Source organism: Mytilus edulis, chromosome 11, assembly GCF_963676685.1.
Source record: "Mytilus edulis chromosome 11, xbMytEdul2.2, whole genome shotgun sequence".
NCBI lineage: Eukaryota > Metazoa > Mollusca > Bivalvia > Mytilida > Mytilidae > Mytilus > Mytilus edulis.
The window spans coordinates 69,232,354-69,346,069 of NC_092354.1; the positions used below are offsets into that span (position 1 = coordinate 69,232,354).

The following is a 113,716-nucleotide window of genomic DNA, read 5'->3' on the forward strand; positions in this document are numbered from 1 at the left end:
ATAGGATCTTATCTTATCTTATAGACGACAAAACCTTAAAGACCAGGACAAATACATATATATATTCAGAATGAGAAAACAGCATCCAATATTTAATTTGTTCGATATTATTTGGTTTCTTAACATGTTACGTTGTACCTGTCACCTGGTACCTTATGTGCATAAAGGGTGTTAACAATAAGATAAAATCAATATTAAAAAGCAATAGTCTTGGCCTTGTTTTTTGTAGGAATACCTGTTCAAGGTATGAAAATAGATGATGTGACGTATTTTAATGGGGGCAGCCCTGTTATTCCTACACCCCATTATCCCGATACCCCATTGGTCCGACACCCCATTAGTCCGACACCCCATTGGTCCGACAAGGAATAATTAAACCATATTTTAAATAAATAATTTGTATTTCAAGAGGATAATGCCATGTATTAGTTAACACTTATCCCCTTGAGAATCCTCAAAATAATAATAATATATTCATAAAGTACTTAAAATGTTTTAATTTTGATTTATGTTCAGTGGCAAATATTACATACATGTTCAGGACGGGAACAATTGAACAATAAATACAATAGGTAGGTCCTGTAATAGATGCCATCCGAGATGAAAAAAGGTCAATGAAACTACGACTGTCACTGGACAATAAAGGTATTTGGATGGAGACAGCAATTTGCCATGCATGCAGCAGGCTCAGACAAAAGGCCACCGACTGCCCCTAAAAGAATTGTTGAAAGGGTGATTAAACTGCATAGAGCGTGGCACTCTCTACACAAGGCATCGGATTTAATTTTACCACTCATGACAGTTTTTGAAAATAATAACCCCACACAAACAACGGACGTCGACTGCCAGTCGAAAGAAACCCAAAGTGACCATATTTCTATTCCACTTGCATTTTAGATATATATTCGAACTCATTTGACCTTGTCCATCGAATGACTAAGAACAGGTAATGGAATTTCTCAAGGTTGGTTGGTAGATATGTATAATTAAAAAAATATATATGTATGCAAACAAATATAGAATGATTGAGATGCAAAGTAGCGAACATTTTGTCAAACTAAATACATTTGTATCTCTCTCAAAGTACAGAAATAAAAACTTTCCGACTTTCAAGTTGTATGGTTTCAGATGAGCTGCGCGGACTCAATGACTCAGTCTCTTCCTATAGGAGTATATATGTAAACAGAACATGGACAAGGTTATTACATGTATTTGTTTGTCTCATGTCTAGTGGCAAATGTTTCAAGACTAGACAGTTAAAATTTATTCTGAAAGCACATTTCATCCATTTCTATCGAAGTTTCAACCCTTAATAAAATTATATTTTTGTATAGAAAAAAATATATCACCGATTGGACAATTTTATCAACATTTTGTGTTATACAAACTTGCCAATTTTCCAAGGCTCTGTGTTGAAGGCCGTACATTGACCTATAATGGTTTACTTTTATAAATTGTTATTTGGATGGAGAGTTGTCTCATTGGCACTCACACCACATCTTCCTATATCCATATACACAAAAGTTGACCTATTGCTTCCAGTTTCTTAACAAACTTAACCAGGAAATCTTAACATTCACTAATGAACTATAAAAATTAGGTCAAGATCAGATGAACCATGCCAGACAGACATGTACACCTTACAATCAATATATGCATTAAATACAGTTGACATATCATGTGTATTGTTCATGGAACATGTATTTAAAAAAAAAACTATGATAACTTAAAATTGACAAATGAACCATAAGAATGAGAGCAGGGTCAGATGATAACTGCCAAACAGACATTACAGTCATTCCATATACCAAATATAGCTGACCTATTGCTACTAGTTTTAGAAAAACAGATCAAAACAGAAAACATAACTATCAGTAATGAACATAGAAAATGAGGTCAAGGTGAAATAATGCCTGCAAGACTGACATGTACATCGTAAAATATTTCCATACACTATAAAAAAATAGATGACCTATTGCATAAAATATTCAATAAAGACCAAAACGCAAAATTGTTAACTTCTACCACTGAACCATGAAAATGAGCTCAAGGTCAGATGACATCTGCCAGTCTGACAAGTACACCTTGCAACCACCTCAAATCCAATTATAGTTGACTGATTGATCCTAGTATAGATCTAAAATATGGACTTGACCACGAAACTTAATTTTGTTTAATCATCCATATAATGAGGTTGAGGTCAGATGAACCTATCGTACAGGCACAAGTACCTTTGAGGTAAACACATACTAATATAGTTATTCTTTTACTCATAACTAATTGGATAAAAAAAATTAACCTTAAAAAAAATGTCTTTCAAGTAGAAACTGAACAAAGAAAATAACAGACTGACATTTCATAACATAAGGCATCAATATACATGTACAAAGTATGAAGCATCCAGGTCTTCCACTTTCTAAAATATAAAGCTTTTACATGTTATAGTAGTAAGTTAACAACTCAGTGGCTGCTGCCAACGCCAGATCACTATCACTATATGTTGAGCTAGGCTAAACAAAAATCAAATATATTAGTCAAAAATACTTATTTAAGAGCAATAACTCCAATAGCACATGTACAATAAGTCATCTGAATTTTAATGGAAATAGGAAAAATAGATCTCCACATTCTAAATACTTTTCATTAAGGTGGTACCCAACACTTTCACTAATATTAATTTGGCTTGTTTAATTTTCATTAAATTTTGTCAAAGTATTTACTATGACACTTTAACATTGTTTAACAAAAATATAAACATTTTGAAAATTTTGAACCAACCGTTTTGTCAGAAAAAATACACTAGTTACAGTGTATATGTTCCGGACCATATGAGTATTTGGACCATACGCGTATGGTCATGACCATATGCGTATACTTATATGGTCCGACCATACGCGTATGGTCGGACCATATGAGTATTTGGACCATATAGGTATATTTTTTTTCAAATTACATTATAAAAGAAAGACGAAAGACACCAAAGGGACAGTCAAACTCATAAATCTAAAACAAACTGACAACGCCATGGCTAAAAATGAAAAAGACAAACAGAAAAACAATAGTACACATGACACAACATAGAAAACTAAAGAATAAACAACACGAACCCAACAAAAACTAGGGGTGATCTCAGGTGCTCCGGAAGGGTATATAATGTTTCAATAATACAAACACTTTATCTAAAAACATGACAATTTTTTAATTTTATAATCCAAAAACTTCGTAAAAATTGAATATTGATGCCATAGTTAGTTTTCATCGCTAGTTACATTCGTGCATGTAGGCTTGGTTGACATTCCAGTGGCGGATCCAGCCATTTTAAAAAGGGGGTTCCCAACCCAGAGTAAAGGGGGGTTCCAACCCCGGACACCCCCCCTGGATCCGCCACTGTATTCAGTTCCACACGGTATCATAGCTTTTTTGCATTTGCAAGAAATTTGTGCACGATCCTTTTCATTTACACATTTTGTTTGCAAGTGAAAAACAAGCCTTTCTTGCAGCTGCATACAGTGATACCGAGCTCTTTGGCCATTCCGATGTCTACGGTGTTTTTAAGAAGCTCTACATCTCAAATATCGTAAAATGACTGCAATACACCATCTTCACAACACAACTTAAATAAACTAATTGAATATTACTTTCCAGTGCAGTGACTTCTTATATAAATGTAACAGTTCATTAAGAAATTTTTGGAATTTAATTTTTTAGTCGACCTATTGCCATTTACTCGTAATAACAAATCGGTAATGACCATCGGTAATGACCATCGGTATAAAATGTTTTTACTATAAATTTGACAATTAAGTAAAATTAACTATGTGAAACTTCTTATTTTTATTTAGCTTATCTTTTTATTATAATATAATAATAAAATTACCTACATGATAGCGTCTTTTTAATGAACGGTCATACCATATGCAGAGATTAGAAGTATTTAAAAAAGTAAACTGTAACAGAGTGTTAATTACCCCGACCATACGCGTACGGTCGGACCATATGAGTATATACCCATATGGTCATGACCATACGCGTATGGTCCAAATACTTATATGGTCCGGAACATATATAGCAGTTTGACAAACACCAATTTTGATCATTGAGAAGCTTAATATTCCCTTTACAATGCAACGTAATTAAAACATTTAGCTGATTTTACAGAGTTATCTCCCTTTAATGTTAGGTACCACATTAAGAGCAATAACTCCAATAGCACATGTAGCATGTACAATAAGTCATCGGAATTTTAATGGAAATAGGAAAAATAGATCTCCACATTCTAATTACTTTTCATTAAACACAAGCGTAATTTTGTTGGTTGAAAGGTATGAACAAGAACACAAACTAAATACCCTAGGAATCAGTCAGTACTAGTGGCCATTAATTTTAAAGGAGATTTTTTTTAAACTGTTAAAGGTTTACAATGGACCACAATGTCATGTGATATCAATAACTCATATAGCCAATAGGGTCAGGTGACCAAATAAAAATAAAAGAGAAACTAATGTTAACACTTGTATTTTTCTCAAGAGAGTTTCACGAATAGAGTACATGTACATGTAGGTATATGATAAGGCTTTTTTGCAATTGTATCAAATATCCTTCAAATTTATTAGGACCACAAGACATTTTATAAGTCTTGAATACTGTCTTTCACATATTTTTGTTTGTTTGACCTTTGTTTGAATTTATTACATGTTATAGGAAACATACAGTATTTTCATTTTGAGATTTTCCCATTTAGTCAAGTATTTTGAAATACAAAAGTGTTTATTATATTCATGCAAAATTTCAGGCTAAAATTATAGATCTATTTGAACATATTTATTCTGTCTTAGTGCCATTACAACTGATAATTCTTATCTTAATTTTAGTCTAACATGCACAGATTGTATATCACATATTTGAGCTGCTATGGAAAGAAATTGACCGATAATAATGCAAGTACACATATTCATGTACATTTTGTACATGTGTATTAAGACTGTGTTTGATTTTAAAACATTCAAATATGAAATAAAAGATGAATTTTAGTCTTTTTTTGTAGGGTCCTATCAACTCCATTTTCAAGCAATTATTATAGACTTTGCATGGAGGTTTTTTTTTTCAACACAGATGTATTGATATTCGTCTGCATACGGTCAATTTCTATCTGACACAACTCATTTGTCAATTCAACTAATGTTAAGGATGTACTTAGGTGAGGTTTTGGAAAGAGTGTCAAATCTTCGGACTCCTTAGTGTTTTTCCATACCATACAAGGTAAAATATTTTGCCCCATAACACCTATTTATCTTTTAACATAAGACTTAATAGCTCATAAAAGGTCATTTGACAAAATTTAAGCAGATTCTTGATTGCCTTTCTTTTGATTTGAGACCTAAATAATACCAATGCAAATATAAGGTAAAAGTCTGGTTTAGCCTTTCCTGCCATATTTTATTAATCAAATATCTCAACAGTCAGGGGACTTACTGAAATAAGTGATTTTTAAATCACTTATTTGAGTAGCAAATTCAAGGTTTTGTCACAAATTGGGATTTTGTAGTTTTTTCAAAATTTTAAACACATAGGTTTAAATAATATCTTTTAATTAGTAAAATTTAAAAAAAATGAACTTTTTGCTTCTTTTAAGTAGCAAGGTTTATGCCTTTGATGCTATCATTTAGCTGAAAATTTTATTTTAGTTGAAAAAGTGCTATAATAATGGCTTTACATAATGAACTGATACTTTCTTAAAAGATTTTTCACAGCAGTCACTGAGTGGGAGGATTTTTTCTGTGAAGTTCAAGGTTTCATCTTTCAGATTATGTAATAAAATTCTACTGTTCGCTATAAAAATTTCACTGTTTGGGGGGGGGTGTTGAAATTAGTGGGGGTTATTAAAAGAATGATACTTATAGAAGTGATTTTTGGGAAGGAAATTGAGGTCTCAGTCTGATACTTAAACAAGTGATTTTTATGTCATTATCCTAGATTCAGTACAAGGTCATCACCTGAAATGACCTGGTCATCCTAGACAACACAGATGTTGGTTCTGATAAGTTTAGAAACATAATTAGTCCATGGATCAATAGTATTCTATATTTAAAGCTACAATAAAATTAAATCACTTCTTCTAGTGATTAATTTGTACTACTTAAATAGGTGATTATTAAAGAAAGACAACTCTAACTTCCAACATTTATGGAAATAATGTTACTTGAATCAGTGATTTAGAAAATCACTTATTTAAGTAAGTCCCCTGACTGCTCAAAAAGGAGCTCCATGACCTAAAAAATATTTTTAGCTTATTTTGATCCTTAACTAAAACTCTGCTAGCTAAAAGTATCAATTTTGAATTCTTGATTTATTTAATTTCACCTTGGATCACTTAAGTACATCGTTAAGGTTTTGAAAAGTTTGCAATTTCATTTTGTTTTAATTTCAAATACCGGTTCTTATAAACCTCCTACTTTGAATTACAAATTCATAAAAAAATGTTACAAAGATTGCTAACTCAGCCTAATTACGATCAATAAACCTGCTCCTCATTTTGCATTCCGTTTCAATCTTTTTCAAATGTTCGTACGTTAAACTTGATGAAAATCCACATGTTCCAGAAAACTTTTCTAGCTCTGATTGAGAAAGATCTGGTTGAATCGGTAAGTGATTAATCAACATCCACAGTTGGAGAACTGAACCCATGTTCAATGTTGCTTCAGATGAATTTTGTAAATTATTCCACAATGGTATAGGATCTCCTTCATTCCTCAAGAGAATATCATTATCTGTATCATACATATAAACATCGAAGCACTTATCACTTATGGCGATTGTAGGTATTAGTGTTACTCTTGGTTGATAATAATGAGGCTTTAAGAGTTGAAATCGTTTCTGATAAAAAGAGAATGTAATTGCTTGTGCCACAAACTGGCTTACATTTGAATGTTCTCTTAATGATGTTAACTCTTTTTTTAATATCTGTGTCCACTTGCTGCTCTTCATTTTCTAATAAATTTTCCAAATTCTTGTCTTTAGGAATTACAATACTACAGTTTCCACCAAGGGGAAACAACATTATATCTGGTTTACCATACCATAATAATTCAGTGCCTACAAAAGATAAAATTTCTATCTAAATGGTGTAATATTATATAAATAACACGTACATGACATAGCTTCAGGTATAAAAATAAATTAGGCACATAGCTAAGAGTGTGATACAGCAGATATATGATACCGCAAGTAAAAACATTGTCAACAGAGGCCATTTTTTAATTTTAAATTTGTGATTTAAATTCGATTTTTTGTTCAATTGTTGATTCTTATATCATGTATATATAATATATGATGTGCTTCTTTCGCTTTGTAAACAACACAATGATAAAATTCTTGATATATCGATACTTAACGCAGACCATGAGATGCACATGATAATGGCTTTTGAAAAATACCTCCCACTTTAATCATTGTTAATCCACACGTATATAAAATTTAACCTATGTGCAAACGTTATGTTGATTTCGTTGTGTTAAAAATTCCAATTGAAAAAAAAAACATAGAGAAACCTGTATTCTTATTCAGAGTTGTTTATTGTGTACATGTATCACTACTTGTAACCATACATCCCCTTGTAAGATAGATTGTTTATTGTGTACATGTATCACTACTTGTAACCATACACCCCCTTGTAAGATAGATTGTTTATTGTGTACATGTATCACTACTTGTAACCATACACCCCTTGTAAGATAGATTGTTTATTGTGTACATGTATCACTACTTGTAACCATACACCCCCTTGTAAGATAGATTGTTTATTGTGTACATGTATCACTACTTGTAACCATACACCCCCTTGTAAGATAGATTGTTGACTATTATCTAGAAGTTTTATTCTATTTCTAACTACATATATATATGTCTGTGTTGCAAAGTCTCTGAATATTATTTAATGAACCAAAAACTAAACGTAGATGACAAAAATTGTTAGACTCTTATCTATGATAGAGCCAGTATATTCATTTACACATGTGCACACGCTTAAAACTTTCAATAAAAAATTGATGCCTACAGACCTTCAAATACAACACTATTTGCAGCTTTTTTAATGCAACTGAAAGAAACACTTACAGTCAGGGTTGATACTTATACAAGTCATGTTTATTTACTTTAAGATGTAAGTAATATTTATTTGTATAGAAAATTTGAAAGATTTGAAAGATTCAAATTTTCTTATGAACTTTTGTAAAGCAAAATTATATCCGGGTGAAATTTTATCCGGAGGAAAAAATGTCACAGTAGTTGTTGTTATTTTTTTATCCGGAGGAAACTATTTCCCTGGGATATTTTATCCTTTGACGTGAAATTCTATCTGGGTAGTTAACTTATTGAATAGTTATTAGAAAAAAATTATCCTTTAAAAATACAATGAAATTATAATAGTGTATTTGAAATAAAGCGAAATTGTTAAAAAAATATATATTATAATGGGAAATAATTTCACAAATTATCCTTGAAAAAATTTCCTGAAATACAAAAAAATGTATTCAAGTCCATATCATCCTTTTAAAAAGAAAATTATCATGAAACATAGGGAAGAAAATCAGAAGTAATTTCAAAGATCGTAATTGTGAAAATAATAAGGTTAGTGAAATTCATGTAAAAGTGAGTTGTTTTCAGATCTCAGTACACATATAAATTTAAAAGTAAGGTAGAAATATAGTTGCATATTGCTACTGTTAACAGTAATAGAAAAATTTGATTATGATGATATTTTTAACTATATAAATAGTAGTTAATGGGACTCTATTTCACACGGTTCTGTGAAATATAGCACGGCAAATATATACCGGTACATACTATCCGCATAACACAGATAGATTTTCACTCCTCTGGAAAAAATCAACCTGTGAAATACCATGCCTGGAAAAAAATTACCGGAACAAATTATCCTCAGGATAAAATATCACAGAGGAAGAAATAAACCGTTACACTTTCAGTAATCTTTCCTAATCTTATGGAGAGAAAAAAAATACTTAAAAAAGCAATTTGTTTGACTTTTATCATGTTTTTTTATTGATCACAACAGGATGATTCAATACAGTCAGGGGAATTATTTGTATAAGTGATTTTGGAATCATCCAATTAAGAAAACTTTTGTCACCAAACATTTCAATAAGGAGTTATCTAACTTTATTCTTAAGTCTGAAATCACAAAAAATGAGTATGTAACAGGCTATTATTTGAACTTTTAATTATGGAATTTGCATAATTTCTTGTGCTTGAAATTTTTAATAAAGTCCAGGTTTATTCTGTACTTACAATTATCTCTATCTATAATGAAATTGGCCCAGAAGTGACAGTGGAAAATATTTTGTAACCAGCTTTAAACGACCGCAGAAGTCAAACAGTTGGGGCAAGTATGGACACAACATTCAAGCTTGATACAGCTCTGAATTTGGATTGTGATCACATTTTTGACATAATATGAGTTTCTGACACATAACAAACATGACAAATGTCAAGATATTGCAATTAAAGATTTCTTCTGCAAACTTTTCAAAAATTTTGAATTTGAGAAATTTGGAGGAATAAAATTGAAAACTACTACCCCCCCCCCTTTTTTGCAATAAGTCCAAAACCTGACAATTCTTAATACATAATTTACAAGCAGTTTAAGGGATGTAAATCCACACATACCCAACATTGTATGTTAAATGTTTTTTAGTTACCTCCCTTACACTAATTTTAAATTGTCTTAATTGTCCATTGCCCAGAAAAACCTAGGGGTGTTTCCCCTTTTTTGCCTCTAATTCCAAATTGTTTGAGCCATAACCCCCCAAAGTCAATACTAACCATCCCTTCATGGTATGAAAACTTGTGGTGTAATTCCAGAGAAATTCATACAGTTCAACACAAGTTATTGACTGAAAACTACAAAAATGCTTATTTTGGGCCCCTTTTTTGGCCCCTCACTAATTGAAACCTCCCTCCCTTGAAGCAAGAACCAAAAAACTTAATTCAAGCATTTCCTTTGTAGTAATAAATCTTGTAGTATAATTTCAGAAAGGTCCATACACTTGAACAAAAGTAATTGTCTGTAAACTAGAAAAATGCTTCTTTTTCAGTTTTTGGCCCTTTGTTGGCCCCTTATTCCTATATGTTCAGGGATATTAACCCCAAACTGAATCCAAGCCTTCCCTGCATTATACATGTTATATGAAACATTGTGGTACAATGTCAGAGAGATCCATATAGTTAAACATAAGTTATTGTCCCAAAACTACAAAAATGTTTGTTTTTTGCCTCTTTTTGGCCCTTTTAATTCCTAGCCTGTTTGCCCCAAAACCTTTAAAATAAATCCCACCCTTCTACTTAATAGTATTAACATTTTGATATAATTTCAGAGCATCTAAAATACTTATACACAACTGTTTGTCCTGAAAATAGATAAATGCTTGTTTTAAGCCCCTAATTTCTAAACCTTTGGGATCATAACCCCCAAATTCAATCACAACTTACCATTTGTGGTTATATACATTGTGTTAAATTTTTATTGAATTATATTAACTTAATGACTTATACTAAAGGTATTATCGGGAAACCATCCATCTTTGGACAATGCTAACGCTGACGACAACATGATACCAACATGACCAATATACGACAAAAAAATTATAATTTTTGCGGTCATATAAAAATTTCCAAAAGTTTATAAAATAATTTATGAAAATTGATAAAAATTTACTATAAAGGACAATAACTCCTTAAGGGGTCAATTGACCACTTTGGTCAAGTTGACTTATTTGTAGCTCTTACTTTGCTGTACATTCATCATGATTCATGACATTATTGCTATTTACAGTTTATCTAGATCTCTATCTATAATAATATTCAAGATATAACAACCAAAACTGCAAAATTTTCTTAAAATTACCAATTCAGGGGCAACAGCCCAACAATAAGTTGGTCTGAAAATTTCAAATTCAGGGCAGATAGATCTTGACCTAATGAACAATTTTATCTCAGCAGGTTTTCTTTAAATGCTTTGGTTTCAGAGATATGAGCCAAAAACTGCATTTTATCCTATGTACTATTTTTAGCAATGTCGGCCATCTTGGTTCACGGGAGGGGTCATCTGACACATTATTCAAACTAGATACCCTAATGATGATTGTGGACAAGTTTGATTAAATTCATCTTAATAGCTTCAGAGGAGAAGATTTTTGTAGCTACCCAACAAAAAGTTCTCAGATTCATCTAAATATTTCAGGGAAGATAGATCTTGACCTGATAAACAATTTTACCCCTGTCAGGTTTTCTTTAAATGCTTTGGTTTCAGAGATATGAGCCAAAAACTGCATTTTATCCTATGTACAATTTTTAGCAATTCGCCATCTTGGTTCACGGGAGGGGTCATCGGACACATTTTTTAAACTAGACACCCTAATGATGATTGAGGACAAGTTCGATTAAATTCATTGTAATAGCTTCTGAGAAGATTTTTGTAGCTACCCAACAAAAAGTTCTCAGATTCATCTAAATATTTCAGGGAAGATAGATCTTGACCTGATAAACTATTTTACCCCTGTCAGATTTGCTTTAAATGCTTTGGTTTCAGAGATATAAGCCAAAATCTACATTTACCCATATGTTCTATTTTTAGCCATGGCAGCCATCTTGGTTGGTTGGCCGGGTCTAGACACCCCAATGATGATTGTGGCCAAGTTTGGTTTAATTTGGTCCAGTAGTTTCAGAGGAGAAGATTTTTGTAAAAGTTAACCAGGACGGACGACGACGACAGACGCAAAGTGATGAGAAAAGCTCACTTGACCATGTTGACCCTTCAGACCAGGTGAGCTAAAAAGGAGTACAAACAGGAGTACAACAGAAGCACATTAGGTGTTTATATTTATATGTTAATCCTTGATATGATTAATCATTTTCAAATAGTTTTTTATATGATTACCTATCTATATGCCTTATTTCTGGGAATGAAAAATGATTCTTTAACAAATCACTTATTTAAGTAGTTCCTGGGGGCTGACTGTCTAACACGATCTCATACCTATTCCTGAGTTACCATACCAAATCTTGTCACCACACTGCTCATCACAGGGACATAACTCATACTGCCACCAATGATCGTCTGTAATACAGTATGTATGTCCTGGAGAGGTAGCTATCAGTCTGGACAGTAGATGGTTTGCCAAAAGAACTGTTATTTTTCTCTCATCACTGGTCTCAAGAACAGAGCGAAGACATTGTTCATGATATTCTGTAACAAAAATATATATTTGAATTATATTCTTTGACATATTCCCATTTCAATTCTCAATTTTATCTAAATGTATATGTACATGTATCATGTGTATGTATAATTAAATAGTGTGCAATTTTAAATTCAATTGATTTTTAAGCTTTGTAATTTATGGCGTACGGAAAGGGTCAAAAGTAAAAAGAGCAGCATAAGCTATATTTTATAGCTTATGCTGCTTTGTAGCATAAGCTATATTCGACGTACCGAAAGGGTCAATATATATTTGTCTGGTTATGCTGCATTTTAATCGCATATGCTATATTAAAAATACTGACTATGCTATATTTTTAAATTGTAGCATTATGCTGTACTATTTCAAACACATCAATAAAGGGTCAAAACTCGAAAGTAGCATAGGCTATATAATCTATTTTGATTGGACTGTATATCTCACTATTGGAAGGCGTGTTTAACGAATCTATAGTAAATTGTCATCACTAAAGTCTCCGCCCTTTTGCATCAATACTTCTAGAAATGAAATGTATAATACGATCATTTGAAAACAAAAACAAAACTTTTTTAATGATCAAGTCGAGTATTTTGAGAGAATTTTTTTTTTCTTCAATATTATTACATTTTATATAGGTGTGGCGTGGTCAATTACATCTAAGATTTGATGGTCAGTTCTTAATCAGTTTAATGATCTTTCATCTTGATTATTAATGTGACACTTTATACGATACACTAGTTGCACAGTTGAACTGCAATAGCATTTACAAGTTTATCCAAATAATATAAGACCATTAATCAATGCCTTACATAAAATAAGAACATACGTTTATAGCTGGATCTTGTGAGAAACTTTATATTGGTCAGTCAGTTTTAAAGAGTTTGAAATAACAAGTTGCATTATATTTGAGAATGAAATAACATGTAGTTTTATAGGGGAATTTATAACTGTGAATATCACGGTGCATAACCATAACGGCCACTTTTGGCGGAAACGGATACTGCCACCAAAACCAACGGCGACTTTCGGCGTTTTTCCTATGATGGACTCGGACGACGATCCGAATAATGATGATTTAGACAAATCTTTTAGGTAAGTGATACAATTGCTGTGTCCACGGAATCCTCGGATGTTTTTTTTTTGTCATCTAGAAACCACTTAACCCAACGAAGATGTATTCCTTTTATAATTGATTAGCATTTTAAACTAGTGACTATGTGTTGTGCAACTCTTTTTCCACCAAAATTATAATTATTTCCGCTTTAATTAGAACAGTATTAGCCATACTTACATGGTTTCGACTTAAACTTTCTTTTGTTAATAACATTTTGTGCATAATTCAAGATTTAAAGTCAAACTCCTTCCTTTTCAAAATTATTAGAAACGGACCCTTTCACCTAGATCAAATTACTGGAACCGGACCCATGTCAGCTTTATTGCAGGCACCGGACCCTTAATGATGTCAGTTCCCTATGTTTGGAATGTATGTTAAAGGATTTCCGAAAGTTATGTTTGAGGGGTTTCTACAGCGTATAGATACAACAATACAACTGTACTCCATTGTCAAGTCCGGTACATATAACCATAGAGCTATTTCTAGTCTTGTCAATGAAACCTTCTTTGGTGAATTAAGCGACATGGAAACAACTCGTCTTGGGTGTCCAAAAGCTATATCAATTCCTCGACTGATGTCAATAGTAACCGAAACCTTTCACTACCGATGTGACCCATCAGAAAGGTAACATTATAATTGTTTTATACTTGACTAATAGAGAATCCACGTAATACCAATATAAAATACCATAACAAGCATGACAAAATAGCAATCCAAAGATACCTATATCACTGTTAAAACTGAAATAAAAAACAATAAAGGTCATTCTCATATTTTCAAAACAGAAAACTGGTGTATAGGGTAGTTTCTCGATGTATTTTTGCAAAGTTTATGCATGCATATACTTTTTTTGAGAAGCAAATAAACATGTTAAGATGAAAAACAATTGCAGATGTGTTGCGAGTTCCAAGATGGCCACCATAGCTGAAAATAGTTTTACATAGAACCCAATGGCAAAACCACACTTATTTATATTGTGTGACACCGCAAAGTCCGTATGAACCACACTTTCAGAAATGGTCCTTACATGGTCCTCTTTTAGAATTGTTCAAATGACCCTGCCTGTGATTAAAGATGGCTACCATTCCATTTATGGAAACATTGAAATATTTAAAAGTTTATGGCTTGTTTTTGATCATTAAAAAATAATTACAAAATAATACGGATAACTGATTATTGTGAAACTTGTCTTCTGATGGATTAATAATAAAAACAAACGTTTTATTTTGATAAAATATTCAGCTTGAAATTAATAAAACTAATGATGTACGAACTGTAAATTATGAAACAGATTTACAAGTTCATTTATTTATACTGCATACTTTCGTGATTGACTGATTACAATTATTTTGTTAACAAATATCAATAAAGATAAATACATTGTATTCCAGTATTCTACTCAGCAAATCAAAGGGAAAATGATAAATTGATTACAGCAATATAAATATTCTGTCAATTTTTCAACAAACTTTAACATAATTTGTTCAAACACTTAAAATAATGCGACTAGACAACAATTAGAAAAAAAATAATAATCAGGGCGAATGCATATGGACCCTGGGCGAACAGGTTCTCGGGAGAACATGAATCAGGGCGAATGGACCCTGGGCGAACAGGTTCTCGGGCGAACATGAATCAGGGCGAACGGACCCGGATTCGGTGATCAGGATTCTGGGGGCCTTTGGTTTCCTTTTATTTTTTTTAATTTTCCGTATTTTTTATTGATCTTTGTCGTTGCGCTCACTTGTTTAAGTGGTCTCTGTCTCTTCAAACTACGTGTATGTTAAATCAATGTTATGTTATAATATAGAGTGGGGCGCCCATATTCGCCGGGGACTCAATTTCGCCGTTTTATGATTTTGAGGTGTAAAAACTTCAAAGGATGGCTGAAATGGAAGAAATATGCCGTCAAATTATATTTTTATTACAAATATGATTATTTTTTAAACTGAGACAAAATTGCGTCACTTACCGCTTAGGGCCGAAAAACGGACAACGATTTTTCGGCCAATTTCCTGAATGAAAAACACGATTTCAAAGAGGTATTTCTTAGTAATTCTTTGACTGATTGCCCTAAATTTCAATTCTTTACGCCTTTGAAATGTCTGCTATTCATCTATAATGAAATTGATTTGATAAATATTGATTAAAGCTGCAGTTATTTGGTTTCAAATAGATGTGTCAAAACGGCGAATATGTGTCCCCCATTGACAAAACATCAGGAAATTTCTAACAACCTTTACTCTAACTTTTCAGGTGATTAGTTTCAAACAAACACGTTTTCAAGCTTAAGAATATTTTGCATTTTAAGTTATCTTCATATAGAAATATCAGTATCATGACATCAAAAACATATAGACCTGAACATAAACTATAGAAAACATGGAAAGAAGTTGCGAAAATGAGCACCCCACTCTAGTCATTAGCAAGTGAAATATGGTTGGAACTTCCAATATGAAGAACAACAATATAACTGTCGTTCATTGTCAGTAGTGAATGGCTTTGGCTAATTTAAAGTACATATATACTATACAATTTCTTACAACATGAAAGTTTACACATTGTGTTGATTTTGTAGGTCATTTCGAATAAATACAACAAGGAAAGCTGTCTACCCAGAGGTACAACTAGTGGATAATTTTGTTCAGCCGGTTGATGTCAACATGCAGGATGTTTCTTCTGATCTATACTTGAGATCAATAACATCACGGTATATCTCTATATCTAATAGTTTTTTTTAAATCAATAATAGAATTGTCGCCAAACCAGGATAACTTGTATTAATAATTCATCTAGTTTCATCATTTATTTATTTTTTTCACAAACCTTGTACACTAATTGTTTTATCAATGTTTGTTAACTTGTTTCACTATTCATTTTCCAGAGATCATTTGTTTGATAAGCCTCTACGCAGACGAAGGAAGCAAAGGACGACCAAACGTTCAGATGTATCCAAACCAGGCGAGGTTGCAAGAGCATGCCTACCAATCAGACAACATCACAAGACCGATGAGAGTAAAATCCTTCCAACCACCCGACTTGGAATTGACATGAAAGATCTAGACGGGAAATAATGATCATTAAAATACATGTATCACTCAACAATTATTTCTCTTTTTTATCTGGTAGATTTATTCTAGAATACCAATTTGAATGCACTTAATATACATATTTTATCTTATCAAGAATAAAAAGCAAAAAAGTCGGAAAATGTGATACCCAAAACAAAAAATACCCGAGAGTGAAACGCCAAATATTCAACTAAGGACAAAGCAGCTATGGCATTAGGCAATGAAAACATATACATTGTATTTTCAAATAATTTTATTCTCAACAAAAAAATAACATGTATTTCAACAATGTTTAACAGCAACAAAAAATGTCGGAATAATTGCAAAACCCTGAATCAAAGAAACACAATTTAAAATGTAAAGTCGTGCACAACCCCTTTATGCAATAACACAAAAAATATATCAATAAAAACAATATTTTCATATAAAACAAAATCGCTTAATGCAAAAACACAACTTTAATATAATGCACCAGCGATTATTCAGCAGCACAAACATTTGGCGGCGTTACAAACAGTATGTTCATATAAAACAAAAGTCTTTAAAAATATAACAACAAATCGTTTAAGACGTGCACAATCCCCAGTTTGTGCAAAAACACAAACGTAATTAATTATGCCCAGTTTTCTTGGAATATTTGTACAGAGAGGCTCTAAATTTATAGAATGTTCCACAAGTAGAGCATTGGAATCTTTCTGGATTTTCGTATCCTTTGGCATGCTCTGCCAAATATCTTGGGCATTTGAATGATTTGTTACAAATATCACAGTTTGATCCCCTAACTTTTACACCGCAGCTGAATACATGCCTTCTTTTGTTTCTAATATTGGTAAACTGTGCCCCACACTAATCACAACTGTGTGGTTTTGTTCCCTCATGCATGGATTTGTGTCCTTCAATATCCGCCGTATAGTTGAATCCTTTACCACATTGGGGACATAAATATTTAAAGCGGTTAATATGCTGGTTTTCATGGTTCTTAAGTCCAACTCTGCATTTAAAAGTTTTAGGACACTTGGAACATTTATAATTAAAAACAGTATGTGATAGTTTTCTGTGGTTCTCTAAATGATATTTTGTATCAAACTGCTTACTGCACTCTGAACATTCCAACATGGAACCACTGTGTCTCCGAATGTGTCTTTTAAGGTTGGCCTTGGTTGAGAATTTTTTATTACAAACATCACAGTGTACTTCCTTGGCTTTAGTCGAAGGTGATGGTTCGATGTTGGAATGTTCACCAGTAGATATGAGTACATCCACTTGTATGTTGGATTGGTCATTTGTAGATATAGCTGGCTCGCTACCCATATACTGATTTGTAGATATTACTGGTACGTAGTCGGATATTTCAATACTTTCCTCCTAAAACATAAAACAACATCAATCAAATATTGCAAAACCACAACTTCGTTTACCATATGAAGCAATGAAAAAGGGAAGGCTACATGTTTATATTTTCCAATAAGTTTCTCGTTCAGCTTTTCGTCATTTCTTTTATTTATTACAGCATAGGCTGCATTTAATATAGCATATGCTGTATTTATTATAGCATATGCTATATAAAATTACAGCATATGCTATATATTATAGCCTAAGCGACATTAATTACAGCATAGGGTACATAAATTATAGCTTAAGCTGTAGTTTATATAGCATATGCTGTATTAATTGTAACATATGCGAAATAATTTACTTTTAATCCTTTCCGTACGCCATGTACCTTTCCGTAACGTTATCACATGGCATTCCGGTAATACTCGGCAAGTTCAGGAAAATACACCTCAATGCTACGTTTTCAGTGAAAAACATTACAAAGTAGTATACAAAACAATTATTTGGATACTGGAAAGTATATTACGTAAAATAATAATAATACAAAAAAAAATATTAATTAAATGCATTTTTAAAAGCTTCAAGCATAATTTAGAAAGTTACTTCAAAAAAAAGTTGACTTTTCCAAACAGTGTTCAATATGAATATTGTTGAATTATTTATTTTGTCGAACTGTCCATATTAAAATATTTTTCTTCTCTGTTGAGGCATATGATATATAAAGATTTCATATTGAATGCACTAAATCTGGGGTCCGACGTCCGTGAACTTTTAAATCTTTGAACTTCTATTTTGGAACCATGTAAAAGGATCAATATATGAATCTGTTAAATTCTCCATTGTTTACACATATGATAAAAAGATCATAACATGTCATTTTTCATATCCAATGTATTATCAGCCCTCGGTCAATATTAGTTTTTCGAGCCATACGGCTCTTGGACTGATATTGAACCTAGGGCTGCCATGATAAAACATGCATGGGTTATTAATGAACTCGTGGAGGTCTTTAATGAATTATAAGTCCTCCTTCAACTATTACACAGTTTTAATACGACTAAGATGCCTAATAAAATCAAAATATCACGTACCTTTTCATATTTTCTATACAGCGAATTAAACTTTGAAGGTCTTCCAACAGTCCATCACATTGGGGATATAAAGTGTTCATTCTTCCAACATTCCTCCAGAGGGCATTCAGTTGACTTATAGCTATTTCAATTACATCCATTGAAGTATCATCGCCGTTTAAAGCTTGCACATTGTCATTAACAATTGTTTGAGCGACACGGAGGAAACTATCAAAGTTCGCATCATATGCCATTCGAATAATATAATGAAATCTGTAACAAACGGTTAATTCAATATTATATGTCAGGTATTGTAATATTCTCAAGTGATTTTAGTTGTAGAACATGAAAGTACTGTTGTTTCTTATCTTCAAATTTAGGGATGGTCAAGTTTTACGACATCTTGACAGGATAACTCGTGTTATTCAGTATCATAGTTTATGAGATATGAAAATATTATTTTATAAAACAGAGTGTGCCATATAAATCAAATCAAATATATTTTATTGCTAATCAAAGCGCCCACAAGGAGCAAATCAATCAAATCATGACATACAAATGATTACAAGTGATTCAATAGGATTAAGACGCAATGTTATAAAAAAATATTTATTAAGGCAAGTATAGATGGATACAACAAGCACAGTGTTTAATAATATAACTAGTTAAAGACAAAACAGCCTTTTCAGTTCTACCAGTGATCTTTCCTTCAATTTTATGTGAAGGTGTTTGATGATTTGAGGAGCAAAATATGATGAAAAAAAATGGGGGTCACCGACTTAGTTTTGTCACTATAGCAACCTCAGTTTCGTGATTTCCCGAATATTAACATAATATGTGCTTGTTTTCTAAACTCTCAAATAAACCTTTACATCAAACCTACAAGCATAATTTTTGTCTCACGTTAAACAGTACTGTAGATTTGTGTCTATCCAATACAGAGTCAAGAGTTTAAGACTTTTATTGTTTTGATCTTTAGAAATATGACTTATTTCAGTCCCGCCAAACTAAAACGTAAAAATGAAAAACGTTTCGAGTATTAAAAAATATCTACCAATGATTTCTTCGTAAAAATTTCAAGAAGGTGCCATGTGTACTCTTAAAAATAAAGCAAAAAAAGTGTATGTCACCGACCTTTAAAAAAAGTTACGAGTAACTTTCATATTTTGTGTCGTTCGTTTTGAAGAAAATAGTTGTCTTTCTTCAGAAAATTGAATCTGACGTCATAATACAAATTTTCCTTTCTGGTGCACTATTTAAAGAAAATCGGAAATTGGACAGTTCGAAACCTACATTTAAATTTCTAAGAATAACAACTATATTAACTTACTTTATTTTCTGGTAATACAAGAGATAAAATGCATGTATCAGTATCAAATATTATGATGTTGTTGCCGCACATTATTAATCTTCAGAAACACCATCCATTGTTTCAAATAACCTTTCACGCCGCTTTTGTTAGGAAAGTCTATTTTTTCCCCTCTGCTCCTCATTAGCCAAATTATTGAAAATAAAAAAAGAAATGAAAGATGACACTGGCTAACTTACAGACTTTATGACTATATCAGAATAGATGTGTTGGTTTTTTTCTTGTCAATTTCAGAAGTTTGTCCTAACGCACTCATTCGCTACTGCTGACAGACGGTCGGACATTATAAGCATGGACAGACTTCTTTATACCATTATTTTTCCCGACTAAGACGAACGTATATAAATTATTCCATCTAGTTTGTGAATTCATTATGTCTGCGAAATATTTAAGATGAAAGGATGAATTATAATATATGAGTTAAAGTGTTTGATTCTAAAACATTATACGTCTATCATAAAATACAAACCCTTGTATTACTACCTCGCGTGTTTTGATTAAACGAGACAGTAAATATAAGATACAAAAAGTTTTTAATTCAAAAATTAATCTTTGAAAAAAAAAAATCCGTTGAAAACTACAAAGTAAGATTTCTCCAACAGAATAAAATATAATGAATCTAAATTGCTCATTTCTTAAATTTAAACAAAGACAAGGTTGTTGCCGGCATTGAAAATCTAATTTTGTTATTAATCTTTCCGGTCATTGTAGCTGAGTGTTGCTAAACGGCGGAAAAGGAACGGAATACGGAACGGAAACAGTACACGGAAACAGAAAGAATTAATATCTTTTCTTTTTGTTAAGTTTATCTACATAGGCATGTTTTATATAGTATTTCACATGTTCACAAGAAAAAAACCCCAGAGGAATGAATTTAAAATAAAAGATTTCAAAGCATCAAGTATTGAAATAATTACCAGGAGATGATGAGACTATGTTTTTGAAATATTTGATAAAGTCATGTGTACGTAGTTCATGCGATTCAGGATAGTCTGTTCGACTTTTCTTTTCTTTTTTAAATTTTGATCAATGTCAATAAGATAGCAACCCAACAACACGAAACAAATCTCTACGGGCCTATAAAAGATTGACATCGGCCTTGATTCTATAAATCGAATGTGAAGTAATAAACTTGGGGGAAATCCTTTGCATCAGTTTTCTTCTTAGTTTTTTTTAATTGCCTTAAAACAAAATTAGTGATGTGGGGTATCTTGTTGCGTTGTTCTGCATTGGTGATTTTCGTTGCATCTTTTCTTGTATAATGGAAAGAAAACCTAAAAGAAACCTAATAGGACAATGGTGTATGGACAAAATCCGATATGGAAACTACAATAGAAACTTGTATATACTTAAGTTTTATGAAGAAAAAAATGACAAAATCTCTCACTATACAAATCCTTTCTAAACATTTACAATACTCAAGGATTTGTATAGTAAATCCTTGCAATACTGATGTATGTTCAGTGTTTGGTATTTACATAGGAAAAGCATAGAATTCAAATAAATTTATACGAATTGATGTGCAAAAAGTGGCGAACAATTAGTAGCCTACATGGATATGTTCCAGACCGTATGAGTATTTGGACCGTACGCGTACGGTCTGGACCGTATGCGTACTTTTTCAAAATACTCATACGGTCGGACCGTACGCGTACGGTCTGACTTATATTAAGAAGTTGGTTACGTTTATTAGACCCAGATGCATATAACAGATCAACATAACTTAACTCTCAAATTAATATAAAATAGTTCAATTTTGATTGAAATAAAAACTTTATATTTTAACTTTTTTTTAAATTCACGCTAATTGTAATTTAAAATATGTTAGTCTCTTGTATTTAGCATGTCGATCTGTAATACATTAATTGAATTATGATCACTGAAATTGAAGATATCAAAGTAAACATAATGTGGGAGGACAATTGTTTTAGAATATTTAGCAACTTTACAAAAAAAATGCAAATGCAAAGAAACATACATGAACTGCAAACATGATAATGTAAAAAATATTACGTAACTTGTGTCACATTGGGCGAGTGTACCAAAATAGGATTCAGATATACAATTAAACAAATATTTAATTTTAATTGTTCGTTTGTTCATTTTATCCATCTAAATGTAATAATAACAATTTGTAAAACTTGAAATAAAGATTGTGATAAATGTTTGTTTAAATTTAACTCATATGATCCAATAACATTTATTTCATATCGGTTGAGAATAAGATTCTCTTATTGGATAAAAAGGGGTCACATGGCATTCATTATTCTTCAGTAATAAATTCCATCGGTCATTAACAGGAAAAACGGACCAGAAAACCGGTCGTTAACGAACTTTTACATGATAATGACCGGTGGGGCGTGGTTTCCGTCTGATAATGACCGTTGGGGCGTGGTTTCCGTCTGATAATGACCGCTGGGGCGTGGCTTCTCTGTTTAGAGAGATTTACCTTTTATGAAACATGTTCCTGATTTTAATATTATATTTAAGTTGTCGAATTGTTTATTATATGTTTTCGTTAAATATAAAATTAAAGATAACTTGATTAAGTATTTATATACTAAAAAATTGCACTAAAATGAATGACAGTATTACTACGACTGGTTTTCACTCTTTGTCATAAAAATCGTACAACTACCCGAGTTCGCTTTATGCATTTTGAATTTACGAGAATTTTCCAAAACATGGTTTCTCAATGAAATAAACATAATAGTTCTTGAAAAACTGGTCATTATCGTGATACATGAACTGCCCGTAGGACAGTGGTATTGACTGCGACAGCGATAATGACCTCGCCTTTGGCTCAGTCATTATCACTATCTTAGTCAATACCACTGTCCTGTGGGCAGTCCATATATCACGATAATGACCAGTTTTTCAAGAACTATTATATAAGTATAATCAGCTCGTATTGGACCATACGCGTATACTCATACGGTCCGACCGTACGCGTATGGTCGGACCATACGAGTATACATTGTGTACGTATACGGTCCGGACCGTACGCGTACGGTCCAAATACTCATATGGTCTGGAACAGATATATTCTATTTGCACAGTGCCCTCACGAAGTTTTTCGTAGTCATGTCCCAAGTTTTTCAAAAACAAATTGTTCACGCTACTTTTTAAATATCTTGCTTAATTCTTCTCTGAAAATTCAATATCTCTCAAGTAGCCGTGAATTTTGTTTCATAATATTATCATGATTAAGTGAAAATAATGTCACTAATTCAGTATTCTGTTTTACTATATTTATAGAAGAAAACATCTAGAAAGATAGGCGGAAAATACCAAAGGGTTATTCAAACTCAGAAGTCGAAAACAAACCGTAAACGCCATTACTAAAAAAGAAAAAAAGGCCAAAAAGACCAAAAGACAAACAGACAAACAATTGTACACAAAACACAACATATAAACTAAAGGCTGAGCAACACGAACCCTACCAAAAACTTGGGGTGATCTCAGCTGCTCCGGAAGGGTAAATTGATTCAGCTGCACATGTTACAACCGTTAACATAGACATATTCATTCACACACGAGGAATATTGAAATTTGAAAGTTACTTTTAATTTTGGTAGTTTTTAATGAGATAGGTGCTATGTCAAGACAACTGAAAACTCATTCTGCTCTGTTCTTTTTTATGACGGAAATGATACTTTATTTCACACTACGCATCTGATCATTTTGATGTTTCTATATATTGGCCATACACCCGATTTTTTCAAGATATCACTGATATCATTTACTTAATAACACCTGACCAGAACAGTTCCTTGAGATACCCCAGAATCAACGGTCTGTTGGACCTGTTTGATGTTGTTCAATTTACCACGACTCTTTGCTTTCGGAAGCATAGGAATGAGTAAATCCAACATTGCATGTGTTTTACCTGGTTTCCTATAGCTGTTTAATTTTGATTTAATAGTTTATATGGAGCGTTTTCAAAATATGAAATAAATATATCTGTAAGGTGTTCTTAACGATTTTTTGGCGCAATACATGTTATTGCAACTGCGACATGAACGTAAATATATAAAAAGAAGATGTGGTATGATTGCCAATGATACAACTCTCCACAAGAGACCAAAATGACACAGAAATTAACAACTATAGGTCACCGTACGGCCTTCAACAATGAGCAAAGCCCATACCGCATAGTCAGCTATAAATGGCCTCGAAATGAAAATGTAAAACAATTCAAACGAGAAAACTAACGGCCTTATTTATGTACAAAAAATGAACGAAAAACAAATATATAACACATAAACAAACAACAACCACTGAATTACAGGCTCCTGACTTTGGACAGTCACATACATTCAGAATGAGATGGGTTAAACATGTTAGTAGGATCCCAACCCTCCCCTTAATCTGGGACAGTGGTATAACATTACAACATAAGAACGAACTATAAAAATCAGTTGAAAAGGCTTAACTCACCAAATGGACACAAATACACTAGAAGTGGACGTGGCCGGGTACTTGTACATCCCAACAGCAAAAAGACACTAGGTAGTACTCGCAGTTAACTGACAGCTAGTTCAAAGCCAATAACAACCAACAAAAAATCATGCATCTAAGACGTAACCATTGATGGTACTATAATAATCTAGACGATAACGCATTATGTTGGAGCATACTATATGTTGCAGCATCCTGCAGTGAATGCATGTTTAAGATACTTGAATAGCGGAAATGCACAAATGTCTCCTGTTGTCCATTCATCACGTATCATGCTGGAATTGATGATTGTTGAAAAAATGGTGAATAATAATATGATAGCTGCTAATTCATTTTATATATTTGTTTAACATTCTATAACCTATTTCGTCTGGCCCTCATACTTTTTATGTATTGAATCAATATTCTAATTTTGTTTTCGTCCATACTTAAGTTATGTCTTTCCAATTTGGTTGTAACGGTTTATTTAGTGGTACATATTTATTTTAGTTGATGTCTTATTAGTTGATACAATTATAGTGATACATTCATTCAATGTTTTTGCTCTGTCATGGTCGTTTTCTGCTAGTACTAAGACCTGCTTTAGTCTTTAGTGGTATACTTTGAGAGTTCTTTTTTTAACTGACCTGGCCTTGCTAAGTGAGCTTTTCTCATCACTTGGCGTTCGTCGTCCGATTTTCGTCTTTGTTAACTCAGTTTTACAAAATGTCTCAGTCTCTGAAACTACTGGGCCAAATGTTATTGAACATATGTCTTTTAAGGAGTCGCCCGATAGTTTTGGTTAAACTTTGCAACAATTATCATCGGTGTATCTAGTTTAAAAACTTTGTGAAAAACATGTCTAATCTGTCATCAAACTCGGACTTCTTTTAAAATTAGGTTTACTGTTGAGCTCTACCTTATGTCCATTCACGTCAAAACGGTCAAATGACTAGGAGTTATCGACCTTATTTGACGAATTTTCTCACTTACATGTTCGCCTGTTATATTGAAATATATGATAAAAAGATAGAAACTTTTAATAGCAAAAATTACCAGCAAGATCTATTGATGTTCATAGTTTTTTGTTCCCTCCCCTAAAATTCCGTCTATATAAAAATTTCTTTCCGTTTCCGTTTCCGTTCCGTTTCCGTTTAGCAACACCCAATTTAGTTTTAAACACCGAACATTTTGATTTGAATTCACATTCGCTGAGTTTTAATTTTATTAATATGCTTACAGCTAATTTCCTAATGCGTGTAGGCTCAAACCGGTGCTTTGCTTATGCGCCAATTGACATTTCATTTTCGCCAATAATAATACTTTTCATTTGCGCCAATATGACAGGTAAATACGCATGATACAGGTTAATACAGGTATTAATAAAAAAAAAAATGCTAAAAAACCCAACACTTTTGATAAAGTTCTTTTTAGTCAAAACATATTCCTCAGAAATAAGTCATCATAAAACCATAAGTATACCTTTCAATGAGTTTTTCAGATTATACTTTCTGCTTGTTTACCCCATGATTGCGATTGTCTGATGAGACTTATTTCCTTGGTTTGTCTCTGAATTGACAATGTCCATATTGATACATGTACATCTAAAATGTGAACACTATATAGATCTAAGCCTAAGTGATTTTCAGTTTTGTATTTAGAAATTTAGAAATGAGTATGATTGAACTGAGTCAATTATCCAGGGGTATTACTGTATAAAAAAATCTTTAATATTCACGATAGAGATATTAAGATAAGATAAGATAAATTTATGTTATTAAAGTGTCACGTATTGATCTTACACAATAGTAAAATATTTACACAAGTACAATCACATAAAAAAGATCAACACCCAGCCTAAAAAGACTTATGAGACACTGTAATATAGATACATAAACAGCCCAATCACACAATGTTAAAAAAACGAAATAATATAAAAAAAAACGAAATGATAAGAAAACTCATGTATTTATCTTGCAAACGTGAAAAAAAGAGAAAGCAAATTGAATCAACAGTACATTTAACCCACTTTCAACAATTTAAAAAAAAAACCCAAATGTATTTAAAATGTTCTATCGACATATGTACATAAACTATTACAATACATATATCTTCATTATTTATGTACCAAAAGTTATTTCCCTTAATTAATATATATTTTCTTTAAATTATCTTTTTACCCTGATAAAAAGAACAGAGTGTCTATTCGTCCGGCTAGCCGGACGAATAGTTAAAAATCTCTATTCGTCCGGCCATCCGTCTGCAGATGCGCAAATCTTCAATATCAATAAAAGTGTCATGTGACGCGGAAAGTGTCCCGGATGAGGTGTTGTCGGATAACACACGCGGTGTCTGATAACACACGAGCGTATGCTATGGACGTTTTGAGAATTGGAGATCGTGATTTATATTTATAGATGTCATAGAGAAAACCAGAGAGAATCATTCTCAGAATGTGATTGCTTTAAACCAATGTATATAGGAGTGATTCCAGAACAATAGCGTGTACATGTCAACTGTGAGGAATAAGCCTGAAATCAAAGTGAAATTGATGATTTACCCCCTTTACCTTATGAAGGCAAAACGCATTCGGAAAAAAATACTATATCAAACTTGCTTGGATGCATTATTTTCAAGTCATATACTTAGACTAAATAACATATGATTTTCACTGTATGATAATAGCAATAAATTAACGTAAATTCCATATTTTTCGAATTGGTGCTTAGCGGGCTGATATTATCAGATTATTACATGGCATTTTTCATATCGCATGTATTATCATCCCTAGGTTCAATATCAGCCCAAGAGCCGCACGGCTCGAGGGCTGATATTGACCGAGGGCTGATAATACATGCGATATGAAAAATGACATGTTATGATCTTTTTATCATATGCTTCAACAGTAGAGAAAAATAACAGATTCATATATTGATCCTTTTACGTGGTTCCCGAAGTTTAAAGAGTAAAAGAGTTCACGGCCGTCGGGCCCAAAATTTGATACATTAAATATGAAACCTTTCTATCATATGCATCAGAGAGAGAGAGAAAAAAAAACCATTTTAATATGGACGAATCGGCAAAAAAATAATTCAACAATATACCTAATGATCATTGTTTGGAAAAGTCAACTTTTTAAAGAAACTTTCTAAATTATGTTTCAGAAAAACTTAAAAAATGCATTTATTAAATAATTTGTTTGTTTTTTTTTTTTTTTATTTTTTTTATTATTCTAAACAATATACTTTCCAGTATTCAAATAATTGTTTTGTACACTACTTTATAATGTTTTTCACTGAAAACGTAGCATTGAGGTGTATTTTCCGGAATTGGCCGAGTATTACCGGAATGCCATGTGATAACGTTACGGAAAGGCATGTGATAACAATCGAAGCATGTGATAAACTTTTCATATCAGCCCGCTAAGCACCAATTCGAAAAATATGGAATTTACGTCAATTTAATGCTATTATCATACGGTAAAATTTATATGTTATTTAGTCTAAGTATATGATAAGAAAAGTTTATCACATGCTTCGATTGTTGTCACATGCCTTTCCGCAACGTTATCACATGGCATTCAGGCCGGTGATACTCGGCAAATTCCGGAAAATACACCTCAATGCTACGTTTTCAGTGAAAAACAGTACGAAAAAGTGTACAAAACAATTATTTAGATACTGAAAAGTATATTGTGTAAAGAAATAACAAAAACAAAAAAAATAAAAATAAAACAAACAAACAAACAAATTTTTAAATAAATGCATTCTTTATAAGTTTCAAACATAATTTAGAAAGTTACTTTGAAAAGGTTGACTTTTCCAAACAGTGTTCACTATGTATATTGTTGGTTTTTTTTAGGGGTTTGTCGAGTCGTCCATATTAAAAATGTTTCTCCTCTGTTGAGGCATATGGTAGAAAGATTTGATATCGAATGTACTAAATTTGGGTCCGACGTCCGTGAACTTTTCAATCTTCGAACTTCTATTTGGGAACCACGTAAAAGGATCAATATATGATCTGTTATTTTCCTCCATTGTTGAAGCATATGATAAAAAGATCATAACATGTCACTTTTTCATATCGCATGTATTATTATTATCACATTTTCAAGTTATACTACAACGGAGATCTATGAACATACTGATATGCCTTGACTGGGAATAAGACACCAGGATTGGGGTTCCCCCTTTTTTTCTGTTGTTTCTAATACACATTTTTTTCTAAAAAAAGTCTTATCGAAAACACAGTCCTACTTTTGGGGACAGGTTACACGTGCCTGCCCTTTTCTCTAATTTCCTATGAATTTAAAATCGCCGAACAATATTTTTAAATGAAGAATCGTGCATAATCATATGCGGACCTTACTTTAACCAAACTTCACAGAAACAATAAATTCATGATCTTTTGGAATCATAGATGAAGCCAATAATGATTGGCCCGACTATTTACCTTACAGGAAATTCATAGGATCAAAAGAGAGAATAATCACCCCCTACCCAAATTCCTTTAGAATATTAGAATAAAAAAAATCTGAATCAAATGTATAGTTGTTTTTTTTTTTTTATTAGAATGAGTTCTTTTTCATAAAACGATGTTAGACAATAGAATTATTTTAAAACAACTCGTGCTTTCTTTAAATCTTCAAAACACGATGCTATATCTTTATCATTATATTTTTGGCCGGACAAATAGCGAAAAACCGTAAAAATGCTATTTGTCCGGCTTGCCGGATGAATAGACATTTTTGACTATTTGTCCGGCTAGCCGGACGAATAGCCACTGCCTAAAAAGAATAGACTTTATGGACAATTATGCGTTATAAAAAACTTTTCCTCCTGACATAGAATTTGTGAATAGAGTAAGACAGTGTTACTTGAATGTCAGTACATGTCATTAAAGCATTGAACTGGAGCTCTGTAATCATGTTTTCAAAATTTTTAATACGTTTTCAATACCATTCAATTTACAAAATTTTAATTACATAGTCTATTATTCAATGGAATCTGCGGTCTGGTGTATCTCCCTGTCTCTACAGCTAGGGGTAGCGATCCACTGCGGAATAATGCCATAGTTCGAGTTACGTTTCTTGGTAAAAGCGAGAGAATATACTTTTCTGTTTTAACACTTTGCTTGTAAATACGGTAAGTCCTTAGCTTGTTGCCATTAGCATTGTTTCTGTCGTCATATAAATCTTTCTCGAAATCAGCCTGGTCAAAGTTCGTTAGTTTTTCACTTATGAGGTGCATCGCCGTTTTAACACTGATAGTGGCGTTATGAACAATCTAACCAATGTAGTTATATCTGCCTTCTATTTGTTATGTATCAAAAACGTTAAAAGGAAAGGTCACTTCTTATCCAGATATAAATTATATATTTTCAAAACAAAACTAACAAGAAATAATTCGAAATGCAATTCACGATTTGTTTTTCCTTACTTTCGATGAAAACAAAGTATTTTCTTAATTTTGTCTGTCCGAATTCTCGATCCTGTGGTTCGGTGGTTGTCGTTGCTTCATCTCTATCTTATTTGTTGTTTTCATAAATTGTTTTGTTACACTGTATATAAGTTAGACCGTTAGTTTTCTTGTTGAGTCCTTCCATATTTTTCTGTCGGTGCTTTTTATGACCGACTATAAGGTACGAGTTTTCGTTGTTGAAGGCCGTACGATTGCTTGCATACACTTTATTTTATCCTGATGGATAGTTATCTTATTTGCTATCATACCACATCTCCACTGTTTTTATCTAAAAAAAAAAAAAGCTAGCACCAACAAGGTTTATTTTATTGAACTTACACAATTCAACCTAACAACAAATAAGACAACAGTCGTTAGTAGTATAACGTTATATAAATGTATTTAGGATAATATGGTTGAAAAAAACCTTTTTGTACAAAATCGAAAAGCGGTACGCAACGAGGCCTTCTGAACTGAATTAACGGCATATATTTAATAATATTTGATAAGTAAGACATTTTGTATATTTGTAAGCCTGTAAAGCTTTGATATCAACAAAATATCGTCACTTGATATTATTTAAACAGTGATTAATTTCCTCTTAAAATTATAATATATTGCAAGACGCCGTACAGACAAAAGTTGTTATTTTGCAATTCGCCGTACAACGTCCTGCAATTCGCCGTACAACAAACAAACAATGTTTTTGTCCATATTCTTTAAAAAACATCTTTTTGACAACAAATTTCAGTAAATATGATGCCACACTATAATAATCTAAAAACGTGTCTGGAAAAATAATGAAAAACAGTTCAATATCTTGAGAATGGGGCGACAGAGAACGATCGACCTCGAAATTTTCCGGTACTAAGTGGCAAGTTTTGGAGTATTACACACAATCTTGTATTAATTTTGTACTTATCTGCCTAATAATTTAAAGAATTGTATATCAGAAAATCATTTCTTAAGCGGCACCCTTAAGGTGAGAGGTACGTAAATGAACGCCTCTAGCGGAAAACGGGAAAATAGGCGTTTGTTGCTATGGGAGTTATCTCCCGTACACCATAAAAAATATTTTCAAGATGTCGGAATATATTCCGCTTCGTCGGAATAATGGTCAATTTGGTAGAAGAGTATTGAATGCATCCCATCAAAAATATAGCTAAAATTAAATTATGTAAAATGAAATATCTTGTAAGAGTTAAACAGTGCTTTCCTCCCATGAAAATGAAAGAAACTTGGCATGTCATGATGGCCGAAGAGCGACTGAGTTAAAATTAGGTTTACTGGCTTTACTCATACTAGCTGACCAAATTAAAGCTTGCATATAACTTATGTTTCTACAAAACTGTTTAAAGTACAAAGAATGGGTCTCGGAAGTATTTTGTTTATACCTTGGGGTAACTGTCCATACATGAACTTACTATACGCCGGTAATCGGCAAAGATCAGAGACTTGAAAACTCGGGAATGTTGATATGTGACGTAAAAACGAAATGTAGTATATTGATACATGTGATAAGAATTTGATAAACACGTACATGCATTACACACTTAAACTCCCACAATAACAAATTAAAGCTTACACTATATATTGTCATTTATTTATTGAACTTCCAAAGCAAACTTTGTCACGGACTTACATTCAGTCATTTGCATTCAAAGAAATAAATTTTCCCAAAACAACTGTCTACGTGAGTGAAAACGACTAGGACGTATTCAATCTTCGACACACATAAAAAGAGGTTAATACTAATATTTTTTAATTTGATATTCCTGTTATAACTGTTATATAACCATGTTCTCATATAAATATAAACATAAATCTTTCTTTACAGTGCTTTCTTTCACGTCCGCGATATGGTCTATAAATAGAATTTGAAAATGAAAGTACTAGTGCTATTAAAAACAAAAAATTCATATTTAGTAAAAATAAATATTGAAAAGCAAAGAAGTTTAAGTGCTTTCTGTGTGACATGAAATTTGTAAAATATAAAATTTCAGACAGGGAAGCAAGAGAAAGTGACAATAAACTTGAACGAGAATCGTAATGACTAATGGTGAAGGGACCTTCCGCATGAACAAATGGGAAACCCGAAGTAAAACTGTCTTTCAAAATGAACGAAAATTTAAAAGAAATGAATACACGTTGCTTTTCAGTCAATTTGAATTGAATGGAACATTGTGAATTACAAGCTTCCAGCATGAAAAAGCGGCAAGGGAAAAATATAGATCCGCTGATTGAAAATTACGGCTTTACCGCCACTTCAAAAATAAAATAATTAGCAAAGTATATATATTATACTGAAGATATAGAAATGTCTGCTTGCATCAATCAATCGAGTCATTTTTAATTGCGCAAAAATTTCGGAATTACAGTTATTTCGATTTCATTTGGTACTGTTTATACATGTGCAAATGTTGCTATAAAAATTTAGAATTAGAGTTTTTATTTTTCCTTTACGTATTTCTTCTCAAAAATTGCGAAAACTTACCAAAATTTTTTACGAACAGGAATATTGTTGGCATAAATTACGAGGTCCATAATGCTATTGGCGATTTCCAATCTCTGCAAATCTAATACATACGTTAAAATCCTTCGAAGACGGTTCTTCAAAATCACATGCAGCTTTTCTATTCAGTATATGGTTAGCTTGATCATTACAGCACACAAAATCTATACTGGATAAATTTATCTGAACGTCATATAAAGTGTGTTCAAAGTCTATGTTGAACAATTTATAACAACATATAGCTGAGTGGGGGATAGAGCAGATTGATATCCCGAGAAAACATTGTCAACCGCGGCGAAACCGAATAACAAAAAAATCTTAACTTGTTTACTTTTTTTCTGTTTCTCTCCGCTTCGTTAGTACCCAATTTCCGGTGGCGATGATACACAGTGATATTATTTCAACATGCACAGGGAGAAACTCTCGTACCCGGTGGCGGGCTTCACGTGGCCCCTAAAAGAAAATCAGTACTAATTAATTGAAGAGGTCCGACTTTGGAGATGCACAAACATGCGGTGGGGCCAAATGTTTACAAAAACTTTTTTTCACACGATTTCTTTGACGCAATTTCACAAAAAAAATGAAACGAATGTCAAATGATTTTTATTTGATCTCTTGATGTATATATGTAAACAGTTTGAGAAGTGATTGAAATTCTACTTAAGACCAAATGTTGAGGAAATGTGTGACATATTTAAACCACTTTTAGCAAAAACCTTTTGGTATCATAGATACGTCAAAAATACATTTAAGCTTCAACCTTTCAACTTCTGGATATCAAATCTATAGAAAATATTAATTACATACATATACAAATTTATGACACAAACAGTAAGCTAAATTTGCAAGAAAGGAAAGAAAAGGGGATGGTAAATTGTATGTATACAAGTATTGCTATCTAACACAAGTACCAATATGGGTGATGTTAACCTGACATTTGGAGGACTTACCACCCCGCCTACAAATCCAACTGCTTTATTTCAAAGAAGATATCTTAAAGTTCTGATTTTACTCAGATCTTCTGTAAACTACTGAATCTAACCAAATTAGTTAAATAGAGAATGTGTCCATGGGATACAAATAGCGTTATAAAGGGTCATTACTCAAACACGGTAAAAGTGACGCCATCCAAATTCTCACATGATCGGTGTATTATGATAAGAAGCATTATGTATATGTGTCATAACATTTGGTTGGGGCAAAATTTATAGAGAAGGGAAACTAACTGATTAGACGTACGTACGGACAGACAAGGTTAACATTTAATGCCCCCTCCGCGGCGGCGTGGCTTAACAAATTCAGACGTTTTTTCATACCGGACAAATTGCCGACTATCCATACCACCAGGTCGACCTGGTCTGGCCGAGATCGGGATGAGATCGAGTATAATGAGCTGAGTTGAGTAAAGATCGTCTAGAGATTGTGAATTGGTCGGAATATTCGAATATGTTTTCATTAGTGGTCGGGTTGGATTCTTGATGGAGACATTAATGAGTCGTGTACAGTCAGATAGCGATCGGGTAGAGGTAGTCAACAACATGCAAGATCACGAATTAATTTACGCTTGGTCATGAAAAATTTAACAATCGGGATCATCGAGTTGATCTGGTCGGCAGTGTGAATCTAGCTTTATACTGAAATAGTACATACAGGACAATTCCCGGGTATCCCTAGGGGCGACCCCTATACGATCAGGTCGATCTGGTCTGGTCGAGATCGGGCTGACATCGAGAATATTTGATTTGGTCTAGCTAGTCGAGTAAAGATCTTAGATTGGTAGGAATAATCATATATGAATTCAATCAGTGGTCACGTTAGAGTCGTGTACTGTCGGAAGCGATCGGGTATAATATAAAAAAGAAGATGTGGTATGATTGCCAATGAGACAACTATCAACAAAAGACCAAAATGACACAGACATTAACAACTATAGGTCACCGTACGGCCATCAACAATGAGCAAAGCCCATACCGCATAGTCAGCTATAATAGGCCCCGATAAGACAATGTAAAACAATTCAAACGAGAAAAGTCGTGGTTACGCTTGGTCGTGGAAAGGACCGTCGGTTCATCGAGTTGAACTGGTCACCAGTGTGAAACAAGCTTTATAAATATCTGATTGTTGTCGTGATGAAGTGTGTGTCTTTCGCCATCTTTGATTGTAAAAAACACACAATCTAAGGTTCAGATTTTTAATCAAATTAGAAAAATTTGATGCAGGAATGCAGATAACTAATGTGAATTTGCATTTAAAAGAACAAATTATTAAGATTATAATTTATAAATACTAATATTTTTAAAGTGTAGATTATTTTTTTACCTGATACAATTTTAAAAATTGGCATTTTAAGGGGAGGTAACTCTGAAATAGTGCATTTCTGAAGGAATCTACATGGAATTTTGCTATTTTGTATTTTAGCCGAAAAACGCACGGTGAACCTATATCTTTTCTTTTAATATTCTCAAAGCTATATTCTCGTATTCTATTTTACAATTCTATCATTTAGTTTAGCTTGTTATCACATAATGATGTTTTTTTTTCTCTGTATAATCCATACCAAATGTGTCATTTTGTCACAACCTGTATGTAGCTTTAGAAAATGCACGGTGACCTATCATTTTAATTACATTTTTGAACATATATCAATATATTCTACGTTTTGGAAAAATATGAACAAATTCTATCATTTTTAATTTAGACTCCCATACCACCGTAAAATAAATAAATGTTTTGACAAATGAATTTGAATTTCCAGTTCACGATTCACACTCATGAGTTGTCCTGAATATACATGATAAATTTGCCACTTAATTTACCATTGTACATGGCAAAGTCAGTGACTTGCTTTAGGGAAACCAAACAGGCCTTTTAAACCACTATAAAACATGGAATGCTAAGTATCCTCAGATCTGACGATCCTATGACAGTGTCGTGAAAACTAAACCATGGAATATGGGGAAACAATTTGTTTCTGTCAAAATACATGTACTTTCCTAATGAAACTCTTCAGTGTAATGCCTTTAATTCGAATTATATTCGAATCGAATGCGAATCGAATTCGCAAATCGCGTTCACACACTTTTCTTTTTTAATTCGAATTGATTCGAATTGGCTAATTCGAATTATCTAATTTGCATTAAAAATACGCTTTTGTGAATACGAATTTAAAAAAAGTTAACGTCGTTTGGACAGTAAAGCGAATTTGACGCGCATTGTAATTCAAATTAGAAATGACGTTAGCATAGGACGTAAAACGTTTCGATTGCGGATTAAACTAGTTCGAATTACGTGTTACCTCAGCATAAAATGCTTATCCCTATCATATTTTAATGCTGAGTTCACACGTAATTCGAATTCGATTCGCATTAACTAATTCTAATTAATTAAATTTCGCATTCGAAAAGTTATACGTCCTTACGTCAATTCTAATTCGAATTGCAATGCGCGTCAAATTCGCTCAAATAAAAACGTATTTCTAATGCAAATTGGATAATTCGAATTAAAAAAGAAGAGCGTGTGAACGCGATAAGCGAATCCGATTCGCAGTCGATTCGAATTCAATTCGAATTAAATGTACGTGTGAAAGAGGCATAAGAACAAAACCATTTTTTGAAAATAAATTGCCAAAATGTGTTTAAAAAATAGACTTTAAAATAAAATTACTATCAATTTTATATTTAATATATCCCTAATGCACTTTTGTATCTTTCATTGATTTTAAGAAAGCTTATGATTCTATTGATAGAGTTTTGTTATTTAATAAATTAGGAAAACTGGGTGTTAGTACAAAATTTATGTATGCTTTAAAGGCTATTTATTCTAATGTAGAATGCAGTGTCAGATTAAATGGTAACATGACTGAATGGTTCAATGTAAATACTGGTTTAAAACAAGGCTGTGTATTGTCAACAGTAATGTTTAATATATTTATTAATGATTTAATTGATGATATAAAGTTGTTAGACATTGGTATTAATATTGATGGTGAAAAATTATCTATCTTGCTGTATGCCGATGACATAGTTTTATTAGCAGAAAATGCTGAGGATTTACAAAAATTATTAGATGTTTTAAATGTATGGTGTAATCATAATAGTTTAAAAGTAAATTTAAGAAAATCAAATGTTATACATTTTAGAAATCCTTCTGTAGCCAGATCAGATTTTCATTTTAGTTTAAATGATGAAAATATTGAGTATGCTTCAAATTACCAATACTTAGGTTTATTGTTAACGGAATTTTTAGACTACCAATTAATGGCAAATGTGACGGATGGGTTAACTTAAAGTCTGGACAGGCAGTAAAACAACGTCTGGTTCGTTTGATCGTATAATCTCAACTCAATATAGTAACATTATACATAACAATAGAACAACGTTAACAGAAGATATGATGACGTTAACAATGTGAATGGAAACGGCGTTAAAAGTAGTGCTAACGTTTGACGCGTAAGTTAAACTGTCTCTAAATCACCGACATACTCGGGGCCACCAGATGCAATGTCCATTAGCTGTGATATATAGTGGCATGCGGAAAGAACAAAAATTAGATTGATCTCACAAATAATTAAAAAAATATTAAATTATTAGATTACGTAAAAAACTCTTTGAATTTGACAGTCTTTTCACAAATAAGAAAAATTAACAAGTCTGTTCACACACGTTAGTTTCTTCGTTCACTTCGTCTCAGATAACATTCCATGCTGTTGACTTCTAATGGGTAGAGTTTCGTCACGGGTCGATTTGTAACTCCTGAATTGGTACGCACCATAGCAACGCGAACTAAACCGTCCTTGCCTTTAATAGTGTCCTGCACAACTCCAAGTATCCAATGCACGCGCTTCGATTCGTCGTGTATCTGAACGACATCGCCTTCTTTAATCTTCCGAACGTCGACTCCAGCTCTTTGGTGATATTCTCGCAATGAAGTAAGATATTCTCCTTTCCATCTTGTCCAGAAGTTCTCAATCAATTGTCTCTGTCGTATCGCTTGATTGTTCAAGTTTGTGTGTGTTAATTCACATACATTTAGATTGTCAATAGCACTATTTGACGATACATACGGTAAAGTTGTTATCCTTCGTCCATGTATAAGATGGGATGGTGTCAGCGGCTCCGGATCTCTGATATCTGTTGAAATATACGTCACTGGCCGATCGTTGAGTGTGGCTTCGATCTCTGTTAATACAGTCCTTAGAGTCTCATCGTTGACATGTGCACGTCCTAATACTTTCTTAAGTGATGTTTTTGTTAAGCCAATCATTCTTTCCCACATGCCCCCGAACCATGGAGCTCTATTTGGGATGAATTTCCATTCAATGCCATAATTCTGAATATTTTCTTTAACTTTTCTAGAATTGCAAAGTCGAGTAATTTCGATTGAAGCCGCTTTAAATGTTAGCGCATTGTCTGACATCATTATTTTCGGCACTGATCGTCGACTTACAAATCTCCGGAAACACAATAAAAAAGATTCTTCGCTGAGATCGTAAACTAATTCCAAGTGTACTGCTCGAGTGACAGCACATGTAAATAGGCAAATGTAAGCCTTCGATTCTTCGTTGTGTCTGTTCCTTATCGTTAGCGCTCCTGTGAAGTCTACACCGGTTATGCTAAAGGGTGTAGCATCTTGAACTCTCTCCTTTGGTAATGGTGGAATTTCTGGTGCGGGATAAGATTTTCCGATTACTTTTCGGCACGTTACACATTTCATCAATATAGATTTCACGCACTGTCTTAATTTCGGAATCCAAAATGTTTGTTGTATGTATGCTAGGGTGATATTTATACCTGAATGTAGTGTGTTCTCATGTGCTTCTAACACTATCAAATGTGTAAGACGGTCCTTTGCCGGTAACAGATATGGAAACTTGACTGTTTCTCCTACTGTCGCATTGTCTATTCGGCGACCACCACAACGTAATAATTGCTTTTCGTCTAGAAAGAGCTTTAATTGTCGCACAAGTGTTTTACGTTTTGTAGAATTATCTATACAACTTATTTCGTCACTAAATATTTTACCTTGTTTATATCTTATCCATAGGAATTTTGCATTTTCAATTTCATCAATACGTAATAAATCTTTCTTTCGTTCAGTTTCCTTTGCTCTGCAGTTTGTTGCGAATCTCATTACATATGCGGTAATTCGGGTTAATTTTCTATAAGAATTGTACCGTTCGATATCTATGATTTCTCCTATACCAATACATACATTTTGATTATTCTCCATTGTTTCAATTTTGTCATCGTTCTCCGACATTGTTGTACATACACTAGACGTTACATTGTTTCCGTTCCATGTCGGCCAATCGTCTTTGCTGTTTAACCATTTAGGTCCACTAAACCATATTTCGTTCTGTTGCAATTCTTCAGATGTTATACCACGTGTAAGCAGATCTGCGGGATTGTCTTTCGTAGGGCAATATCTCCATACATTATCTCCACACAAACTTTTAATTTCTTCAATTCTATTTTTGATAAATTGTCTCTGTGGTTTTACGGATGCAAGCCAACTAAGTACGATTTGACTATCACTCCAAAATTGTATTTCACTGAAAGTTTCCGGAAAGTTTTTGCAAATATGATCAGCAAGTCTTGCTCCAATTACAGCCCCCATGAGCTCTAGTTTTGGTAAAGTTATAGTCTTGATAGGCGCAACTCTATTCTTTGCCATTACTATTGTTGGTTTTCTGTCATACATGATGTACGCGCATGCGCCGTACGCATGAGTTGAAGCATCGGTAAATACATGAAGAGTTGGTAAATTTGTGTTATTCTTGTTTTGTGTCTGAGTACTTCGATGAATCTCTGTTTCTAAGCTCGATGCCAGATCTCGTGAAATTAATATCCATTTTGATTGGATATCTTCCGGTAATATTTCGTCCCACTCCAAATTAAGCTTCCAAAGTGATTGCATAAAGATTTTCGCTTTTACAGTAACTGGGCTTAATAGTCCTAACGGATCGAAAATCTTGGATGATTGCCGTAAAATATATCGTTTAGTTAGTTTTCCTTTTTTGTCCATCTCGAACGTGTTACTTTGATAAAACAACTTGTCCGATTTAGCGTTCCATTGCATACCAAGAATTTTAGTAAGCTCATCTTTGTCTAAGGTTTGTTCTTTGCTAGCGATTTCTTGTAATTTTGGACTGTTTGAATTCCAAGAGCGTAGGTTGAATCCGCCTTTCGTAAGTAATTCTCTCGATCTCCTGTAATAATCTATTACGCTATTTTCGTTATCAAAGCTAGTTAAAATGTTATCCACATATAAACCATTTTCAAGTGTATCTGAAAGTTTCCCCGGATTTTCTTTAAAGTGCTTGAGAAGTGTGGCGCTCAAAATGAATGGCGAACATGTAGCTCCGAAAAGTACGGACTTGAAGCGATATGTTATTAGCGGACTTGATGTGTTTGAAGGATCGCTAAGCCATAAGAATCTCGTTGCATCTCGGTCTTTCTCGTCGAGCTGTATTTGTAGAAATGCCTTTTCTAAATCTGAAGTTGTAGCATATTTCTTAGCGCGAAATCTCATAAGTATTCCCGTAATGTCATTCATAACAGGTGGGTGTGATTCTAAGCATTCATTTAGACTTGGATTACCTCTTCCATCTTTGCAGCTACAATCATAAACAATGCGTATTGGCGTAGTAGATGATTCCTTGGCAACAGGGTGATGTGGGATATAATGTACGGGTCGATCGGTAGGAAGTTTTGTTTCCTCAACCTTTTCAATAAAATGTCTTCTCTCCTGCTCCATTATGATATCTCCATACATTTTAAGTAAATCAGGTTTGTTTGCTAAACGCCTAATAACGCTACCGTCCTCTGTTTAACCAGTTCCATGTTATACAGCAGCGGAAGGAAATCTGGTTTCCATGGTAACTTAGCCGTGTACTTTCCATTTTCTAGTATAATAGACTTTTCTCCGTATTCTTTTACAACTTCAGACTGACTTTTAATATTATCGCTTCCTGAAACCCCCAACGATTCTAAGTTCCAAAACTTTTCCAAGTCGCAAACAACGGCTCTGTGATCAGTCAAAATATTCATCATTGCCGATTGTTTTGAAGTACTTCCGTTCTTAGTTAGTACGGGTCCTGACAAGAGATAACCAATTTTCGACTTACATGTAACTGCGGTCGGTCCATTTCCTCTTATTATTTCATCTTCAACTATTGACCAGTAATAGTCTGCGCCAATCAATAAAGATATGTTAAACTTGTCTTCTGCGCATATCGGATGTGCGAGTCGTAAACCATGTAAGTATGGCAGTGCTTTGATTTCCTTTTGGGATTTTGTCTGAATAGGAGCGGCAATTTTTGGTACAATTATTACTTCTATTTCTATTCTTTGATTATCAACTGTTTCGATAGCTATGTTTGCTTTGTCAAGATGACGAACTTGTCCTTCGTTTCCTCCAAATCCAGATATTTTCAGTGCAATCTTTTCGGTGGACTCAATTTCTAATTTTTTAGCTAAATCTTCAGTTATGAATGAGTTCTGTGCTCCCTCGTCAAGTAAAATATTTGACATTATCGATCGATTTTCGGACCAAACTGGAGTTACGGCAGTTTTCAGTAAGACATCTGTATGTGCAGTTACAGTAGAATGTAAGGATGTGGTTAGCTCCAGTGGCGTTTTCTCTACGGCGGTATGTGCTACGGTCTTTTGTGTACTATACTGGTTTTCGGTCAAGCTCTTTGGTTCTGTGTTATGTACTTGGACATGTATACTCGTGTGATGTCTCTTTCCGCACTGGCGGCATTTAAATTCAGACTTACATTCAGCTACTATATGACTTCCGAAACAGTTAAAACATACCTTTTTTCGCTTCACAATTTCTATTCGTTTCTCAACATCTTTCACGTTTTTGCATGTATTTGGATGGTGGGATTCTTCACAAAATAAACATTTCTTACGTGACTGTTTTTTGTTCTTTCCGGGAAATGTTTCGGCAATAAACGAAGCGGTCGGTAAAATTTCTAAATCTTCATTACTTGTACCTGTAGATTGTCCTGCGACCTGTACGCATACTTCCCTCTTTATGGCTGTTCTCAATGATTCGATGTCCCAGTCGTCGTTTCCGCGGTCTCATCTTATGTTTTTCCGTACATCAGACGGCAACTTATTGTATATTATAGGCGTAAGAATGGCTCCAAATGTACTCTCGTTTGTTCCTAACGATTCTAATCCGCGTATGCTACACTCAATTCTGTCGGAAAAGTTTCTCAAACTGTCTGCGTTTGACCTCGGTGCGGGTAAATCAATTAAATTTTGAATATATGCGTTCGTGATTTTGTGGTTCTGACCAAACCTCTCTCTTAGTATTGATACGGCTTGATAGTAATTTGCACTTGTGAGTGGTAAACCGGCGATACATTGCGCGGCTATTCCCTGAATTTGATTTTGCAAATACGTAAATTTCTGCACGTCTGTTAATGTTTGGTTATCGTGTATTGTTGATTGATACGCATCCCAGAAAGGTTGCCAGTTTAACAAATTGCCATTAAAATATGGTAGATTCAATTTTGGTAGCTTGTGGTAGATGCTAGAATTTGTTGCGCTCATTGACGATCTGTATTGCATATCATTATTCTGCATGGGATGTGGAGTATTACGTGTAGATGTGGAGTTGATAAAAACAAAATCTGCTGCATTTGGATTTAAGTTCTGATTAGAGCTAGTTTCATTTGATTTGTTTTTCTGTTTTGAACTTGATGAATTGCGTACTTTTGTCAAAACTCGTTCTATATCTAAAACATACCGATCTGAGTCTTCTATCTCTGCTTCCATGTTTTCCTCTGCAATCTCCTCTAATATTTCATTATCAAGTTCCGAAAGAATATCCCTCTTCTTCTTCAAAGTTTCACATAGGCTCTCTATTTCGTCGCGTTGTGTTGTTTCTTTCTCTAATTCCTCTTCAATCTTTGAAATTAATCTCCTTGCGGCTCCTCGATGACCCACTCTAATGGCTTTCTTTTTCGTCATTATCCTATGGTCACGACACCAATGTGACGGATGGGTTAACTTAAAGTCTGGACAGGCAGTAAAACAACGTCTGGTTCGTTTGATCGTATAATCTCAACTCAATATAGTAACATTATACATAACAATAGAACAACGTTAACAGAAGATATGATGACGTTAACAATGTGAATGGAAACGGCGTTAAAAGTAGTGTTAACGTTTGACGCGTAAGTTAAACTGTCTCTAAATCACCGACAGCAAAAGCTGTAGCCAGGTCAGCAAGTAGGGCATTGGGTTTACTTATTGTTAAATGTAAAGCACATGGTGGTTTTCAGCACAATATCTACACAAAGCTATTTGACACGATGGTTTGGTCAGTCATAAATTATGGCTCGTCTATTTGGGGCACGAGAGATTTCTCGTGCATCACTGCAGTACAGAATCGCGCCATGCGTTTCTACATGGGTGTGGGTAAATATACCCCAAACGATGCTGTGTCAGGTGACATGGGCTGGAAACCACCATGTGTTAAACAGTGGATAAATATTTTTAGACACTGGTCCAAATGTACAAAAATGGACAATAATAGAATTAATTATAAAGTTTTTAAATGGTCAGTGATGAAAGGTAGTTGTAAATTAAAAAATTGGTGCTACAAAGTTATGGAGATGTTGAAATCATTTGATTTTGAAAGATATTGTAAAATAAATGAAAATTTTCTTGATAGTTATAGTATATCTCAGTTAGAAGAGAAAATGTTTGATAAATATAAAAAAAGACTGGTGTACAAGAATTTTTTCATATAGTACCGGTTGTAAATTGAGAACATATAAACTTTTTAAACATACTTATAACACTGAGCAATATTTGCTACAGAAAATGCCACAGCGCCATCGTAGTGCTTTTTCAAAGTTTAGATGTGGTGTAGCACCATTAAAAATTGAAACTGGTCGATATGAAAGAAAAAATCTAGACGAAAGAGTCTGTTTTAACTGTAATATTTTAGAGGATGAAAAACATGTACTTTTAAATTGTCCCTTGTATGAAGATCTAAGACATGCACTTTTTATTGATATATTGTGTCATATGTTTTTAAACTTGTCTGATGAAGAAAAATTTATATATATGTTTAAAAATACCAATATTTGTAATATTGTTGCCAAAACCTGCAATAACATTTTAACAAGGAGAAACAGTATTTTATATCATTAACTACTGTATTTGTAGTATTTTATAAAACGAATAAGTATTATTTGTATTTTAATAGTCTCTCATAATTCTTTTAAGAATGGCACATACATGTATTTAATTGTTTTAACTATGTTTACTGTATAATTAATTTTATAATTGTATCTTGTTTTAATCATGTTGTATGTGGTGAGACTTTAATAAACTATTGAATCTGAATCTGAATCTGCGCTTCCGTACAAACGAAACAGCAGAAACATACATGTAATATAGTAGTCAGATGTCGGTAATTGGCATCTTTTCTGCCTGATTTTCTGTTGCTAATCAATCATGTTCTTTGTCTTACAATGACACAATATTTTTATGGCAGTGGCAATATACAGCTACAACCAGTTTGATGAATCAATGTTACCACTGTGCTACCATCTTGTTTTTATATTTCACATTGCTTTCCTCTTTTACAACAGCCAAGAGAGAACCGAGTCATGGTCAATTTGTATCGATTTAAAACTGTCTGAACATCGGAAGATAATGTCTATCCTTTACAGGTGAAACTGAACACCGTCAATGCTGACAATAAAATACAAACTTTGAATATCGATCACGAATTCTTCGACTATTACAAAAATATGTATCTATTACATTTAAATATTAAAAAGAACAAATTTGTATATATTTTTTCAAGACATATATATAATAAAGACTATAACACAAGTTTCCATACGTTTCGGCCATTACGGCCTTCTTCATTGGAATAAATAACAATTACATCGCTTGGATACATTACGTTATGATAACTACTATGACGTTCATTTGCTGCGTTTTTTTCTTTTTTTATATAAATATTTTTATTATTGTTCATACATTGTGTTGAGTCCTTCAGGTTATAATGCTTTTAATTTATTTATCCAAAGGCTTCTTTAGTTTTTCTGTAAATTTCTGTTCCTAATACTTTTTCTATGGCGGTAACTTCAAGTTAAATTTTTCATGCAATGATTGTGCTGAATGAAATGGTTGGCTACCGGATCTTCTGTTTTCTTTGTTCGTAAAAAACTAAATATAATTAGAGACCAATTGTTTTCCAAAATTAGTTAAATAGTTCCATCTTTTTTAAATATGACTAAGGAAGCAAGATTTAATTTTTTGTATACGTGTGGTGAGACTGATATAATAAGAATTATTGTTAAATTTAAAAGCGACATGAACATTTTAAGAAATGCTTTATTAAGTACTAAATAACTTATAACTTTTGTGGTACCACCTCCTCATATATATATGATATATATTATATATATATACAACTCGTCTAAACATCAACCCAACAATGTTAGATCTGTAAATTTGCTTTCGCAAATTTTTGGTTCTTCCCTCGCCGGGATTCGAACCCATGCTACTGTGATATCGTGACACCAAATCGCCTGCACTGCAGCCGTCCCGCTAGACCACACGACCACCTGGGCTCTCTAAAAAAAGAGCTTTTGCTGGCCGTGTGTTACCTTTCCTCGTCAGTTTTAATCTAGCGGCGTACTACAGTACATGATATATAAGGCATGAAGATGTTATTGTTACAGATCAGCTAAATTATCTATAGTAAAGGATCCTACAAATTAATGTGATATACAGTCACAGAAAATAATTATATTTATAAGTACGTCTGAGTCAGTGACAACTCTACAACAGATGTATCCATCGGATCGCCATCAATGATGGTGATACATGGCTGTGTACATAATGTATATACATGCAACTCGTCTAAACATCAACCCAACAATGTTAGATCTGTAAATTTGCTTTCGCAAATTTTTGGTTCTTCCCGCGCCGGGATTCGAACCCATGCTACTGTGATATCGTGACACCAAATCGCCTGCACTGCAGCCGTCCCGCTAGACCACACGACCACCTGGCTTTCAAAAAAAGAGCTTTCGCTGGCCGTGTGTTACCTTTCCTCGTCAGTTTTAATCTAGCGGCGTACTACAGTACATGATATATAAGGCATGAAGATGTTATTGTTACAGATGAGCTAAATTATCTATAGTAAAGGATCCTACAAATTAATGTAATATACAGTCACAGAAAATAATTATATTTATAAGTACGTCTGAGTCAGTGACAACTCTACACCAGATGTATCCATCGGATCGCCATCAATGATGGTGATACATGGCTGTGTACATAATGTATATACAACTCGTCTAAACATCAACCAAACAATATATATAGACAACTCGTCTTAACATCAACCCAACAATGTTAGATCTGTAAAACTGCTTATATATACAATGTTTATGAATTTGGTATGATATATTTGTTTGTATGTTTGTGTATAACCAATGTGTATTGTCTTGGTATCAATCCTGTAATTTTGGATTTCAAACCAATAAAAATTACTTACTTTCTTACTTACTTGCTTACTTATACCAAGGAGGTTATATGACCTCCTTGCTTATACATATTTCCACTGAGTCGATGCCACTGCTGGGGAACGTTTCGTCCCCGAGGGTATCACCAGCCCAGTAGTCAACAATTCGGTGTTGACATGAAAATCAATAATGTGGTCATTTTAATAAATTTCCTGTTTACAAAATTTATAAAATTTTCGAAAAACTAAGAATTTTCTTATCCCAGGCATAGATTACCTTAGCCGTATTTGGCACAACTTTTTGGAATTTTGGGTCCACAATGCTCTTCAACTTTGTATTTGTTTGGCTTTATAAATATTTTGATATGAGCGTCACTGATGAGTCTTATGTAAACGAAACGCGCGTCTGGCGTACTAAATTATAATCCTGATACCTTTGATAACTATCGTATATGGTTTCCGGACAATAACTTCAGTATAAGTTAATAGAGCAAAAGGTATATAACCACAAAAGGAAGGCTTAGATTGATTTTTGGAATTATGGTTCCATGGGATATCTCATGTACAAAAGATTTTGGAACATTTTAGCAAATCGGTAATCAATTTACGACAAAATTAGACTGTATATCCAATTTAAGCGAAATAGGAAAACAAGCAGGTCACTTTACGGAAATTGCCTCGTGCTCCTTTCTACTATTTTTATTTAAATTTGTAAGGATACGAAGTGGATATGTTCATAAAACTTTTTTTTCAAATACTTTTATTTATATTTTAAAGTAATGCATGACTTCGGCAAGTTTAATATTTTATCGTTTCTTATAAATACTTAAATATTGCAAACTATAGTAAAACTTATAACGAACACTGATTTCACTAAACTGTGCTATAAAAAAAACCTAACATAGTAACATTGGTTGTTTGCCTTGTATGTTGAGGGATTTAGTAGCAAAGTCAAACCTATTCTTTCTCTCTTAGATATAATTCTGAGAAAAGCATGATAATTTCATGTAAATATTCCGAACATTTCATTAACTCTGTGAACTCGACTATTAATCACATTAATTACTTTATGACATCTTACTTTTCACACACCCTAAGCAAAATAAGGTTCTGATTGGTGTAATTTGTGAATCTTTCAAAGTTAAAGAGTGATTGGCAGTAAATATATAATAGCATGGTTTGTGATTGACAGTAACCCCACCTTATAACCATTTGATACAATACAGCTTATGCAGCATTTACTTTTGACCCTTTCGGAACAGTCAGAACTTAAATGTAAATAATGTACATGTTTCAACAATTATAGCGTAATCTATATTTACTTTTGAACCTTATTGTACGTCAACTAGACGCTTAAGCTGCATATGCTATTTATTACAGCATAGGCTGCATTTAATATAGCATATGCTGTATTTATTATAGCATATGCTGTATAAAATTACAGCATATGCTATATATTATAGCCTAAGCGACATTAATTACAGCATAGGGTACATAAATTATAGCTTAAGCTGTAGTTTATATAGCATATGCTGTATTAATTGTAGCATATGCGAAATAATTTACTTTTGACCCTTTCCGTACGCCATAGTAATTTGTAAATATTTGTTAGGTACTGAGATCAATCTTGCTCTTGTTCATCACTTTTAATGAAGGCCACTTATATTTATCTGATTTGTGCATGAAAAAAGATTGGTTTCAAAACCTGATGTAAATCAACTCTTCACGGAAACCAGGCGTAAAAATCATACTTTATCCTGGCGGCATTGCAGTGTTTACAAAATGCATGTCCAGGCGTCAACCAGGCGTAAAGCAGGCGTAAATTAGGCGTAACTAAGGCGTAAACCAGGTGTAAAATTAGGCGTAATATTTAAATGAGTACGCCTGGTTCACAAAAAAATAGGCGTAATATGCAAATGAGTACGCCTGGTCAATAAATAAACCAGGTGTAATATCCTTACATAATATTACACTTATTTTAGTTCAGTGTATTAACCTAGCTGTGTACTTTTGTGTATTTGATACAAACTTCTGTACTGTTGCTTTTATTTCTTATTGTTTGACAAAAAACTTGAAATATAAACCATTGAAGAAGTTAATATAAAAATAAATACATTTTATGCAGACAATGGCTCAAATAAGTTTAAGTTTAAATAAGAATTATGACAATTATTTTTTTCTTGAAATAAAAGTAGCATTTTAACTAAGTTGTTTTTGAAAATTATTGTCTTTTGAACTAAAATATAAATGATAATTTTAAAGTAAAAGATTTTAATGTTATTATCCAATGATAAAGGTTTTGGGATTTCAAAAATTCTGATAGAACATAATACTTACAAATGTAGTTATACTCACATTATTATTATTTACCATGTATTACTATTTTCCTTTTATTTCACAATTTCCATTAATTTATTTGATTCAGTATTTCCAATTTCAGATTCTTCCAAAAATCACAAAACAAGCAAATTATCCCTGAACATATGAAGCTGCCATGTGTCCAACTCTTGCAAACTAAAACCAAAGAGCCAAATTTTGAAAAAAAAATCCCATGATCCTTTATAAACAAAGCGTTATGGGTATTTTTATTTACGCCATACCAACAGTTTTACGCCCGTAAGAAAATTTACGCCTTGCTTATTTCAAATTACGCCCGTAAGAAAACTTACGCCTTGCTTATTTCAATTTACGCCAGGTTTACTGCTTTTTTCTATGCCCGTAAGGACTACAAATTTACGTTTCCTGTCCCCTCACGCTTGGATCTAGACACGTTACTACCACTTACGCCTGGTTTAAGCCTTATTTCCAGGCGTAATACGCCTTATAATTTCGTATGGGAATAATAATGGGAGAATTGAGTATACTTCTTAAATTTTTTAGTCATTTTTTTCTTTTTTTATAAAGTTTGCCTTTTTTTCTCTATTCTTTCATGTCTTTAGGCCAGACCCTAATAAATGTAACTTCTGTAACTTTTGGAACTTATCTTCATCATGCACACATCAGATAAATACATGTATAAGCCAGGTCGTGTGGCCTTCACAATGATTTACTATAAAATATTCTAGAGCTCCTTTTGATTCGGAATTGCTTTTAATGATCTAGCTCTAATGAAGTTGAGTATTCAACATTTTTGTTCAATATCTTTTTTAATCATGTTTAAGTATAGTGAATTGCTTTTTTATAAAGAAATCCATTTCTTTTTATCCAATTATATTTATTGTTTTAAAACTATGACTTGTATTCATGGTATTATGTTAGAATGAATACTGGTTAGTGATATTCCCGCCATTATATGGTCACGATGGTTCAAGTCTAAATAATGTGACATTTTAAAACCTTAACAGCTTTCCTTTATTGTTTTGCGATTTTTTTTGTTGTTGTCCAAATGCATAATGAATATTGCACTGTCTACTGATGACACAAGATTCCAAACCAAAAAGAGCTCTTGAAAGGCCATAGGGGGCAAGCAGTGTGAAAGTGAAAGGCTATCATGAATAGGAAGATTGATTTTTGAACAATTGGAATCAGATTTGGAGAGAAGCAGACCCAGGGACAGACTTGTTTTATACATGTACATGTAGCATCTTCATTTTAGTACACTCCACAGGGAGAAAAAAATACAATTCAAAATTTAGCTCTACCTATTTAGAATCGATGCAGGACGTAACGGCCATATAGTCCAAATAATTATGACGTTTTGAAAGGCTATTATAATTTTTTTCTTTGACGCCTTACATATAGTCCAAATAATTATGACGTCTTGAAAGGCTATTATAATTTGGACTAAACGGCCATACTACCATGCCGGCCATAGGATGAAACGGCCATACCCCGAAAAGATGAAACGGCCATAGTACAAAAACGGCCATACTTTGTAAAGACGAATCGTCCATGTTTGGTTTTTTTTTAAATGTTATAGATGAATTATTTTGATACTTATAGATGGTTATTATAACTTTTAAATAAACTATACTGCTTTTACATTATTTTTCATCTTAATTTTTGTTATATCATTTGTTTACTCATTATATATTTACGTAAATGAATGTGTTTAATCAGAGACATATATACACCATACTATTGTAGTTCATATGCCAAACTTGATGTACATGTGTATGCGATTTTTGTGCAATTGATGGCGAGACCATTGAACTAAAAACAAATACAAGACTGCATTCAATGAGGGGCTGGACAGGGGGTATGTTTCTCCCTGCTCCCGCCCCTCTTCTCCCTTCTCCCGCCCTCCTTCTCCCGTCTCCCTCTTCTTTCTCTCTCCCTTACCTTTTCCGACATGCATTTCATTAATATCCATAAAACATTCAGGAAGAGTTTCGCTTTGAAGATTAGTAATGCCATACTATTAAAGTAACGAGTATCTCCCCTTTAACATTTCGAAATTTCTCATGTAAATATTTCTTCTATATCCATCCAGTTTTTCAGGAGTAGATGCACTTAAAAGAGATACATTAATAGACAGATAGGGTGCAATATGCCTGCAACATGATCAGACGCATACAAATTCCCATCTAGGAGGGACATTCCAATGCAACCTCCCATATTTTCAATATTTGACAAATTTTAATCGGAAATAGTCCTGTTAAGGACGGCAGTAAAAATTGTGAATGTGTGCCTCCAGCTTACTTCAGACCTCAAGGTCATAAATCTTTCGAGCATGATTTTTCTACTCAGACTCGTAATCAACCAATCAAATTTTTGGATTTCATGTTTCGAGCATGATTTTTGTGCTCCGAGCACTGAGTAAAGTTTTATGCCTTCATGGCCTGATACACGCCGTCTCCCGATTACTTTTAAAGTATAAAATTCAGAGGCGTAGCACTCAAATTTATATTGGTAAGGCGTGAAATATTATGGGTCGCAAAACAACTCATATCTGCCTCCTTGAGGCAGATATTCGGCAGGGGTTTGGGGGCAGCTAAAGGGCCAGAGAAATTTTGGGATAAATGGTGCAAAATCCTGCATTCTGACACTTAAATTTCGCTTATCATTTTTTCAGTAACAATTTGAGTTATCTCACTTTTTTGAAAGTCTAATTCAAAATATAGAAAAAAGAAAAGAATTTGAAACATGAAATGTGTCAAAAAGTCAACATTCCAAACGGATTCAACAAGTGGAATATCTTGGCTTAAATTTATACTTCCAATTTTGTGTCGGATGCCATTCAATGTGTCTAGGCATACAGGTTTTTTTTATAGTGGTACAGATAATAAATTTCTTTGCCGAGCGTAGCGGGGCAGATTTTTTTATGACCTCTTTTTCGCCTCAAAAACATAAAATAAGTGTAAAATGCACTAATTTCATAGTTCTTGACGTGAGGCTTGTATATAAATAAAGAGTAAGGGTTAAACATTTTTGATGCCGTCTTCTACTCCATTAAATTTCTATTATAAATTGATTAGATGGTTCCAACGCTAGAATTTCTTATTGACATTTATTGAGAGGTTTCTAGTGATGACTTCTTTACACATCTTTCGTCAAAGACATATGGTTCAATTGTAGAAGTTTATGTTATATATAAGTTATGGTCCTTATGATGATTTTAATACGGGGACCTCAAATTATCTCCCAAGAAAAAGAGTAAAACTAAAAATCATACAAGACTTAAAAAGGCCAGAGGCTCACGACTTGAGACAGGCGCAAAGTTGCGGCTAGTTAAACATTTTTTTGAGATCTAAACCTCCCCCTTATACCTTTAGTCAATGTAGAAAAAACATACACACAACACTACGCACAGTAAAAGTCAGTTGAAGAGAATTCTGAGTCTGATGTCAGAATAGGCCACAAAAGAAACTAAACAAATTGGCAATTATACATAAACTAACACATACTTCTAGCAGTTACATACTGACATGCGAGCTCGAGACTTGAATTAAACTAATATATGATATCGTTTCATCATATGAATATCAAGCACGATCCCTGCCGTTAGGGGTTTAGTAGTATACCATCATAAAATATATGAGAAGAAAGAACCCTGTCCAAGTGAATCAATATTAAAGCCAAAATAAGCAATCTTTAGTGAACTGACAACAGTATCGTAACTAACCCTTCTTAAAATAAGTAGCTTTTGAGTTGAATGCCGACAATGTTTGTGACAATGTATAAACAAGGGAAAATGGAACATTTTCAGCCGATTCTGAAAGGGACATCCCAAATTCACTATCATTTCTAAAAAAAATGTGATAAGTTTAAAAACAATTCACATAAAGTTCAGCTACACAAAAAAAACGTAATTGGTAGGCTAAGGTTGCATCATCTAGACATAAAAAAGTATTTAAAAAAGATTCGATAATTTATTTTTTCATTTCGGTGCCCACTTTTTTATTTAGCTTATTGAATGCCGTACTCAGTTTGACTTTAAATAATTGTTTACTTTTAACACATTATGAAACCTGGATTAAGAGTTCAACTCGTCTCATTAATTGGCTACTAATCTACCACATCCCTTTATTTCTATTGAACCAGTATTAATAAATGTTCATATATATATATACCGTTTATATTGCCTATGACTCATAAATTGGATTTTCTGTCTGTTTTTTTCCTGTAAAAACTTTGTTTTCTTTAATCCCGTGAAAAAACTTTGTTTTTTTTTCAATAAATTATAAAAAAAGGTATGGCATGCCATACCAACGAAAATCATTGGTACGTCAGCAGGCTGCTACGCCCCTGTAAATCCAAACTTTAGAAACGCAGGTTATTTTTAATTTGTGAAAATACGTGGAATTTTTGTGACACTATTTGTGCAATTTCGTAAGAAACCAATTCGTGTTAAATTGGTTGCAAAAAAAAGCTTCTTTTGGAAAATAATACTGAATATGATTTGTTGAAAATACATAGTACAAGCAGTCTTTGGAAATCAGAATTAACAATGAAGAATAATACAATTGTCCTGGAACTTGGTTATTTTAGCACACTTTTCCTATATGTTCCAAGTGTAACCCGTTTTGAAATATAATTGGACTGTACAGATAATATGGTTCCGGAAGCTTTTAAAAAATAGATTGCCGATACTGTAATCTTATAAATACAGTTTACACAGGACAGCAACATCGAAATGATGAAAAGGTTAACAAAGGCCTGTCATGTTGGGATGTCAACACTTAATGCGCATCTGTTTGAACAAAATAAAATGATATCTATTAGACCCCCGGTTACATATTTTTTCTTTCAATTCAGTATTTCAAAAATTATTTCTTGAAATTTACAATCACACAATTCATTAAAATAAAACCCAGTGGCCAACAATAAATGAACAATCGTTTAATTAATTATTTTAATAATTGTCGAAAATAAACCAAGAAAAGCGCTCGGAACGACAAAACAAAATAAAAAAGATAGTTTGTTTGATATATTTCTTCAAATGCAGAAACAAACTGAAACACGTAAACATTTTAATATCATTTTGGTTCATGTTAATTAACACTTGGTGTACAGGGATGGGTGTGTTTTGTTGTTGAATTGGACATGATTTACAATTGAGATTCCCAACTATATTCCATTATGATCTTTAATATAAATATATATATGAACCAAAAGTGCGCAAATTCAGAGCACAGAGTTTGACTTCTTCTACAGTGTACAATTTCAAGGTGGAACTTTTATAATGCACCAAGTGTTTTACCTATAGACGATGCATGTATGATCTCAGATTTTTTTTATTATATCATTTTTCACGAAAGACAGAACAATTTCAAAATGTATTGTATGGTCCTGAACATGCCTGAAATATTTTCTACCAGACATTTTGCAACCTCAAATCAATAAATTCAAATTATTCTTGAAAATCACTGTTCACCCAATGAAATTTTGAAAGCTGAATCTCGGACTGGTACTTTTGATAACTATCCACCCTGTTAGTTGGAAATAAAACTAAATCAGTTAGAATTAATAGGAAATTTATGAAACCAGACAGGGGAAATAAAAAAAACCGTTACTCTATATTAAGTAATGTCATCCTTTTTTGGCCAAATTCTATGCATATAGGTCAAATTTGAAGCAATTTATCAAAAAAAATAATAAGGATGGTGACATGCATCGCTATACATGCACAGGCTCACAATAAAATCCTGGAAATTGTTAGTTTTTTATTCTTTCTCCATATATAAGAGATTGTAATGAATTAGTGAACAGGTTTTTCATTACTATGCACAATTTTCTGCGACTGTCATACAAGTGAGAGTTTTGGCTAACCATAAAACCAGGTCCAATCCACAATTTTCAGCATAAGAAAACGCCTAAAGCTGAACCAATTCGGAATATAACAGTTGTTATCCATTTGTTTGATTTTGCAGTTAGATTAAGGACTTTCCTTTTTAAGATTTCGTCGGAGTCGTTTTTAGTTGTTTTTTTGGTCGTTTTACTTTTAATACCATTTTCTTGAATCTTTTGATCCACTCATTTATTAAATAATTGTTTTCCTGCTAAATTTTAATAATTTTAATACACATTTTTATCTCCTTTATATACCCTTTTCTCCTTTCTCCCGCCCCTTCTCTCCCTTCTCCCGCCCCTGCTCTCCCTTCTCCCTCCCCCTCTCTCCCTTCTCCCGCCCCCTCTCTCCCATGCTCCCAATACCCTGTCCAGCCCCTCTTCAATCTATTGAATTTGAAGCAGAAGTGATACAGTGGCAGTTGTGCAGATGGATAAAAAAGCAAATAAATATCTTGTGTTCAACTTCATTTGTCTTCTTTATGTTTACAAATTTACATGTACATAGTTTTTACATACATGTACATGTATAACAATATGATGATGTAGTATGATTGCTAATGAGACAATGATTTACATGTATGACTATCATTGGAAGGCCACTCTATAATATCTTTGTACATCATGAGAATGGAAAATGCTACCCTTATAGCATAAAGGTAGCAAATGTAAAAAAAGAGAAACTGTTCATTTATCTTACAACACCCCTGTGATATATCTTGACAGTACTAAATAGCAAAATATTTCGTTTCACAAATTCCTTCCTCTCCATGGAAAGTAACATATTTAATTGTTTACATGAAATGACAAAATGTGTAGAAAAAGAAGCAAGAAATGTCCACTTTACTACTGTACACTAGTCGCTCACATTGGTCACCATCTATGTTTGTTTCAGTCCTTTAACAAATTGTCAATGGTGCTTATTTATATTTATCTGTTTCAGTTTTCCATGTCCTCATTCTGTGATCACTATTTCACCTCTCCTGTTTTGAAAAAAATGTTTATGCTAATATTTTCTGCAATAAATTGAAAAGGCACAGATGCTATGACTAAACAGAAATGTGAAGTATATGTCAATGAGACAACAACCCAACGACAACAATATTCTTTGCACATCTATGAATGTTTAAGAATTCTTGTGAAGGTCAAAAGCACATAACGTGTACTTATATATCCATAACCTGGTACATGTATGTACCTATTGATGCATTTCGTCCTAAACATAAGTTGTGTGAAGAGACCAAGCAGTTTATATGCTTATAAAAAAGCTGATATTAAAATGAATTACTGTATAACAAATTCCGGGAATGAGAATATTTTATTTAAAACAGATGACATCTGTTTTAAATAAAAGATATTGGTGGAAAAGGTTTAAACAGAAGCAGGAGATGTCAAGGGGCAATACAAAAAGTACAAGGTCGTGTAACACAGATGAAAAAATAACAAATGAAAAGAAAATAACTGCACTGAAAATTACCTTAAACAACATAAACCCGCAAAAGATCAGATAAAACTTGTGCACAATTTTAAATCTTTCTAATTTCAAACTCAAGTTTCACTACCCGATAGGAAAGAGTAAAGATAAGAATGTTGTAGTACTCTGGTGATCTATGAAACAAAACATTAAAATTCTACAGTTCAGCAGGGCATTTTAATGTACTTATGTTATGATACAAATTGTTTTTAATCAGAGTCTGTGATATTATAAAGTCTTAATAAAAAATACAAATAATGACAGATTCATCTTCAATATTTCATGGCAGCAAAAATAGTGATTTGGACAACACTATAATGTACGTTCATTTAGGAAATTTATGCAAAGGTTCCATAAATAATTTTATTCTAGGTCAATCGACAATTAAAAATATAATTAAATTAAAACAGATATAAAATCAGTTTCTCACGATACAAAATTCTACTGGCGACACATTTTTTATATATGAAAAAGTTGCTTCATTTCTATTTTTGACATGTTAAACATGTTAAAAGACTTTTTGTTTTCCTGATTGAATACTAGTATTGCTCAGTGCTTCTGTTAAAATAAAGTTTTGGTCATGGTTAAAATAATATGCCAGAATTTGTTTAGTTTTAAAAACAATTACCAAGTAATAATCCATATAGAACTTCACCTCCGGCAAAATTCAGGTGATCGGAGGGCAATAATTATAGGTTAGACAATATTTGGTCATGTTTTATGAAGATTTAAGCCCAAGGCTTCGCCTTGGGCTTAAATCTTCATAAAACATGACCAAGTATTGTCTGACCAATTTAGAACATATTCACACTTTCGAGTGACCTTACAAAACTATCCTTTCCCATTGTAATATTCAAACCTAAATAAGAGTTCACTTTTTATAATGAACTAAATATAATACATAGGTAATGGTAATTTCAATGGATGAAATGAAATAGCACTGACATAGTTTGTGATGGATAAATTGTTTTTCTTCTGCTTCAGGTAAAATTTAATACTTATATTTTTTTTATTATAAAAAGCAACACAATGTTATATAAATCCCCTTTTTGAAATTTGATTTTTTTTTTATAAATATGAAACTCTCTGTATGAATATTTGAATTCAGACCATACAACATTATATGTTTACTTTTTATTGATAAATTTAAATGTAGTGTGTTTCTCCGAAAACAATCCTTTGCTATATATCAGCAGTCTGGCAATGTGTTTTTTATATTTATCCTTATTATTTTTTTGTGTATTCTATATATGTGTACCATTAAAAAATGCATGAAATTTTGCAAAATTCAAAATATTTTTATTTTAATCTTTGCTCTTTCGTTTCTAATCAGTAGGCTATTTTCCCAAGGAAAATGTCTTAGGGGATTGTACACTTCGTTAGTGCAGCTATTAAGAGTTCACTTTCATAATTAACTGACAATGAAAAGTCATTCATGTATAGCATTTCATAGTGCATGGAAAACCATGTACTATGAAAATTAGAGGGCAAAAAACTGACTTTTCATTGGACGAGAAGGGGTGAGTATGTTCTAAATTGCGTAATCGCACACCTGTGAATCAACAGTCACAACTCTAAGGGACTAATTACCGGAAAAGCGGACACACATAATTTCACTGTGTAATTAAGGAGCAAACTATTGCAAAGATATGCGGTAAAGAAAAGTTTCTTGTAATAACAATTGATCATTACCAGATTTGAATTTTTAAATTAAATGACATGCAGAAAAAAAATATTTTTCTCAATAAATACATAAAAATGAATATAACGATTTCAAGTAGTTTTTTTTTAGAAAAGAAATTATAATATGATCTGAAATAATTTTCCCATTGCTTTTCTTGATTATCCATCGAGGTTATTCATCCCTGACTTGATTACATGTTCTAATATTTATCGACGAGAATCTCATTCCGGGCCGCGATCTTTTACGGGATTTCACGGAGTTGCCAATCTCTGTGTATATATGTCTCTGGTTTAATCCAATAAAATATTAAAATATCATATTGTTTTCTAAATGATTGTTTGATATCTTGCGTATAGCCAATAGAACAAAATGAACAAATATTAATGACTATATCCGAATGGGAGACTAACTTCTGTCATAATTAAAAGTTAACAATGAGTTATGTTTTGAAATATAAAACAAGGTAATCAGCTGTAATCAAGTAATGATTAAGTTGGAAATTTAAGAAGATTGTTAATTGCTTATTATTACTTCTTTGATGAACACAAGTATTAATTATGCTTTTGTCAAGAAATTGTAAATACAATTCAAGATCACTATAATCTTATGGCCGCAACAAGTTGTGAACACGAGCGATGATGATCAAGCAAAGATAACTTTTACAAGAATAAATAAAATCTTCTGTACAGAAAAAAAGTACTACACAATCATATTTATGTTATTATTATGAACAAATACTTATTTTTTGTATTATATTTTATGTAATAAACTCAATAAAAAAAAATTAAAAGTGTGGACGATACGTCTCACAATGTGTGGCCGATATGTCTCATGGACGATATGACGGTATGGCCGACACATCTTAGGGCCGTCATGGAAGTATGGCCGTCGCGTCTCGAAAGAATCAAAGTTCGGCCCTAGACTTTCTCGGTCCAAAGATAAAGGTGTCTGTAATAAGACAATTTTAATAGCGGTTTACAGTTTAAGAGTTAAAGAAAATAAAACCATTCGATACCCTATTGATATTTAAAAAAAAATTGAAACTTCTAAAGAAATCCTTTCGAAACAGAAAAACAAACAAGAACAGGATCAAGGCCGATCGTGTTTTAGGGCGAAATAATGACACGATATGTCTTAACGCTTAATGTCCCTACAACATGCAAGATGCTTTCGGGTCGATCCGGCCCCACGTCGATCCGGCCCAAGTCGATCCGTCCCACGTCGATCCGGCCCCACGTCGATCCGGCCCATATGTAAAGTCGATCCGGCCCCAATAAAAAATATATTTATAGGGAACAGAAATAAAGATATATAAATGATGTTATTAATAAATGTTTATGATTTTTATTATAATGTAATAGTTGTAGACTACGGTAAAAAAGAAAAATCTTCAGATGATGAGTATAAAACAACTAGATTGATTATGTTTTTATTACAAGTTTTCAAGATTATCGGGTATAATTATAATTAAAACAATTCAAACATCAACATTAATCAGCAGTAATTAGCAATTTCTTTCAATTGACTTTGATTCTTACAAGTCTTTCATCTTGTGTAATAACAAATAGTTACATACACAACGGTACAAGCCGATCCCCAAGCTGATACATACAAACTTTGTTTTTCTTTTAAGTGGCAACACCGTCTATGCAATACTGGTAAGTTTCTAATTTGTCTTTTTTCTTTAATATCATCAAACTGTAATTTTACATTATAAAGACAGATTTGTTGTTGGTGATATTACAGTCAGAGACAAGCGTCACATCATGTTTGCCACACAAGAGCAGCTGCAACTACTACAAACTGCAAAGAAGTGGTACCTGGATGGTACTTTTAAAGTAGTGAAGAAGCCTTTCTATCAGCTGTTCTCCATCCATGCCTTCATCCAGAAAGACAACTGTATGAAGCAGATACCTCTACTCTTCGTCTTGATGTCTCGCAGAGAGAAGAAAGATTACAAAGCAGTGAGTATATAACATTTGTTTGAACTGTATGATGTGTATTATGTGACTACAATGTATATGTTTTATATAACATTTACTTATTATTCTTGATGAGCATATATTATACATGTATATGTGTATAGAATGATCTAGTGCATTTGTTTTTTGATGAGCAAATATTATATATGTGTAGAATGATATAGTGCTTTGGTTTTTTGATGAGCAAATATTATATGAGCGTATGAAAGTTGCTGTATAACATGTTATTGTAGTGCTGCAAGTGTGACCCCTTTAAGTAAGTTACAGTAAATGATTTAAAAGTTATATATATTTATGTGAGTGTCAGAGATAGTGTGTTTGTTAGTTTGTATGAAGTTATTGTTATGTTTTAGTAGTGCTGATATTATATTTTAGAGAGTGAAAACGTGCATTCAGTGTCATTGTTTTGTTATTTTCTTGCAATAAAGAATAATGGATACTCATATAACTTGTTTGTTTTTTTCTACACACATTCAAACGGGAAAACCAACGGTCTAATTGACAATATTCAATATTACAAAAATAAAAACCAAGTGCTATAGAAGTCTATGATGTTACCTGAAAAAAATACAATTAATTATTATTATATAAACCAACCTATATCAAACTAAAAAGACCTTGTTGATTACGTAACTTTAATTAATCAGGATTTGATTTAATTAAGTGATTACAAGTGGCATTACCTTAGTTCACAATCATCAGACAATTGTTGAATAAACAAACCAATTATAGACTAATGATTTGATTAACCATCAAGTCATTATGATGAGTTAATTTTTATAGGTTCCAGTAAATATGTATTTAGATATTCTGTGTATGAACTAAACAAAATGAAATCGCCAAGACATTCAAAGTTAAAGTTATCATTGAAAATAACTTCATATTTTAAAATATGTTGAAAGTGCTATACAACCAACGACACATTAACTCTCATTTTCGTATCGATTTAAAATAGTTCTTTAACTGGTACTTCAATACTTCACTTACCTTTTGTCACCCATCATCGGACACTTTTTAAAAATTCCATTTATACTGTTGAAATGTGTCACAAATTCCTCCAAAATCAATACAGTTTATTCATATTTTATTATGGGGCCGGATCGACTTGGGGCCGGATCGACGTGGGACGGATCGACTTGGGCCGGATCGACTTGGGGCCGGATTGACTTGGGGCCGGATCGGTTTGGGGCCGGAACGACCGGATACCTGCAAGATGGCAGGGAAAGGACACCATCTCCTAAAGACTGTTGTTAAAAAGGCAATTTACTATAAGAACTTCAATTTAAGTCAAAACTGAACATGCACTTGATTTCAATCATTCAATATAGCTTAATTATTACCAATTGTTATGCTAAGCGGGTGAACAAAAAATATAAACCTATTATTATAGTGTACAGCAATAATGCCATATGTGCCAACTCGCCCCACTGACAAATCGGACCATTTTTTCACCAATCGCCCCACTCCTCAAAATACAAACCATAGTGTGTCCATACATCCTTCAACAATGAGCAAAGTCCAAACTGCACAGTCAGTTTTAAAAGACTGAAAAATGTCAAATGTAAAACAATCCAAAGAACATGAGGGAGAAAACTAGCGAAAAAATAGTCCAAATGATTATGACGTCTTGGGAGGTTATTTTAAATTTTTAAATTAAACAGCGTCGATGTAAGGTGTCCAAAAAAAAAGAAGAGTAATAGCCTTTCAAGATGTCATAATTATTTGGACTAGCATAAAACTGAACGAAATACAAACATCATTTGAACATGTAATATTAAACATACACTTAGCTAAAAAGACAACAACTGGCTCCTGACTTGGGATAGGAACTGCTGGTTGTTTGTACAATCTTTGAAGGTATGCATGTTATCAGGGTTTTGATTTTTATAGATATTTGTTCTTTTTGGAGACAGCTTTAAACATAGATATAGGAAGATGTGGTGTGAGTGCCAATGAGACAACTCTCCATCCAAATAACAATCTAAAAAGAGTAAACCATTATAGGTCAATGTACGGCCTTCAACAGGGAGCCTTGGCTCACACCGAACAACAAGCTATAACATGGTCATTTTTGGAGTACATTCTTGCATAAGAGGTGCATAGTGTTACTGGTTAACTCCTCCTACATTGAACGATAGACCTATGTGCTCCCATGCTCAACTTTGAGTATTTGAGAATGACACTTTGCATCACCGAGGCACCATTTGTGTCTCCCAGGCACAATTATATCTCAAAGAAAATCCTACATTGACTTTGTAAAATACAGTTTCTTCAAAATTGACTGTGGGGACATTAACGATATAATGTATTACACATGTTACATGTATTATATTATATCACTTTAAAAAAAAAATTCTGCTTGTTTTCTTTCGATTTTTACTGTTTGTTTTATTTCAGTTCAAACTTAAATGTCACTCCAGTCTTAAAAGACTTATTTATAAACCTGTATCAATATTATCACACTTTCTAAAAATCCTGTTCGTTTATTTCTTACTTTTTAAAGTACATGTTGTCAAGTTCTAAAAGAATTATTCTTCATAATGTTCAACTTATCAAAATTAATCAAAAACAATTTTTAAAATAAGTGAATCTGCTAAAAAATCTAGATTAATCCCAAAACTTTGTTATTTTGATTTCTCACTTTAACATCAAAGGCTTAAAAAAAGGAAAAAAATATAAAGTACTAAGGGATTAAATTTATGCAACTTAAAATTTGTAATGTTTAGTTGTATTTTTGTGTAACCTGACCCTTAGGGTTAATGGTGTGTCATGTTTTTGTTGGGGAAAGGCTGACCTCTTTAGCATGTTAAGCATGAGTTTGCCCCAACGAGAGATTTGTCTTCTAATACTCTTCAGCAATTTTAAAAAGGGGGTTCCAAACAGAGGATAAAGGGGGGGGGGTTCCAACCTTATGTCCCCATTCAAATTCATTGATTGTCTAAAAAAAGTGGGCGTTCAGGGGGGTGGCCTGTCTGGATCCGCCATTACTTTGTATCTCTACATTCATGACGTTGCAGACTACAATCAATAAATGATTTTTTTTCGTTCTTTGTGTTTATTTGGATAGCAAACTTTTAAATGTCGATTTAATTATCTTCCCTCAGTGAAAAAGTTGTTAATGAATTATTGAAAATTTGTAAAATTTTTTTTTGCTTTTTCAGTGTCCACATTCAGTATTTTACAGCAAATTTACTAGAGAAGGTCCGTATAAGAAAGTTGGTAGACCTCAAAATGTATCTGAACTGATAAGACAGGCTATTTATGGTTTTGAAGATGTCACGTTTGTACCCTATCGTTTGGTTGGCTATCGTTTGGGACGCTCATTTACTCAGTCTTCCATTGAAATAAAACCAGTTGATGGACAAGTCAACCACAAAGGCATACACACATATATATCAGTCCCAGCAGCAGAGGGATTCCATTCAATCTTTAAAGATGGATTTGAACGGCTGCAACAAAGTATTGATGGGAATATTAGTAGTTCTGATACAGAATCTTCAAATGAGGACAATTTGGAGGATTCAATCAGTGATTTAAAGGCAGGTTTTTTAAGGAAAATAGGTAAAAGTATATACTGTCATGACTGTATATAATCTAATTATATTTTTTTTCTGGTATTTTTGTTTTTGCTTATCATCATGTTCTTTATTCCTAATGGAATTTTTAGTGCAAATCTCAGTCCTGCTTTTTTCTCACTCTATTGGGTCCTACATTTTTTTAATTAGATTATCATGATTATTTTTACATAAATTGTCACCCTGTCTTTCATGTCTTTTTTTTTTTTTTGCAGATAGCTCTACATGCTCTACATAAGGGATAGTGATAAAGCGGCGGGGGCTTTAGCTAACTTCTTAAAAGCTTTATATTTTAAAAGGTGGAAGACCTGGTAGCCTCCTACTTTGTATATAAATGCCTGATGATATGTCAAGTTTCCATCTGTCATATATATTTATATGTTCATTGTCCTGCACCTCATTTTCATGGTTCAGTGCATGTGATTACTTGAATTTTTTTATAGCTTTTTTGTAATGTAAATTTCTTTCTTATTACGAGTATTAGGACAACTATATTTGGCATATTTGTACCTTGCAAGTCCTCATGCCTGTTAGACAGATTTCATTTGTCCTCAACCTAATTTCATGGATCAGTGAACAAGGTTAAGTTTCGTGGTCAAGTCCATATATTCCTATTTACTATTTTTTATGTTTTTGGCAAATAATGCAGCAGATTAAAAGTTTTTAAAACTACTTGAAAAGAAAATTGGTTTTCTTAAACATGTTAAATAATGTTCTTGTATATCATGTAAATGTATTTTATGTTTCAGAATTAAATTTCATTCACTAGGTCTGAATTATCTCCCCTTATACTTCTTCAAAAAACTATATTAGTTAGATGTGCTGATTATTTTTGACAACTTTGACATTACAGTAGTAACACATTCATAGCTGTCCTATTCCAAGGGACAAGCAAAGACTATCATCTGACATATATATATATATACAACTCGTCTAAACATCAAACCAACAATGTTGATATCGTGAGATATCGTGACACCAAATTGCCTGCACTGTAGCCGTCCCACTAGACCACACGACCACCTGGGCTTCACATATAATAAAGCTTTTGGTGGCCGTGTGTTACCTTTCCTCATCAGTTTTCATCTAGCGGGTACTACCATGAATACAGTACATGATATATAAGGCATGGAGATGTTGTTGTTACAGAACTGCTCAATTATCTATAGTAAAGGATCCTACAAATTAATGCAAGATACAGTCACAGAAAATAATTATATTTATAAGTACGTCTTAGTTAGTGACAACTCTACAACAGATTTATCCATCGAATCACCAGCAATGATGGTGATACGTCATGGCTGTGTATATATATATATATATATAGAATAAGATGTTCGCCTGATATATTTATTTGTATGTGTGAGCCTTTTCAATGTCCATCACTATTAACTTAATGTAGAGATAGAACAGCCACGTCAATTATAGGACCTTCAAATCATAACTGTTTAGATCATGTGTAAATAAAAGTTATTTAACCATGTTAAATATATGATCCAGATTATTCTAAAAAAAGACATGTATATAATATTGCTGGATTTACCAATTGTGAATGATTATGCAAAATATTGTACCTTCAACTATTCTTTTCAGATTTTCATGAAAAGTGTTTGCAGGAGATAAGGGACATACCTTGGCATATTCAAGAACCAGAGTTGTTTGTCACAGAACTGTTAGCCAATCATCTGTTTTCAAAACTGACTATGTCATCTTTAGTCATAGCAACAGATTACTGTACAAAACTATCCAAATGTCCCTGTAGTAGATGTAATGATACAATACAGTTTAATAATTTTGGAATTGGTAAGTGTGGGTTTTTGTTTTATTTGTTTTGGAATTGGTAAGTGTGGGTTTTTGTTTTATTTGTTTTGGAATTGGTAAGTGCGGGTTTTTGTTTTATCTGTTTTGGAATTGGTAAGTGTGGGTTTTTGTTTTATTTGTTTTGGAATTGGTAAGTGTGGGTTTTTGTTTTATCTGTTTTGGAATTGGTATTAAAGTGTGGGTTTTTGTTTTATTTGTTTTGGAATTGGTAAGTGTGGGTTTTTGTTTTATCTGTTTTGGAATTGGTAAGTGTGGGTTTTTGTTTTTTTTGTTTTGGAATTGGTAAGTGTGGGTTTTTGTTTTATTTGTTTTGGAATTGGTAAGTGTGGGTTTTTGTTTTATTTGTTTTGGAATTGGTAAGTGTGGGTTTTTGTTTTATTTGTTTTGGAATTGGTAAGTGTGGGTTTTTGTTTTATTTGTTTTGGAATTGGTAAGTGTGGGTTTTTGTTTTATTTGTTTTGGAATTGGTAAGTGTGGGTTTTTGTTTTATTTGTTCTGGAATTGGTAAGTGTGGGTTTTTGTTTTATTTGTTTTAGAATTGGTAAGTGTGGATTTTTGTTTTATTTATTTTGGATTTGGTAAGTGTGGGTTTTTGGAATTGGTAAGTGTAGGTTTTTGTTTTATTTGTTTTGGAATTGGTAAGTGTGGGGTTTTGTTTTATTTGTTTTGGAATTGGTAAGTGTGGGTTTTTGTTTTATTTGTTTTGGAATTGGTGAGTGTGGGTTTTTGTTTTATTTGTTTTGGAATTGGTAAGTGTGGGTTTTTGTTTTATTTTTTTTTGGAATTGGTAAGTGTGGGTTTTTGTTTTATTTGTTTTGGAATTGGTAAGTGTGGGTTTTTGTTTTATTTGTTTTGGAATTGGTAAGTGTGGGTTTTGGTTTTATTTGTTCTGGAATTGGTAAGTGTGGGTTTTTGTTTTATTTGTTTTAGAATTGGTAAGTGTGGGTTTTTGTTTTATTTATTTTGGATTTGGTAAGTGTGGGTTTTTGAATTGGTAAGTGTAGGTTTTTGTTTTATTTGTTTTGTTTTGGAATTGGTAAGTGTGGGTTTTTGTTTTATCTGTTTTGGAATTGGTAAGTGTGGGTTTTTGTTTTATTTGTTTTGGAATTGGTAAGTGTGGGTTTTTGTTTTATTTGTTTTGGAATTGGTAAGTGTGGGTTTTTGTTTTATTTGTTTTGGAATTGGTAAGTGTGGGTTTTGTTTTATTTGTTTCACTTGTTACGGATGTTTGTGGACAAAACAAATACTGTGAACCAACTTATTTTCGCGGATACTTTATTTCGCGTTTGCCCTTGAGCGACAATTTAACTTCACGGTTTTCTAATTAACTTGATGTTATTAAATATGGAAAGATCCAAGTTTTACATATTCGCAATGATTTAACTTCACGATATTTTTCTACTCGCGAAAGTCGCGAAAATAAATTGCTCTTGGAAATTAGTTGGTTTACAGTAATAACAAAATTTTCACATGTTAAAAGGAAAACATATAAAATATAAAGTTATGAGTAATTTTGAGAAACAAGCATTTTTGTGAGAGAGTTCTAGATAAAAAATCTATATGAGGCATTGAATATTAAAATCTACGCATCATAAACAGACAATGGACTTTTCCTGTGCATTTTACAATCATTCATACCAGTTAAATAAATAGTCAAATAAACATGAGTTATCTCCCTTTATACCTTTCTAACTTTTCAAAGACTAGTGTGAATGACTCTTTGGTATCCTTTGCCTCTTTTTATGCTCCAATCGTAGCAGAGGGAGTATTAAGTTTAACCCTTGTACTTATGTCTGTACATCCACACATCCCATAGTTGGTTTCTGTTCTCTTAACTTTAGTTTGCGTGGACCAACTCTTATGAAACTTATACACAATATTGATTACCACATAATACAGATCAAGCTTGAAATTGGGTGGCTTAAATTTTACCTTTGCTGAGTTATGCCCCTTTATAAACATAAAAATTGCATAATTTTTCGTTCCAATTTTTAACTTTTAAGTTGCCTCAAGCAAATGTTATGAAACTAATACACAAAGCTTATTGCCACAAAACACAGATCAAGTTTCAATTTTGGTGGCATCATTATAACCGTACTATAGTACAAAAAAAATGTAATGCCCCTTTACAAATGGAAAAATTGCTGATTCTTTCATTTTTGTTCTCTAACTTAAGTTTTCCTCAACCAAATGGTATGAAACTTATACATAATGCTTGTTACTACATAATACAGATCAAGTACACATTTGGCTAGCATAACTTTTACCTTTCTTCAGTTATGTCCCTATATATATTAAACTTTATATGATATGCAGGGGCATCATCTGTGTCCCATGGATACATTTCCCATTTATGTAATCATGATCCCTAATGAGTAAGGGTCATTCAAACTTTGAAAAGTTAGAATTACAAAAGTATAAAAGGGAGAAAATGCCAGTACCAAGTCAGGAATATTACAATTGTTATCCATTAGTTTGATGTGTTTGAGCTTTTGATTTTGCCATTTGATTAGGGACTTTCCGTTTTGAATTTTCCTTGTAGTTCAGTATTTTTTGTGATTTTACTTTTTCTCTACAGGAAGTGAATGGCTTTGGTATGGGGCACCTGATATTGTTGTTTACAAAAGTGACAATGAAATAAACAGTATAGCTTTACCACATTCAAATGAAGACGAAAAAGAGGACAAGGAATTGTTGAAAGAGTTAGATTTTGAAGAACAGCAGATACTCAAAGTTCAGAAACAGTCAGAGATATTGAGATATCCCAGTAATGTATCACAGTTTGTGGCCCATGCTATAACATTTTCATATTATCAAAAAGCCTTCCAACATAGACATAGGAAAATAGAGAATTTACAAAATAATGTCTCACTTGTGCCACTTATTGCCATAAGTGGAAACTTTTTTGATATCTATTTGTATGATTGTGAAAACGATATCTTGCTAAGGAATGCAAATCAGATTTCTTTGTGGAATGAACAAGAGTTCAAATGTTCAGCTGATTTTGAGTTTCCAGAACCGACATTAAATTTGTCATCTGTACTAATGATTTGGATGGTGATGAATCATTTGACAATTAAGCCTAGTCTTTCTGACGAGACAGTTCTTAGATTTAAAAAGTCATGTGGTCTTGATTTGTCTGTTGAACTACAGAAAGCAATTGGAAAAACAGTCAAGCTTAAGAAGAATTTTTATCCATTGCAATCATGTGATATTATTGAACCTTATTTCAGTCAGATGTGTAAAGTTGAAAGTCAACAGTAGACAATGAAAAGATGCAAGATATATTTTGTTTTAAAAAAATGTATACTATGTAGCATTTCAAGTTGAGACTAGGTTTACCAAATACCAGTAGCTGTAAAAGTCAAAAACAATTTGTTCATCAATGAGCTCGCTAATTGTTTTTTCAAATTTTAAAAACTTACGAGGTTTTAAAAAGGGACTAATGTAACTGGTTGAGTACAACACTAATAAGGACTTGTATTTTGATATCTGATACATTACATCTGTATTTAAATTTTCATGAAATCACTATTATTAGTATCACAATATTGTTTATTGTCTACAAAAAAAGCTTTAATATCTGAATTTACATTACTGAGATGATGTTGTAAAATAACTAATGAAACAACTACCAATGAGAGACATCTACTCATCAGAGACACAAAAAAAAGATGAAAGCACGTATAGGCACCATACTGCTGTAAACAAAAAAACAAAGAGCCTGTATAAATTTGGTCAAAAGAAACAAAATGAATTCATAGCTACACTTTTACTCAACCTCAAAATAATTACTATTTGTGTAAATGGGCTTTTTTTGACAATCTATAACAGTATTGTCTTTTTCCTGCATAAACTTGAATTTGTAGAATACTAAACATTGTAATTAGAATTTTACTTTGATGCTCAATTTACAGTCTGATATGTTATTTTGGATATCCCCTGCCTGGCAAAGCCCAAAATAATATATTATACTAGGGAGTCTTGATTCTAAATATCATTCACATATTCATCTTCTTTTTAGTTCACATCCCCAGTTTTAGGTAACTAATTAATAACACTGTATCAAACTGTCCATTCCATTCACTAAAATGCAAATGCTATGACGAAATCTTTTCAAATTTAGATATGTTGTTTCCTGTGACTAAATGAAGGTCGGCTACAATTTTATCGATTTTATTTTTTCTTGTTGTTGAGTTGTACACCTTTCAGTTACTAGAAGAGATACTCATTATATGATTGAGTTACTTCCCTTTGAACAAGAATGGTGTAATTCATAATTGTATGTATAGATAGTCTTTTAATGTCAGATTGTATCTGTTCAATTGATTTTAGGAGTTGTCAAACTTATCTTTTTTACTTTTTTTTAAGGTAGATGTCACAGTTTTTGTGGGTTTTTTTTTTTGTTGGTGTGTGTTTTTATGTTTAATTTGTTCTTGATCCTGTTTGTAGATCCATTGCAAATATTTTTTTACTCTACTTGATGATAATCTATTTTTATTAAATGATATATTTTATTTTATTACATTGCATAGATTAAGTTGTTGACATTGATAGGTAAGTTGCAGAAATATATAAATTGTTGACAACTGAAGGAAAAATACTTAGAACTATAGATTATATATACACAAATATATATTTTTGATGGAGCAAACTCCTTTAAAAATTTAGCTCATCACATGCTCATAGTCCAGTTTTCAAATTACTGGTATGTTTGATTTTGGACCCAGTTTTCAAGTTGGTCCAAATCATGCAAATAGGGGACCAAAATGGATCTGTTTCATTTCAACATTATTTTTTTTTATTAACATTACTTGAATATACAATACATAGGGTTCTTTCAAATGCTTAATCTTAACCTGTATTTAAATGTTTGATGTATGGCCCAGTTTTCAAGTTAGTCCAAAGCAGGGTCCAACATTAAACTTTGTTTGATTTCAACAAAAATTGAATTTATGGGTTACTTGTACAATTTATAAAAAGCTGAATCTAACCATATCTTTAGATGATTTTAGATTTTAGGATCCTTTATCAAATTGGTCCACATTGAAATCCAAAGAGGTTGGAATAACATTTTGTTTGATTTCATCAAAAGTTGAATTCTTGGGGTTCTTTGATATGCTGATTCTAACAAAGTAGATTTTGGATATTGGACCATAATAGAAATGCCTAATTTCAAACCTTTCAGTTCTTTGGCCCATTCATATGTGTCAATATCTCTATCACTATAAATTCCATACCGATTCTGTCACAACATGCACAAACCTAGGCTGTGTATTCAATCACAATCCAGATTCAGAATTATTTAAAGCTTAAATGATGTGTCCAAACTTGCTCAACTGTTCGGGGACCGACTTCTACAGGAAAATCCGGGTTGCTGTCACTCTGACAGCGGTTTGTTTTACATATATTTATTTATGATCTAGACAAAAGTTTCCATTCAGTGTTTCTTGTGTACATGTATCATTATTTACTATATATTTACATCAATTTTATATCAAATCCATCGTGGAACATAAAAGAATGGGTTTGAACCAACCTCTAGTGATCTATGATTCTGTAATGAGGAGTACCCAAATTGAATTGATGCTTAAATTCACATCCTTAGAAATGGAACAACAAATGATTTGTTTTATTTCTTCAAACATGTCGAATATTTAAAACAATATTGCTCTCTAGTTCATGATTACAGTTCCATCTTTTTAATAATTGGATGCTTGTAACATATTTTTTGCTAATTTTCAAAAGATGCCTTTTTAGCTCACCTTGCCCAAAGGGCCAAATGAGCTTTTCTCATCGCTTGGCGTCTGGCGTCGTCATCCATCGTCGTTTACTTTTACAAAAATCTTCTCTGAAACTACTGGGCCAAAGTTAACCATACTTGGCCACAATCATCATTGGGATATTTAGTTTAAAAAATGTGTCCTGTGACCCGGCCAATCAACCAAGATGGCCGCCATGGCTAAAAATAGAACATAGGGGTAAAATGTAGATTTTGGCTTATATCTCTGAAACCAAAGCATTTAGATCAAATCTGACATGTGGTAAAATTGTTTATAAGGTCAAGATCTTTCTATCCTGAAATTGTCAGATGAATCAGACAACCCGTTGTTGGGTTGCTGCCCCTAACTGTATACAGCAATAATGTTCAGCAAAGTAAGATCTACAAAAAAAGTCCCAATTACCAAAAATGGTCAGTTGAACTCTCAACGAGTTATTGCCCTTTAAAGTCATTTTTTGTCAAATTTTGTTGTCTTTTACAAAAATCTCCTCCTCTGAAACAACTGGGCCAATTTTAAACATACTTGGCTACAATCATCATTGGGGTATCTATTTTTATGCCCCACCTACGATAGTAGAGGGGCATTATGTTTTCTGGTCTGTGGCTCCGTTCGTCCGCCTGTCCGTCCGTCTGTGCGTCCGTTCAGGTTAAAGTTTTTGGTCAAGGTAGTTTTCGATCAAGCTGAAGTCCAATCAACTCTAAACTTAGTACACTTGTTGCTTATGATATGATCTTTTTAATTTTAAAGCCAAATTAGACTTTTGACCCCAATTTCACGGTCCACTGAACATAGAAAATGAAAGTGGGAGTTTCAGGTTAAAGTTTTTGGTCAAGGTAGTTTTTGATGAAGCTGAAGTCCAATCAACTTGAAACTTAGTACACTTGTTGCTTATGATATGATCTTTCTAATTTTAAAGCCAAATTAGACTTTTGACCCCAATTTCACGGTCCACTGAACATAGAAAATGAAAGTGGGAGTTTCAGGTTAAAGTTTTTGGTCAAGGTAGTTTTTGATGAAGCTGAAGTCCAATCAACTTGAAACTTAGTAAACTTGTTGCTTATGATATGATCTTTTTAATTTTAAAGCCAACTTAGACTTTTGACCCCAATTTCACGGTCCACTAAACATAGAAAATGAAAGTGGGAGTTTCAGGTTAAAGTTTTTGGTAAAGGTAGTTTTTGATAAAATTGAAGTCCAATCAACTTGAAACTTAGTACATATGTTCCCTATAGTATAATCTTTCTAATTTTAATGCCAAATTAGATTATTACCCAATTTCACGGTCCATGGAACATGGTAAAGGATAGTGCGAGTGGGGCATCCGTGTACTTTGGACACATTCTTGTTAAAAATGTGTCCGATGACCCTGCTTGCTAACCAAGATGGCCGACATGGCTAAAAATAGTACATAGGGTAAAATGCAGTTTTTGGCTAAAATCTCAGAAACCAAAGCCTTTAGAGCAAATCTGATAAGAATAATTTGTTGGTTAGGTCAAGGTCTATCAGCCCTGAATTTTTTCAGACCAATCAGGCAATCTGTTGTTGGGTTGCTGCCCCTGAGTCAGTAATTTTAAGAAAAAATTTGCAGCTTTTGGTTATTGTCTTGAATATTATTATAGATATAGATAAACTGTAAACAGCAATAATGTACAGCAAAGTAAAACTTACAAATAAGGCAACATAATCAAATTGGTCAATTGACCTCTTAAGGAGTTATTGCCCTTTATAGTAAATTTTTAACAATTTTCATAAATTTTGTAAATTTTGTAAATTTTTACAAAAGATTTTACTACTGGGATAGATTCATAGGTTCATTAGATAGAGATAATTGTAAGCAGCAAGAATGTTCAGTAAGGTAAGATCTACAAGGACATCACCATCACCAAAACACAATGTTAATTGTGGTGTAGGTCAATGAATCAGCAACTGAAAGAGTCAGTGAGAGTTTCTCTCATTACTTGCAACCAAGCAAACTACGAGACAGTAACCACATAGTCTGACATTGTTCAATATGACAAGCTTTTAATTGTCACCAGTCTATAAAATTGTGAATTTTCTTGAACAAAAACTTAGATAAGGCATCTCAAACTTAGATGCATCTGAGTTACCATTAAACAATATTTCTTTTAACAACTGAACTGCTGGTATGTTTTAGAACATCTCTTCGAAGAAATGACCAGTTGCAAGAAAATTGATTGACACCAGTATAAGTTCGTGTGTATTATAGTGTAACTACACATTCAATAATTTTCTAATGTCACAGACGTTCATTTATCAGTCAAATAAACACGGACAACACCACAACTTTATGAAAAAAGACGAAAGCACCGGAAAGTCCATAATCACATGGCAAAATCAAATGACAAAACACATCAAAAACTAATGGACAAGAACTGTCATATTCCTGACTTGGTACAGGCATTTTCAAATGTAGAAAATGGTGGATTAAACCTGGTTTTAAAGCGCTAAACCTCTTGTTATATTTACAATGATGCGTGAACTAAACAGACATAATAAATTAAACGAGGGCTGTGCTCTAGAAACATAGGAAAGCGGTTCCTGCTTACCTTTTGATACATATCAAATAAGCAAATGCAAACACCTGAAACAGGACGCTTTATAAATGTACGTGTCGCTTCTAAGTAAAGGTAACGATTCGGATGACGTCGAACCATTTAATGATTTCTCCTTCTGTCTGTTTGACTAGATGCGTACGGTTCTGAGATTAAATAAAATAATGTGGACTTGGTCTGTGTACAGAATTACAAAAAAAAAAGTTGGAATAATAGTAAAACCTAAGAGAACACTTTATCTCTGGTGTTCAAATGGCAGTGATATCTAGTCTATAGATACGAAAAAATACGAAACAAACTACAAATGTATTAAGTACTAAACGTTAACCCTACTGTTTCGATAATTCCATATTTTATAAATAGTTTCCTACATTAGAAAGTGATTGTACCAAGTCAGGAATATGACAGTGTTATTCATTTGTTATATGTGTTTGAGATTTTGATTTTGCCATGTTATACTTTGAATTTCTATTGGAGTTCAGCTTATTGTTATTTTGCTTTTTACAGCAAATGACAGTATTAATACAGTTGTTGTCAATACGACAGTGTTTACTACTAGGGTGGTGTTACCTGCACTACGAAATGTCAAACAGCTGTCGCATCAACCAAGTGTTTTTAAAAATTAAAGATAACCATGATAAAATACTTATGATTTGGCATTACAGACCTATCAGCGGTACTTGACAGGCTACCAAACAACTGCTTTAAATGCTCAGTATATAAATGCATAAATAAGATATAGGTGAAACTTATACAGCCACTGGCAGTACTTCTGGTATGCCAGTAAACATGCCGTTAGTTTATCTTTAAGGCAGACAATAACACATGTATATGACACAACAGAACGTTGAATACAAATCAATACAGAAAATCATCTAATCCCATAACACCGACATGAAAGCTTACACATAAAAAGAAAGATGTGAATTAATGACGTTTTTATCATAGCATCATATCATCTTTCGGGGGGGGGGGGGGGGTCAAAGAAAGGCAACAGTAGTATATCGCTGTTAAATAGTCATAATTCGATTAAAAACAAAAACATCAACTATAAACTATACGGAAATTACTGTACAACAGAGACACTAAACTGTGCTTCACATATCATCAAATTGACAATGGATCAAGTTACAACGTTACAAAAAATGACGTTCTTTGTAACGTTTATTTTATCACAGGTATTTTCCTAAATATAGAAATAGAAATAAATTTGATTTACATATTATACATTGTGTACAAGAATATCAAATTGGGATTGTGCTTGTAATGATGTTATTTTATGATTTTTCTAACCTGGACAAGACTATTAAATTGAAATTTCGTAATGGTGTAATTATTTGTATTGTTTACGCATGTCGATTTTCCTTCTAAATCAAAACTGTGTATAATGAAAAAAATATTATGAACATATAGTTTTTTTTCATATTGACTGTACCATGTGTACCACACATAAATAGAAAATAAAATAGAATAAATGTAATATAAGGCAGAAATATGTAAGACCAAACAGTTGATACACGTAAAAGGTAAAAGCAAACATAAATAATCCCGAATTACTTGAAAGTGATCTCAAGGAATTCGCATAATAACATGACCCGTGCAAACCTACATTATGCATGATGATTTCATTTATAAAACCGGCGGTTTAAAATAAAAACATCTGCGTTTAATCTTATACTGCAAGGTCGGTGAGGGACAACGTCCCACTACCTACAGTTTATTTCATTTGTAATTTTGTTTACAATGAAACGATTAATACCTTTTTAATACGTTATGGGTTTTGTTTGTTAAGAACATAAATCAATATTAAAGCAAACACCATCATCGATGTTATAAATGGTATCGAATATCTATAAGATTTGTGTTAGGTCTAGATAAACGGTCGCCAACTGATTCTTGTACAAGTTCTCTCGGACTATGGTCTATACAAAGACTCATCGATAAATTCAAATTATTGTTGCTCGGACGGTTGTTCAGAGCTAAATCCAATACAACTCAGAATCAAGTTTTTACTCTACGCCTCGGTCAACCAGTGCTTGGCGAATCCGATAAACGTTCAATAACATATGACTTAAGACATGCATTCATTTCTTGAGAGCTACATGGATGATTTGTATATCCCGGATAAAAAAAATGTGGTCAAAAATTGTTAAGCAATCAATTGAAATCCGAGAAGAAAAATAATTGGAAATCATCTATACAGAGTCGACCAGAACTTTGTCGTTACTATGAAATACAAAATAGACTATCTATTTACAGATTTTACTTCTTGCCGTTGTCTATCTGCATTTGAATAATAAATTATTAGTCATTGTAAAACTGGACTCAATAGCAATAAAGGATGGCCAGCGCTCTTTATGCGGATGCTATTCCACAGAAGTTGTTAAACACTTAATTTTATACTGTGAAAACCTTTTGGATGTAAGAAATAACATGTTTTACCAGTCCAGGAATCTGTACGCTTTTTTCAGCAAGATGATAGCGATATAATCGTAGCTTTACTTGATGGCATTACAGATTTTATGCATTCTGTGAACTTTGCCAACTGGAGAAACATACTGTGTTGTTGGCAGATCATATATTTTATCTGTACGGAAAATTTAAAGGCGAATTATCTGCATAGGTTTAATTTTGGACATGAAAATATTTGCATCAAACAAATGTAGCATGTAGATATATTATACATATATATGTAACATGTGTTTGGTTTTTTTTTATTCTTTTTTTTTGTGTGTGCTTTAATTGTAGTTTGTATTTATATGTCGTTCATTTCTTGTAATTAGTATACTCGTATTTAAAAAATGTACATCTTCAGTATAATGGAGGAAATAAAGAGATTCAATCAATCAATCTACAAAATTCACTTTAATTTATAATACCATTACATAGCAAACGGTTCGCAGACCTAAATGCATAGATCATAAATAACACTTATATGTTGAGTCTTTAATATGAGATGAAAATGAATTGTTTGAAGTAGTTATGTATCAGGTATTACATTGCAGATTTTTTTATAAAATAAATCATGTAACATTTTTCAGAATTAAATTTTATGATTCTTACTTCATTTCACGCAGAGTCAAAACACATAAGGAGCAGTTTTATTACGAATATTTAAAACACGAGATGCCAAATAAATCTATATAAATAATATAAAACCGGACCACTGAATCTTTACTTTAATCAAAATATTTCTCCATCATGATCATGGCTATTCATTGCCTTGCAATGCTGATATGATATATTCTACCCCGTTTGATTTTCAACATTTATTTAGATATTTTTTTTTTAAATTTTACCCCAAAAAATGTCTATTTCGACGACAGTTTTAATAGAATAGCAAATGGTTCAAAACCACCCCAAAAAAATATACAATGACAAGCTCAAGTCTGCGTAAAACAAGCATTTCATGTAAATTCTTTTTGTATATTTGTAATCCTGAACTATATCATATTTCGGTTATTTCAATATTTGTCCAATTTCAAATGCGAAATAAAAACACTTACTTCATATAAATATAAGCAATAGGGACCCGGAGCATCGCGAAAATATCACATTACATGCAGGCGTGTGTTTTCATATTTTTGTTATTTTCAGTTTTTTAAGGCATCGAAAAAACGCCAATAGAAACACACAAATTCTTAAAACAGTCTGAGAAACATCGCGAAGTTAGTCGTTCATTTGGTATTTAAGTGGCACAACAAGGTTTGGAGACGGAACAGACAATTTGGAAGACGATGAGCAGGAAGTTCGGCCATCTTTCAGGGAATCAGATGCGATAAAAGATGAAGTTGATAACCAGTCCAGGCGATTATTCAGTGGCGGATCCATAAGGGGGGGGGGGGGGGGGGGTTCCGGGGGTTCCGCTTTTTTTGGGCCGATCAATGCATTTGAATGGGGACATATAGTTGGAACCCCCCCTTTATCCTGGGTTGGGAACCCCCCTTTTTTAAATGGCTGGATCCGCCCCTGTTATTCATCCAAGTAATATTACGCATATCAGTAATATTACATGCAAAAGTAATGTTGCTTATATTACAGTTATTTGTAGTATAGTTGATTAGAAAGCGTTATCTCCCTTTACTCATAGTCAAGTTTGATGATGGCGTCCGTAAAATTTACGAAGGGATGATTTCAACTTTACCATTTGGAACTCTTGGTTTAATAGCTTCCTTGTGAGCAGCAACCCTCAAGAAAATCATGATAGGAAATGCAAGCAAGGGAATAATTGGGAGATATATACCCCATATGCAGGTGCTACTAGAATGTTGCTACTTACAAATGGAAAGTTAACAATTGTAAATACATATACTTTTATTTTGCTACTCACAGACCATCTTCCTCTAGGTGCAAGTGCGCAGGATATTTTACCGAATCATTAAAAAAATGGGGATATTTTAACCTAGCCTAGCATCACATAACAGCCGATATATTTCAATAAATCGTTGTCAAAGCCTATCCCAGCACCCCAACTCCGTAGATCATAAGGCGTTTCGAATATCTATATAGACCAATTAGAATTAACTAATTGACCATGGCCATGTCAATCGTCAGGAGCCCAAGCCATTGCATAGTGACATTTTTATAAAAATACTGTAATTTTTATTAGGGGCTCGACACCTCATGATCTGTTTGACTAATATTTGTCTATACTCTTTATCTATTTAACCATGTTTAACAATTTAACCAATGCATAAAAAAAAACCGCAACCGTTTAAGATGAGATTTTTGTTCGTATACAAAAGTAAGATGATGCAGTATGACTGACAATGAGACTACTATCATTCAAGTGCTAATGACGTGGATATACAATGATAGACAATCTTTAGGCCTTCAACAATTAGAAGAACCCATATGGTAAAGTCTACAGAATTTATTTACCACTTTGCGACGCATGTGTTTGAAACAAACTTTTGACGTCTCCTCTCCTTTTAAAGATAGTTTAGAAGAGACAGCTGTTGTTGTGACGAAAAAGTGTACAAAAGCAAGAAAAATCTCCGATTTAAACTTTAAATATCCTTTGACTTTAATATAGGTAATTGATCAGGGAGACTGTCAACGTATATTTGTTCCGCCTAACAGAAGTTCCAATGGAAACTTTATTATAAATAAAGGCAACAGTAGTATACCGCTGTTCAAAACTCATAAATCCATGGACAAAAAACAAAATCGGGGTAACAAACTAAAACCGAGGGAAACGCATTAAATATAAGAGGAGAACAACGACATAACACTAAAATGTAACACACATAGATAAAATCCCACGAGAATAACAAATATAACATATATATATAACATCAAAACCAAATACATGAATTTGGGATAGACAAGTACCGTGACACGTCTTATCGCAATGTGAATTTACACTCAAAAATAAGAGAAAACAAACGACACAACGTTATAATGTAATACACACAGAAACGAACTATAATATAACAATGGCCATATTCCTGACTTGGTACAGGGCATTTTTAAAGGAAAAAATGGTTGAACCTGGTTTTGTGGCATGCCAAACCTCGCACTTTTATGGCCATGTGAAATATAAAATCAAAATGACAACACAGGACTACAATATAAATAAATTGGAGAACACATTGGAACGAATATTCTATACCATTTATTCCGTTAGGAACATATACTGTAATATTTATTCCTGCATGAGGAAATAATATTCAAGAATATATTTTCCTTTTGGAACTTATGTTATGAAGAAACTTCTATTCTGTGACAAAACTACTTAACAGTCGTTTTAATGACACACGTGTTTTAGAAAAGTTGTTTAAAATACAATGACTATTTTCCCCTTATAAGTTAAAAAAAATTCTGTTGTTTTAAAGTAAAATGTTTAGTGTCTATTCATTTAATGTATTGTCTAAAATAAGTTTGAGATTTCCCCCTACCTTATAGTGTTAAATTTGAAAATAAAATGATTGATTGCTTTGAAAAACGAAATACGATTTGTTTTTGACTTAGACAAAAACCATAACCGCCCTTTGAATGTAAATGGTTGCTCCCTAACTGATAATTGTTTTACTGATGATATTTGGTATGCAATTATTTCGTGACTTTATAAGGGACACTTCCATGCATATATCAGGGAGGTGGGGGAAGGTGGGGTGGTAAGTTTTAAACGAAAAATATATTTATGTTACTTAGCGCAAAAAAATAATAAAGTGGCGAAAAATTTATTGTTTTGGCGAAAGAGGTGGCGAAAAAAAATAATTGACCCAGGGGACACCCTGTTTATGAGATACATGTAACACTTTACTCACACACATCAGAGGCGCACGTAAAACTAAGCTAACACACTCTTGAGTTGCACGTAACAGTTTGCTCACACACCCTAGAGGTGTACGTAACACGTTGTTCAAGCCTCCAAGAGATATATGAATGACACGTGACACTTTGTATACGCACCGGGATCCAAGAGTTAGGCATAACTATTTGTTCACGTACAATAACATTTCACGTAGCTGTTTGTTCGCGTTAAAATCCATTTGACCCTATGCACAATAAACTCGTCTGCTGGAGAAAATAAAAGGGGCCTTTTTACTTCATTCTACATAACTGATTGAAAGTTTATAAACTCGGTTAAAATAATTGATTTAAATCTATATTTTAATAAACACTAATATGGGCAAGATATTGTGTACATGGAAAACAGTATTCTGCGTTCTGTTGTCGGTTAAGCAGTTTTATAGAGTTAACTCCCTTATTCAATACAAATCTTTAAAGATTATAATAAATTTCTTTCCGTTTATATAATGATAGAAATCTGCAATCTTTTCATGGGGATTTTTCCTAATGAATACTTTTCCCTGGCACAAAACATTTTTTCTTCTGTTGCAAGAGTTAGGAGGTTAAGGGAAAATAAAATAATGTTGACACAGTTAATCCATTATTCACGGAAAGGGATGATATGTATTAGGTTGTGGTTGTTAGATGCACGAATAAAGAATTACGCGTAACCCTGAACATACAGTACGCTTGGACAACGAAATATGTAATTAATGCAAAACACAATGAAATAAGGAATGTTACATGTAACAATAGAGTATAAAAAAGCTACACTGCTGTAGTTTTATTCGATATGTGATCAACCATTGCCATGGATCAGTTCAGAATTGGTATGATTGCTATTAAGACAACTATATACTAGTACCAAGTTCAAATGAAGTGAGCAATATGACAGTTGCTATCACTTCGTTTGATGTGTTTGAGCACTTGATTTTGTCACTTGATTAGGATTTATATCTGGAAATTTACTATGAGGGTCGGTTGAAAACAAAACTTTAAGACGAAAGAGATGATTTATCCCAATTTAGAAGTTTTAGGAGGCTGAAATCATCACTTCGTAAATTGTATGGACGCCGTCACGGGTTGGTTCACCGTTATGGAATGTCTGTTATATAGATGATATCGGATGTGTTCCTTGTGTCGTAACTATAATCCCGTTCTCTTTTTACGAATGTAACCTACCGAATTAGACTTTTTACCTTTATTTGTGACATTTTTACCGATTGGGTCTATTTGTTTTGTTCACGCATCATTATCAATATTGACGCGTCGTACAAGTGCGAGGTTTAGCGCTGTAAAACCAGGTTCAATCCACCATTTTCTACGTTTGAAAATGCATGTACCAAGTCAGGAATATATGACAGTTGTTGTCCATTCGTTTGATGTGTTTTGTCATTTGATTTTGCCATGTAATTAGGGCCTTTCCGATTGAATTTTCTTCGGAGTTTAGTATTTTTGTGATTTTACTTTTTTTTTATACAGTTTTAAGCGTACGGACTTAAACAACGGAAAAAGCCACACCGTATAGTCGGCTATAAAAGGCCCCGATATGAATAATAAGATGGAAATCAAATGAACGGAAAATTCGAAATCAAATGAACGAAAAATGATCGGAAAATTCGTCTCAGAGCTATTGCCCTTTCTTTGCAATTTTCTCAATTTATGATAATGTTGTCAATATTTTTGTCGCATGTATCGACATTGGAAAAGTGATCCGGAGAAGATTGAAGACCTGGGTCAGTCACATGTCCAATGTCCTTGATCTAATTTTCATGGTTCAGTGACTACTTGAAAAAAAAGTTTAGATTTTTTGTAATGTTAAATTCTCTCTTTTTATATGTAATAGGATAACTATATTTAGTATATGCTTACCTTGCGAGGTTTTCATGCCCATCAGACAGTTTTCACTTGAACTTGACCTCATTTCATGGATCAGTGAACAAGGTTAAGTTTTGGTGGTCAAGTCCATATCTCAGATACTATAAGCAATAGGTCTAGTATATTCAGTGTATGGACGGACTGAAAGTTGTACATGTCCAACTGCCAGGTGTCATCTGATCTTGACCTCATTTTCATGGTTGAGTGGTAAAAGTTAAGTTTTTGAGTTTTGGTCTTTTTTTTCTGATACTATCATGACTATATGCAATATTTGATGTATGGAAATATTTTATGATATATATTTTAATCGAGCGGGTTTTGTTTGACCTTGACCCCATATTCACGGGTCATTAGTTTGTGTGTTTTGGTATGTTTTTATTTTACTACAAGAAAAAGGTAAACTATATTTGTTGTATGGAAGAAGTGTTAGTTGTACATGTCTGCCTGGCATGGTTCATCTGAACTTGACCTCTTTTTCATGGTGCATTGGTCAATGTTACGGTTTCTTGGATAATGTTAAGCTGTTTACGTGACAGTTGTAATATAGCTTTATGTTTCATTGTACTAAGGACTATCAACATAATGTCAATGATTAGCTAAGAAGGCGAGACATTTCAACGTGTGCACTCTTGTGAGCCTTTTTATTATTATTATTCCAAAATATTTCCTGTTTACAATTATCCTAGTCGTTCAGGTAACAGATTAAGGTTCCCGGTTTACAGAAATGCCATCTATCCAGGAGCAATAGAAAGTAACAAAGTGCATTTTACCCTTTTTTTAAACACTGAATTTAAATAAAAATACATAGTTCCCTATGCATCATGATAAGCGCATAAATATAAATATAAATGTCCCGCTTGAACTAGTATACATATCTTTATTATAATAAGTTTTTGTCGTTAGGAGTTACTTTAACTGTCGATTGATCCGAATCGACAGGTTTACGCATTTTTTTGTTAGCTACAGATTGTAACAAAACCTTTGGAGCAGGATCTGCTTACCCTTCTGGAGCACATGAGATCACCCCTAGTTTTTGGTGGGGTTCGTGTTGCTTATTCCTTAGTTTTCTATCTTGTATCGTGTATTCTATTGTTTGTCTGTTTGTCTTCTTTCATTTTTAGCGAGGCGTTGCCAGTTTATTTTCGATTTATTAGTTTGACTGTCCCTCTGGTATCTTTCGTCCATTTTTCTTAAACTGTTCTGTACCAAGTTGGGAATACGGCAGTTGTTATAAAATAGTCCGTTTCTATGTATGTTGGCGTTTGGTATTAGTAGTAGTCTAGTGCCTGTTCTGAAACAGCTTCCGGTTTAATCTTATGCCTGTTCTGGAACACTTCCGGATTGAGTAATGATCTAAGGACACAGGAGGTCAATCAAAGTTCAAATACGTGACATTCCAGCAATTGTCAGAATGATGTCATCAAGAATGTTGTAACCTTAGGAATGTGTAGAATGTGTGTATTTTGATTTTATGAATATACAGTATACATAGGTATACCTCATTCAATAATGAAACTAATATGTTGTTTTCTCAGCTAGTAAATGATGTGATAAAGAAAAGATGATTAAAGCAAATTAAAATTTGTTCACATCTAACATCAGTGTTTCAAGTGGCTAAATTATTTTTTAAGTAAACATCATGTTCTCAATAACCTATATGTATATATAATATAAAATTGCGATTTTTATCCAACGCAATTATAGGTTTGAACGTAGTTTTCAATTTAGACTCGTTTATATATAATATATATATATATAAGTCGTCTAAATATCAGCCCAACAAAGTTAGATCTGTAAATTTGCTTTCGCAAATGTTTTGTTCTTCCTTCGCCAGGATTAGAACTCATGGTACTGATATATCGTGCCATCAAATCGCCTCGCACTATGTCCGATGCGAAAGACCACTCAACCACCTAGGCTTTACTATGGTACATTGTTTTAAAATATGTTACCTGAGTTTTTTTCATTGAGAAAATTATGCAGTGTATAGTTGTTAAACATCAATATGTAAACATATAAACATATAACCTGATATAGTATTCAAAAATATGTTACCTGAGATAGCTTTGATTTAAAGAATTACACCAGTCAAGGACAATTATGTGATAAATACTATTATGTATTTACACTATATTTTGACATTGATGACATGATGTGTAAAATAGACGATAAACAACTATACATGTCAACATCAATAATATTCATACATATGATAAAGTCTTTAACATATGTAAAAAACAAATAAAAAAAACCGCTAAAATTGAAAACGTACCTGAAACGAAATATATTGAGCTCATTTAATCGATATATATATTAAACTTTAAACTATAAATTAAATTTTGAACTGATATAAGGTATGAAAAAAGTTACCTTATTTTTTTTCTTCTTTGAAACAGGTTTCTAAATAAAAATAAATAAATTGATTTTTTTTTTAAAAAGAATTGCTCCAATATATCATAAAGAATCATAGAATAAGTATCAAATGAAACCCATAAAAAAAAACCAATCAAAGTATACACATGATTATATAAAAAATAATTTGATAAAAAATATATCTGAAACACGGCAAAACCATAAAAATGCGACAATATTCTGTATAATAAACTTGGATAAACTAGTAACTATGTAAAATGAGACATATATTTAAACAATCAAAAGAATGACTTAAATATCAAACTGTAATTTATAACATAAAAATTTGTCTATAAACCCATCAAGCGCAAGACTCGAAAAATATCATTTTCATAAACACCATCTATTTTAATTGAAATACCCGACCATGTAGTAGCTGAAGGTGTGACATATCACATATCACATAATTGATTTATGTAAAAACACGACACATACCACATTTCCTGTAAAATAAAAAACAGCAAAAACTTCCTTTCAGAACTGTCTCGAATATCTGGAATAAAAGTGGGGAATGGTAAAAAAAAAAGATTAATGTATTGATAGTTAAGTTCTATCTTTACATATTAATATTAACAACACTAAGAATGTTAAGGTATATATCATATAAAAATCAGTTATATTAAAAGATCATATATTAAGAAAATAATTGACATAAATAAGTGTTTAATTATATAGATGAGAACGTTTACAACTTAATGATTTTATATGCATTGGTAAAGCTAGATTTTTAACATGCATTTTGAAACATTAAGGAACTCTCAAAAAGAAGCAATAAGATTGATAATAAGAACTTCACATACAAAATTTACACAAACAAAATTTTTCCATCCATAGTATTGTATTTATGTACGCATTTATTTATTTGTTTCTGAATAAAATATTGTTTACACTAAAATTTGACAAGTTTGGTCTTATAACTGTGGTTTTTTTTTTGTCTTTGAGACCTTCTCAGTACTTCCATTACATTGACATATGGTATTGGTTGATTCTGAAGGGATTATTTGTTTATTCTGAGCAAGTGCTGGAGCAATGGGATGGTCCTGATCAGCCTATGGTTTATCATCTTGTTGTGCAGCAGGGTTTTCTTGGTGGTTAAGTAAATTTTGAAGTCTTTGTACAAATTTTCTTATAATTTCTATGATACCTTCAACAATCATCACCACAGCTAAGATATATTCTGTAAAAATAGTATTATCTACTTATTATTACATCTCTTGTTTCATCTACTGATATTCCATCATCAATTGATGTATAATCCTCATTTTACTTCTATCCAGTTGAATTTGTTCCATTTGAAATTCTTCAATAGGAGCTCCTTTTCTTTTGATATTTGATTATGAATAATGTTGAAGTGCTCAAAAGGATTATCAAAACTGAAAAATAAGAAGAATGTCCGAATATCAAGGCTCGCACATTTCAATTATTTGGTTTTTTTCTGCCACAAGATATGATATGAATAGTTTTATTTTGAAGGCACCATATAACATAACTCCAAATGCTATAGCAAAAACTACTGAAAAGATGAAAAAAATAAAGATAGTTATTTTGAACTTACCTTTCTTCTCAGTGTATTATTGTGTAAGTATATTTTTCTTTTCTGTGATTTTTTTTCTTTCTTTAGTTGTATTTCTTTTGTTTAAGTTGTATTTCTTCTTTATGAATATGTTTTTTTCCTTTAAATGTATTTCTTATGTTTAAGTTGGATCTATTTTTTATAAATATGTTTTTTTTTCTTTAATTGTATTTCTTTTGTTTTCGTTTGTATTTATTTTTTGTGAATGTGTTTTTTTGTTTGTTTTTTTTTTGGCTAAATTTATCATAACATGTCAACAATTCTATTGAATACCTACTTTTTTTTATTAATAAATTTTATGAACGTTTACTTAAATATATATCCTACCAAGCTTACCCCATAAAATTAAAAAAGTAACTAAATAAACTCATGATATATTGCAAGAATGAAATTTTGTATTTGCGTAAAACACGCGTTTCATCTTAAAAAAAAATCACTTGCGACGCTCGAAGAAACAAAGTCGAGCATTATAGTCCATACCAAACGACAGAAATACAGTGTTTTGTGGTCATTGCTACACGAAATAAATGGATTTTATGTAGATTTTTTTTAAACAAATGTATGTCAAATTGTTTAAAGGACAAACAAAATATGAAATATAGAACCCCATCTTGAGCCTGATATTACACACCATTTCAGTTCCTGGTTTTTTTTTTAAGACCTTGCTTTACTTTTTACATCAAAAGAATGTAAAATGACTGCAAACCTCTTAGTTCATGTTTAACGAGATCAATAATCTATTGTTATGCCAAATATAATTATCTACATGTATTGTAATTGTTTCTATCTTTTCGAATAATGACTGCATGAATTTTATTATATATATATATAAATATATATGAGACCGTTTGTTGTGTTTCAATACAAAATATGATTGGTTTAAATGACAATTATGTATTGTTTACATGTTAATATTTGGATAATGCAGTACTGTTTTCTTATAATTTTTTTTGCTGGTATATAGACTTTGAAGGGGTTCTTTTAAAACAAATACACATAAAAAAAGTTGATAAACAAAAATGAAATTTGGGAGAAGTTTTCGGGGATAAAATTTTCGTTCTCTTTGTTAAATATTCATATTTTATGCAAAACAAACCCATTTTCAATGATCTCAATTTCTAGTAATCAGAATGATTTTTTTACATTCTAAATATTCAAGAAGGTGCAATTAAAATATTGTCCATACAATTCTGTCATTACGGCCCTCTTCATTGGAATAAGTTCCATATCTATATGTTTTTAGGGTAAAAATCAATGATACAAACAAAAATAGTTCATATCAGAAAAGAAAGCAATAAAATGAATAATATGTATATATTTATAAATGTATATGTTGAAATAAAGAATATCTAACAAAATAGATAATAAGTTAACGGAAAAGAAATTTGAGAAATTTGAGGTGATTTAACCCATAAAGAAGTCAACCCATTTATGGTTAAAGTATTTTGTAATGGGGGTTTATTCTCTAACATATTCCTTTTCATGTAATATATATATATTTATTTTTTTAGAAATGTTTTTTGTTGCAATAAAAGAATCGATAGTAGTTTGTATAAGTTTTATGTAGACTGAAGATGTGCGAATATTCTGGTAGCTGCCTTGTCAAATCAAACATATATAGCTACAGAAAACTTTTGACAATATTCTGTTACACAAAAAAAAACCAACTTGTTGAAAAATCCCTAACGAAAAAAAAACACCGTTATAATATGAATAATTTTTAGAAGCAGACGAATTTCTGATTAAATTTTCGTAGCCATATTTGGAATAACGTTTTGAAATGTGTAGGTATAAATTCCTGTCCACTTCCATTCAACATGTTTGTAATCTGGCAAAACTGTTCTTTTATTAGACATTTAGTTAGTAGAAATACTGGTTTGCCAAATTATTGGCTTGCCATCCTTGATGATTTTATTTTATGAACAGACTCGTACCAATACTGAGTCATACTTGAGTTTTGAGATTTCAGAGTTTCTTGTTTGAAATTATTTTTGTGGAATTCAAACAGGTGCATACGGACAGTTAACACAAAGTCAGTATTGAAAATATCATAAACTGTACAATACCTTCAAAATAGACAAGATGAAGGCATCTCACTAAAGTTCATTTAATGGAATAATTCCCTGAATTAAAAAATATGTAGCTACTATTAGAACAGATCAATTGATCCTTCTAGGAAATCAAATACCGTCATATATAAGACCTTAGGATTTGTTAGACATTATCGGTCCATTTTTGTTTTGTTTAAAAGTTTTCTTTCTTTCTAAATTTGATTTGCCAAAAGCTGATATTTTATTTATAATGGTTACTGTATACTTTTGTCCTTTAGCTTGTCTGACCTCACAAGACACACGAGATATTGCTATGACTTGGAAAATTTTGGAGTGAATAATAATGTTTTTCTTTAAGTATATACATAAATAGATAAAGATTATAGCATTAACTGGAGTTAACTAATTTATGGTTGAAGTATTTTGTGATGAATTTTATTTCTCTGTAAAATATTCCTTTACATGTAAGCATCTTTGAAGCTTTTTCTTTCCTTCTAAACTTACTGATTTTAAGAAGATGTCTTATGATGTATATATAAATGTTTTTAAATGTTTTTTTGTTGAAATAAAAGAATCGATAGAATTTTCTGTAGGTTTTATGTAGATTGAAAGTGGGTGAATATTCTTGGTACTGCCTTGTCGGCTGCCAAATCAAATACCGTAATACAATGCCATAGTACCATTAGGGCTTATACAAAGACATCAGTTTTCCATTATTTTTTTATTAAAAGTTTTCTTATTTTCTGAATTAAATCAGCCAAAACCTGATTTCTTTTTATAGTTGTTACTGTTTACTTTCACCTTTAAGCTTGCCAGACTATACTAGGTACGTGAGCTTTTGCTATAAGTTATTGTTTGCTGAAATGGTCATAAACTTTTCAAAATCGTCACTTCGAAATCCACTTGAAAGCTCCAATTTTCACTAACGTTTGTATAAAGATCCTTAGACTATCTAAAGGATAATGTGTTTGATTGTTCCTTTCTATGAAAATATAGAATAACTTAACCATTTATTTTGCTCATATCTTAAATAATATGATATAATGTACCAAGTCAGGAATACGGCAATTTTAATTTAAAAGTTCGTTTCTTTGTATGTTGCATTGTCGTTTGTATTTTGTTTCACTTCCGCGTTCTGTTGTTTAGTTGTTTTACTCTTATAGTTGATGCGTCCTCGATTTAAGTTTGTAGTTCGGATTGCGTTTTCTCTCCATCAATTTATGATTTTTTTACAACGGTATACTACTGTTGCCTTGATTTAAAAGATTTCCAATTTGTAGAAGGTATATTGGCATTCGGAGCTAAACATATTTTACAGATATCTACAATATTACATAAAAAATACAATTGTTACTAAAAAATCCGTAATTTCAAAGTTCACTGGTACAATATTGCAATCAAAAGAATGCATATTGTCTTTTTTAAATAATAAAGATAACAAATTTTATATCTGTTCAACCTTGAAAAAAGAAAAGTATATTTTTGATACATAAGTTTTAAAATGTTCTAAACATAAGCTGCCATTGATTGATTACATATTCAATGTAACAATAAAAAAAACGAGTGGAAAAAGAATCATTTGATGTATAAGATATAAAGTTATTCCAAAGTCAATTAACCTATATGAATCTACGCCTAAAAAAAGAGTTTATCAAATAATGGAAGAGTTTGTATAAAACTGAAATTATTTTTTAAAAGATAAAATTTCTGAAATATTTTGTGGAAAATAGACCTTAAGCATATATTAATGTACTTTCAAAAAGAAAAAAGTACAAAAAGCATACTAAATAAGCATAAATTGATCTTAAGCCTTAAACACTACAAATTACTGTGGGTCAATCAAAGCGATAGCACATATTTAATTATGGAAATTCATTCAGATGGGAGAGAAGTAGAAATCAGTTATTTCTTTTTGCTCATATCTATGCTAAGATGTTTTACAAATAAGCCTGAATGGAAAGAACGCTTGTTTTATACTGTTCTTCCAGACAATATGGTTTGAGGCAAAGTTTTGCACTTTCAATAAGTTACTTGATAAAAGGTTATCCTAAGTACATTTCAGTAAAATTTGAAGCGCTCGTTATCCTTCAGAAGTAAACTGTGAAATAATTCATGCCAAACATTCATTCCGCAGTTATATTTAAATAGATTTTGTGATTAGTTATCAAAGGTAGCAGGATTATAATTTAGTACGCCAGGCGCGCGTTTCGTCTCCATAAGACTCACCAGTCATGCTCAGATCAAAATCGTTATAAAGCCAAAAAAGTACAAAGTTGAAGAGCATTGAGGGTTGTAAAATATTTATGAAGGACTTCATCTTTGTAAGTTCATTTTGCACATCACATTTAAATTGCTTGACACAAACCAGGATCAGGACCATAACTACGTTTTGTTCAATGTTAATCTACTTTTCTCTGAATTCATAGTGTACACATGATTAATACAACGTGACGTTATCCTAGCCATATGAATATCAGAACATTAAAACATTTCAGATAGAAAGTCAGCATTCTAGTTTTGGAACAAAACTTGAAGTGGGCAATTTTCGAAGCTGTATTTTGGCTATATTATTCTAAAATTCTAAACATTTCTACAATTCTCTATGCAAAAGTGGAAATTCATTATGTATATTATAACTCTTTTTAGGGGGAGGGGGTGACAAACTGATACCGGTAGTAACTTATAACATCTTTATTGAGCTTTGAAGACCTGCATATGTTCCTTTAACATTTTTTATGCAGTAATAAATTTAGTTTTGTTTAAAATATTTTCGAATATGCCACAAGTTGTGGAATTGTTATATTAATTCAGCATACATTCATACGTGTAAAGCCAACTTTTTTACTTGAGCCTACTATTAATCATAAAATCGAATGCATTTTTACACCAGGCAATGCAACAATGTCCAAGTAAGAATGCTATAAATATATTCCTTTGTAAAGCTGTAATTCCAGATGTAGGCTTATTTGATTTGTTTTTTCTCCAATCTACCTCATTCAGCAGGCGAGCTTTGATTAATGTCTTTGATTTTTTTTTGTAGTGATAGTAATGTATTTAATCCACTGATTTCTTAATTCCATATTTTCTTACACATTACCAATTTTTGTTATATATGTGTGTATACCTTAAAAACGAAATCCTATTCATTTGGATAAATGGTTCGATATTAGTTTAGTGAGCAGTGCGTCAACCTGAATAAAATTGTCTTTATCACATCCAATTGTCCATGTTTTGAGTTTGATCTGGTAGATATTGTTTTAAAGTGTATATCATAAAACGAGTCACTGCACACACTTTTATTGACGTATTAGGCTATTGAAGAAAAAAACCCAGAGGAGTCTAAAAAGGGGAAGGAGATACATTGTTTGATTATTAATTTCTGAAAAGAATAAGTTTATTTTATTTATAAGGGAAGTGAACAAACAGTTTCCCTTGAAAATTATGATAAAATTAAATACAACATTGAGTTTAAGAATAATTGTTTTTCCTGTCTGTATTTGCGATTAAAGAAACAAGTTTTTATTCTAATTTATTTCGCATTATAAAGAAATTCGCTGCATTTTCTACCAGAATTATTGTGTTCTCTTAAGCCTTAGAGATGCATTCAGTAAATATAAAACTGCGGGTTTTTTTTTTTTGCAACTACCGGTATCAGTTTGTCACCCCCTCCCCCTAAAAAGAGTTAAAATATACATAATGAATTTCCACTTTTGCATAGAGAATTGTAGAAATGTTTAGAATTTTAGAATTATATAGCCAAAATACAGCTTCGAAAATTGCCCACTTCAAGTTTTGTTCCAAAACTAGAATGCTGACTTTCTATCTGAAATGTTTTAATGTTCTGATATTTATATGGCTAGGATAACGTCACGTTGTATTAATCATGTGTACACTATGAATACAGAGAAAAGTAGATTAACATTGAACAAAACGTAGTTATGGTCCTGATCCTGGTTTGTGTCAAGCAATTTAAATGTGATGTGCAAAATGAACTTACAAAGATGAAGTCCTTCATAAAAATTTTACAACCCTCAATGCTCTTCAACTTTGTACTTTTTTGGCTTTATAACGATTTTGATCTGAGCATGACTGGTGAGTCTTATGGAGACGAAACGCGCGCCTGGCGTACTAAATTATAATCCTGCTACCTTTGATAACTAATCACAAAATCTATTTAAATATAACTGCGGAATGAATGTTTTGCATGAATTATTTCACAGTTTACTTCTGAAGGATAACGAGCGCTTCAAATATTACTGAAATGTACTTAGGATAACCTTTTATCAAGTAACTTATTGAAAGTGCAAAACTTTGCCTCAAACCATATTGTCTGGAAGAACAGTATAAAACAAGCGTTCTTTCCGTTCAGGCTTATTTGTAAAACATCTTAGCATAGATATGAGCAAAAAGAAATAACTAATTTCTACTTCTCTCCCATCTGAATGAATTTCCATAATTAAATATGTGCTATCGCTTTGATTGACCCACAGTAATTTGTAGTGTTTAAGGCTTAAGATCAATTTATGCTTATTTAGTATGCTTTTTGTACTTTTTTCTTTTTGAAAGTACATTAATATATGCTTAAGGTCTATTTTCAACAAAATATTTCAGAAATTTTATCTGTTAAAAATAATTTCAGTTTTATACAAACTCTTCCATTATTTGATAAACTCTTTTTTTAGGCGTAGATTCATATAGGTTAATTGACTTTGGAATAACTTTATATCTTATACATCAAATGATTCTTTTTCCACTCGTTTTTTTTTATTGTTACATTGAATATGTAATCAATCAATGGCAGCTTATGTTTAGAACATTTTAAAACTTATGTATCAAAAATATACTTTTCTTTTTTCAAGGTTGAACAGATATAAAATTTGTTATCTTTATTATTTAAAAAAGACAATATGCATTCTTTTGATTGCAATATTGTACCAGTGAACTTTGAAATTACGGATTTTTTAGTAACAATTGTATTTTTTATGTAATATTGTAGATATCTGTAAAATATGTTTAGCTCCGAATGCCAATATACCTTCTACAAATTGGAAATCTTTTAAATAAAGGCAACAGTAGTATACCGTTGTAAAAAAATCATAAATTGATGGAGAGAATTCGCAATCCGAACTACAAACTTAAATCGAGGACGCATCAACTATAAGAGTAAAACAACTAAACAACAGAACGCGGAAGTGAAACAAAATACAAACGACAATGCAACATACAAAGACACGAACTTTTAAATTAAAATTGCCGTATTCCTGACTTGGTACATTATATCATATTATTTAAGATATGAGCAAAATAAATGGTTAAGTTATTCTATATTTTCATAGAAAGGAACAATCAAACACATTATCCTTTAGATAGTCTAAGGATCTTTATACAAACGTTAGTGAAAATTGGAGCTTTCAAGTGGATTTCGAAGTGACGATTTTGAAAAGTTTATGACCATTTCAGCAAACAATAACTTATAGCAAAAGCTCACGTACCTAGTATAGTCTGGCAAGCTTAAAGGTGAAAGTAAACAGTAACAACTATAAAAAGAAATCAGGTTTTGGCTGATTTAATTCAGAAAATAAGAAAACTTTTAATAAAAAAATAATGGAAAACTGATGTCTTTGTATAAGCCCTAATGGTACTATGGCATTGTATTACGGTATTTGATTTGGCAGCCGACAAGGCAGTACCAAGAATATTCACCCACTTTCAAACTACATAAAACCTACAGAAAATTCTATCGATTCTTTTATTTCAACAAAAAAAACATTTAAAAACATTTATATATACATCATAAGACATCTTCTTAAAATCAGTAAATTTAGAAGGAAAGAAAAAGCTTCAAAGATGCTTATATGTAAAGGAATATTTTACAGAGAAATAAAATTCATCACAAAATACTTCAACCATAAATTAGTTAACTCCAGTTAATGCTATAATCTTTATCTATTTATGTATATACTTAAAGAAAAACATTATTATTCACTCCAAAATTTTCCAAGTCATGCAATATCTCGTGTGTCTTGTGAGGTCAGGCAAGCTAAAGGACAAAAGTATACAGTAACCATTATAAATAAAATATCAGGTTTTGGCAAATCAAATTTAGAAAGAAAGAAAACTTTTAAACAAAACAAAAATGGACCGATAATGTCTAACAAATCCGAAGGTCTTATATATATGACGGTATTTGATTTCCTAGAAGGATCAATTGGTCTGTTCTAATAGTAGCTACATATTTTTTAATTCGGGGAATTATTCCATTAAATGAACTTTAGTGAGATGCCTTCATCTTGTCTATTTTGAAGGTATTGTACAGTTTATGATATTTTCAATACTGACTTTGTGTTAACTGTCCGTATGCACCTGTTTGAATTCCACAAAAATAATTTCAAACAAGAAACTCTGAAATCTCAAAACTCAAGTATGACTCAGTATTGGTACGAGTCTGTTCATAAAATAAAATCATCAAGGATGGCAAACCAGTATATCTACTAACTAAATGTCTAATAAAAGAACAGTTTTGCCAGATTACAAACATGTTGAATGGAAGTGGACAGGAATTTATACCTACACATTTCAAAACGTTATTCCAAATATGGCTACGAAAATTTAATCAGAAATTCGTCTGCTTCTAAAAATTATTCATATTATAACGGTGTTTTTTTTCGTTAGGGATTTTTCAACAAGTTGGTTTTTTTTTGTGTAACAGAATATTGTCAAAAGTTTTCTGTAGCTATATATGTTTGATTTGACAAGGCAGCTACCAGAATATTCGCACATCTTCAGTCTACATAAAACTTATACAAACTACTATCGATTCTTTTATTGCAACAAAAAACATTTCTAAAAAAATAAATATATATATATTAGCATCTTCTTAAAATCAGTAAGGTTAAAGAATTCTTACATGAAAAGGAATATTTTAGAGAATAAACCCCCATTACAAAATACTTTAACCATAAATGGGTTGACTTCTTTATGGGTTAAATCACCTCAAATTTCTCAAATTTCTTTTCCGTTAACTTATTATCTATTTTGTTAGTAATTCTTTATTTCAACATATACATTTATAAATATATACATATTATTCATTTTATTGCTTTCTTTTCTGATATGAACTATTTTTGTTTGTATCATTGATTTTTACCCTAAAAACATATAGATATGGAACTTATTCCAATGAAGAGGGCCGTAATGACAGAATTGTATGGACAATATTTTAATTGTGTTACAGTTTTTAATACATATATATTTATATATACATATAGCACCTTCTTGAATATTTAGAATGTAAAAAAATCATTCTGATTACTAGAAATTGAGATCATTGAAAATGGGTTTGTTTTGCATAAAATATGAATATTTAACAAAGAGAACGAAAATTTTATCCCCGAAAACTTCTCCCAAATTTCATTTTTGTTGATCAACTTTTTTATGTGTATTTGTTTTTAAAGAACCCCTTCAAAGTCTATATACCAGCAAAAAAATTTATAAGAAAACAGTACTGCATTATCCAAATATTAACATGTAAACAATACATAATTGTCATTTAAACCAATCATATTTTGTATTGAAACACAACAAACGGTCTCATATATATTTATATATATATATAATAAAATTCATGCAGTCATTATTCGAAAAGATAGAAACAATTACAATACATGTAGATAATTATATTTGGGATAACAATAGATTATTGATCTCGTTAAACATGAACTAAGAGGTTTGCAGACGTTTTACATTCTTTTGATGTAAAAAGTAAAGCAAGGTCTTAAAAAAAAACAGGAACTGAAATGGTGTGTAATATCAGGCTCAAGATGGGGTTCTATATTTCATATTTTGTTTGTCCTTTTAACAATTTGACATACATTTGTTTAAAAAAAATCTACATAAAATCCATTTATTTCGTGTAGCAATGACCACAAAACACTGTATTTCTGTCGTTTGGTATGGACTATAATGCTCGACTTTGTTTCTTCGAGCGTCGCAAGTGATTTTTTTTTAAGACGAAACGCGTGTTTTACGCAAATACAAAATTTCATTCTTGCAATATATCATGAGTTTATTTAGTTACTTTTTTAATTTTATAAGGGTAAGCTTGGTAGGATATATATTTAAGTAAACGTTCATAAAATTTATTAATAAAAAAAAGTAGGTATTCAATAGAATTGTTGACATGTTATGATAAATTTAGCCAAAAAAAAAAAAACAAACAAAAAAACACATTCACAAAAAATAAATACAAACGTAAACAAAAGAAATACAATTAAAGAAAAAAAACATATTTATAAAAAATAGATCCAACTTAAACATAAGAAATACATTTAAAGAAAAAAAAACATATTCATAAAGAAGAAATACAACTTAAACAAAAGAAATACAACTAAAGAAAGAAAAAAGATCACAGAAAAGAAAAATATACTTACACAATAATACACTGAGAAGAGAGGTAAGTTCAAAATAACTATCTTTATTTTTTTCATCTTTTCAGTGGTTTTTGCTATAGCATTTGGAGTTATGTTATATGGTGCCTTCAAAATAAAACTATTCATATCATATCTTGTGGCAGAAAAAAACCAAATAATTGAAATGTGCGAGCCTTGATATTCGGACATTCTTCTTATTTTTCAGTTTTGATAATCCTTTTGAGCACTTCAACATTATTCATAATCAAATATCAAAAGAAAAGGAGCTCCTATTGAAGAATTTCAAATGGAACAATTTCAACTGGATAGAAGTAAAACGAGGATTATACATCAATTGATGATGGAATATCAGTAGATGAAACAAGAGATGTAATAATAAGTAGATAATACTATTTTTACAGAATATATCTTAGCTGTGGTGATGATTGTTGAAGGTATCATAGAAATTATAAGAAAATTTGTACAAAGACTTCAAAATTTACTTAACCACCAAGAAAACCCTGCTGCACAACAAGATGATAAACCATAGGCTGGTCAGGACGATCCCATTGCTCCAGCACTTGCTCAGAATAAACAAATAATCCCTTCAGAATCAACCAATACCATATGCCAATGTAATGGAAGTACTGAGAAGGTCTCAAAGACAAAAAAAACCACAGTTATAAGACCAAACTTGTCAAATTTTAGTGTAAACAATATTTTATTCAGAAACAGATAAATAAATGCGTACATAAATACAATACTATGGATGGAAAAATTTTGTTTGTGTAAATTTTGTATGTGAAGTTCTTATTATCAATCTTATTGCTTCTTTTTGAGAGTTCCTTAATGTTTCAAAATGCATGTTAAAAATCTAGCTTTACCAATGCATATAAAATCATTAAGTTGTAAACGTTCTCATCTATATAATTAAACACTTATTTATGTCAATTATTTTCTTAATATATGATATTTTAATATAACTGATTTTTATATGATATATACCTTAACATTTACAGATCTAACTTTGTTGGGCTGATATTTAGACGACTTATATATATATATTATATATAAACGAGTCTAAATTGAAAACTCCGTTCAAACCTATAATTGCCTTGGATAAAAATCGCAATTTTATATTATATATACATATAGGTTATTGAGAACATGATGTTTACTTAAAAAATAATTTAGCCACTTGAAACACTGATGTTAGATGTGAACAAATTTTAATTTGCTTTAATCATCTTTTCTTTATCACATCATTTACTAGCTGAGAAAACAACATATTAGTTTCTTTCTCTATACCTATGTATACTGTATATTCATAAAATCAAAATACACACATTCTACACATTCCTAAGGTTACAACATTCTTGATGACATCATTCTGACAATTGCTGGAATGTCACGTATTTGAACTTTGATTGACCTCCTGTGTCCTTAGATCATTACTCAATCCGGAAGTGTTCCAGAACAGGCATAAGATTAAACCGGAAGCTGTTTCAGAACAGGCACTAGACTACTACTGGTATTGTTGCAGTTCAGTGTTTCTGTTGTTCCGTTCTTTATTCTTATAGTTGATGTGTGACCCTCGGTTTTAGTTTGTAACCTGGATTTGTTTTCGGTTAATCGATTTACTCTTATTGAACAGCAATATACTACTGTTGCGTTCATTTAAGCTAAAATGTGTTGAATATGTGTTTTAATGATAGACCTGCGATTTGTGCGAAAACTCAGAATGAGCTTATAACATAGTCAGTTCCATTGATAATTAAGCGCATTCATGTGCAACAGAGTTTTCCTAATCGATGTAACTTACGATCATAGTCTAGAGTGCTACACAAAGTCATTATTTTTTTTCTAGAAAATGCTTTTAACATAGCAGGGATTTTAAGAAGGCGTTCCATAACCTAAGTTTGAACATGGGCTTACTGTTGACGTCTTTATCTACCTCCGTAAAAAAGTTATACTTCTATTTGCAGTTTAATTTTGCATGTATTTAAATGTTTCTTTGGGGGGAAAAAAACACATTTAACACGTTTATTTTATTTCAGGTTTATAGGTTTTCTAATGTACATTTGATGTTTAAACAAAAACAATATTTTCATACTTTGCCAAATGAAGTTCATATAAAAAAGATGTGGTATGATTGCCAATGAGACAACTGTCCACAAGAGACCAAAATGACACAGAAATTAACAACTATAGGTCATCGTACGGTCTTCAACAATGAGCAAAGCCCCATACCGCATAGTCAGCTATAAAAGACACCGAAATGACAATGTAAAACAATTCAAACGAGAAAACTAACGGTCTTATTTATATAAAAAAAATGATCGAAAAACAAATATGTAACACATAAACAAACGACAACCACTGAATTACAGGCTCCTGACTTGGGACAGGCAAATACATACATAATGTGGCGGGGTTAAACATGTTAGCGGGATCCCAACCCTCCCCTAACCTGGGACAGTGGTATAACAGTACAACATAAGAACGACCTACAAAAATCAGTTGAAAAAGGCTTAACTCATCAGATGGACAAAAATACAAGTGTACATCCAAACAACAAAAAGACACTAGGAACAGATCTGAGAGTACCGCAGTTATCTGACAGCTAGTTCAAAGCCACTAACAACTAATAAAAAAATCATGCATCTGATCCTAAATTATCAACTCGTACACATCCAACATTCAGTGGATTTAGTGTAAAGACGTCATAAACAGTCAGAGAAAAACATGACCGTGTGCAATGCCAAGATACAGGTATCTACAGATTGAAGATCCATGAACGTGTATATGTATATAACATACTAGTAATATTAAGTTTGCTTTTAATTTAATGATAACAAAATTAATATTTATACCAATAAAAACAATATTCAATGATCTTATAACAGTGTTGAAAAGGTACCCTTTTAGAATAAGTTTATTTAAAGGATCATTTCTAAATTTCCGGCCACGGTTAACAACACTTCCGTAAAAATGAGGATGTGCTATCCCGTTTGAAATAAGTTTCCCACAGGTACAACCAAACTTCCAAACCAAATCTTTATATCTATGGAAACATTTAGTAAAGGTTTTAAGTTATTTATGGTAACGATATCCCTGGTTTAATAATTTACCAGTAATACATAGATTACGTTCGTTAAAATCAAAAACGTCACAACAGATACGGGCATAGCGAACGAGCTGTGAAATATAAACACCGTAAGATGAAGCCAAAGGAACAAATAAACTTTGTTGCCGAAACGTACATAAATATTATTCATAGCTTATAATTTACAAAAAATGTAACAAAAGGTATTGGTCACTGAGTTTTGTTCAAACTACATTTTATGCAAATTGCCAGATTTTGTACATATCATACATGGCAAATCCATTTAAAGTGGAAATAAAACTTAACTATAGAATTTTAACATAAAATATGAGACGATAGCTCTCACAATAGCTATTTGGAAAATAAAAAGAGTCCCGAAACTAGTTATACTCCTACAAATTTAAAATGGGTATAATGTCTGTGCATTCCTTGATAAAATTAGATTTACTGAGTTATCTCATACATTGCTTAGATTGTATTTTTTCCTTAATCAACGAATGAATGATTTGTTTTTGTAAGAACAGTCGTTGTAATAAGATTAATACCACATTGTTTTCTTTTTTTTTTTGACAAAAAGGCACACAAATGAACTGCATTACTCTTTTAATATTCGCATGACTATTTAGTTTGAAATCTTGATCGTCATTTTTATCTTTTTTTTACAATATAAGATGGTGGAAGACACACGAACAAATGTAAACACATTATATTTGCTTTAGCGTATAACATTTAGGATCAGACTTGCCTTGCTTATTCAACAAAAACTAACTTATCTTCTTAAACAATTACATGATGCTGAAAAAAGACATTTAAATACTAAAAGTTAACTTCTTTGATAGATCTACGACTTCTTTAACAAAGAACATATTTCTGCTTAAAAGTTAAATCAGCGTTTCAATTTACGAAAACAAATACAAAGACGAAACAAAAAGTAATGTTAAAGTTAATTTCTTAGTAGAAAGCGCTGTTTTAAATTCCGTGGTTTAAAGGAACATACAGTTTGGACTTGTCAACGAACTGGGATGACACACATATGCATTATGTGCGTCAATGTGTTAGGATTTTACACTGTACAGTTTTGTTAACAATTAGTAAAGCATCAATGAAATATATAAATTCATCACTGCAAAAAGTGTGTTACAATATTTGTCCGCTCAAGACAGTTAAATTTTAATATTTAAAGCGCGAGGCTTGCCGGACTTTATAAATAATTAAAATGTAACTGTTGAGAGTGGAGAAATATTGTAATACACGAGTTATAGTGGTGGAATCTATTTCTCTAATGTTTTTATCCTTCCTTTTCAAAGATTTGCAGAAAGTTGTGTTCTTTATATGTGACGTCATCAGATATGTTCGCCTTTTTTCATGATGATGTCACAATACGAGTTGCAGATGAAAATAAGAAATTAAACGTCATAATCAAATTTCGACCAATCATTTGCTGAGCAGAAATATTTTTCTCACACCGATCAAGAAATGTTAAAATATCACAAAAATTAGTGAAAAGATATGTCTACATACAATTTTTTTATGACATGAGAACGGGAAAAAACGTTTACGTAATTCTAAAAGAACATCCCAGAAAGTAGTAAATACTTACGTACTGCTGCTAATACCTGAATCGTCTTTGAAAATTTGTTGAACGACAAGAATAGTCAATTTAAAATAAGAAAATGTTTTACTCCTGACACATCAACATATAAGTGCATATTATTCACATGAATATACTTACCAAACATTTCTTTTGCCATCACGTGCCACCCAACAGCTGATGTAGTATTCAGGCAACAACTTCCAGAAACATCAACATGACAGACTAAATTAACAGTGTCATAAGCAGCCATGCAACAATCATTTCTAGACGTACATAGTACGGAACATTCCAACTTCGATACACCATATACAGACAAATTTGATGTCGCTATTTTCTCTTCTTTGATGACTTTATAAAAAGCGTATTGAAAATTGATGTCTGACAGTCCAGTACAAACTATTATAAATGTCAATATATAGTGAAGTGTATAAACCATTACAATTGCAATACAAATTATCACTTGTCAATAGTCATTGGTGTAGTTCCTACACTAAAATCTGTTTCAGATATAGGTTGTTTCTGTTTATCATGAAATGTTGATATAGTTGTCTTGATTGGCTTCATCTATTTAATGAGATGACAAATATTATCTAATGGCAAAATTCCATTTATATGTTCCCTTTGTGATTTGTATATGTCTGTTGGTATTCAGATGGTTTTGTCTCTTGTTTCACATTAAATAATTATGTTATAATCTTTCAAAACGAAATATCCAAATTAAAGTTCTATACAAACTGAAGTAATAATTACTTTTGTTCAAAAATACAAGTGGATTTTAAGTTTCTATTTAAAATTGAATTGTGCTTTTGGGAAATTTAAATTTCAGCTAAAACACTTTAATCATTTAACATTTAACATTACATTTATTTCATTTTTGTGGGAAAATAATCACATTTCTATTCAAAATTGAAATGTGCATTTTGGAAATTTAAATCCACAGTTGTAATTGATCTCCAAAAGTGCATATTGAGTATTTTCCATAATACGTAATAATGAATGAATGAATGAATTTCATGTCCGCGTATAACCGAAACCGTAGCGGAACAATTGATAAAAAAAACGTTTACTTGTGGGAATTGTACATGTATTCAAATAGTTTGCTTTTTACAATGTTTTGTCTGAGGGATATAATTGTTATAAAATAAAATTAACGGTACCAATTTTGTTGCACCAGATGCGCATTTCGACAATACATGTCTCTTCAGTGATGCTCGTGGCCGAAATATTTTAAATCCAAAGCTTATATAAAAGATGAAGAGCTTTAATCCAAAAGGTCCAAAAAAGTATAGCCAAATTCGTGAAAGGAATCAGAGCTTTGCATGAGGGAGATACATTCCTTAATTTATAATAATTTCCATCATTTTGTAACAGCAAATTTTAATAATACAAAAAATCCGTATTTTCATGCCAGTACCGAAGTACTGGCTACTGGGCTGGTGATACCCTCGGGGACTAATAGTCCACCAGCAGAGGCATCGACCAAGTGGTAGTAATAAAATTAACGGTACCAATTTTGTTGAACCATATGCGCATTTCGACAATACATGTCTCTTCAGTAATGCTCGTGGCCGTAAGTAGTAGACTTAAAATTTGTAAACCAAACATAGCATAACATAAACTATCTACAAGTTTTATAAAATGATATAAAATAGAAGACTCAGGAGTAATGTTATATTCAATATCACGTGCACAATAAAACAAAGAAAACACTCAGAGGCAAAGATAATGAATTCAACTATAGACAAATATAACTCACGAAGGTACTAAATTTGAATTATCGAAATTTCCCTCGACCTGCTCGTTCGAGTTTGTAGCATTTAAAATATGAAGAAATTCCAAATTCCTTAAACTACCTTAAAGAATTTAAAGTATGTCTTATCTTCATTCAGATGGTTATAAATAAGACATAAGTTACTTCCAGAAACTTAGACAAAGTTTCTACATTTAAAAACAATAAATTGGAGTATATTCGTAACTGCTACACTTACATTCTGACCGCAATGTGGCATCATAAAATCCTATCTATAAAAACAGCCGAAACTCTTCTGAAATTTTCATGCAAGATCGATACATAAAATTTTATGAAAATTAAGAATGCTCGTATATCAAGTCATACTTGTTCTCTTTTAAATAAACAAAGCATGCAGAAGAAATAAATGGGAAACATACTGAGATATTTCATAATTGTCACATTCCCCTCTCTTTGGAGAGAGAGGTGTGCCTGTTACAATTCAAGTTTTTTTTATTAACTGGTAGAACACTGTTTTCTAGAAATGCTTCGTTTTTCGTTTTCTTTTTTTTTGCATCACATTAAGTTGGCTGTTAAATAACACAAAGTTATTAACAAGTGATGGGATTAGTATAGCTAGCATACAGACACCGATTACTGCGCATGCTGTCGGTTAATGATAATATTTCAGATGTTATTACAATAACATGAATAAGGCAGTTCATGACTTAAATTTAAAGAATTTATAGAATTTATAAAGTTGGTCGTGTGTTATGGCGACATTTAGCTAATATAGTTATTATTTTGTGATGGTTCGTTTTTATTGGTGGAGAAAAGTCGGAGAGAACCGTGTAGCCTCGGCAGGAAAACTGAAGTCCTAATCAATTAAGATTTGAGTCAAACGCACTGCAACGTGCAGATTCGAACTCACATGAAAGTCTCATGATACAGTGGTTCGACTACTTAGACCACTCGGCCACCGAGGCTACCATTCAGGTAGTATCGTATGGAATGTCTGTGGTATTTTATTGCTGAATTAACAGTATTGAAGTATTGATTTTGATCATTGTTGAAGACGGAGACCTATAGTTGCTCAAATCCATGCGATTTGTACTTTGGTCAAAAGTTGTCCCTTTGACAATTATACAATATCGCCTAATTTCATGCGGTAAGTAGAGAGATTATAATATGTTCTCTTAAAAGACAGTGTATCTCCAAATATCTTTATTATCATGCATGTAATGTTCTTATAATATTGGCAATTCCTATCATTTTATGATATTAATCTACCATGATGTATTTGTAATGCTTAAATTTCTTTATTCAATGCAGACATCCGCAATTGTAAATTTCGTTGCAAAGATTTTTTAAAGATGAAATCCTGTTTATATCTTTGCTATTTTTCACCATGTACAAAGTCCTGTTTTCACTGGTCATCTGTAATATGGTTCTTAGAAGTCATGTAAGTCTAGGAGAACTATTCTTATATAGATATATTCTTAATAGCTGTTGGAAGTTTATTGCAAGGATAGAATTATCATTCGCTCCAGACTATATATTTCGTCTTTCATTTTCTTAATCAGCTTCAATTGTTGATAAAAGATACAAAACGAGTCCTATCTTAATAGCACGCATTTTGTACAAGCAAGCATTTTAAGTTAACCGTTTCATGATTATCAATTAATCAAACTGTTTGTTTTTGAGAAAGTGCGTACCAAGCAAAACATAAACATTTGATATGAAGTCAATTTTTGATTCTCAGAAAGTAATAATTTCAAAATAAATGTGAACTTTAGATAGAAACAACAGTAGTGTACCGTTGTTCGAAAGTCATAAATCGATTGAGAGAAAACAAATCCGGGTTACAAACTAAAACCAAGGGAAACACATCAACTATAAGACGAAAACAACGAAACAACAAAAACATTGAAGTGCAACAAAAAAACTAACGACAATGCAACACACACAGAAACGAACTATAAGATAACATTTACTGCCATTTTCTTGACTTGGTACAGGACATTTTGAGAAAAATGGTGGGTTGAACCTGGTTTTGTGGCTAGCCAAACCTCGCACTTTTATGGCAATGTTAAATATAACACTACAATGACAACATTACATGACAGAAAAACAGTATAAATAAATACAAGAACATTCAGGATAGAGAAATACACAAATAAACAATACAATAGTACATTTCGACATGCTAACTACAGAATAAAAACGAACACGTAAAACAACCTATGACAGCACACCAATACAGCATGTACAGCACAACAGAACCACGAACGGTCTGTCACACGACTAGAAACATTTCATATTGCAATAAATGAGTATTTAAAAAAGAAATAAAGATTAACATATATAAAAGCAAAATGTAAAAACATATAAAAAAAAATAGATGAACGAGTTTAATATGATGGTGATTGGTAAAATAGACAAGTACATGAATAACACATGTTTCCATTAAGGTTTTCCTTTTCAAATTGATATGACTTTGGTTTCAAGTTATATTTTTTCTTTGATTTTTCAAATGTTTGCATTAACGAATACAATGTATAAATACTGTGTTATGAAACTGATGATAATTTATTTTTGATACACATCTTATTCACAAAAATAATTCATCATACTAGTATATTGTGTATCTTTAAAAACAAACGCCAGGATATGAACTGACCTTGTAAATTTCCTGTAAAATGTCTTGTTTCAAGGTCAAGCAGTAATATTTTGAGTATAAATTGTTTGACACTGTAAACAGTCGTTACTAAAGTATTTGTAAAAATTGAGAAAAAACGTTCTTTTTTAATCCAGCTGTTTTTGATGTTGTGTACATATCCATTGCATGTCCTGCACCTTCTTCTGATGGGGGCAACTGTAAGCGGTCAGTTGAAATTCCATTGGTTACAAAATTGGACGCACCTTTAAAAGCTGAACTGAACGTTACTTCACTGACTGACCAATTGACAGCATTGGTTAAAAGGGAGGTAAGTAACAGTTTGGAAGCAATCATATGCAGAGTAAGAAACGACACTCTTGTATACGTGCAACAGAAAATGCAACAACAAATAGAAGCTGATAGAAAAGGTAGGACACATTTCAAAAAATTACTTTAAAGAAGTACATGTTTTCTAAACGTATATAAATTAGATTTAAGTAAGTCCCAACAGAATTTGAGATCTTTAAAACCAAACGGAAAAAAAACCCAGAAAACCCCTTAACTATATAACAGATAGTCACAAAAATGGCTGGATATTATATCAATTTCTATGAGATATAATTCGCATCAAAACGGTTGGACATTGGAAAATTATTTAAAACCAGTTGGTTTCTGGTGTAGGTTTCTCTTGAAAAAACACAATTCGAAAAGAAGAAAAAAAACGAAACATTGCGTACATAGCACAATATCAATGTAAGGCCAGAGATAATTTAATTTAATTTAATGTGTTTTTAACGCCACTTTTAGGTTCCGCTTTTGGGCTATTTCATGGCGGCCAGTTTTTATTGGTGGAGGAAGCCGGAGTGCCCGGAGAAAACTACCGACCTTCGATAGAAAAACTGACAATCTTAGTCAATTAAGATTAGAGTCGACGAGTGCACCCGCACAGCGGGGTTCGAACTCACAACCTCAGAGTTTACTTGCTAGAGATTACAGTAGTTACTACTGAGACCACTCGGTCACCGAGGCCCCAAGGCCAGAGGGATCATTCGGACCAAAATGGAAGAATACTGATCAATATCTTTGAAATAAAATGTTAGTGACCTTTTTTGGACTCTGAAATAACATTATTCTAGGACAATTTTATTGATGTAGATGAGAATAAGAGAATATATGATTTTTATGTTTATCTTTGATAGTCTATTTTTTATTGACAATTTGTTTGATGTACAGATGTCTTTATTGGTTTGTGTTTTGTTGGATAGTCGTCTAATTGATGTATACCTCAGTAAATATTTCATATTATGAGTTTTAAGAAAATCCCATTGTTTATATTTTTAATTTTCAGTTGCATTAACAGCTTGTGGTTCCGTTAGTGGTAATGACGGATTAATTAGATTTCCAAACATGAAAATGTCAGTAGGAATAGACAGTCTATCTGCATTCCTTAGTACTGGGAAATTCACAGCGGAACATTCCGGACTTAATCAGGAAAACGGAGTTGTTATTATATCAGGTTACTCACAACACCACGATTCAAACCAAAGGTGGCATACAAGCACCATGACAACGGCTGTTGAATTGGATGTTGGTGATTTGCTGTATGAGTTAAAGGGTCGAACTTCTATATCCAACGTTTATCCTAACTGTTCATGCATAACCATACTTAAAATGCAATGAAAACAAGATTTGATGATAATAATACATTGCAAAGTAAAATCCAAAACAGTTTACATGATTTAAGGCGTAGTTTATACACCAAAAGATATACTAAAAGATAAATATTATGCGGTGCAGTTTAACAAACTTCTGATAAGATGCTTCCTTAATATTCCGGCAATTTAATTCTGGTATCATTTTCAATAAGCACATGACGGACGTAGCATGTGCTCTTTGTGCTTGTGCTTGTGCTTATTTTTATTTTATTTTTATCAAAAAGATGTTTTAAGTTTATTATTAATAAAACCATATCTATGCCTGTTCCAAATTATCTCATCAGGGGGTATATTCATGTATAGTTGAAAATTTAACTTAAAATTTGAAAAAAAGTTTATTAATAGTACTTGTCAGATCTTTGATAGTCTATGTTTAATTAATTTCTCGAATTTCGAAGACTTAGAGCTTAATTAGTGCGAAGTCTTAACCCCTTTTAATAGTTGGAGACATATATGTTGACATCATGACAATTCAATTCATGATTTGTTTATATATAAGAGACAAGAAGATGTGGTATGATTGCCAATGAGACAATTCTAACCAATAGACCAAATGGCATAGAATTTAACAACTTAAGGTACGGTCTTTAAACAATGAGCAAAATCCATACCTTATAGTCATCAATAAAAAACACCTCAGTGACAAAATTAATGTTAAACAGTGAAGCGAGAAATTTAACGGCCTATTTTTGTACGTATACAAAACAATAAACGAATAACAGTTATGATCAACAGCAACACACGATAGCCACATAATTATAGGCACATTCAGAATTTTCCTGGCGCATCAAACCCTTTCCCCAACCTTGAACAATGGTATTAATATCCAACATACTATAAAAAAAAATAGTTGAAAAAGTAAATGTTTCACTTTAGCTCGTTTGAGCGAAGCCCAGTTGTAGATTTTACTATCACTTGGCCTTTGTCATCAATAAAAAGTAAAATCACAAAATCATTGAACTCCGGGGAAAATTCAAAAAAGAAAATCCCTAATCAAATGGCAAAAGTAAACGCTCAAATACATCAACCGAATGTATAACAACTGTCATATTCCTGACTTGGTACAGGCATTTTCTAATGTAGAAAACGGTGGATTAAACATGGTTTTGCAGCTAGCTAAACCTCTCACTTGTATGACAGTCGCATCAAATTTCATTATATTGACAACGATTTGTGAACAAAACAAACAGACATAATAGATAAAATTGTCAAAAATAGGGGTACATTAGTTACCATTGTGTTATAATCTTAATCTCTATGAAAATTAACAAATATGTAACAAAGAAGCACAAAATGGCATGCAGATCAAGGATATTTTCAAAAAATTAGGACAAGAATACAAGAAACCCTTAACCCTGTCATATAAGACCTATATATCGATGAATAATCGTGAGTTTGACGATAAAAGCACCGCATTTTGTATGTTAGTAATGGTTGGTGTTTAAAACAATATATACGCTGTGGACCCACTTTGAAATTTCAATATGGCGGCTATTTTTTAAAAACATGACTGTCATAAAATATCAGAATAAAAAATATCACTTAATATATAAAGTTACAAAGTGTTTTGTTTTTGGCGTTCATTCTTCAAACTGAATACTTAATTAGAAATACTTTATCTTGCATTATTGCACATGAAAATAAATATTTTGGCAAACATTTTCAAAAGGTAAACAAATGTAAATGACGACCATTCATTCTAAAGAGGGAGGGATTGAATAAGAAAAAAATACGTATTCTGATCTTAGTTAGCTTGACAATAAATAATAAGGCCGCCTGTAAATTGGAAAAAAATATTCTGATCTTATCACATTTACTAGGCCCGACTCCACCCGGTGAAATAATGGTTCCCTTAGTGAGGAGATTACAGATAATCTTAACCACGGCACCGTTCTGAAAAAAATAGTAGTCTACAACAAAAAATTAGGTATCGACACTGATGTCATTTCAATATTTTATGAAGACTTCATGATCAACTAGACGGGTTTCACCTCATCATCTATTATATATTCACAAGTGCTAAATATCATTTATCCCAGTATAATTTCCTGTTGTAAAAAAACAATCTAGCAGATAATTAAATTCGTCTCAAATATTAATAATACTGCAAAGATGACATTTGCTATCATTTCGTTCTACATAATTCTTCCTCTCCTGTTCTATGGAGGATCTGTGATTCTATATTCCCTTAAAAATACTGCATTGCAGATCAAAATAATCTGAGTATGTTATTGTTATATCTGCTTTCGTAGAGTTTGTTTTACGCCTTCGTCAATGATCAAAACCTGTTACGTATATCAAGCTATAAAAGCCCTTGAAATTGAAAACAAATATTAAGCAATGCAAACAAACAAAAGCAACAGGAGTCGACTGACTATCTTTACCTTCTTGTAGAACTTGTCTTTTGTAGATCATTTACTATTTAAATAAAAAGTATCTATCCATCTTTTATTAGTTTTCTGTAATTTCAAGACTTTGTCGAAATGGTCTTGCTAATCAATTGTCATTGAAAGGTAATAACTCCAATATGTCAGCAGACGATTTCGGCTACGCTTACTCATTTGTAGGTCTTGTCTGCTGTTTAAAATGTTTATTTATCTACTATACTTTATTTACATGTTTAAAGAGGCACTAGCTGTCAAATTCATATTCACCGATTTGACTCAAATTTTCATACTAGTATTTGATTTATAAAATACTAAATCGTATACCCAAATTATAATAAGTCTGAAATAAATCGTTAGCAAAGCATGTACTCGATAATATATGCCAGAAGTTAGTGTGTATTGTAGTGTACACGCTATCTAATTTACTTTCCAGATGACCTTCGATTACTTCAGATGGTCACATAACCCGATATAAACTTAAACATAAATATAAATAGATTGTGACCTCGTGCGATTGGATTTTTATGGATCTATTCGAGTTGATGTTATAGATTGAAGATAAGTTAATTAACGTAAAAAAATGATTTTTCTGTGGATTTAATCAGTCAACGAAATAGTTCACCGGTTTTAATTTTAGTGTTGACATTATTGTCCTTAAAATGCATGAGTAACTCATCTCTAGCTAATGGCTTCATTTAAAGGTCGCAAGAATACGCAATAAATGAGGTCGAATTAATCACTTGCAAGTGAATAATTCATCAGCGATATTTTTTTGCTTATTTTGACAAAATTGATCAAATTGTCTGCTGAAAACTAATTATCTTTTCATTATTTTATTTTTATAAAAGAATGAACCAAACGAAATCATATTCTATTTTTTTTCATATATCATAGTTAGTGCCCCTTTAAGACAAAATTACTACAAATGAAGAAAAATAATCAATAAAGAGAAATAACTTGGAAAATTTGTCTTGTTTGTAGTTCTTGTCTTGCTGCTCATTTTTGCTGTATAAAGTGTCAATCCATCTTGCTTTTGTCTTGAAATGTGTAGATCTCAATAGTTTGCACATGTCTATTTTCAGCCATGTCCGCCGATTTTGTTGATAGGCTGGGTTGTACATTTTATTTTAAAGCTAGATACTCAAATGATGATTTTGTGTCATATTTTTCGACAGATTTTCCAAATACTTCTATAAAATAGTTTTCTAGAAACCAGACCACATCTGAATACCGAGGCCAAGACAAATATGAAAAGACAACAATCTTTGACCATCACTGAATTTCAGGCTCCTGACATGGAGCAGGCACATACAGAATATGGAAGGGTTACACATGTTAGCGAACACACAATGCTTAAGTTAACCTCAAACAGCACCATCTCAGTTCGTGCACTAATCATTGATAATTAGTATCAATATAAACAAAAACAAAATATAAATCATACACACAGTACTTATTACTCTAGCTGTGACGACTCTAACAGCAAAAGTACTGAACCTTAGCACTACTGTCAATTACATCACTGATTTTGATATGTGAGCCCCCAACCCCTCTCCTTAATCTATATCACTGGTGTTACAGCACAACATGATAAAAAAAACTGTACAGTTGCAATTGGCTCAACTCAAAATGTCGATACAAGCCACAAAAACCATATACACAAAATATCGAAAAAGGAGTATTAATTGTAGTAAATGATAGTTATTTCAAAGCGAATTACAACTCAGAGGCAAGACAATAACAATCAAAACCAAGACTCATAAAACCAAACGACATTTACATCAACAGTTATAAATAATAAATAAGAAACAACACGAACACGTAAAATGTCTTGAGTGATGACCTTAATTTGATTGATTCATAGCCCTGTCTTAGCAACTTTTGAGAAAGCAGTATTCATCGTTCAACAAAATCAACGTACTTTGAAGTAAATTATTATCTAAATTATAATTAGTCAGTATATATCCAACGGTTTTAGGTATTTCTAAAGATACCTTAAAATATCAACAACTCTGACTGAGTACACAATTTGATTCATTTTAGCTCATTAGCTGGGCTCACTCGCTAAAAATATTCATTGTGGCTCACTGGCAAATATCTTACGATACTCGTGTGTAGAAATCTATACATGTGTGTGAGGAGTAGTTAGCTTTAATATAGCTAAATTTGGAAAATTTGAAAATGACTTGGGGAATGAAGATGTAGTAAAGACCGAAATCAGTTTTGGTCTTATATATGTAGTTGTAGTACTTTAAAATTTTAGTCTTACATGTATATATGTGTACAAATATATCACTGTTTCAGTGGCAATGGTAAATAGACACTGAAAAGTCTTGGATAACATTTTATAGTTTTGAATGTTTCTTCATCAGTTGACTTAAATTAGGTGGAGCCAGGAGGTGTGTTCTTATTTCCAACAGAGGGGCGCTCAACCTATATCAATTTGTGCATGAAGCAAATTGATAGTTGCTAGATACTGAATGATTATACCACAAGAAAGTTTTAACCTGTGCATACTTAAAATACGATAAAAAAAAACATGTCTTTTTCAGGACTTCTGATCCAACCATGTAGTATGGCCTTTTATTGAGATATGGTTTTGGTCAATGGATGTTCATGAAGAACCTGCAGTACAAAGTATATCACTGGATTTAGCTCTTTGTCTAAGTGTATTATTAAAGTACTTTGCTTTGAGCTCAGTTCATTGTTATGCAATTCATTCTTTGTGAAATAAAGATTTGACAGACAACTCTCATGTACAAGGATTTGTCAAAGTAGTATCACCTCTTTCTTCAATGTAAGTAATAGGGAGATAAAAAGCATATATCGATTTGAACCAAACATTATATGTCCTTTGACCAAATTTTATAAAAAGAACAAATTTACCCGACAATGCTACTCCCGCTACTAGCAATATGAAGCTAGGTTGTTTTAATACATCTGTACTGCCTACTGATGACTTGGTCCTGAGTGTTAATGGTCATTCGATTATGTTTAAAAAAAATTATAAGGCCTATCTGGCCTAATTGATTTCTAAAACTATGTTTTATTGTACATGTTCAACATTTTTCATTCAATTGTTTATTTCTAATAAATTTGTGCGAATTAACATTGTAACAGTAAATGTTAATTACTACACTTTCATACCACAACAAATACTGTATTTGTGGTACATGTATCACTTATATTTGTATCTATATAACAAACAAAAATGAAAAGAGAATAATTTTGCAATACCTTTTGAATACTATAACTTTTTAGATATTTAGACATATTAAGACTAATTAAGTAGATGTTGATAATATCCACTTGACATGCTTGAAATTCTATTGGATTACTTTTGGAGCAGTTTTGAGTCTTTGAAGCATGTTCAAAAAAGTTCTTTTGGTGAAATCATTTTCATATTTGTCAATTTTTTTTTGCTTCGACCAGCTTTGGAGGAAATAGTATAAATGAATTGATAAAAATCAGCACAGAAGTTTACTTCCTAGCTCATCTAGCCCCTAGCATCTTGTCAGGCATTGTCATTACTAAAAACCAATAAATGTATTCTAATCTGAGGAACAATTCGACCTTTTAACAATTTTTTTAACTAATGATACTGACGATCCTCCGCAAAGTAATATAAATAGAACCATACAAATAGTAAGCAAATACATATAAAAAAAGATGTGGTATGATTGCCAAATGAATGAGATAATTCTCCACAAGAGACCAAAATGACACAGAAATTAACAACTACAGGTCACCGTAAGGCCTTCAACAATGAGCAAAGCCAATTCCGCATAATCATCTATAAAAGGCCTTGAAATGAAAATGTAAAACAATTTAAACGGGAAGACTAACAGCCTTATTTAAAAAATAAATGAAAACGAATATGTAACACATAAACAAACGACAACCACTGAATTACAGGCTCCTTATATCATGTTCTCAAATCTGAACGCATTAATTGTGCAATGCCAAATATAAGTAAACAGTATCGAGTTGATGTACGATCTTATGAGTTCTCATAAGTGTGCATATATTCAGGAACATATATATACTGTTCCCAGATATATTGTAATAATGTTAAATGATGTTTTGATTTAACAGGTACAGCAAAACTTTCTACATTGTAGCCAAATTTTATTTTATTTTTTTTTATGAAAGAATTTGGTTAAGGGTGACTGGGAAATGTACTATAAGGTAGGGTCACTTTTTTACGACCGGCAGTGAAACCTAAACCTGACCGAAGTTGGCCACCCGTTTAGTTGTGTGAGATGTAAAAATACGCAGTCACGTCCAGTCCGAATGGGAATATAAGATCCAATGTCTCGTGTAGAGAGAGCACCACGCTTACTACTCTGTACGAACCCTTTCAAAACCTTTATGAGAGGTCCATAAATGGCCTATTGAAAGGCAACATTTGTCCTTATTCAATATACCTCATTTTATCCAGTGCCAGTACAAACTTCCATTTCGTAATACCGGAGGACCTCCTTCCTGGACCTACATGTAGTATGTGTTGCTACTTTGTGCTTATCCTGAACATGCATGCCATAATTGCAAGTGGACGTTAAGCAACTAACAATCATCCATAAGGTACGCGTGTCATTAACAAATAAAGGGGTCCAGAAATTGTTCAGTACCAACTGTGAAACGTTTCATTTT

The 113,716-nt window shown here is 32.1% G+C and overlaps 7 protein-coding genes across 7 annotated transcripts; 2 read left to right on the plus strand and 5 right to left on the minus strand.

The window, feature by feature from the left end:
- Positions 1–4,748: 4,748 nt before the first annotated feature.
- On the minus strand, positions 4,749–12,396 carry LOC139496148 (uncharacterized). Its single transcript, XM_071284612.1, has 2 exons — positions 12,050–12,396; positions 4,749–7,092 (listed from the first exon to the last, which is right to left on the minus strand). The coding sequence occupies exons 1-2, from the start codon at positions 12,297–12,299 to the stop codon at positions 6,800–6,802; spliced, it is 543 nt and encodes a 180-aa protein (XP_071140713.1). The 5' UTR covers positions 12,300–12,396; the 3' UTR covers positions 4,749–6,799.
- A 510-nt stretch (positions 12,397–12,906) lies between these two features.
- On the plus strand, positions 12,907–17,917 carry LOC139496149 (uncharacterized). Its single transcript, XM_071284613.1, has 3 exons — positions 12,907–13,343; positions 15,944–16,075; positions 16,250–17,917. Exons 1-3 carry the CDS (start codon positions 13,291–13,293, stop codon positions 16,437–16,439), a joined length of 375 nt encoding a protein of 124 aa, XP_071140714.1. The 5' UTR covers positions 12,907–13,290; the 3' UTR covers positions 16,440–17,917.
- Positions 17,283–19,095, minus strand: LOC139494536 (gastrula zinc finger protein XlCGF7.1-like). The gene is made up of 2 exons (XM_071282696.1): positions 18,997–19,095; positions 17,283–17,801 (listed from the first exon to the last, which is right to left on the minus strand). The coding sequence occupies exons 1-2, from the start codon at positions 19,093–19,095 to the stop codon at positions 17,283–17,285; spliced, it is 618 nt and encodes a 205-aa protein (XP_071138797.1).
- Positions 19,096–37,283: 18,188 nt separating this feature from the next.
- On the minus strand, positions 37,284–40,394 carry LOC139494537 (uncharacterized). The gene has a single exon (XM_071282698.1). It carries the CDS (start codon positions 40,392–40,394, stop codon positions 37,284–37,286), a length of 3,111 nt encoding a protein of 1,036 aa, XP_071138799.1.
- Positions 40,395–40,417: 23 nt separating this feature from the next.
- LOC139494538 (uncharacterized) lies at positions 40,418–41,152 on the minus strand. Its single transcript, XM_071282699.1, has one exon. The coding sequence runs from the start codon at positions 41,150–41,152 to the stop codon at positions 40,418–40,420; it is 735 nt and encodes a 244-aa protein (XP_071138800.1).
- Positions 41,153–41,710: 558 nt separating this feature from the next.
- LOC139494539 (uncharacterized) lies at positions 41,711–42,607 on the minus strand. Its single transcript, XM_071282700.1, has one exon. It carries the CDS (start codon positions 42,605–42,607, stop codon positions 41,711–41,713), a length of 897 nt encoding a protein of 298 aa, XP_071138801.1.
- Positions 42,608–58,607: 16,000 nt separating this feature from the next.
- LOC139496150 (uncharacterized) lies at positions 58,608–68,808 on the plus strand. Its single transcript, XM_071284614.1, has 5 exons — positions 58,608–58,678; positions 60,710–60,760; positions 62,664–63,063; positions 64,671–64,880; positions 67,477–68,808. Exons 1-5 carry the CDS (start codon positions 58,640–58,642, stop codon positions 68,160–68,162), a joined length of 1,386 nt encoding a protein of 461 aa, XP_071140715.1. The 5' UTR covers positions 58,608–58,639; the 3' UTR covers positions 68,163–68,808.
- The last annotated feature ends 44,908 nt before the right edge of the window (positions 68,809–113,716 follow it).

Excerpts from the sequence above, each read along its gene's own strand:
- LOC139496148 (XM_071284612.1), bottom strand. The coding sequence starts at position 12,299 with ATGTCAAAGAATATAATTCAAATATATATTTTTGTTACAGAATATCAT. Across the intron at positions 7,093-12,049 it reads GTATGGTAACTCAGGAATAG|GCACTGAATTATTATGGTAT; the intron begins GTATGAGATCGT and ends TATCTTTTGTAG.
- LOC139496149 (XM_071284613.1), top strand. The coding sequence starts at position 13,291 with ATGATGGACTCGGACGACGATCCGAATAATGATGATTTAGACAAATCT. Across the intron at positions 13,344-15,943 it reads GATTTAGACAAATCTTTTAG|GTCATTTCGAATAAATACAA; the intron begins GTAAGTGATACA and ends TTGATTTTGTAG. Across the intron at positions 16,076-16,249 it reads TTGAGATCAATAACATCACG|AGATCATTTGTTTGATAAGC; the intron begins GTATATCTCTAT and ends TTCATTTTCCAG.
- LOC139494536 (XM_071282696.1), bottom strand. The coding sequence starts at position 19,095 with ATGGCATATGATGCGAACTTTGATAGTTTCCTCCGTGTCGCTCAAACA. Across the intron at positions 17,802-18,996 it reads GCGATGATACTTCAATGGAT|GAGGAAAGTATTGAAATATC; the intron begins GTAATTGAAATA and ends TTTATGTTTTAG.
- LOC139494537 (XM_071282698.1), bottom strand. The coding sequence starts at position 40,394 with ATGTATGGAGATATCATAATGGAGCAGGAGAGAAGACATTTTATTGAA.
- LOC139494538 (XM_071282699.1), bottom strand. The coding sequence starts at position 41,152 with ATGTCAAATATTTTACTTGACGAGGGAGCACAGAACTCATTCATAACT.
- LOC139494539 (XM_071282700.1), bottom strand. The coding sequence starts at position 42,607 with ATGACGAAAAAGAAAGCCATTAGAGTGGGTCATCGAGGAGCCGCAAGG.
- LOC139496150 (XM_071284614.1), top strand. The coding sequence starts at position 58,640 with ATGACACGATATGTCTTAACGCTTAATGTCCCTACAACA. Across the intron at positions 58,679-60,709 it reads CGCTTAATGTCCCTACAACA|TGCAAGATGGCAGGGAAAGG; the intron begins TGCAAGATGCTT and ends CGACCGGATACC. Across the intron at positions 60,761-62,663 it reads TAAAGACTGTTGTTAAAAAG|TGTCCACATTCAGTATTTTA; the intron begins GCAATTTACTAT and ends TTGCTTTTTCAG.